The 144179-nt window shown below is 38.5% G+C and overlaps 5 protein-coding genes and 1 long non-coding RNA gene across 9 annotated transcripts in view; 4 read left to right on the top strand and 2 right to left on the bottom strand.

The window, feature by feature from the left end:
- The window catches only part of rhoq (ras homolog family member Q), a 24603-nt gene extending 4756 nt beyond the window's left edge, over nt 1–19847 (top strand). The window contains exons 3-5 of the mRNA XM_008430409.3: nt 9744–9908; nt 13116–13211; nt 14763–19847. Coding sequence (XP_008428631.1) covers nt 9744–9908; nt 13116–13211; nt 14763–14924 — 423 coding nt within the window. The 3' untranslated portion in view covers nt 14925–19847. The remainder of the gene's footprint in view (nt 1–9743; nt 9909–13115; nt 13212–14762) is intronic.
- A 4046-nt stretch (nt 19848–23893) lies between these two features.
- Nucleotides 23894–47072, top strand: socs5b (suppressor of cytokine signaling 5b). 2 transcript variants are annotated; one of them, XM_008430406.3, is made up of 2 exons: nt 23894–23999; nt 38717–47072. In XM_008430406.3, exon 2 carries the CDS (start codon nt 38754–38756, stop codon nt 40422–40424), a length of 1671 nt encoding a protein of 556 aa, XP_008428628.1. In that variant the 5' UTR covers nt 23894–23999; nt 38717–38753; the 3' UTR covers nt 40425–47072. The 2 variants fall into 2 exon arrangements, with proteins under 2 accessions (XP_008428628.1, XP_008428627.1); XM_008430405.3 differs by lacking the exon at nt 23894–23999 and adding an exon at nt 25676–26176.
- Nucleotides 47073–73210: 26138 nt separating this feature from the next.
- On the top strand, nt 73211–77242 carry prop1 (PROP paired-like homeobox 1). Its single transcript, XM_008430404.2, has 4 exons — nt 73211–73286; nt 73654–73864; nt 74800–75029; nt 75826–77242. Exons 2-4 carry the CDS (start codon nt 73771–73773, stop codon nt 76174–76176), a joined length of 675 nt encoding a protein of 224 aa, XP_008428626.1. The 5' UTR covers nt 73211–73286; nt 73654–73770; the 3' UTR covers nt 76177–77242.
- A 437-nt stretch (nt 77243–77679) lies between these two features.
- mcfd2 (multiple coagulation factor deficiency 2, ER cargo receptor complex subunit) lies at nt 77680–80564 on the bottom strand. The gene is made up of 4 exons (XM_008430401.3): nt 80442–80564; nt 79961–80122; nt 79711–79870; nt 77680–78810 (listed from the first exon to the last, which is right to left on the bottom strand). The coding sequence occupies exons 2-4, from the start codon at nt 80119–80121 to the stop codon at nt 78679–78681; spliced, it is 453 nt and encodes a 150-aa protein (XP_008428623.1). The 5' UTR covers nt 80122; nt 80442–80564; the 3' UTR covers nt 77680–78678.
- A 1403-nt stretch (nt 80565–81967) lies between these two features.
- On the top strand, nt 81968–141986 carry ttc7a (tetratricopeptide repeat domain 7A). 3 transcript variants are annotated; one of them, XM_008430398.3, is made up of 21 exons: nt 81968–82254; nt 84086–84284; nt 87748–87911; nt 88038–88206; nt 91543–91673; nt 91742–91866; nt 94856–94934; nt 96349–96518; nt 98199–98262; nt 98405–98542; nt 102574–102657; nt 104047–104151; nt 106967–107084; nt 107187–107244; nt 107425–107497; nt 108353–108513; nt 122805–122921; nt 123333–123445; nt 124198–124332; nt 127421–127623; nt 138674–141986. In XM_008430398.3, the coding sequence occupies exons 1-21, from the start codon at nt 82198–82200 to the stop codon at nt 138890–138892; spliced, it is 2682 nt and encodes an 893-aa protein (XP_008428620.1). In that variant the 5' UTR covers nt 81968–82197; the 3' UTR covers nt 138893–141986. The 3 variants fall into 3 exon arrangements, with proteins under 3 accessions (XP_008428620.1, XP_008428622.1, XP_017164254.1); XM_008430400.3 differs by lacking the exons at nt 81968–82254; nt 84086–84284; nt 87748–87911; nt 88038–88206 and adding an exon at nt 91217–91453 and having other exon boundaries at nt 138674–141976; XM_017308765.2 differs by lacking the exons at nt 81968–82254; nt 84086–84284; nt 87748–87911; ... (3 more) ...; nt 94856–94934; nt 96349–96518 and adding an exon at nt 97741–98089 and having other exon boundaries at nt 138674–141969.
- LOC145555050 (uncharacterized) lies at nt 106671–108427 on the bottom strand. The gene is made up of 2 exons (XR_014091104.1): nt 108329–108427; nt 106671–107110 (listed from the first exon to the last, which is right to left on the bottom strand). It is a non-coding gene; the product is annotated as an uncharacterized LOC145555050 (long non-coding RNA).
- Nucleotides 141987–144179: the final 2193 nt, after the last annotated feature.

The following is a 144179-nucleotide window of genomic DNA, read 5'->3' as shown; positions in this document are numbered from 1 at the left end:
AAGTAAACAGATTTAAAAACGGGGAGAAAAGTCTAACCAGGTTTCCTGTGGAACATTTGTGAGATGGGATATTTTGTTCTTCTGATCTTGATAGGATACTGTTTACTTCAAACTGGATTACATTTTTGTTTTTTTGTAAAATCTGAAGTTGCTGTTCAGAGCCTGCGGCCTTTGAGCTTCATTCTACAGTGTGATTTTCTATTTAAAATATGTGAAATGAAACCTTACGTTTAGATTTTGGATTGATTGTATGTGTACTGTTACACTTCGAAGCACAGAAACTGAGACAGCAGCCACTGTCCTGGTGTTACTTTTAAAAGTGAAAAAAATGCAGATTTTGATCCTTCTTTACACTCTTAAACTTCTGGATCCTTGGTGGACAAAGGAACGTTATTATAGATCCTTCCTGCGGTTAATTTAATTTCAAATAACATTCCTGATATTTTTTGCTAATTCCTGTTTGCACATTTCTGTTCACTTCTTCTAAACAGCTTATTGTGCCTTTTGCTCCAAAGTACGTATATTTTTAAGTTATTCTCCTCAGTTGCACATTTTGATCCGTTGAACTTTGCTATTTTTAACAACTGCGCAGTATTTTCCGACACTGTAAAGTTGCTCTTACTGGACAGTTTGATCATTTTACTTCTCTTTTTATATTCTTATGTCTGTTTGCTGCTGGTACACCTGAACTTTCCCACTGAAGGACAGTAAATAATGTTTCTCTTACATTATTATATTAATAAATGCAAAGATTTGCAGCTTTTTCCCTCAGGGAAAGGCTGATGTTCTGGGTTGTTAGGAGTTTCCTTCTGCTGCTGCTAGCTACAATAAAAACTTGGCACTGCACCGTTAATCACGCAGAAGAAGAAGAATGCAGGCCAGCACTTCTTTTTTACTTCTTTCTCTTTAAAGAGGAAAAAAATGAGCTTTGAGACTGTGCATGAGGAAGGAAGTGGATTCAGCATTTTTGGGCCTAAAAGCGGTGCGAGTTTTGGTGAAACACTAAACGTATGCAGGCAGGATTTATCAGAGGCAGCTCAGCCGGTGTGACCTTTGCCCTTTTGTCTCCCCCAGCAGCCTAAAACTGCATATGCCAAAGGTGAACCGTTTACACTTACGACAATCTGTTTATCTCAAAACTGACAAGCTTCAAAACTTAGACTTTGTTTTAGACGCGACAGTTATTACGTAGCTACATTGCTAGCTAGCATGCTAACTTGTAGGTTTGTTTTTACTGTTTTCCTGAAGAAAACAGATGGCAGAAGTGTTACAACTGGCTGGGAAAAAGCAGAACGCCGCCTTATTGTCTGCTCTAGCGTGTTTCATAGTGAGTGTGTGTTTGGGGGACGGTTTGTTTTTAGCTGAATCAGAGAGTGTCTCTGAAATGGAGAAGTTCTCCCAGATGTCTGCTTCGGATGCCGCCGCTCGCAGAGAGTAGAGTTACCGCTCCCCCACCCTCCGTCCTCCGCCTCCGACTCGGCTGACCTCCTCATGTGGAGCGAAAGGCCAGCTGGTAATGTTTATAGCTTCAGAGTCTGATCAAAGCCCCGGAGCCCCAAAGAGAGGAGGAGGAGGAGGAGGAGAAGAAAGCGAGACGGAGTCAGAAAGAGGAAGAGAGAGAGACGGATTTGGTCGGGGGGAGGTAGGAGAAGAGAAGGAATCACTCTGAAGTGGCTAAATTCAACTCTTTCAGTTTCATTTTCATTTTAATTGCGCTCATAAATTTTGTGATGACTTTTTAAAACGTTTTCGTACCTCTTTTAAGTTTGTCTCATTACCCCAATGGCGCATCAGGGGCATTAAAGATAGAAAAAAAAATGAAGGAGTAAATTTCTGAAATTTTCTAGAAAACAGAGGGAATTTCTTTGCCATCCCATAAGGTATGGGCTGAATGATGGGGCTTTGTTGCGTGTCCCATCAACATGTCTGGACTCGTTGAGAGGTTCTGATCCAGAGTCCCGCTTTGCTTATTGACCCGATCCGTACCAAACACGACGAGCGGGAGCAGAGGGGAAAGTCTTTACTTATTCATTCGCTCCCCTTCCTGCTGCCGCTGCACTCAGCCGCGTCTAGCTCCGCTGCCCGCCTGATGAGGAGCAGGAAGTGGATGCTAAGTGCTGCGGTGCCCATGGAAACGCCTCGGGGACAGAAACTCAGATGCCATGACCCGTATCTCGCTGCCCTATTAACCCACACTTTGTTTTTGGCCTGTTTCTCATTTGCTCGGCCCGGCAGATGCCCTCTCACTCAGCTGCACATCCTGTAATCACCTTTGCCACTTCACTTCACCCATTAATCCAAATCCCCAAACAGCTCGCTCCACCGCCTGATGGAGGCGTTTTTCTAGAGAGCCTCAATCCTCCTGCAGGGCAGCAGGTCAGGATGGAGGTGAAGGTTGGAGCCGGTCTCCACTGACGAGACAAATCACAGCAATGCAGCATCCAACTGTGAATGTAGGACATGATGGACATTTCCTGGCTGGAAAACTGGATGACACTTTATTTGAAGGGGCTGCATAAGATGGACATGACATGTAAACATGAAGGAGTCTATAAATGTTTATGACGGTTGTCATGAAGTTTGGTGTTCATTTTAATGCAACTTTGCATTAAAATGTTGCTTTACTTTGAAATTTTGAGATTCATTTCAGAAATGTTCTAGAGGAAAAATCAAGGAAATTTCTGAGCTCCTAAAATAAAATATTTGCAAGAAAAAAAACTTAGAAATTATTAGATTAATCTCAGAATTTTTCCAGAGGTTTCAGAGTTTCAAAAGTCAACATTTTTGAGAAAATATTGCAAAGTTGACACTTTTAATGCAAGTTTGCATTAAGATGACATTATTTAACTCAGACATTTTTAAAGTTTTGTAGAAAACAAAGACATTTTTGAGAAAAAAGTCAGAGATTTTTAGATTAATCTCAAAGATTTTATAGGAAAAAAAAACAAGTACATTTCTGAGTCCCAAAAATAAAATATTTGCAAGAAAAAGAAATTATTAGATTCATCTCAGGATTTTTCCAGAAACAAAAAGGAAATTTCAGAATTCTGGAAGTCAAAAATTTGCAAGTAAATAATGCTGAAAAGTTCACACTTTTAATGCATCTTTGCATTAAAAGTGCCATTATTTACCGAATTACACTTCATGACAATAAACATGTTTATGTCAGTCTTATGCATCCCTTTAAATTAAATGTAACCGAAAACATTTTGCGCTAAATATGTTTTGTTTTATCACCAAAGTGCAAAAGTTGTGCAAGTTGAAACCGTCCTTTCACAGAGTCCTGTAGAGACCCAGTTAGTTATAGTTTTTCCCCATTAATTCTCATTTTTATTTATCTCAATGTTATCTCAGTTTCAGTTCTCATTATTTCGTTACTTTTAGTTAACTATGATAACATTAGTACCGACCTGTAGTCGCGGAGATGGAGACATTTCCTGTGCATTGAGTCCTTTGACCTTTGCTGCTGTCTTTTTGTCTTGGCTTCATGTTTTTACACGCAGCTTTACTCTGCAGGGCTGCAAAACTTCTGCTTTCTGCTTTTATACAGATGATCTGTGATTTAAATGAAGTGCGTTTTGTGGAATAATTTGCTCAGAGGAAACAGTTTCCTTGTCCGTCACATTGACAAACCAGCCTCCCACCAACCAGCTGCTTGGCAACCAGTCGGTACTCCAGGGGATTATTGGTCCTGTTCATAAAATGTCATTTAATCCCAGCACAAACCCAGAGAAAATGTCAAACTCTGGCATTAAATGAGCCTGCAACGAATCTGCAACTAGATGGCATTTCATAAATGTTGACTGAATGTGAAATATTCTCACACTTTACAAGCTAACAGTAACAATTCCCCATGTTTGTTTGATAAATGACTATCTAACGTCTCCACCCAGTCAAGCCAAAATCCGACGGCTGAAAGTCGGAGCAAAAATTTGACCCCATTTATTACGCAGCGTTGGTCCAGATCCAGAAACACTGAATCCTCTTTCGGCTGGCGCAGTCGTCATGGCGACCCTCCATGGCGGTTCCCGTCTTTCCAGCATTAATCCAAACTTTCTGCTGCAGTCGTATCAATCTGCCTTTCTTCCTCCAATCAGCTGTCCAGCCTTCAATCCGTTCACACGGATTTTTTTGGGGGGGGAATGTTTTGCAGCTGCAGGTTTGCTCACATTTGGATCCGGTCAGAGCGTCGGTAATGATGCCACGTTATTGTGCTTTTAACGTCTGTTTGAGCAGCAGGCGAGCTGTTTATGATTATTTCTGTTTTCTAGTTCTTAGTGTTAAAAAACTGAGAGTTTACAAAGCTCCATTTTTAAATAAATTGTAGCTCCTTCATCGTAAATTTGACAAAACGTGTGATGAAGTCATCAGCACTGCAAAAATGCAAAACTCTTAATCTGGTCTAGTTTCTAGTTCAAATATCTTAGCAGACTTAAAATAAGACTAAAGTAACGTACAAGTAATATTTCAGCAAGATGTAGTAGCTTGTTTTTAGTCAATAATTCCTTAACACTGATCCAAAAAAAGTTATACTTCCACTGGCAGATTATTTCACTTATTTCACAGCCGTTACCTAGCAACGCCAGCCAAGCCCAGCTCGTTGCCTAGCAACCGAGTTCTAGTTCCACTGGCAGATTATTTCACTTATAACATGAGGCAAATGTCTGTTATGAGTATAAAAAATCTATCAGTCAAACTTGATATTAAGAAATTATTGGCCCGAAACAAATTCCTATATGTTGCTGAAAAGTTTCTTTATTTCTCATTTTAAGTGTACTTGGTATTTCCACTAGAAACGACTTGGTAGGATTCCGTGGTTTTGTAGTGAGAAATTTGGCGAAGCTCCTCCAGAGGCACAAATAAAATGATCCAACAGTTTTCCCAGGCAGAGTGTGGCTTTTCTCTTGCTCTTAAAAGTTAAATTGTGTTTTTGTGTTGAACTGATGGGATGTTCTCACCATGCAGGCATGCTCAGACAGACTGCATTGTAATTATTCATCATTAATCACCATCGCTTTTATTCTTGCGTCTAAATGTGCAGATTTGCACACCGGAGGAGCAGAAGTGTAGCTGGGTCTGCGTCGGGGCTTGTCTTCTCAGCCGTCGGCCATGTTGGTGCAGGCGTCTCTGAATCTGCTGATTTACTGTAGGCGGTTTACTGGGCCCCGAGGAGGAAGAGGACGAAGAGGAGAGAGTGGGAGAAGCCGGGAAAGGGAGGAGATGAGGAGGAGGAGGAGGGAGTGACTCACTGATATTATTGCGTTGTGTGTCACCGAGTTGATGCCACCGTCACAAAGCTCAAACTGTGGACAAATGAATCCACTGATTACTCCCAGACCTGAAACACAAATCTGTGTGACAACAGGAAGTAGGCTAGAATATCTAAAGAGTAAAAGAAATTAAACAACGAATGAGAAACAGAGCAACTGGAAAAGGTTACAAACTAATTTCTGAGACTCCAGCGAACAGAGCAACAGCACAGACTTGTGCAGGTATTTGTTTTACAATTAAAAATTAAAGGATTTCATATTTTCCTTTCACTTGAGCTAAAAAAAAATCCTCTGTTATTACAAGTGCAATACATTTTTCAGATTTAAAAAGAAGGGTAGAGAGTAATGTCTAATTAGAGTTAAATAGGACTGAAACGATTAATCAAATTAATTGTGATTAATTGCGATTATTGAAGTAATCACAAGCAAACTTAGCAACCAATTAATTGTTAACTGGAGTATGTAGACTAAAAAAAGGCAATTCAGAGCAGCAATTAAGCCAAAATTGTACAGAAAATATACATATTTTACATTTAAGATAAATTAAAAAAAACGTAAAATTTGGTATTTTCAGCTTTAAATGGTTTTCAAATTTTATGATAAAGTCTCCCATTGAGCACCTTTTGCCATACATTTATTAATCAGGTAATTCAAAAATAATCCACTGTATTGATGTTCAGTCAAGCAGAAAGGTTCAACCTTTTCACCTGTTTATGTCAGAAGTATTGTTTTAGCTACAGAGTCATTCTTTGCTGCAGATGGTCGAGCTTTCACTAAGGTAATGCTGTAATGTTGCATTTTAGGCAATAAAAAGTTTATTTTCCCATTTATAAAATCAATGTAATTATTTGTTTATTAATGTGTTTCTAATATTGTGTTAAAAAGAGGTTTAAATGAAAAATTTGCAGAGTGCATAAATTATTTTTATCCGATTAATCGATAAGTAAAATAATTGTTAGTTGAAGCCCCGATCATAAACCAACAATTTGAACTGTTTCCAACCTGATGATTGTCTCTGGTTTCTCGCTCCTATAATTTAAGCTCCTTGTAAAGAGGTTGGTGGAGAAGGTGACATTTTCTCCAGCTGTATGATGAGGTAACGCAAAACAAACGCCAGAGTCTAACGCTAGCGGGAGAAATGGTTTGTGGCCGTTTCCCAAAGACAAAAGAGAAATCTTACAACAGCTAAAATCTGACGCCGCTCCATTTTTGTTTACATTTCATGAAGACAAGTTTCGCTCGGAGTCTTCTTTGGAAGTTTTCATGTTGTTTCCTTCAGTGGTTCTTGGTGCAGCGCCCCCACAGGCGAGGAGGGAAACTGGTTTTCCAAAGAGTTCAGTTTGTTTGACGCAGTGCAGTGTGAAAACAAACTGCAGCTGAAAATGGAACGAGTTTTGCATTTTTGTCCCCAATCAAACCGAGTCTACCTGACTATCAGGTGTGACAACAACCTGACGTAACGCCACCTACATGTTTTAAAAGGAACCTGGAGCATTTATTCATTCAATCTTTTAAATTGTTGCAGTAAAGTAAAACCATGTCGTATTTATGCTGGTCGACCATGTTTTCTCCGTTTTTGCACACTTCTGTCAGAAACACCGCGTCTCGTTCATGAACTCTTGCACTGAGCTAATAAAACTCTGTGACTTATTTCTGGTGGAAACTTTCATCCTAAGCGTCTCGGCAGGAGTGTAAACATATCTGCGGGGGAAGCGCCGATTAAACTGAGGACTGCCTGGAGGGTACGAAGGCCTTTACTGTGTTTGGTAACGAGTTGGAGGTTTACTGAGGAATCGGAGCCGAATCAGACAAGCTCCAGTTCTGTTTACAGTAAACCGCTGAGTGGCTTACAGAGTCTGCAGCTCGGAGAAGGATAAGAACAAGAAAGGACGCGGTGCACTTCATCATCCCGAGTAGGAGGTACCATGTATGGAGAGACAGGAAGAGCGTGATTTAATGCAGACATCTGACGTTACTGGACACAAGAAAAGGAAAAAAAGCTGATTGGGTTTTAGAAAAGTAGCGATCTTGGCCGTTTTTCTCAGATTACTTTAATTAACTTGGTTGTTTACATTGAGTTTTTGATGTTGAGCTGCATTGCTTGACTAAAACTAGACTTCTTTTGTTTCTGTAAGTAAAAACTACATTTTTAAAATAAAGTCTTCGATAAAATCTGACTAAAACCTGAATAAAGTACATTGTGCTTGTAAAATATGGGGAAAGAAATCATGTAGGGTAAATATTTGTATCAATATTTCTTATAATAAGAGTGCAAACTGTGAAGGAACGTCTACATTTTTCATTCTAAAAGTAGACGTAAAAAAATTTAATTTAAAATTTTATTTTCAAATGTAAAAAATAATAAAAAAATTATTTTAGTTTTAAAATAAAAAAACATGTAGATGTTCCTTCACTGTTGCGCACTGTTATTTTACACTACATTTTAAAATAAGAGACATTTTAAAATTTACACTATTGCTCTTCTCTTGCCTCTTCAGTATGAGAAACTTGGACCGATTCGAACCGTACTGCATCTTTAGGCTCATCAATCCATCAAAGTAGAGAGTAGCTACGTTTGGTTCGGATACCAAACGAAGGTCTTCCTCATCCTCGTCGCGTCAGACCCGTCGGTCACTGGAGACGTGCGAACGCTCATCCCATCGCCTGAAAGCTCTCTGAAGGCCCTCGTTGAGTCGGTTCTCTGAAAATCTCCTGCTGTCCTCATTGGGAGGTAATTGGATAGGCAGCTCCTGCGTTGGTGAATCATTTCTCCTCATCGTCCCACATCCACTGATGCGAAGTTGACTCATCTGCAGTTTGGGCTGCCAGGACAGCATGTGTTCTCATAGATTCATCATCAGCGCCAATACAACAGTTGGGTACCTAGAAGCACCAGGATTGGACATCGGCAACAAAAATCCTGTCCGTTCCCTTGGAAACGGTAGACACAAGGTCTGTAATCTTCCTTTGGAGTGGTCCGTCTTGGGTCAGAAGAACCTTCATGACATGTGACTTTTGGCATTCACAAGTCTATTTTTTCTGTCAAGTCTGAAGTCTTTCTCCAAAAGTAAATTTCTAGTCTCATGTCTTCGAAAGATGCTAACGCTCCACAAGAGAATTTCGAGTATCACTTCTTTATCCAAGAGTCTCTTAAGTGACAAGTCCAAGTTCAGTTTAAAATCTTTGTCCTCTCGTCTATTTCCAGTCTTGTGTCTTTCTCACTCACTTTCTCACTTTGCGCCACCATTTATAGCTTTTGTGTCCTTGTGAACGACAAGATTTGGTTCCTTCATCACACACAGAAAAACATCTGACAGCTATGTACCGCCACAGCGCGCTCCACCACCCATTTGTTGCGACCGAGATGACATGAAATTTATTTTCCGCTCATCTGTAAAGCTACACTTCCCGTTCACTCTGGACCGGCCACCAGGCAGGAGAAGCTGTCGTACTCCAGGCATCGCAGCAGTGATGTTAAGGATGCTTAAAATCACTCATTTTAATCACTGATGCTTATTGGCCCCGCAAAAAATTATAAAAACATGGACATTATTGTCAATTAATGATATCCCCCCTAACCAAACTTGAAAATTGGTCATTATGCTGCTAGCACTTAGCTTTTATCAACAACTCAGAGGCGATGCGCAACGTAAATAATCACCTGGCTAGAAAACAGTGTGCTAAATAATAAAACATAATTTAATGAAGCTTCAATTCCCCGATAGATTTTAATAATCAAGGTACTCCAATCATTCCAGGAATCGTTACAGCCCTAACTCTAACATCCCTCTGAACAAGTCAGTTCAAGTCCCTCTAAAAAGTCTGTGAATGCTAAGTCCAAGTCCAGCCTCAAGTCTTCCTCTGGCCTGAACATCGACATCACACAACAGCACACTGTTCTATCAAGTAATAATGGATGACTATGGATCAATTTGAAGTTATTCAGCAATGGAACAGAACCGTCACAAGGTCATAAGGAAGCTAATAAAAAGAAAAGAAAGCACAATAAATATCGATTGGCTTTTGAGGAGCATTGACTGCAACTTATGGTGGAAGGATGTTGCCATCAGTGTTGTTTCCTTCATTGGTCCTGGGTGCAGCGCCCCCACAGGCGAGGAGGGGAACAGGTCCTTTAAAGAGTTTGGTTTGTTTGACTCGGTGCAGTGTGAAAGGGAACCACAGCAGCTGAAAATGGAACAAACGTTTCAATTTTGGTCCCCAATCAGACAGAGTCTGCAGAACTATAGGGTGTGAAAACGCTTTTAGTTTTCAGTGAGGACAGCAGATCTGACACACAGCAGCTTTCTGGGACCAGACATTTTCAGGGTGGGAATGGGAAATTCACAAAGATGTCACTCTGGCTTTTAGTCAGTTTCTCATGGTGCTGCTGAAACAGTTTACTGAGGAACTGACATGAACGACCAAAACGTTCCTGGTCCCTGAAGGGTGACGTTGCGTTTTGTGTCTTTGCAGGAGGACTACGACCGCCTGAGGCCCTTGTCCTATCCGATGACAGATGTCTTCCTCATCTGCTTCTCCGTTGTCAACCCGGCCAGTTTCCAAAACGTGCGTGAGGAATGGGTGCCGGAGCTGCAGGAGTACGCACCCAGCGTTCCTTACCTGCTGATTGGCACCCAGGTCAGTGTTTTACTTCCTGTCCAGGAAGTCAAGTTTTATCAAAATAAATTTATTTAACGATTATTTTAGTAATCGACTCATTAATCGATTAATCAGATGAAAAAAATTGCCACATTCTGCAGATTTTTAATTCAACCACTTAAGCCTTTTTACATAATATTAGAAATGCATTAAAAAGATGAAAATAATAAAAAATTTAATGAGAAAATAAAAATGTTATTCCCTAACATGCGGTAACATAGAAGTCCGTTATTGAACATTGATCAGGGGCAGCAAACGATCAATCTGCAGCTATAAATACTGTCTGATATTTTTTAATCAATAATTTGATGAAACAAGGTGGATAATAGCAGATTTTTTGTACAGAATTTGTACCGGGTGAAGCTAAAAATGACACTTGAGGAGAATATCTTGGGAAACGGACATTTTTTTATCTTAAATGAAAAATGCATGTATTTATTTTGTACAGTTTTGGCTTAATTACTGCTCTTAGTGTGTTATTCTTTCAGCAAATGGCATTTTTTGCATCTGTACTCCAGTCAATGATTAATCGATTATTAATTTAGTTGGCGGTTATTTCAGAAATCGACTAATCAGATTAATCGTTTCAGACCACATTTTTAGTAGTATTTTTTAGCTGTTTTTTATTGACTTTTCATTGATTTTCTTACCATAGTTTTCATTTAACTTTATTGTAATTAGTAATTTATGCAATTTTTGTTTATTTTTGGTTTTTACTATTTTTAGTCTCTCTATCACTGCCATAAACACAGTTAGGCTTATTCAGTCCTTCAGACTGAAGTTAATCTTAAATTTCTGTTTATTTCTCGCTTAGCTGCGTTTTTTAGGTTGTTTGTCGTCGCCTACTGTGATTGTTTTTCTTTTCTATGTAAAACATTTTGTTCTGCCTTCGTTGTGTTGAAGTCCTCTACAAAAGATTGATTGACTGCAAACCCCCACATCGAAGAGGGTTTGCATAAATTGCATAAAGAGTGTTTGCGTGCATCAATAGTTGTCCATGTGTTTGTTGTACAAATCCAGATTACACAAACACTGCAGTTTTTTTTTTGTTGCTGTAAATTACAGCAGTGTGGTTTTATTGATCTTTTACAAAACTATGATGTTTGATTTATTTTTCCATAAAGTAAAACAACAGACGGGCATCTTTTATCGTTAGCCGGCGTGTTGGTCAGTGTTCCCCGGCAACCGAATGCCGGCGCAGCGGTGATGAGGAGGACAGAGTGGGTGTCTGATTTATGTCGTGTCAGCTGATGTTGTGCGCTCTTTTATCAGTCCCCATCATGACTCGTTTGCTGCTCTGCGGCTCTGTGCGCAGGCTGCTGCGACATTTACGATGGAGAAAAGAAAAGCAGATGGAAGCTTTGATTGGAGACGGTTATTATCGCCGGTGAGGAGGTGAAGGGAGCTGCAGTGGATTAAAACACAGAGGAACCGCGTGGCAGGCTCTGAAATAGAGCTGCACATGTGAACCAGGAAGTGAAGCTGAGCGTGATTATGTTTGAAATTTAGAAATCCCAGTTTCATCTGCAGAGTTAAGCTTTTTGACTCTGCAAAATAAACCTGAGTGTGCTGCGTCAAATTATGCGCAGATTATAAACCAATCACTCTAAAGATGACAGAATCAATCTGGAGGATCAATTATTTTAATTTGCATCGACAGATGTCTGTTACACCATCTAAGGAGAATAATCTGGTAATTTTTTGTTGTGTTTGAAAAATAATTGCACTTCAGCTCAAGATTGTTAGAAAAATAAACAGGAATTAGTGGTAAAAATCAATAATTAAGCATATTAATAATCAACTTAAAGAGTAAACTCCAAATAAACTTTTTTCCTTGCAGATAAACTGTCTAAATTGGCCATTAAGGGTGATATCTTTATGTTTCTGTAACATGTTTTTGTAAATGTGTTTAATTCTCCAATATTGGCCTTAAACCGCCTCAGTGCTGCCCTCTTTGGTTGAGCTGCTGCTACTGCAGTTGAATTTTCCTATTGGTTACAACAATCCAGCTTCTAACATCAACATGTGAAAAGTTCTGCTTGATTTAACATCCATGCAGTGAAAACTTGATCTGCTGAATATCTTTGGGTAGAAAATATTTACAGACAAAAGTTTTTAATTTTTATCTTACAATTTTTATCTTACAATAAATGTATGCATATTTTTCTACAGTTTTGACTAAATTACTGGTCTTAATGTGTTATTCTTCACCAAACAGCCTTTTTTAGAGTCCGGCAGCTAGTGATTAATTGTTTACTAATTTCAGTAATTGATTAATCATGATTAATCGTTTCAGCCCTAACTTTAAGTTGCTTATTAGCACTTTTAAATTAGCTTTTTATTGATTTTCTTACAATAGTTTTCATTTGTCCTTATTCCAATTAGTAATTATGCAATTGTGTTTTATTTGTTTATTTTTTATCTTCATATTTGTAATTTTGATTAATCAGATTAATCATTTCAGCTCTAATCCAAGCATGCATTCATGTCAGTGTAAAAATGACAATTTTATGTTTTAGACTGTAAACTAGACCTCTTGCAATAAGCAATAAATCAATTAATCACATGATAAATTAAAACAAACTCAATAATTTACATTTGCATGATTTGTCGTTTTTCTCTCTTCTCTCTTTTTCTGCTAAAACCTTGATGACCAAAGCCTTCAGTCTGCTGCTTTGGACTCAACTAACCAGTTTTTTGAAGGATAATTTTGTTTATAGAGACTTTATAATTCATTCCATTTGTTGTTTCTGTTGTTTTGTTTATTTATTTTGGATATTTAAAATGTCTTCTAGTTCCAATGATAAAAATTTGTTATAATTTGAAGTTTATTGATCTTTGAGAAAGTGCATTATATTAAAATTAGTCTTAAAACAATATTATCGTTTATTGCAATAACTTGTGGGACAATTAATCGTCCAGCAAAGTTTGTTACTGTGACAGGCCTACTCAAAAAGAATCATTAATATTTAAAGTTAGGACTAAGTATGCATCATTTCTCAAATTCTAAAGTAGTAAAATACAATCACTTCAATAAAAAACTTTCATCTGTTGTAGATAAAAAGGTGAAATCAGATGGTTGTTTTGCACAACATATAAATTGGTTTCAGGTCGAGCTAAATCTATTAGTCGTGTTATATTTGTTTTACTGGCTCGCGCAGACAAAAGGCTGCTAATATCTTCCAGATTGACCTTCGTGACGACCCCAAGACGATTGCAAAACTGAACGACATGAAGGAGAAGCCAATCGCCACGGAGCAGGGACAGAAACTGGCCAAGGAGGTTCGTATTGATCAACTGAAGAGGGAGAAGCAGCAATGTCCAGTTTTACGGTCGCAGAACGGAGCTGACGGCCTCCGTTGGATTCCTGCGTGTGGATTTGATGCAGGAATGTTAACATAAGAATTTAATTTCTGGAATGTGACTTTTGAGCATTCTTTGCTGTAAAATGAGTCCAGGAAAACATTCCTGGTCAGCATGGACGTCCAGTAGAGTTCAGGGCTGCAGGATATAAATCCTAAATGTGGTCTGCAAAGAATTACCCACTTAAAAAAAAAAGAAAAAAAAATCATTATTATGAAGCTTCCTTCAAAACGCCATGCATTTCTGGAAACTGATTCCAAAATAAGGTGTTTTGATCTGGCCTAAAAGGCATTTTTATTTAACTTCAAGTGTTTAAACAGCAAAACGGATTCCAATAATGTTGTTATTAAACATTAAAAATGAAAAATGCTGTGTGAAGAAACTCAACCAAAGCAGGAGTTTAAAATTATACAAATTTGGCACGTTCTGCATATTTCTATTTAACCACTTATTTAAACAATATTAAAAATACATTAAAGGATGCAAACATGCACATAATTCACTTCCTTTTTAAATAAGAAAATGTACATTTTATTGACTAAAATACAATAATAGCAATCTTCCCAGCAGTTGAGACCCAAATGGAAGTATAAAAATATGAAAAATGTATATTTTTTATCATATTTCCTCTTTAAAAGCCACAGAAAAGCAAAATAATTTCTGACTGCTGCATATCTTAGGTCAGAGGCGTCAAAACAAGAACTTTTATCAAGTCAAAAGTACTTTTGAGTCAAGAAAACAAAGAAAATCAAACAAATAATGTTGTCAGATTTGTTAGTTTTTTGATGGATGGACATCCAGTTTTAAAATTCTTTCAGGCTCAATTGATCAGATCAAATCTGATCACTTTGTTTGTTTCTTTCAAAACTCTTGCTGTATTTAGCCAAGTAAAATAAATTAAAAGCAGATTTGAGTGCACCAGAGTCAGTTTTTTCAGTAAAAGTCTGGATATTACACAGTGTTGGCAAATCCTTAAAAAGTATTAAATTCATGTATCTAAAATTAAGGCCTTAAGATGTCTTAATTTAATTTTTAAAGTGTACATTGACCTTAAATAGCTATATTAAATATTAGTAAGCAAATTTATTACAGTTTGCTGAATGAAGTTTGTACATTTCTGTGGAGGTATAGGTCTTAAATTTTATTGAAAATCTTAAAGAGCCTTAAAAAGTCTTAAATGTAAGTTGTCAGAAACTCTCTATTTGGTTATAAAAACACAAATACTTTGTGTTGAACTTAATGTTTTCCATACCAAAACTTATGTTGGTAATAATTTTACCCTGATTACAAATAAAAAGCCTCCATCTGCAGTTGGAGGCCACAAAAAATCCGTCCAAGGGCCACAAAGGGCCCCCGGGCCGCACTTTGAACACCCCTGTGTTACCTTTACTACAGTTTAACCTGTGGAGCCGGCTCTTATTTGTTAACAAATGGTGAAATTGTGACAGTTTCTCCTGTTTTCCATGTCAGATCGGGGCGTGTTGCTACGTGGAGTGCTCGGCGCTGACCCAGAAGGGCCTGAAGACGGTGTTCGACGAGGCCATCATCGCCATTCTGGCTCCCAAGAGGAAGAAGGGATCCATGAAGAGAAGACTGGGGCCCCGCTGCATCAACTGCTGCTTGATCACGTGATGTGGCTGCTCCTCCGGATCCTTCTAGTGAAACGCCACAAACCAAACATGGACTGACGGCAAAAGATGGATAAAATGCAAAGACAAAAACCAGGAGGATTGACGGACAAAACAAGAGCTAGCTCTGAGACTCTTGAAATACCAGAAGCCTCTCCTGAGCTGAGAATGCCGTTTTTACCAAAGGAGCTCAAAACCCATTGTTCTCTTCTTCTACAAGACTTTTGCCTCAAAAGTACCTTCTTTTATAACCATTTTAATCATTTTTTGTTTGTTTCTGTCACTGTGTGCCGTCACAGGAAAGACAAAAAGACATTTCAGCTTTAAGATGAATGCTTCATTCATAAATATCTCTATTGTTTTTGGAAATAACTTTTAAGTTTATCTCCAAAATGATGGAACAGAATAAGTTTTTAGCTTTGAAATTTTGTCACAGGAGACTCAGTTTTACATTTTTAATTTCAAAACTTTAAATTCGGACAAATTGTGGACCTACAGCTGCGTTATTTTTAAGGTTGTTTTGTAGTGTGGCATGCCAAAATACTCCGAGGTAGAACAAAACTGAGGAGTTCACAAGAAAATGAAAATGTTTGTTATCCATTTTTAGAAACTATATTATCTAGAGTTTATAAGATTGTATCACTAAATCAAATATCATCGAGATCATAGTTTATCAGCTGATAAATAACTTTTGGTTATCATGCAGTAACTTGCTATGTTTTTATCAATTTAGAGAGAGATTGTAGACTAACTCATATATTTCCCAAAGAATGCACACCTTTCATTAAAGGGCATATATCATCATTTTTTCACATTGTTTTTTAAAATATGTTTTAAACATTTTACATACTTCTTGATCAAGAATTGTGTTTAGAAGCATAAAATAAAGGTGAGCATATTATAGTTGGGATGGCAAAATCTTGAGCTCAAGATTGAATTCAACAAATTAAGATTTATCAGCCGATTTATCCAGTCAGGAGAAGAAATTTAGAGAAACTGTAACTTCAGTACTTAGCAAACCGGCACCCTACAAACAGATTTAAAGGTGATTCGTCTCAAGCCGAGTCTGCCTGTAATTTAATCCTGTTTCAAATTTCTGCTTGTGCCAATAACTCGGCATTCAGAAAGCCGTAATTTCTGCTCTGGTTCAGACCTGTATTGTTATTGTTCGCAGGCAAACACAAGTACGATTCTCCCAACAGCTGTGTGAGACCGTGGTTAAGGAAAGTCAAAGTTTTCTCCATATTATCACTCTGTCAAAATGTTACTCTGAGGTCTCTCATGCCACTCAGACTCTATAGACCTTTATGTAGTTACGTTTTCCTACAACACTGTATTTTTTTTTGTCCTAAAATGTAACTTCAAGCTAATGCTACACCAATCAAGATAGAAAAGATAAAATACTGACATATAATCAGACTACGGCTATAATTAGACTTTCTTTTCCATTTGGCTCAGACAAAAATAAATAAAAAAACAATTGCTAATGGCTAAGAAAGCCATTAGCAATTAGCAAAAGCCATTAGCTAATTTTGCCTCTAAATATCCAGAAAGATTGTTTATAGAAAAAATATCTTAAATTTATGCAGTCTGTAGACATTTGCAGAGGTTTTGAATTATAACAGAGTATTATGGCAATACTCAGAAAAAAAGATTTAAAATTCACGAGAATAAAGTAATACATTTATGACAACAAACTCGTACAAAAAAAAGTCAGTATTACGTGAAAAAACAAGAATAAAGTTGTAATAAAGATAATAAAGTTGAATAAAGTCATAATATAGCTAGCTGTCCTAGCAAAAAACCTGAACTGTGGATCATCCTTTAAATTTAAGATTTAAATAGTTTTAGAAGCACAGAGTGAAAAGTTTTCTGGCAGAACGACGGTTTTTGTGGGTGAGAAGCAATCTGTTCTTTTTACTTATTTACTTCCACGCTACTGCATAGATGACCTTGAATCCTAAAGTCATCCTCTGTTTCAGTATTTCCCAATTTTAGTTTACTCAAAAAAATATTTTTGTTTGGGGAAAATTGTGTTTCAAAATCACATTTTTAGGTTTTCTGCCTCTAAAATTCGATGATATATGCCTTTTAAAATCATCTGGCTACTATGACCCAATACTGTCTACGGCACAACAATGAAGCACAGCTGCTGCTGCTCCATTTCCCAGCACAACAATGCACATTCCCTGTGCTTTCCATCATACCCATTGTCCCAGGAACAGCTGTCTGAAGCACACAAGATGCACACGGTTCCGTCAGGCACAGCAGGAATAGCACACCATGTCAGCAGGAACAATCGGAGGTTTACTTTGCCCAAATCCTGCAACAAGATTCTCTTGTAGATCTCCAATATCACCAAATACAGTAAAGACACTAATTAAAACAGTTCTATGTCAAATAAAATGAAATTTGGTTGCCTTAAAACTGATAAGTTACAGTTTAAACATTTAGAAACCTATATATACAGAAACATTTATAATGAGCTAGCTTTTGCTACAGACATCAGTTCTTCACTGGTATTTACCAAAAATATTTACATTAGTTGGTCCTGCTTAGCGTTAGTTAACTGAAACAACTAACAAAGCTAATGTTAGCTATGTTAGCGCCTAATGCTAGTTAGCTAGCTAGCTAATCAATGCAAGCTCAGCATAATTTACCGTATGTTTTAAAATGTACCGTTCAAAATTATGTCAAATGATTCTAAAACACATTTATAAAATCAAAATATACTTAAACACAAAATATTACAAAAATGATAACCAAGAAAAGTTAAAAAGTTAAAAAGTATGGTTTAGCATTACTACAGGTTAGCACTTTGCCTTGAAAAATACTTTTCTTGTTTTTATAGATTACAGATGTATGTATATTTTACATCTGGCAAAAAGATAAACAATCACCACCTTTGGATGAATATCAGGTCTTCACTAGTATTTACCTAAAAACTTAGTTGGTGGCATTTAGCTCGTAGCCTTAGCTTACTGAAAGAACTGACAAAGCTAATGTTAGCTGTGTTAGCGCCAAACGATAGCTAGCTAGCTAATCAATACCAACTCAGCTTTATTTACCGTATGTTTTAAAATGTAGCTGACAAAGTTATGATGTCAAAAGGCTCTATAAAATGAAGATATATTTCAACACATAATATCACATTAACAAGTATAACCAAGATCAGTTAAAAGATAAGGGTTAGCATAAGTACTGGTTAGCACTTTGCTTTGGAAAAACAACGCTTTATTTGTTCTTATAGGTTACAATTGTTTCTGGCTAAAAGATAAACATCAATCTTTGATGGTCTGTCTTTAGTTTTACTTTGTAGAATTTTCTCAAACTTCACTAGATCTACTCAATTAAATGAGGAATGGCCGTCTTGGACTTGTTCAGTGGCTACACACACCAGTCCAAAATCGCAACAAGTAGCCACAGCTCCTCTTCACATACTGTCATGGCATTGCTCTTGCTAAAAAAAGCTAATCTCATGAATCAACTGAAATAAACAACACGTTGTCCTCCTTTGCACATGGAGATTGGTATGCTCTCCGAGTTGGGGAGATGCGCACCTCCAAATTGCGTGTATAAACGTTTCCTCTTGCACGTCAAGATTGAAACTGTTGGTGGAAGAGCGGAAACCTACCAAATATTTAGAAAACATTAGCAAATTGTGAGGATCCTTCCTAATGCTAGAGTTTCTGTAATGGTAGAATAGAAATAGGAAATAGAATGGCCACGAAAGCAGTGTTCTGAGTATTACATGTGGAGTAAGGTCATTCTTCTCACACAAATGAGATTTTACAAATTTGCAACTATTCATTGACAGTATCCTGTCTTAATTTCCTTTGAAAATGGCATAAAGGAGTCTAGTTGCAGTTTGTCGAGCTCAGCTTGTCGACCAACAAGGATTCAAAAAGGTTCCGGTTTTAAAACTCACAATAGAGAAGGAGCCTAACTGGAACTGCTACTGACTTTTGGGCAAAAATAACCCCGTACTCCAGTAGTCTGAAAAGGATCCAACCAAATAGAAGACAATTTCAGTGAGGAAACTATTATTTGTTTGGTGCCATCACCATAAAACTTGTAAAGACAACAGCACAAAGAAAATAACACACATTTCCATAAATTTGGAGACTTTTCTCAATCTAAAGTAGGCTTGGTGGCGATGAACTTATTGTTCAGGATCATGATGCATCAGTCCACCAACCATGGAAACATATGCTTTAAACGGGAAAAACTGATTTATCCGCTGCTGTGAAAGAACATTGGAGAATAAAATCCAGGCCTCAATGAATTCAAGTTACCAGAAAATGCATTGATTTTTATGTTTTTGATTTGAAAAGACTGAATATTCTCCAACAACAGTAATCCCATTTTGTTTTTGTCAGTTGTTTATTTTATTTTATTTTTTTGGTGTAATTGTAAGTCATATGTTTTAAATAGTAATTTAAAACTATTGCTTTAAAAGAATAGCTGGTGCTATCCAATTTAGGAAAGTCAACTCAACAGAATTTAGGCAGAAACAAAATGTGAACTTTTAGTGGAAACTTTAAGGTTTGTTTGTTTTTTTCTTGACCAGCCAAATATCAAAACGTTTGTCCCTTTTTATTTAAAATGCATTTAATTTTTCTAGCATTTTTAAAGACATTTCTCAAAGGTGCCAATTCTCCCTGTTGTTTTGTTTCATATGATTAACTAAAGCTTTAACGTTGAAGGTGCTTCTTCTCTCTGTCCCAGCCTGTGTTGCGTAACGGTCCTGTCAGCAGCGCTGATCACTGCACGAGGAGCGGCCGAGCCTCTCGGACAGTTTTGCTCGCTTTTGTCATGTGAAGGTCCCCCCTCTCCGCCTCAGGATCAAGGACCGAAGTGCCACAGCCAGCAATGCATTCTCCCATTGATGCTCCTCTTTTCTCAATAAACTTGTTTTCTGTGTTAACAGTCTGGCTTTGGGTTTGGTTAATTCTGCAAAAGATCAATCAGCTGCAGGAAATGAGTGATTACAACTTTTGCTGTCAGGATTCCTGGAAGTGCAGATTTTCTTGTTCATAAAGAGACAAAGTGGGCAACAGTTAATTGATGTTTTACTGATAAATTGTTTTGCATGTTTTTCAGTGTGTGCATTGGTTTTGGTCTAGTTAACTGGCCACTAATTTTGTGCAAAAACACAAAATTTGATCACGTATTTTTGTCTAGTTTATGGTGCAAATATCTTGGTACACTTGAAATAAGACAAAACTAACCTACAAGTACGATTTTAGCACAATATAGAAGTTTGTTCTAAATCAACAATTCCTTAACATTACCTGCATGTCCATCACAAATGTGCACAAAAGTTTGTTGATTTCATGCTAATGTTGAAAAAACACAATTTTGCATTTACGGTGTTTCCATTAAAGAGAAACAGTTAAAATCACACATAAATATCTCTGTTCACACAATAAGCCATTAGAAAACATCCATCACCATCATCTTCCTACCACTTCCTGTTGTCTTGTTTGTCGTTTCCGCCAGTAGTAACATCAGATCGTTGATCATGTGACTTGTGTGATGCAAAATGTTTTTCCTTTGCAGTTTTGCGAATTACACAAATTGTGTGAAATTACATGAAATTATACTAATTTAGCGTAATACTAGCCAAAAAACACGTCTCATCCTGCTGCAAAAAACATTTTATCAAAAAACTTGAGCTTTTCAAAATGGGTGTAGTTTCATAAAGTGAGTTTGTTTTTCAAAATTTCAGTTGTGCAATTATATGACCAATGGAAACGCAACTTTAGATAAAAATAAAAGTATTACTTTCACCTAAAACAAAAGTGAAAACACTCTGCCAGTCGGACTAGTTCTTTTATTTATCAGTATTAATGAATTATTGACTTAAAACAAGCTCCTATGTATTAATGAAAAGGTACTTCTAAGTTAGTACCCTCTTATTTGAAGTGTTTAAAGATATTTTCTCTAGAAAACAGACAAAAATACTTGGTAAGTTAGTGTTTTTGCAGCGTATGCAGCTCCAATGTAAAAGTGGACGTTCTTGAGGTTCATGTGATAAGTGCAGTTTCATCATTTCTCTGACAGTGAGCAGTTAGCGCTTTGCCTCCTCTTTCGAAATTCTTGCTTTCGCCATCTGCCTCAAACTGAACACTTCCTACATTGATATGTGAGAGTGATACGCTGTGGCAGAGTGCATGTATCACGCCGTGCATATGATGTTTCAGTGCTGGAGCTGTCTTTACAACCCACACACTCAAACTGCACACCTGTTTCTAGATTTCAAACGACCGTATCATCAGCTTGGTTGAGTCAAATATTTCTGATGGTGATCTGTTTATTATTCCTCTTTTGCAGGAAGGCTTACATGTTTACCATGATAATGATAATTATAGCCTAACAGGTGGGCTTTATGAGATAATTGGAGCTCAGATGATGGAGTTTAATTACTTTGACCTCAGTTCTCTCATTTACCGTGTTAGAGTATCTGAACATAATTTTACAGACCACATTCCTGCATGCAGAAGTAAGAGCCAGGTTTATGGTTGTTGAAAAGCAACAAAGGAAACTAATAAAAACATATCCTGCATTTACGCTTTAATTTTTTTAATTTAAATGGGGGTCATTGTCAGCTCCTCAGATTAATTTCGTAAGGGGTGTTTATTTATAGTTCAAATGATTATTGCAAAAGCAAAATGTTCAAAATCTACCATTTGGAAAGTTTCAATCACTTGTGCTTTTGAGTTTTCCTGTGTTTACTTCCTGTCCTTTCCACCAGAGCCGGTCCAAGGCATAAGCAGTATGTGTACCTCTTCCTAGGCGCTGCAGCAAAGTTGGGTAGTAACTTTTATGAAAAAAATAATAATAATTTTAGGAGTTTCTCAGTAAGCTGTACTTTTTACTTTTACTTGAGTAACTTCATTATGAAGTATTTCTACTCTTGAGTCAAATTTCTGGATTTTTTAACCAAAAACTCACCAGACACAGACACACAACCGCAGTTTCTAAGTTCATAAGTTTCTTTAATGAAAGAAACAAATTTTGAAAAATGTTCTTTTGCCTGATTTTTTGTTATCTATATGAATTATTGTCATTTAAGTATGAACAACTTAATTTGATTACATGCAGCAAATTAACTCAGTTTTTCAAAGATGGAGTTCCAGTCTCTTTTTTCATTGTAGACAGATGAAAAATAGTCTTCTGGCTAACTCCGGCACAGTTACAGAATTGTTATTAATATGCACTGTCCCTATAATGACAAATAAAAAAATGTAAATAAGAAAACACGCCGAGTTTAACCTCTGAATGGCTGAAAAACCAACAGGAAGCTTTTGAAGTGGTCTAGTCAAAGACTACACTGCAAAAAAACAAGATTTTGGTTTAATTTCCAGGGCAAATATCTTAATATACTTGAAATAAGACAAACTAACTGAAAAGTAATGTTTTAGCAGATATAAACTCAATAATTCTTTCATTTTTATTAAGAAAACTTGTTCCATTGGGAGATAAATTAAGGTATAACATGGAAAAATGTCTTGTTAGCAGTATGGAACAAATACTTTTTCATAAGATTTTGCAGTATAAACTTAAAATTAAATCGAGTTTACATGGCATGACCTTAAACTGAACTTTCATGCTTGAAAAATCTCTAATGTGACTGAAGTAAAGAAAAGTTTCTCTGAACTAAAATTCCCCAGTGAGGTCAGAAACTTATTGGCAGTATATAGCAAATGTTCAATGGCAGTTGTTGCTGCCAAGGGGGACACAACAAGTCATTTGATTTAGAGGGCAGCTACTTTTCTACATATTGCCACAGAGCACCTTGAGACTTTCCTCTTGTAATAAGCCCTGACGGCTGCAGTAAGAGGACTGTAAATATTCAAATCCCCTGTGACAGGAGATAAGGTCATAGAGTTCAATATAAAGGGAACATCCATACTAGTAGTTTTACATCGTGTCATTTTTGCATTAAGCGGTTCTGTATTCCTGCTGAACAATATGGACTTTAGAACCCTTACTGATTACAAAATGGCTGCTGAAATATCCTCTCTCAACAGATATCCCTCTGCACTTGGGTTTATTCAAGTAACCACATTGTTTTCTTGATTTTTTTGTCCAAAGACAATCCTGATTTGGGATTTGTAAAGTCCCAAAACCAGTTTCGCACACCGCCTGCGGTATAATGCATTTCCTTTTATCTAGTAAAATTGAGCTGAAAATGTTTCCATCCTAGAGCCACAAGATGGCGACAGGAGCTTTGTTACAACAGCGTAGACTTCAGGGAGCTCTGCGTCAACAAGCTAACTATCATTCAAGTTGTTTCTAATGGTATTTATGAAAGAATTATGTTAGTTATGGTGTATTTGCATATTTAAACCTATATGTAACCCTTCTTTGTTCGTCTCAGGTCCAGTAGGCTGACTTCACAACTGACACACTCAGGTTCACTGTTTATATTCCAGCAAGAGATAAAAATCAAGTAGTTGGTTAACATCAGTTAACAGCAGCTAACGGCTGTAAAATTAAACACAGCTAAAACTCACAGCATTAATGATGTTAACAGTTAAAAACATATACAAAACATGACAAAATTACACTCTAAATTCTGTGCATGAATAAAATACGTGTTAAAATATAATACTTAGAAAGAAAACGCAGTTATGGCCAATAGAAAAACTTTTTGACCGAACAAAATTGATTTAAAGAATAAATAAACCAAATCTTACCAACTTCACATCTATAATATTGCTAAAATAAAACCCTGTTACACAGAACCTAAAGCGTATTTTAGGCCTTTAATCCAAATCGCGTCTGATCTGGATCCAGATGTATTTCTATGCTAAGTGAATACACAGGGACAAATGTTAGCTGGCAGCACTAATTATTTTAAATTTATTTATTTGAAGGTGGATTAGATTCTTGCTGCAATAGATTAAAGATTATTAGATTGCTCCTTCTGACGGTGAGGGTCAGTTAAGGTGTCTTGGAAGCATTTGTTGTTTGATGATTGGACATTTAGAGATGCATTTCTCAATTAAAGTTTAAAAATAAATACAGAGTGAGACCATAAAGCTGCTAACATTGCCTCTGCATCAACCGGGTGAGTTATTCCTTTATGATGGATGATTTGGAAATGAAACAGCATTTCCAGAGAGAGATCTGCATTGAGACTAAAATAGTGTAAATTACTTCTGATGGAGAAATTAGTGCTAATCCAATTTCCTTTTTCTTTTCTTTCATACACACAAATCAGATCAGTATTAGTGAGATGTAGAAGCTGATATGTTCTGACTACTGGAGGTTTTTCCTGCTCTCCACCTCAGCTCTGCTGAACTACTAAATAATACTAAAGTATTTCTACCCTTATGGATTTGGACTGTTTCTATGACGGCGTATAGAAAAAAACGAGTAAATTAATGCCAAAAAACCCTCAAAATTTTTCAGATTAATTTCTGAAATTTTCTGAGTTTCAGTAGTGGAAAATTTTAGACTTTTGAATTTCCATCTTTTTTCTAGAAAATGTTCAACTTCTCTAACTCTAAAATTTCCATGTTTCTTCCACAAAATATTTGAGATTAATCCAAAAAAAAAATCAGAATTTTTTTCTAGTAATTTTTTTTACTTTTAAAGCTCAGAAATGTCCACGTTTTTTCTGGAAAATTTCTGAGATTAATCTCAAAATAAGATGGATATGATCTACCATCTTCCATGCCTCTGGTGACATCACACAAGGTAACTGATCAGAGTTTTTGACACCTATTTGTAATTCTCGCAAGTTTTTAATCAAATTCTTATTGCAGCAAAATGTTGCAAAAAATTACAAAAATAATCTGTTAAGAATAAAACAGATTGAATGTTTTTTTTTTATTCGGTCATTTATGTATCGAATGGCAGACTGAAATGTTCATATTTTATTAACCATTATCACTTATTTTATGGTCTTTAAGATGGTTTTGCAGAAGTGCTGTACTTTAGATGTTTTTTAGATGCGGTCACATTCACCGGAGTATAATTACAAGTATTAATGTCTGAATATGTATATATAAAAAACAGATTTTACTTTTCTCAAATGTCTATTTTTCTGACTTTGCTTTCAACAACAACAGAATATGTTGTTGAAAATTGTTATATTACCCTGAAATATCATACATTTTATCTGTCCAACAGAGCATCCAAAAAAATGTTCGTCCAGTTTCGTCTCGTCAACAAAAACTCGCAGACATCTCATCATGTCTTAATCATCATTGAAACGTCATAATTTTTGTCATTGTCTCGTTATCACCATGAAAAAAAGGGTTGTCAACAAAATAATTTTGTTATTGTCATTATTATCAAAATTAATGCTGTTGTGGTGAAATTATTTTATTTAATAAAATAACATGATTACAAAATATCAAATTCAAGCAGATTGACCGATCACTGACTTCCCCAAACTAAGAAAATCAGCACCAATTAATTGTCTGGCCCTAATTTTATACATAAAGATAAGAAACATACAAAAATAGGGGGAAAAAAACATGTATAAAGTTGGAAAACCCTGTTTAAAGAGAATTATATCAAAATACAAATTTTAAATATTGACTTTTTGAAATGTATTATATTCTTTTGTTTTGTGCCCCCATGAAATTAATTGAAAAATAAAATAAAAAACTGAAAATCCAGGGCGCACCCTGGGGCCCCTGGTAAAAGTGCCGTAGGACCGCCCCTGTTGGCATCAATCTCGGCCTGGCCTGGATATGCAGGAACCAGCATCCCCTTCGCCGCTCCACGTTTCCAAGTAGCAGCCAGCGGAGAGCTTCCTCCTCCGCCTCACACCCATTGGTGGCCGGGCACGCCTGAGTCCAGCCAGTGCTGGGGCATTCCCTATCCTTGCGCTCCGGAGGAAGTAGTCACCCCAGCGCGGCCCTCCAATTGGCCCATGCTGCTGTCAGTCGAGGCTTCCTCACGTTGAGCCCCGTCCTCCTCCCCGGCTCCGTGTCTGCTCAGACAGCCGTCATATTGGTTGCTCCAGGCAGAGAAGAGGAGCCCCACCATGACGAGGAACGGGCTGTCGCGGCGGTTAAAGATCAGTTTAGCGTTCAGATCGCTCTGATCAGTGTTTTTAGGGATTTATTATTTATTGTTTATTATTCGGGATGATACCATCAAGAATCAGTGTTCGTTCTGCGCTTTCGTCCGACGCCGTGGTCCTCTGGGGGGATATATGCCCGACTTTTCTTCATAGCCATTTTTTACAGACAAAGAGAGCCGTTGAGTAGGGCTTCCTAAAAGAGACGGGTAAGTCACTAATTCAAGAAGCAACTCATCTGTCTAACGTGTCACTTTTGTTTCCTTGACAACCTAAAACCACTCTACACCGGCCTGTTTTATTTCTACATTTTTCTGTCGATAATTGTCACAAGCTAGCATGCTAACCTCGCTAGCTAAAGCTAACTAAAATGTTAGGAAATTTCTATTCTGGAAATGCTAACTATTAGCTGCTAAGTTTAAAGCCTGTTTAGGCCTTGAATTGGGATGTTTCTATGCGTTTGTCTGAACCGATCAGGCTAGTTTGTCGAATGTGAGCGCCGATAATGTTATCTTAGGTCTGTAGCCACATTTAGTGGTGTGCTGGGGCTGCTGTCGGTCGTTAACGGGTTAGCAGCTCCGCTAATTTGGCAGTGGCATGGGGAAAATGGGGCCTCCAGAAACCCGAAGGCCTCCCTATGGTTTCTGTACACCCGCTATGATCGCATAATGTTTTTTATATACGTTTTTACAGACAGTCGGGTTATTTATTAAGCACCATTTCACAACATGAGTGATGTCGGGTTACTTTACGCGACAAACTTAAATATATCTAGTTGCATGCAATGCAGTCCAATTCAGTGCAAATGTGTTTGATTTAGTTAAAATCATTCCAATGCAATTCGGTTGGATTCGCATTCAAATCAATCCTATTTATATTTCATCAGTGATTTTAGTTATTTCATTCAGTTAGCAAAAGTAGAGTGCTGCAGTCAATCTGGCAAGAAACTGGGATTTCCAGGCACCATTTTTTTAAAGCTCAGACTTGCAAATGCAGATTTGAACAGATAATGCATTTTTCGTTTTTTAATCGTGCTTTCAGGGTAGGTTGATGTTTTTAGATGCTCCAATTGCTTTTACAGCTTGTCTTTTGACCAGTTTAATGCTCAAAAAATGGCATTTTTACATTTGTTTGCAAATTTCATTTTGTATTCCACAAATAAAACTCAAATTATGTGTACTAAAACGAAGCCCTTATGTTTTCTGCACTTCCAACTTAAAAAAAATCTTTAACATTAAGAGTGATCATATGTCTTTATATCAGTTGAGAGTGCAATTCCAAGTAAAAACATCAAATGTTTTAATTACATCTTCATGAAATGCGATATTGGAAATTGTAACATCAAACTATAATGATTGCATGATATTTCTAAGGGTTGCTGATCACAAGTCCTTCACAAATAGTCAAGATCCACCTTTAAACACAATTGCAACTGCATATTTTAACAGTTCAAACACCAAATATGCCTTAATATTCATTAATGTACCCAGTGGAAACAGTGTTGGCACTACCACAGAAGCTAACATCTAAAGTCGTCCTTATTTCTGCCAATCTGTGCCAATGAAAATTAATGGCACTCCTGGATTGGCTGCTTTGCAAATGTCAACAATGGTGTGAAACGTATTTCTACTTACTAAATTGTATTTTCTTTAAAATATTTTAGATGTACTTTATGTAGAAAAAAACGGACTCTGCTTATTTTCTGCAAATAATTTGGAGTTGTGTTCCACAGAAAAATCCACCAATACAGAACCTCAAATATCAACTGTTCCTGCTTTTTATTAGCCATATGTATATTTTGAGTTTGACTGGTTTAAATGTGATTTCATTTGAAGTCAACATACCTTTCGCTACATAAAATCCATTTGGATTTCTGCCCAAACTGCATGTTAACACATAACTCACACACATAAAAAAAAAAACTTGCGATACCCCAGTTGGTGATTGTTCAGCTGCTCATACATAGCAGTTAATAACAAAATCTTACAGGATATATCCACACACTCTTAAGTTGAGGTATTTCCATGTTTTAAACCAATTTTTTTTTCCTTTGAAAACTTTGGGACAAGCATTTGTAAACACATTTGTATTGGCACCAGTGGACTCTCTTCTCACATAGCAGTTTAGAGTAAACTCAAAGTTTTGTTCCATGTAAATTAGCTGGATTTTATGTACCACTTTTCTAATCATACAGGCCTCTCAAAGCACTTTACACCAGTTAAGTGTAAAGTGTTTATGTTCACCTGCTCTGCCCAGGTGAACAGAAACATGTGGGGACATGTTTTTTTTTTTTTCTTCCGATATTCAGCAGTTTTTTTCTTTACATTTTTCCTGAATTCTACTTTTTCCCAATAGTATGTAATTATGAAGTGATGGGAAAATAAGTCAACAAATCAGTTGTCAAGGATTTTAAATTTTTTTGCTAAATTAACTTTCACAAATCACTGAACCACAAGTGTTGTGGTTTTGCAAAACATTTACTTATTTTTTGTTTGCTGTAGAACATGATAATTTGTGTGCAAATCAAAGGATCTCACATGTTTTAATGCCATTAATTTAACTTGACACCAAAATGTATCTCATAAAAATACACAAACCTGCAAAAAATTTTTCCAAGTAAATCATTTTTTTTACTGATTTAGTTGAATGTTTGCGGGTTAGCATGCATGACTGGCTAGCTTGTGTTTCACTGATGCAAGATGGCTACTAAGCCACAATAAAAATGTTAAAACTTTAAAGAAAAACAGTTTAAATGTATTAAACTAAGAACATTTGTGTCAGTGGATTATTATAGTCAACTTCATTGATTATGTCAACAAATCACTGCAGCTCTATTTGGGCTCAAACAGCCAGACATGCTTTTATGCCTCCTTTCACTTTCTGATTGAAACTGATATGGAAAATGGATAATTGAGGGGTTTTTTTATCCAGTGTTGCATCTTCCACATCTAAGAGTGATTATTTGTTTTTGATCATTGATCAGGGCAGATTGGGTGTAAAATCTTTGAATTCCAGTCAAATAATTTTTTGATGCATCTTTAATCAGCTCTGATAATCGGCAAGTCAATAATTGTTTTTTCTTGTTGATAAAATACATAAAAAAATAGTTTTTTTTTCTGTGTGTGCTTAAATGCATTCACCAACTGTAATATGTGAAATAACTGCAATCTTTTCTTTTACTGAAGCAAAAGAAAAGATTTCTTCCTTCAGAACATTTTTACTACTAAACAGAAAACATTTATTTTAGGGAGATAAACTGCGGTAATATGATCATTTCTTAATTTGATTGAAAGCTGTTGCCTCCATCAGGGGAACTAACAGCACTTTTTTTACTCTTTCTTTCAAAACTTGGAATGGTCCATCCAGACCTGGAAAAACTTCCTTTTTAACTCCATCAGATTCAACCTTGGCCATTAGTTACGACTGGGTTTAGTGAACCATAAAGAGATGAACAGAAGCATCAGGCTAGTTTTAGGGTGACTTGACTCTTACTTGGTAAAAACCAGCTTCTTGTTCTACCTTTTGCTTTGTGCAGGGCATCTGAACTCCTGCTTATTAAGAAACAATTGCTTGCTGATGGTGTGGACTTTAATCTGATTTTATCCAATCACTAATGTTTGACCCTGACACAGTGTAATGTGGCAGCTCACTAAAATTGCCACAGCTGTAAACAGCTTTGTTCACTTCCTCCGCTGCCTTCGCCAAATTACAACTCTATAACGGTAAACTACGCTTCAAAAACGGCACAGAAAATGGACGTCATCATTCAGAACGTCTCCTTCTGTTCACTGATAAGCCCAGGATGAAATTCATCTGGAGAAATTGAGATTAATGGGAGAAATTCTAGACAGAGCACTGAAGGGAGATGAGAATCCAGGGAACTTGCATGGGAAGGCAATGACCAGACCAGCTAGCTAACTAGTATCTCCAAACAAAATTATTTGCTGCTTATACCAAGTAAATTAGAAATGTCCATTTATATGGAGACATGTTTTGGGCTCAAATTTGCATTATAGTTTCAATTGTTTTATTTTTAGAAATCTAACCAAAATAAAACTATGCATTTGAAATATTACACACTATTTCTCTACAGTGAACTTTTTAAAATATTAAATTACTTCAACTCATTGGCTGACAAACACTACAAAAATATAATATTTATATCTTATTAAATGCTGCAGAAGCAAATGGAGCATCTACTTTCGCAGGTGTATTGATTTTTTTTGAAAGATGAACAAAACAGAACGTTGTTTAACAGGAGTATTTTCTAATACATTAGAAAAAGGGAGAGAAAATGGTTCACATGTCCACCTGCTGCGTAAAGCACACTTTAAACTCAAAGTAGAAAGTTTTCACCTCCAGGCTGAAAGATCTGATTCTACTTTCAGAAAATATTGAGCTATGCATCTCCACTGAGATTAGATCAAATGAAACGATGATAATCTACTAATATGAAAGTATTTTAAATTGAATAAAATGTTTTAACATGTTTTAAGAGTTTTTGCTTATTATCAAGCAAACACATTAAAACTTTTGCTATTACATCCTCAGCAGTTATATCAATTTAAATTGTTTAAATTAGAGGTGTGCCGATCGATCGGTCATAATCGGCCGATTTTCGTGAAAAAGTGCATGGTCGGTGATCGGCGATCATTGGCTCTTGTTGCCGATACCGATCACCTGCATCTCATTTCTCAGCCTGCCTGTGCATTTGGTCTCCTCTTTCCTTCACACTGCGCAAACGCGCAGCAACAAATCCTAAGCGATGTTGAACTATAACACACTGAGTGAATGGGGAAGTTTGCGTGTTGCGGCGGAAAATTTAAGCACGTCAAAATGCATCAACACAACGAATCTAATACGACATAAAAACAATGCCATACTTGATGGAGTTTGGCTACATCGAGGCTCACTACAGTAAAAAAAGACATATGGAGGCTCAGATAGCAGGTAAAGCAGCGCACAGCTACAAACACTCACCAGGATTAGCATGACGGCCAGAAAGCTAAACAAATAACCCGCAAAATTATTTAAGTCTTGGAGCTGCGATGTAAGGCGCTGGTTCTGCTCTCGCTGTTGAACCGCTGCTACGCTACAGGCAGTAATATTTCACAGACGGAGCGCCGCTTCTGCTCCACCTGGTAGTGACTCTCACACCGAACCTCTGCTTAAAGCTGCAGCATCTAACTTAAAAAAAAATACATTTTACATACGTATTAAAACTTTCACTGTCCTAACATGAGACAGATAATCTCTGAAAAAATAATCGATCTCCTCCCTGCTCTGCATAATTACTCCACTCAGTCAGAAACAGCCACTCAGAACTAGCAGTAATCAGCTAGCCGCCATGCTAACAGGAAGTTTTCATTCAGTAACTCTGGATTGTTTATTGTAATGGATCCTCTATTTGCCTTTGAATGTTAAGTTTTATACTTGAATTTTTTTGGCAATGTTGAGAGGTTTTATTTTGGCTCTTTGTATTATTTAGCCTCTTCAGAGCCTCCATATGTTATCAGTCTGTTAAAGATAGTATTACTGATAGCAGTACAATTTGCACAATGCCTGCTTTGTTTAGTTTTCTTCTTGGAAAAAGTTATTAAAAACATGTTTTTGTCTAAATTAAGGTGAATTCATGGTTCCTTTTTCCACATAATGTAACCGGTAGTGTTTATGATAAAATAATAATAATTATGTGATCGGCCCTTATGGGTGATCGGTATCGGCAGGAAAAAACCTGATCGGCACATCTCGAGTTTAAATAAAATGTGAATTTATTAAAGCGACTATTGCTGGATGAGATTTCCATGACGGACACAATAAAAACTAGATGGTGTTTTCTTCCATCTCGCGTATTTGTTAAAAAAATAAAAACGTTGGGCATCCGCAGAGCTCTCATTAACTCTGGCGTGAGCGGGGAAGGCGTTTTCTCTCCCTGAATCCCGTCTTTTCACCAACCCTCTCTTAGATCGCTGTGCTCCCAGGAGGAAGGGCGTGTTGAACCGCTGGAGAACAAAAGTAGCCTGGTTCAGTTTCAGAATGGCTCAAAATGGATGTGGACCGGATCGGGCGACGAGTTCTGTGACTGTTGGCGACCATCAATGTTGTTTAGGAGGAATCGAACGATAACTTTCTCTGAGCGTAGATGTACGTTGACAAACGATTTCATGGTTGTTGTAGATCACACTCCATTCATGAAGTTGTCTTAAACGCCAAAAGGGCGACGGATTGTTGACCGCCGGAGTTCCTCGGTTGTAGTCGTGAATTTGGCAAAAACTAAAAGCATCATATAATTGGTGATTAAAGCAGGGGTGTCCAATGTGCGGCCCTTAAAATTATTTTGTTCGCCCCCTGAACACAAGTCAAGATGGCAACAAATTTGGCCAACAAAATAGAAAGCAATTGATGACACACAAAAAATTGGAAATTGTCTATTTTTCTTTCTACAGGACAAAGCCTTTATGTTTTGTATCTTCAAGGATATCTAGATTTAATATATTTTTTGATTGTAGTTAAGTAGGACTCTCGCAATAAGCAATAAATCAATTAATAGCATAATAAATTAGAACAAACTATTTTACATTTGCACAATTATATGATCCTTTATCACAATAACTTCTGAAACAATATAAAATGTGTCATGACAGACCTATTGTTAAGCAGGTAAAACTAAAAAAACGGAAGAAACCCCCCAAATAAACTCAGTTTTGCTTTGTTTATTTAATAAACTTTGTGACCCACCAGTAGTTAATGTATCACTGCATTAATGTATCATTCAAAAAAAAAAAGAAGAGAGAAAGGAAATGAGATGACAGACAACTATTTGTTGTCTTTTGTACAGACTCAAAAATCAGATTTTCATTTTTGTTGCATTTAATGATTCTTAACGGTGCAACGATTGCAGTTTTCTGGTCGATTGCCCGTTACGTTGCATTTAAAAGTCTGACCTGCCGATTCCAATTTTTGCTGATACACTTTTTCTTTTTGTCTGAAATGTTGCTAAATGTAGCAAGAAAGTTGCTGAGTTGGCAACAGTGGGATGACCATTGTTAAAGACAAATGTGCAGACAAGCAGCCTTTCAGTCAAACCTCTCGCAGGTAGATAAGATCGGCTTCACAAGTAAATATTGGCCGATCACTTATATACCAAAATTAAGAAAATTGTAGCTGGTTAGGAAAAAAACTAATTGACTTTATTTGACCTTCCTATCAATGATCAATCATTAACAGAAGGGCGATTTGGACCAATTTGATTTGTGTCTAATTGGTGACTGTCTTCTGGATGAGATTCTTCACCTGGATGAGAATAATCTGCACATTTTAGAGCTCAAACATCCAACTAGAAGATCCACTTCACATCTGAACGTCCAGGAAGAGATTTGATGCTGAAAAATCGTCTTTTTCTGACCTTTGGTCAGGTTGGATCATCCGCCACAAATCCTTCCTGCTTCTTCCAGTCAACTTCGTGCTGACCTCGGTCTGTTGCTGCCAAAGCCTCTTAAAACTAATCACCATCCCTAATTATAAGGAATGAAACCATCCTTTTCTACCAGTCGGAGAAATCTGTTGTTCATTTTGTAGTTAATGAAAATTTGTTTTTAGTGGGAGTAAATCTGTTGGTATCAAAGCTGGAGTCAAAAAAAGAACATGACTACAAATATTTTGATTAGTGTGAAAATTTCACTTAATCCCTCCTTTTTATGTTTTTCCTATTCTACATTATGGTTTGTTTGATAATCAAATAATTTCTAGTTTATTAAAAGATTTCAAAGCTTTATCATTTTGACACTTTTCGATTCATGGTCATTTTCCTCACCTTTTTCTTTTTCTTGAGAAGACCTGCATCAACCAGAACAGACTTCTGGTTTTCTTTCAGCCCTGACCTTTGGATTTTGATTTTAATTTCATTGAAGAGTAAAAATGTTTTTCAGATTGTTTGCTGGAAGTCTTAGCTCTGTATCCAACAGAATCTCAAGGAATTGCAAGATTAACCCAGTGCATAGGTCCATAACTTATCTTATTTTTATTAAACTCAGAAAATGTAATTGTTTGATGCCAGGCCAACAGTCAGATTGACTTGCTAATCATTGATGAGAATCAATCGAGAGGAAAGGTTGTCGAATTCAATCTGACAAATTAGTTGGTGCATCACTAATGCTAAGGCCTCATTGGTTTAAAAAAAAACACCTTCATTGAGCACAGAGTTGAGCTTCTGACCATGAAGATCTGCTATCGGACTTATTGCCATCTGTTAATGAGTCAAACACCAAATATACCCTCGTATGCATCAATACGCAGAGTGAAAGCCGTCAAAGCCAACATTTAGGGTCTTATGTTTGTTCTTGGGGAGTACAGCCAATCAGCTGCTAGGAAAACCAATGCTGCTCCTGGATTGGTTGCTTTATAAACCACAGCTCATAATGTGTCAAGTAGCATTGCGGCTAGCTATTTCTACATTTTCTTAAAAATATTTTTAGATATTTTTAATATTTTAGATTTGCTTTACGGAAAAATCTGTGCCTATGTGACTAGTGACTCATCATTAAATTGATTTCCAGTTTATTATTGTTTGAAACTGCAGACATATTAAAATAAAGTTTAGTTAGCAACACTGAAGCTACAGCTGTACCTGGAAGCCGTAACTTTGGTGTAGTTTCTATTGCTTTTTAGGCTACGTTCATTAATATCAATAGATTATTGGCACACGTTATTGGATCTTCTCGTTTCAGCAACCATTTCACCACAGCGTCTTGGTCAGACAATGATTTATTGTTCTTAATTTGATTATGTCTGATTTCTATTGGAGACGGCACCAGTTAATGTTGCTAATTTAATTGTAAAAATCACAAAATCATGACCAAGATCAAACTGATTCGTTGAGCCGGCCTGAGAATAACGCTGTTCTGTGGCAGCAGAGGGGATTTCAGTCAGTTTAGTTAGCAACATTCCTCTGTCAATAATGTCTGACCCTTACATAATCTGATTACTGGGCTCGCATCATAGCTAGTGTGGCCGACTGAGCCATCACTAATTACAAGGAGATTGTGCTCTTCATCCAAAAAATAAGTTGGTCTCATATTTTACTGGATGCATTTGATCAAAGCACACATTCACCATGGCATCGCCTCGTTAAGCTTCATGAAAGTTTATTTCCATCCAGATTTGAATTAATTTTTAACCGGAGTCTTGCAGAGATGATGCAAGTCGTAGCAGCTGTGCAGATTTGTTCTCCAAATCTATCCAAAAAAAACTTTCAATTCAGTTTTAACTCGACTCAAACTGTTTTTCTCTTTCTATTTACGTTGAATCCATATTTTTGCTTTTTTGTTTCCCATTTAAAAAGTGTCTAATACCAGTTTAAGGTTTAGTAGGTTTAGATTTAAAGGGATCATTTGTTAATTTTCTGCTTGCGGATTTATCGAGCCAGCTGGATAAAGTCTTAATGTCTTGGTGAAAAACACCTCAGAGGTTTTAGTGATGAAAGTTAACAATAAAATTACTGGAATTGCATGTTTTTCTAAAACACGGCAGCTTTCCGGTGCAATTCCAAAAATTTATTGCATTATTCAACCCTGCATAAAAGCAGATTCCCCCACCCCCTCTCAAATATTAATCTAGACACGGCTTTTATTAATTAATTATTGAAAATACCTTGTTAAAAATGTATTTTCCATCTGAAAAGCTCTGCCGCTCGTCCTTTAACTATTTGGATCGACACCAATCCGATGCAACCTGGAAGAAAATATATGGATGATCCATGTTGCTTTTTTGATGTGTAAAAAATAAGTTGGTCAACTTTAATCAATATTGAAATATATAAACATAGATTTTAGCGGTAAAAACTCCCCATAACTTGGAGGAATTTATTGTATTTGTGGGAAAGTCTTGCATGACTTGATGCCATTTTTTGAGAGATCCTTATTTTGCTCTACTGTAAATTTTTCATTGTAGCGCTTCTATAAAAATAATAATCTTTTGGAGTCAAACGCCGAGTTTTGAATTTCTGTATTTGCACCACTATGTCACTGTTTTTAATTCATAACCATCAGTTTTATCATCTTTTATCAAAGATGTTCAGATCTTTTCCCTGGTTCTCCCACTGACTGCAGCAGAGATTCAATCTGTCCCATGTTCCTTTATTTATAAATTATATGAAGTGAACTTCACCAAAACTGTGCCAAAGTTAAATTATATTAAATACAAGTGTGTTGCTTTCAGTTCTGCTATTCTGCCATCTTGTTTAAGCTCTATATTTAAAGCATGTTTTAGCGAACACAACCTACCTGACGTGATCAGTGGTTATCAAACTTAATTTGAAGACTTTTTTAGCCTCTAATATCTGGAGATATTTGTCACATGCAACTGAAGTGTTGCATGTGGAAGACAACTCAAATCCAGTCTCTATTTGTTTCCACCTCCTGACAGATTTTCTTCCACTGCAAAAAAAAATAAAATAAAAGCATTTCCGCATTGTGGTTCTGCCCCCGCCGTGTTTCACAGTGGACAAAGTGGCTCCTGTAATGTATCAGCAATGGTTCTCTATCTATATCTCTGTCTTGTCATTTAATTGGAAACTATGTACTTCATTTATTTATTTATTTTTCTTTTTACATATTTTAGACTTGAATAGCTTCACTGATAGGCTAACTCCTTTTAGCACAACTTCAACTAGGAAAAATTTTTCCCAGCGACCAATCGGATTGTTTTACGACTCAAAAGTTAAACTGCAGTGAGCCAAGAGAAACGGCTTCGTCGTTCATTGCTGTTTTTTGCGCATGTCGCTTGTGCGTCAGATTTACTGGTGTACCAGAAACGCAATATGAAAGTTCCAACCGGAACTTTTGTTTGGAAAATAAAAAGAAAACAAAATGTGATTGTGTTAAAACGTTTAAATTAACACTTTAGAGTCTGTAACACGTTGAAGTCCATGCATTATTTTCCTTCCACTTTCTAGCCATGCACTAATTTGTTTGATTCATGCAAAAAAATAGTTCAGTAGTTGGCATTTTTTGGTAACTACATCTTCTTCTCTAAGTTTGCTACTTTAAGTTGATTTTCAATTAAATAAATCACTGTTTTTGAATGCCTTTCTAAGAAATCCCATGAACTAAATTCACTTCATGAGGAAAAATGTTAAAAGAACCGCTCCCAGAAAAGTCTCGTCTCATTCCCTCCAAATCCCTGTCAAACCTTATTGGCGTTGAATGTCATAAATCAGCAGTAAGTGTGTGAGAAAGGGAGGGGGGAGACGGAGAGAAAGCATGCGATTGTGCCCCGGCTGTCTGGTGCTGCTGTTGCAGGGAAAGTTTCGGGTCAGGTCTAGACTGGCTCTGTAATACAGTACATACCAGCAGATCAGCTGTGAGCAGATCCCAGGTTCATTTATAGCCGTGGCCTTGTGTCTCTTCACGTCTGCCTGGCAACTCCTAAATCTGCTGCTGTTTAAACCACCACCGCTCCCCCACCCCTCAGACGCTTTGGCCCTGTTACGCTCCAACCATGTCTAATTACTGCACACAGTAGCCTGAGGAATGAAAGGGAGGAGATTCCTCTCTGGATCTTCTGTGCAGTTTAAGGCTTTTTTCACACCTGCTGGACTTGGTTTGATTGGGACCAAAGTTGTCACATTTTCAGCTGCTGCTGTTCTTTTTCACACTGCCAAAGCTTTTGAAAAACCTGTTCCCCTCCTCGCCTGTGGGGGCACTGCACCAAGAACCAATGAAGGAAATGGCACTAAAGCTTTTGAAGAAGAGAAGACACTTTAACTTTCTTCTTCAGGAAATGTAAATAAATGTGGAGTAGCGTCAGATTTTAGCCGTTGTAGAAATTCTCTTTATTGTTTTTTGCAAAAGACGGCGAGTCTTTTCTCCCGGTAGCGATTGACCCCTGTTTTTTTGATTGTATTTACCCAGAATGTCCTGCAGTTAAGCCTGTCACACTAAGGAATAAATAAATTAATGGCTTGATCAATTAAAACAAGCCCAATAACTTCCATTTGCGTGACTTTTTTTCTGTTTCTACTAGACGGCACGATAAGTCTTTAGTCTGGTGCATTTGTTAGCTTTTCTTGAAGGGCAGCGTTGTATTAAGACTTCAGCATCCATTTATCCATTTTATTTTTTAGTTGTTTTGAAATGTCTTCCAGTTCCAATGTTAAATGTTTGTTAAATTGAAAGTTTATCTTTAAGAGGGTGTACTTGTATTATTATGCCAATACTGTACAGTCTTTTTATTCTTTATTCTGTTTTTAAAAATCAATTTGTATTTCTGTGTGTCTTTGACTGCCTTTCACTTTGCTGCTGTTGCACAGAAATGTCCCCATTGTGGATGAATTAAGACATTTTCTAGTTCAATATGTTATATTACTTGAAAATGGTCTCAAAACAAAATATTATCACAATAACTTTTGAGACAATTTATCATCAAGCAAAATTTGTTATTGTGACAGCCCTACCTACGCTATAGTTCACTTCCTGGTTCTAGAGCGGTATTTGGTCCGCTTGGCATTCACATAAGCATTTGAAAAATACCAGAGTTCACTTCAACCGAATTGATACAGAGGTTTGGCGGCAGACCAGAGTTCAAATTTTATGGTCGGCATCAGATTTCGATTACGCATTCCCAAACAAATGCCCAAACTTTCTAGGCAAACGGATTAAAGCGGACTAAACAGGGTTGATGTGAATGCACCTTTATGCTGTTGCTTTGGATAAATTTGTGAGTTAATTCGCCTCGTCTCCTGTCGTTCTCAGGTCCGAGGGGCTCCTTTTCCTGACGACAGTGGGCAACATGTGGAGCAGCCTGAAGAGCAGATGCCAGACTCTCTTCCACAGCACGGGATCGGCTGAAAGCAGAGTAGAGGTAGAAACAGTCCAATGTGTGGTGGATCTGGGTGAGGCAGGCAACGCGGTCGAGGCCCGGGGCCCTGCCGCCGCCACCGCCAGCCCGTCATGGAGCCTCATGCCAGTGCCGGTGGTCGCTACAGGACGCCGCCATCATAACTGTGTGTCGGACATCCCTCAGATTGTAGAGATCTCCATTGATAAGGAGTCTGAGGATGCCAGAGGAACATCTGGTGGTGTCCCGATGGCACGGAGGGACTCTTATTCCCGACACGCTCCATGGGGGGGCAAGAAGAAGCACTCGTGCTCGACAAAAACCCAGAGCTCTCTGGAGGCGGACCGGCGTTCTGGGCGGCTGAGAGGCTGTGGGAACCGCCGTGACCGGCGTTACGGAATCAGCTCTATCCAGGAGATCAACGACTCTGGATCTGGAGGGAGGAGCCTGAACGCTCGCTCGCTGCGTCAGCGGCTGAGCGACACGGTCGGGCTGTGCTTGCCCCTACCAGCTCGGCGGCGCTCGCACCCTAAGAACCCCATCAACTCCAAACGTAAAATCCACCTGACCGAGCTCATGCTGGAGACCTGCCCCTTCCCGCCGGGCTCCGACCTTGCACACAAGTGGCACTTGATCAAGCAGCACACTGCGCCGGTCAGCCCTCATTCCTCCACCGCCCTGCTGGACGCCTTCGACCCGGCCCACCCATCACCGGAGGACGAAGAAGAGCGCCTGCGTGAGCGCCGCAGGCTCAGCATCGAGGAAGGGGTCGACCCGCCTCCCAATGCACAGATTCACACCCTGGACGCCTCAGTGCCGGGCCCCTCTCTCTACAAACTTGGACCAAAGATGGCTCCCGGCATCAGCGAGGTCTCCGGGGAAGCACGCACCGGCAGCGCGTCCGGCTCAGTGGGCGCTACATCGTCGGGGGCGTGCGGGTCGATGTTGGGGGCTACGGCGGCGTCCCAAGACTGTGACTCTGAGGAGGACTCCACCACCTTATGTCTTCAAGCCCGCAGGCCGAAGCAGCGGCACGCCTCCGGAGACGGCCACCAGAGCCGGCAGCAGCCCGGGCCCTGGAAAGTCCACACCCAGATAGACTACATCCACTGCCTGGTGCCGGACCTGCTGCAGATCACCGCCCTGCCCTGCTACTGGGGCGTGATGGACCGCTACGAGGCCGAGGCGCTGCTGGACGGCCGGCCGGAGGGGACCTTCCTGCTGCGCGACTCGGCCCAGGAGGACTACCTTTTCTCCGTCAGCTTCCGCCGCTACAACCGATCGCTGCACGCCCGCATTGAGCAGTGGAACCACAACTTCAGCTTCGACGCCCACGACCCGTGCGTCTTCCACTCTTCCACAGTCACCGGACTTCTGGAGCACTACAAGGACCCCAGCGCCTGCATGTTCTTCGAGCCGCTGCTCACGGTGCCTCTCAACCGGACCTTCCCCTTCACCCTGCAGCACCTGGCCCGCGCCGCCATCTGCCGATGGACCACTTACGATGGGATTGGCTCCTTGCCTTTGCCCCCCGCCCTGCAGGACTTCCTCAAGGAGTATCACTATAAACAGAAAGTACGAGTCCGCTGGCTAGAGAGGGAGCCGCCACTCAAGGTGAAATAAGATGGGCCGATTACAGAACTTCTTAGCCCGTTGAGAGGCCATACTGACTTGGCTTCCTTTCTATTGGAGAATAGAATCAAGTATAACAAGCTAAAGTTCATTCTAATCTCTGTTTTTGGTATTAACTTACATCACTGAGAATACATGATTATATTCAGTGTAACGCTGTCTGTCGAGCACGTTTTTAAGCTGAACAGGTTCCTATTTTTGTGCTGAACGTCTGTGCTGAACCCCCACCATGACCACCAACCTGCCTGCATGCCCCTTTCTCTCTCTCTTCATACCAAATTACTATTTCAAGCTGTACAGTTCACTTCGTGCGTCTCTATTTACCTTCAGAAACACTTTGTAGAGCACCTTACTAGAGTGGAGAGGGCATCTGCAGGCGCCTCCTGTTATTTACGATGCACTCGTTGCCTCCTGTTTGCATGCATGAGATCAGCTAAGCCACTTTAAAGGTGACCTATTATGCTTCCTTCAACAGGTTAGGATAGATCTATGGTCTATACAAAACATTTCCATTCTCTTTTTTTTGTTTTCCACAAAATCATTTTTGGATAATGAGATGTTGGCATGCTCAGTTCTGCTCAGAATGAACTGATTTAGGGCATCCTGTCACTTTAAAGAAGCTGCTGTTTACCATCCCCCTGGACCCCAACTCAATGTTTACACCGCACGTAAAATGGCTGCAAACAGATGCACAATTATACAACTGTGCATCTTTGAAAAGCAGAAGTGGCGCCACCTGCACAATCAAAAAGACTGCAGCAAGTGGTTTCTAAATAGTAAATTGACAACAAAACATACAGCGGAAAAACCAGCTGACCAAATGTGCTGGAGCGTCACAGTGCTTGTGGAATGTGACTGAACAATCTGGAGGTTTTTGAAAAGGCTCATTTTCCAGACACCATAAAACGTCTTGTTTTGTTTTTTAAAGCGCTGGTTTGTTTTCAGAAGCAGCTGAGACCCAAATGGAAGTACAAAAAACTTTCAAAATTTGAATTTTGCATAAAAGGTCCCCTTTAAAACCTAGGCGTAGGGAATCAGATCGATAAACTGATTTATTCCTGAACTTCTATTCATATCTTCACTGTCTGTGTTCGTCCAACAGCCAGGAACTCTGCTGTCGTCAGCTCTGCAGTGTTATGTTTGCTACCTTAGGCTCTCGCCTTCAGCTGTTGCATAGCCCTCATTCCCACTTTCTTGACCCAAAAATCTCATCCACTCATTGCCAAGTTAACATGCCACCAGTCGGCCATGATATTAGGAACGCCTCCGTCAGACCCACCCTCATTCCAAGAGAAAATCCCACCTTTGACCCCAAGCAGGGTTCACCCTGAGGTTGTCGTGTGGCTCTGGGAAGTTAACCGCTGTAGCTCTGGGTTGTAACATCATCCATTTCACACGTTCCTGTCTCCATTTCTGCGAGAGCGTTTAGCGTTGTGGCTAACCGGCGTCGCGTCACAAACACACCTTCAACTTTTTCCTCATCTCGTCTCCTTACGACCACAAACCTCAGTATTCTTTTAGGATTTTGTATGGCAGGCAAGCAGAAAGCAGCTCAGAGTTATGGAGGGATAGATTGTTTTTTTGTCGTCTTTTTAACCAATACAAATCTGAAAAGTGTGGCATGTATTTGCCCCCGAGTGGATACTTTATTGCATTTAATGGTACGTTTGCCAACTTTACAGATAGAATTGTTTTCCTTGTTCTTCATGCAAATCAGACGGAGAATGTCTCTAAACGGCGTTTAACTTGTGCCTCAGCTTCTCGTTAGGTTCTAGCTCTAGACTTTGACTAGACCATAGGTCGGCAACCTGCGATTTCAAAGCTGCGAGTGGCTGTTTGGACCTTCCACAATGGCTCTTTATAACTTTGGTTAAAAATGATAAAGACCTTAACTAATGATTTAAATATACATGTAATAAGAAATGCAGGTTTTTATTAAGTTTTCCTGCAATGTTTAAATTTGTACCAGTAATGATTTTATTTTTTTGAAATTATGTGAACTTCTCGTTTCTTACATCATTTCCCATCCCTCACAAAAAAATCTTTTTACTAAATTTTATGTTTATCTCTACTTTAAACCAGAAAAATATAGATATTATTTAATATTATAACCTCTCCTTTGAAAAAAGTCTTGAAACAAGTTTTCAATTAAAAAATTATTTACATAGCTGCCTGTATTCAATGAATACTTATATTTAACATAGATAAAAACTGATTTGAGAACGAGGTGCAACACAACTTCTGACTCTTATGGAAGAACTGGTTTTTATTTAGAGGTATCAGAATAAAAGGGGGCTGAATACAAATGCACGCCACACTTTTCAGGAAAACATCAGTATTTGGGAAAACATCCCTTCTCTCCACTTTTGTTCTGCTCCATTACATTTGTCTTTACATGCAAAATGTTGGAGAACGTACTTTTGCAAATCAAAGTATAGCTCTGAGTCCAAACTGGTTTAAAGATTTTTCTTTTTTTTTTTTTTTTTTTTTTTTAGCATATCCTCAAACATTTCAGGTGTGACTTGGCCTGAAAGCGCTGCTGGCTGCCCTGTCACTTCTGTAAATAAGTGTTACCTTTGTGCCTTTCAGTAGCCATCGGTCTCGTTGCTTGATAGTCTAAACCTGGAGCAATAGGTGCTTTAACTCGGTCCGCTCAGATGAGACCGGCCGAATAACCGTGAAGAGGTGCACGAGCTTTAAGCTCACTAACTTTCTTGCACATTATTAAAGATTGCAGTTTAGTGGTGCTACGTCTAATTAGGAGCTGATCGTTAAATTAGGTGAGTTTGTTACTGTTGTCGCTCACTAATGCATGCATTAGTCTTTTGTCACATAGTGTTAGGTTGTTAGTGGGTCAGTAGGTTGCTGTTCTGCTGTAGGCATCGCTCTCCAACAGGTTCTGGTCTGCAGCTGGAATAACAGACGCAGTTCATCCTCTACTGCGAGCGCGTTTTTAACCGAATAATGTAAAACCCAACAAGTATTAAAGAAAATACGGCAGCAGGGCTGTTTGAGTTCACTGTGTTTTCCCAGTAAAAACCGGAGCTGCACGAGGAAACGGTGTTGGTTCCCCTAACTGTTCAAGGAAATGCAAAAGTGAAACTTCCTGGAACGTGTGAACATGCAATCCGTTTAAGACGAGTCTGGAAAACACCGTCTGTCTTGATTTAGTCAACATCACACATGCGTTTTCATATTTTCCTTACATTTAAAGAAAATGTCTGTGACCAAACTTTAGTCGTTTTATCATTACAGATTCAGATCAAATGTTTGTCTTGATCCCAATCAGTCGGCTGATGAACACCCAAATACATGGAAATAAGAAAGTTATAGAATTAAATTATTCCTCAGATTTGCAACATTTTATTTTTAATTAAAGTAATATGTCATGTAAAGACTGGACCGGACAGAACCAGTTTTCAGCTGTGGGACTTTTTCGTTTCCCCAGACTGGGACCTGAACCTCGCGCTGCATGTTCACACTTCCTCGTGTTCAAAGTTGTTGTGACTTTTTTAATGTCTGACACTTTGACGTCCACCGCGCGTTTCTTCATGTCGCTCCTGAGATCCGTTTATGAAAAAATCATGAGAATAAAGTCGTGTGAGAATAAAATCGTGATATTACAAGAATAAAGTCGAACAGGAATAAAGTTATAAAATAATCAAGTTGCATTATTACAAGAGTAAAATTGTAATATTAAAGGAATAAAGTCGAAATTTTACAAGAATAAAATGTATGAAATGAAGTCGTATGAGAATAAAGTCTTTGTAATATTACAATAATAAAGGCGTTTGATAATAGTGGTAATATTACCAGAATAATCTTACAAGAATGAAGTTGTGATACAGGAATAGTCGTAATTTTACAAGAATAAGGTTGGAATATCAACAAATAAATTTGTAGTATTACAAGAATAAAGTTGTAAATTACAATAGTTGTAATAATTACATAATAAAGTAATACTTTGGGAACTTCTACAACAAAAACGTTAAAATGAGGAATGCTGATTGTTTTGTGACGTACTTTGGTGTCAGTTTTTCCTTTAAACATCAGCTTCAAATTTAAAAAACGAAACACACGGACTTGATAACGATCAAAGCTTTTTTCTCATAAAACAACTTTTTTCTTGTAATCGTACAACGTTCTTCTGATATTGCAACTTATTTTTTTAATTATGAGTAAAAGAAATCTTAGTTGTTGTTCAACAGGGAGGCAGATGTGGCTGTGGCGTCGAAACGTGAGGTCGGCTTGTTCTGCAGGTTTTTGCAGCCTGTTGGTACTTTGGCATGTTCTTAAAATTGTTTCACCTAAATTTGTTTATTTATAAAAAATAAAAAATGCAGTTAGGTCCTAAAACTCAGTCGAATTCAGTGAAAAAGCAACAAAGTGTGTGTAGTATCGTATAGATTTGTGGGGCCGTAGAGAAGGCAAGAGATTCCTTTGAGTAAATAGCACTTTAATCGTGTGTTTGTGTCTGAAAGTGTTCGGTCAGCCACGCTTGTCGTTTGTTTGCCCTGATCTCCAGAATATTGGACTTGAACTCATCTGGAAAGAAAGAAAAATTCAAATTTGACCATCATTTCTCAGTTTACGGATCCAATATCCTGCAGAGAGCAAACAAAGCGTCAAACGTTGCGCTGACCATATTGAAACCTATAAGTGTTAGCGCTGCAAAAACACACAATCTTACCAAGTATTTATCTCATTTCTGGTGCAAAAATCTTATTACACTTGAATTAAGACTAAACTAGATTGAAAGTAACTTATCAGCAAGTCACATGCGTCAAACTCGAGGCCCGTGGGCCAAATCCGGCCCACCGTAGCTTTCTATGTGGCCCTTTAGATTCTAGACTAAACACTGTGTGCTTAAATATTATGTTATCAATCAAATCAATTCAGTTTTTATCTGTTTATTGCCAGATTTTATCAATCAGTCCCTCCAGTTTGCTGAGAATTATCGTGGAAATTTTTTTGCAAAATCAACAAATCCTGCATTTTTCTGAACTAATTCCTGGGAGTTTATTGCATATTTTTCTCAAAAATTGTCAAACACTTTATTTGTACTAAACAGCTGCTTCAACCTTAACTGATGTCAGATTATAATCCGTTATCTATACAGAGAGTAATAAAAAGTCGCATTTACTGTCAGAAAAATCGCAAATATTTCCAAATTAAGACCACAAACACTTTGATTTTTATTGCAAAAAACCACAAAAAGAATCATGAAATTCTGGAGGGACTGAAAAGATGATCAACAATATTATTTAATTTACAGAATTCATTGATATTTTAATAGTTTGAACAGGTTTTATCACTACATTCTGGCCTTTTAAGAGTTTGACGCCCGTTTTAAGTAAATATTTCCTTAATATTGATGAAAAAGAGCCATTGGGATATTATTTCACTTAAAACATGGAGGAATTGTCTTGGGTACATTTATCTACCAAAGTACTAGAACTTTTTCATGAATACTAAGGAAGTATTTACCTTAAACAAGCTCCTATATGTTGCTGAAAAGTTGCTTGTAAGTTAGTTTTGTTTTAAGTCTAAAAAGATATTTGCAGTAGAAACTAGGCAGACTTGGTACGGTTTGGTGTTTTGGCAGTGAGGATAAAACAGGCAGGGGGTCCAGAAATATTTCACGGTGTGTGTGGCGTGTGGACGGAGCCAGCGAAGTGAGGGGTGACCTCCGTGACCCCTATGAACCTCTCTGCTCCCCGTCGTTTCCCCCTCAGGCCCAGTTTTCCCCATGGGAAATGTCCGAACCGTAGCACACGTTGGCCGTTTAGCCTGTAGATTTAGCAGAAAGTTTTACAGAAAAGGAGTTGATCCTCACCTGCTTGTCTTCTTGCACACAACCCGGTCGTTTAAAACACGTTGAACCAGCAACACAAACGAAATAAAAGGTCTTTCTGTATGTTTTTTTTCTATTTTCCCCACTTTTTGCTGTTACGGCACAGTTTTGTCGCACTATTTGAGCTCGAAAGCGACAGCAATACCCCCACCGGCCACAAAGCAACAGTTCGTCTTCTGTTTTTTTGTTTCTTATCTTCCCAAAAAGATATATTGTAAAAAATAAATAAAAGCAGCTTGGTTATATGCAAACAGAAAAAGAAAAAATATGTATGAAAGTTATTTTCCTTCTCCCTGATATGCAATGGAGTGTAGTTTAACAATGGTTGCAATCCTCTGTCACTTTAATGCTGCATATGCACAGTAGCTGCAGTGTGGATGCGGGACTTGACGATGATGGGAGCTAATGGTCGCCACTCGTCCGTTCAAACCCGGGGGCCGCCGCCGCAGGCAGACGGAAACCGCCGCTCTTGTTTCTTCTGCTTTTTTTCCCCCTCACTGTTTGTTTCCTTTTTTTTCTTCTTCTGCTGTCTGATAGGATGTGGAGCGTGTAAATGGCATTATTAGTTTCACATTTCAGTGTTCGTTCTGTGTTTATCCGTTTAACCATTCAAGACAAGTTAAGAAAGAATAAAAAATAAAAAAATCCCGTCGTTTAATCTGTTCATTTTTAATAAGAGCCGTACGAAGCGACACTTGTAGCTGTCACTCTTGGTGCTTGGCTTATGCTTCATTGTCTTAATATTCCAAATAAAACTGTTAAGTGTTATCCACACTGGCCCAAGAGATACAAATCTGTGTGTTTTTGTGTCATTATGCGTTTATTGTCGGTTAACGAGTGAGCTAAACGAAGCTTCTGGTGTTTATAACATTAATATAACAAGGGTGGAATGATTAATCGTGATTAATCGATTATTAAAATCAACTAATTTAGTAATCGATTAATCGAGACTCAAAAGACCATTTGCTAAAAGAACAGCACAGATGGAGCATATACCAAGTAAAAATAGCATAAATATATATCCTAGTAAGCACTTTTTGCTTTCCAATTATGAATCAGTTAATCACAAAAATAACAAACCGATTAGCTCCACACTATTAAGTTGACAAATTGATCTAGTTTTTTTAGCTGCAGATCCTTTGCTACAAGCGTTCACTAAACGATTACTATTTTATTGCCTTTAAGGCAAGAAAATGTTTTATTTTCTTATTTAAAAACATTTGAGATATTCGTATGTTTTGATGTATTTCTAATATTAAGTGGCTAAAAGAAACGCCTTAATCGATTGTCAAAATAACCGATTGCTAAAATAATCACTAGTTTCAGCCCTAATTATAAACTTTTTTATCAATATAACTAGAAATGTTCACATCTGTCTGGTAAGAATCTGCTCAGTAGTTTGGTCATTTAATTTTGAGTTTCTAGATTTAAACGATACTGATTTATTAGATTGGGATTAACTGACATAAATTTAATGCAACTTGACTGGAGAAAATAAATCATTAAAGATCATTAATCTTAGTCAAAAAGTGAATCCTACGTCATATGAGGCAAATGTTTAAAGAATTAGCTTCTAATAAATTTTAAATTACATAAAATTCCAAATATATAAATTTTAAAACAGCCTACTGAAAAAATGTTGTTTGTTTACAATAACTTAAAGATTTTCTATGTTAGGGGTTTTCAACCTGCGGCTCCGGAGCCACAAGTGGCTGTTTGACTTTCCCAGCGGCTCTTTTAATAACATGGATAAAAGCGAATATTTTTAAATATGAAGGCAACAAATGCAGCTTTAGCAGTTTTTGTAGTGGAATAATTGCTTTGAATCTCAGATCCAGCAAACACAAGAAGAATATAACTAATAACATGTTGCAAATTATTTATTTGTTTGGAAACTGTGGTTTCTAACATCCTATTTAAAAAATCTATTCATCCTCTTGTAAAAGTTTTATGCTTTTCTTTATTGTTTTTTAGAATGTCAACACATTTTCTGTAGTTTATCAAAATTATACCTTTTTTTCCCCCCCAACAGATCATTGGCTATAAAGTTTTATTTAGCTACACTGAAGGCAGAAAAAGGCTCACTGTTTTTTCTAAAATTATTCTGTTTTAGAAAAAGACTACAACGCAGGGCATTCTGGGTAAATACAACAAAAACAAACAAACAAGCTAGTCTAGCGCTAGCAGGAGAAATTACTTGTTTTTTGTTTTTTACCAAAGAGAGAAGAGAAATCCTACAACCTCTAAAATCTGACGCCACTCCATTTTTGTTTACATTTGCACTCAGTGTTTTTTTCAGAGGTTTTTCTGTCATTTCCTTCAGTGATTTTTGGTGAAGCGCCACCACAGGTGAGGAGGGGAACTTGTTTTATAATTAGTTTGGTTCTTTAGACGCAGTCCAGAGTGAAGGAGAACCTCAGGAGCTGAAAATGTAACAAATGTTGCAACTTTATTCCCCTATCGAATCGAGTCTACGGGACTATCAGATGTGCAAACACCCTAAAAGAATATTCTCTTAAAGGGGCAGTATCATGCATAATGTAACTTTTTTTATAGCTTTACATCATGTTATATTATTCCCTCATCAAAAACACACCTGGAGTGCTGATTTGATTGTTTCATGCATGTTTGAGAAATCCTTTAATCTTCATGGCAACCATTGAGCTGTACAAAACGCCTGGGTGGACCTAGCCCCGCCTTCGAGATGCAGCTCCTCCCCCACGGAGCAGCAATTACCAAACATCTGGTGGAACTGCACATCTCATTATACGAGCGTTTTCTCAGTGCATCACTTATAAAAATGCTGCTAAAAGGGTTAATGGAGGAGCCATGTTGTGATGACTTCCTGTAGGTGGAGTTTCAGAAAGAGCAGAAGCTTCTTAAAGAAACAGAGGCCCGATTTCAAGGCGTATAGATATATATATGTAGTAATTTTATAATGCCTGAAGGCTTGATTGTACTATAAAATGGCGCTATGTGCCTGGAAAACACTTCCCCTTTCTTTTTTTTTTTAAATGGTGGATTTCTGAGAACGTCTTGGTTCTCCAGCGTGGTTCTCACCTGTCCTGACCTCTCACCCCCCCAATCTGTGCCCACCAGCAGCTATGCAGACAGACGCGGCCGAGCCGCCTGGAACTTCAGCCTTAACTATTTGTTTATTCGAAATGAAGTATAAATAGTATGTGGGTTATCGGTTTCGAGTTTGCTACCAGGGCTTATGAATAATTAACACTCGCCCCCGGAAGGAGAGAGAGAAAACGGCTAAAGTCGAGCGCCGCTCAATAACCTCAGCGCTTCCTCCCAGTTCAAACCTCGGGCACGGCTAAAATAGAAACCAGGCAGCAAGAAGTTAGACTGCAGAGCTGGATGTGGGTCACTGATGAGGAGGAGAATCAAAGTTTATCAGCAGGTCGACACTTTCAGATTTCGTCTCACTGCTCTAACGTTTAATCTGCTCTGTTGTTAGCAGCAACATCACGACTAAAACCAAGATTAAGAACCTCCATAGAGCAAGATTTATAGCCCATTTATCTGGCATGTACGGAAGAGGGTTAGGGCCACAACAAAAAAAAAAAGCATTCTGACTTTAATCTCAAAATTCTGTCTTTAATTCCAGAATTCTTACTTTAATCTCCGAATTTTGATTTTTTTTTTTTCCAGAATTTTGACATTTTTTCCTACGAATTTTGACTTCAGTGTCTAAATTCTATGATCTCAAAATTCTGATTTTTTTTTCCTCTGAATTTTGACTTCAATTTCAAAATTCTGACTTCTTTCCTTCAAAATTGAACATTTTTCTTTTGAATTCTCACTTTTTTCTCAGAATTGTAACTATTTTTCATAATTTTGACTTTTTTCTCAGAATCCTCACTTTAAACTGATTTCTGACATTAATCTATTTTGCATTGGCCCTAATCCTCTTCTGTAGTGATGCAAAAAGAAAGTACGCCCTCATTTTTAATTTGCTTTGTATAATTAAGTAGATGTCTTAAAAAACACTAAACCCTCATGTACGCTAAATTATTAAACAAAATCAAGACTGAAATGGAAAACCTGTTCCAGATAAACTAACCCTGCCTACATTCTTACTGCTGCTTCCATTGGATTTCAAGGTAAGTGATTATATACATCTGTAATCAGCTTTGGGTTTGTGGTTCTGGAGCGGCAGGTGGGTATTAACAGTTTCATCAGAAATTACCCAAAGATAAAGATATTAATGGTCAGACCAGGAATCTGCAACCTGCAGCTCTTTGTCCCTTCCACAACAACTCTTTATAACTTTGGCTAAAAAAAATAAACTAAGTAAAATGTTCTCAATATGTACAATATATACTCTAGTTATGTACATATTGTAAATTTGAGATTTTCAAAAGTCTAAAAATGTTGTCTTGAAATGCAATTTTTCCAATTTTGTTCTACAAAATTTCTGATTAATCCTCAAACTTTCTGAGTTTTTGGTGGAGATTTACTCCTTTTTTTCCATCTGCAACGGCCCCAATATGCCGTCGAATGACTCCTTATCTCACTCGGTTCCATGTTTCCTGATTTGGCATCAGCTTTTTAAGCCTCAAGTTGCCATGAGACGACTGCTGCTGCGCTGTTGGGAAACATTTCCTCCGACTCGCAGTGAAACCTCTGGGCAGCTGCTAATGTCTCAGAGCAATAAAACAAAAAAGATGCTGGAAACCAGTTCAGAAACGACTAAACGTTTCAGCTTGTGTAGATTTACAGTCTGTCTCAGCAGGTTTGGTCATAAGATGAGTTTAGCTTTTGATTAACTAGCTATGATGCCTGGTTTTCATTGCCGTTTCATGGGATCATCTGCAGTGTCTCTTGGACTGATTTCCTGGTCCAGTTGTGAACCGTCAGGCTTTTCATTTCCTTCACGTCTCTCGGCCACACAAGCTGCTAAGCCCAAAGCTCAACAAAAATACACACCGCATGGCTGTTCGCAAGCTATCTGCACCAAGCTGCAGCAACACCAGCCAGAAGAAGAGGCACAGGATGCAGCAGGATGTCCGCTTGGGTTACGGCAGGCTGTTTGTGTATTTATTCAACAACCTTGACATCAAACCTCTGCTAGCGCCACAGTGGCTAACTAGTTTTCTAAATGCTACTAGTTTACCAAAGCCAATGCTAGTAGTTTACAAGTGGAAATAAAAAAAATGCAGCTAGTCAAAGACATTCAACCTGAAAACATCTGAAGAAATATTACACAATATTACCAAGTAATTTTTCTCTAGTTTCTAGTGCAAATGTCTTGGTATACTTTAAATAAGAGAAAACTAACTTATAAGTAGCTTTTGAACAACTTTTTTTATGTAATTAATTCCTTTACATTGATGAAAAAGTTAGATTATTTCACTTATTAGCAGAGCCATGTTGACCAAGTTTCAGAAAGAGCAGGAGCTTCTTAAAGAGACAGAGGCCCAATTTCAAGGTGACTTAAGTTACTGTATATTTGCTGTATACAGCATTTTCATAACAATTGAAAGTCACATAGTTACTTGATTGTGCTGTAAAAAGCCACTATGGGCCTGGAAAATCCATGATGGGTGTTAGTGGATGACACAAAAGTGTAATAAGTTGTCTTGTACACTTTAGAATGTTCTCAAAATGTTGACTATTTGTAAAAAAAAAAAAATTAAATTGAAGAATCAGAACTTAAACATATCAAGTTTCTCTGTGTACAGCGTGGTCACAAACACTTTGACAAGGATGCTGACTGATGCCCATGCTATCAATTAAATGCACAAATGGGTTGCCATATAGAGTGACACTTGTGCTGCTGCTTCTCTCCCGGGTCTGGACCACGGCCAGGCCTGTGGTAGCTAAATAAGCCGTGCCCTCCAGTTAACCTTCCACTGAGACGCACTCACAGCCTCACACGAGGCCTGCATCCATATTTCATAGGTGAAACATATCTGCCCAGCGGTATTTTACACCCACTGTGGGGCTCACCTTCCAGGGGCTGACCTGGCACCAGGAGCACCGGGCCCGCAGCCCGCTCCAGGAGCTTTCAAGTCGAGGCCAAGCTCCCAGTCATCCAGCCTGCAGAAGTTGCAGCAGCTCCAGCTCTGCTTCTGCCTCCTATTTATTGAATAGTTTGACTGAATAACCGACTTTGTTCTTTGTGACAGAACGGAAACTTTTACTGCCGAGCCTTGGAGAGCAGGTTGTATTCATCAGTAGTTTTAGCTGCTGACCTTTTCCCTCCGTACATTCCCAGACCTCCTGGATAGTTGCTCAACATCTGCAGGCCAAATGATGTCCAGGTTTAATCTGATTAAACCAAACCGCAGTTTCTCTCCGACTCCCCTCCTCTTTGGAGACCCCGACTCTGAAGAACTTGGCCACATGCGAACGATCTGTTTTCTTTTTCCTTTTTGGGGTTCTTTGGCAGAGCTGGTGGAAAATTTCAGAGGGCATGACTTGTTAATTCCTCTGTCTTTTCCTGCTCTCGTTCTTACTCCCCCCGGCTCCCATCTCATTGCTAAGGTACAGCGGCTCTGAGCAGATCCAGTGCAGCACCACAAAAACACTAAATCTTACCGAGTGTTTTAAAGTTTCTACTGCAAACATATTAGCGTGCTTGAAATAAGACAAAACTAACTTGCTAATAACTGATATAGGAACTTGTTTTCTACATAATATTGATGAAAAAGTACTTGCAAGAAAAAAATTTGCCAGTGGAACTAGATTTTTTTCATCAATACTAAGGAATATTTTACTTAAAGGAGACCTATAATGCAGAATTCACATTTAGCATGTTTTTATACTCCCATTTATTTCCATACTGCTTTTAAAAGTGAACGCTTAAAAATATGTTAAGCTGGTTTTGGGCAATAAATTAAAGCTTTTGGTGTTTAGAAAATTTGTTTTAAAAATCTCTGGAATCCCCAGTGAAGCCCGGCCCGTTACCTAGCAACCCCAGCAGAGTTCCACCCGTCACCTAGCAACCCCAGCAGAGTTCCACCCGTCACCTAGCAACCCCAGCAGAGTTCCACCTGTCACCTAGCAACACCAGCAGAGTTCCATCTTGTGTTGTCAGCTGGTTTTACCACTGTATGTTCTGTACAATGGCTGCTGGAAATGACCTAAATATAAAATGAATAAAATGAGTATATACATGAAAAATATGTGAATTTAAATCTTTACATGAGTCCAGAGTTTCACCACTGGATGTGCTGTACAATGGCTGCTGAAGAAGACAAGTGTTTTGTTGTTGACTTAACATCCAGAAACCACTTGCTGCATTCTTGTTGCTTGTCCAGGAGGCTCCACTTCTGCTTTTCAAAGACGTACAGCTGTATAATTTTACAGTTTGCAGCCATTCGTTGCAGACTCAACGAGTGTAAATGTTGAGTCAGGGGGGCGTGGCCAGCAGCAGCAGCTAATTTGGATTTAAAGCTCAAACTAGGCAGAACTGAGCAGACTAAAATCTCATTATCTAAGAATAATTTTGTACAAAACATGTAATGAACATGTTTTGCATGGCCCATAGACTTATAAAACAAGTTCCTATATCTATCTGCAAAGTTATTTCTAAGTTGGTTTCTCATTTTAAGTGTACTGAGGTATTTGCACTGGAACCTGGACCAAAAACACTTGGTGAGATTTTGTGTTTCTGCAGTAAGGCTGTACATCTTATGCATTTCTATAGCTTCTCTCCTCTCCCTGCTCTCCTCCTCCTCTTCCAGAGCAGAGTATCACTGCTGCTTGGCTGGCCTCTAGGTAAACCCCGGGCTGCGTACTCTCACCCCTCGTCGCTCAGGGAACTGGCACCAGGAGACAAATCCATGGATGTGTTTACGGGGTTCTGACAAATTTCTTCCTCTTCGTTCCCTCACTCGCATCGTGGACTTGACGTGAGAGCATTATATTTAATTCCTCATTCCCCGTGCAGCCAGAGGCAGTGCGGTGGAGGAGTTATGGGGCCCGGAGATGGAGCCATGGCCTCTGCGGTGGCTGGTGCACCATTATGGAGGCAGCGGGACGGGCGAGTGATGGGTTCACATAGGTCTTGTGGTAGACCTATGGGATTTGGGGCCTGGCTGTATTTTCTTACAGTAGGGAAATGCCAGGGTCACTGGTGCTGGAAGTACTGGTCACTCTGTAATTAATTGAATTTAGAAATAGGGGTTTCCACCACAGGCTGCACAGTGCAACAGTAGCTCACACTGTATTCATGTTAGCTAAAGGTGACCTGTTGTGCCAGGTGACATGCTAGGATAGGTCTATGGACTATTAAAAACAAAATTAGTCTTGGATAATGAGAATTTAATCTGGCCACTTCTAGAGTGAGCTGTTTTAGGACGTCTTGTCACTTTAAATTAAAATAAGCTGCTTCTGGCCACGCCCCCAACTCAACATTTACACTCCCAATTAAAAATGGCTGCAAAAAGACGCACAATTAAACAACCACACATCTTTGAAAAGCATTAGTAGAGCATCCTACACAACCAACAAGAATGCAGCAAATGGTTTCTGGAAAAGACAAAACACCTGCCTTTTCCAGCAGCCATTGTAAAAAATATACAGCAGTAAAACCAGCTGACCAAATGTCCTGGAGCTCAAGTTGGGTTGCTAGGGGACAGCAGAGTTCTGCTGGGGTTGCTAGGTAACGGGCAGTGCCTGCTGATTTGTTGCTTTACATTCTAGAGGTTTTTGAAACAGCAAATTTTCCAGATACCAAAAACCTTTGATTGATATTTTTTTGTTTGTTTTTTTTAAGGACGTGGACTTTTTTTTTTTTCTGTAGAAACTTAAATGGAAGTACAAAATCATCCAAATGCAAATTTTACCATGTAATTTACTGCTGAAGGATAAAAATGGTTTAGAAAATGAATTTAAATAAATCCACTTCTGTCTGGTAGTTAGCTCAGCAGCTGAAAACACTCAAATGGCTTTGATTGATCAGTTCCAACATTTGTACATTATCTTCTGGACAGAAGTTTGTTTTCTTTCATGCTACCCAAAAAACAGACGGTGAAGCTACGAGTGTTTTCATTCTTGACAGACTAATATTGCCAGGATGAAGTCATAATATTAGCAGATAAAGGTTGCAAAATAAAGTAGTAATTTTATGAGAACTCCTCCATGAAAAATAACTGGAGCATTAAATGAGGAATGTTCTTAAAAATAAGAACACAGTTAATCTTTTAGTACATTAGCATCAAATTATTATCAGTTGCAGCACTTTGAAACAATTCAGCAAGCGACCGAATGTTTTGGATAAAGAATCACAGACCAGACGATTTGGTCGTGTCAGATCTCCAAGTAGCAAATAGAGCTTAAATAATCAATCTGGTTGAAATAACTAGCTAATTCAGGAATCGATTAATCATTAACTGGCGTATGCAGGCTAAAAAAAAACAACATTTGCTCAAAAAACCGTAATCAGAGCTGTAATTAAGCCAAAGCTGTACAAAAATACGTACTTTTTGCATTTAAGATAAAAACACCCTTGTTTGTAGATACATTTTAGCCAAAAGTCCTCAAGTGGCATTTTTAGCTTCATCTGGTTCAGATTTATGTCATTGCATTTTAGGCAATGAAATCTTTATTATTCAAAAAAGAAATTGTATTTCTTTACTTGGTTAAATTTATTTATAACATTGTATATAAAGCCTTACAAAGCTAAATAAAAAATCTGTTGAATGTAGATTTTTTTTAGATATGATAATCAATAATTTGATCCCATTTTAAAAAATTGTTTTGTAATTTTACAACTTTCTTCAATTCAAAAATACTTTATATATCAAAACGAGAACTTAAATGTTGCTGTAGCTCACATGAATTCAAATTCCTGGTCATTATTGATGACTGTTGGCAGGCAAGATCTCCTGTAGCAGTCTGTATTCAAACGAATCTGCAGAAGCCTCTGACTGAAGACAGTCTCAGGAAGAAGATGGTGAGGGTTGCTCATGAGTTCCTTGATTTCATGAACATTCTTTGATCTAACATTTTGACTTAATTCTCATAATTTAGTCTGTGTTCACACTGCAGCCTGAAGTGACCCAAATCCATTTTTTTTGCCTTATTGCAACCTGCATCTGATCTTTTCATGACGGTCTGAACAACAGAGGCTGCTTGGATATCCGATACATATCTGATGTTTTTAAATGTGACCTGAATCTGAACGTCCAGGTCTCATTCATCCAATCTGAACGTCATCGATACTCGACAAAGGTCACTGTTCTGCGTCCTGATGTGGGCAAGCGGGAAGAAAAACGGCAACCATGGTGGATGGTAATGAGGATTAAGCTGTTAATGCACCGGCTCCGATCGGACAGCAATTTCACAATCGTAAGATATGCTCCACCGTTAGCATCCATGTTTACAAAATCTGAGAACTACTTCTTCTTCTTCTTCTTCTTCTTTATGGCGGTTGGGAAAACACTCTTTGCAGTTCACACTGGAGATCACGTACAAATGAACAACCATGTTAAAAAAAAATCTGATTTCACAAAAAGAAAAGTTGTAGTTGAGCATTAAGGCCTGCGGTGTGAACGCAGCCTTACTAACGCTCCTTCAGCTCAGCGTGTGAAACAACGGGGAAAGGAAGGAGGCCTCCTCTGCGGTTTCTCTTTGACTCAGCTTTCCCAGAAGCGTGAATCAGCTCAGAGCGACCGCAGAGGAGCCTGAAGGCTCTTTATCTGGGCCCTGGGGCCTCTTCCAGGATAACTGGGGCGCTGGGACTGAACCGCCTCTCCGCTGTCACAGCAGCCCCTTTCTGCTCGGCCCCCTGCTGACTCACAGCTGCTGCACCAGGACGACCCACCCAGGCGACCCGTTAACGTGTTGATGTATATTTTCCCTGGCATATCCACTCCCTCAGTCCACATATGCTGTTTACATGCAGCTGACATGTTTTATTATGTCTAGCAGAGACTGCACCACCAACCTAAACATAACAGACGAGCAGAGCTGGGCAGTAACTCGGTACATTTACTCAGTTACATTTACTTCAGTAATGTTTCTTGAAAAAAACTACTTTTAGGAATATTTGAGCTTTTTACTTTTACTTGAGTAATTTTATTATGAAGTATTTCTACTCTTACTTGAATAAAATGTCTGGATTTTCTACCCACTGAATGAAAAACAAACATATTTTCACCAGAAACTCAGACACACACCTGCAGTTTTTGTTCAAGTTTCATAAGTTTTTTATTGACAGAAACTGATTTGGAAACTTTTTCTCTTGCTTGATTTTTTGTTGTTTGCATGAATTATTGTAATTTTCGTCTTTAAAATACCAAAATTTCCACTTTATTTTACGTTTTGGTTAGTTTGATGATGTAATTTTAATTATTGAATGATTGATAACTTGAGTAGAGTTTTTACCAAATACTCTTATACTCTTGGGCACTCTGCCCTCCTCTGCATCTGAGCGTCTTTGATCCGGATGATGGTGCCTCAACCTTTCGCTCTTTTCCTCCCTTTGCTTCACTCAGAACCGGTACTGTCATGCAAACTTTTCTGGAATTTTGCAGAGAGTAAATTTAGCTGCTGTTTCTTGTAATCTTTGTTCAGTGGAAGAGAGAAAAAAAAAAAGTCCTTGGCACTCTCTGCTTGTTTCTCAACAAAGCTCGGCTTCACATCCTGCATGGGAGCTGCCCAGGAAAACCACAGGCCATTGAGTAACTCCTCTGTGTCGGAGAACTAGCTCAGGGGCATCCGCTGATCCCAGCCCCGCCACTTCGCTCTTATCTAACCAGTTTTTCCAGAAGAAGCTGACACAAGTCTGTGCTTTGTCTGCTACTGACTGTAAACTGAAGACGTTTGGCTGCTGATAAGAAAAGTAAGTACTGGTAAAGATCACCGAGGTTATCCCTCAGTCTACCAGTTTGTTTTCATTCCTGTTAACGATGAGGCTAAGTGACTTTTACATCCCACCCAGTTTCTTCCAGCATCTTGAACAGAAACACAATAAACTTGCAGAAACGCAAAGCAAATCTTATCAGATTTTAGGAGCAAAGCTGCTGCTAAAGCAACATTCCTCAATTCATCTTGATAATATTTGGTATTACTTTAAAAATGCCTGTAATTTTTACACATGTATAAAGTAATTTAAAGAATAGCCTGGATAAATAGTTATGAAAGCTCAAAATAATGTTTGATTTTGGCTTTTCTTGTTTATATAATTAGTAATATAAAAAGTTTTGCATGTCCAAAGTGGTAACTTCTCTTCGTATTCCAGGTTATCAGACAGAAAACAGAGAGGAGTAATTTATTTTACAAACAGCATCACTTCTTTTAGTAACGTAACTTGAATTTAACTTTGATTAATCAATTGAAAAGATTTTTTTCTCTACATAACAAAGTTCTGGGTGGAACCTTTGTATGCATTCGTTTCTGGTACAACCATAAATCTGACGCACAAGCAACATTTGAAAACAGCAGCTAGTTAATGGTGTTCATCCTCAATAACAGTTGGACAGTAACTAATTTCATTTACTTGAGTAACTTTTTTGGGAAAAAAATTACTTTTAGGAGTATTTTTACTTTTTACTTTTACTTAATTTTATTACGTGTGTAAACTTTCTGGAAACTTTAGCCTCTGTGAGTAACTTCACTGAATGAAGAACAAATTTATTTTAACCAAAAATAAATATATATTAAAAAATTGAAATTGATCTGGAAAAATGTTATTTTAATTGCATGAATTACTTTCATTTGACCTACAAAATACCAAAATCTGCAGCTCTTAACCGACACCATTTAATCTGAAAGTTTAGACATGATTTTAGGTTTAATGATCCACCTGCGGTGAGGTTTGTGTCACTGCTCTGCAGCAGTTTGTGACTTGTTTTGTTTTATGGGGATAAAGAAGAACATGCTGAGCGTTTTAATCACATTCATGTCTTTTCGTCATTAGCAGATGACGAAAAGACCAAAACGTAAACTCTGCTAAAATGAGCCCCAAAAACAAACAAGTTCTTCTTTTACCAGAGAGTTTTGGAATCAGCGTTGTATAAACAGTTAAATGTGTGAGTGTGAGTGTGTGTGTGTGTGTGTGTGTGTGTGTGTGTGTGTGTGTGTGTGTGTGTGTGTGTGTGTGTGTGGGGGTGTGTGTGTGTGTGTGTGTGTGTGTGTGTGGGAACAATGTGGTCATTTATGGAGTGATCACCACAGTCCTCACCAACAGCCTTCAACACATTAACCACGTGACTGTTAACATGTAACCGAGCGGTGAATCATTGCGTGCTAAGCTCATGTTCTCGCCCTTTGACCTCATCATTTTAACCTGAAATACTGAAAATCTGACTGTGGTCAGGCTGAAAACGAAGCGTTGCTAAAGTTTTCACATCCATCGAGCTGCTACACGTCGGGTTTGGTTAAAACCACAGACACTCAAAGTATTTTATCTACATTTTGGGTGATAAACATAATTGTCAGTGCAGTGGCTAGCACTGATGCTTTAAGTGCTTCAAATTAATTTTTACCACTCATAAATATGTACATGTTTCTTTTTTTATGTTTGAGCTACGACTTTTTACAGTCAACTTGTGCTGGCTTGAAATTTCTCCTTGAAGGGAAAACAATAGAAATGATACGAGTCAACTAGGACTGAATCGATTAATCGATTCTTGAAATAAATGTCAACCAATTTAGTAATCGATTAATCGATACAATGCAAAAATACACTTTGGTCTAGTTTCTAGTGCAAATATCTTATTTTTGTCTCGTTTCAAGTTTACTAACTTACAAGTAACTTTACAGCAAGATATAGGAGTCAATAATTTCTTAATATTGATGAAAAATGATTTGCTCCAATGGCAGATTATTTCACTTATATAAGAAAAATAATCTCAGTGGAACTGGAACTTTTATAGATTATAAAAGGTATTTTTAATATTTTAATATACACTGCAAGAACACGAAATCCTACCAAGTATTTAATCTAGTTTTAGTGCAAATGTCATATTTCAAGACAAAACTAACTTTTCAGTAAGACATAGGAGCTTGTTTTGAGTAAATAATTTCTTAAGGAAAGTACTAGTTCGACTGGCAGATTATTTCCTATAAAATTAAATAATCTGCCAGTGGAATTAGTAAATTTTCATCAATATTAAGGAATTATTTACTTAAAATAATCTACTTTATCTCGCTGCAAGGTTACTAGTAAGTTAGTTTTGTCTTATTTCAAGTGTACCAAGATATATGCACTAAAAACTAGACCAAAAATACTTAGTAAGATTTTGTGTTTTTGCAGTGTACGTGACATTTATAACTAGAATCAGACCAATAAACAGAAAATGAATTAGTACAGGAATGTGAACTTTATGAAAAATATGTTTAAAAGTACTTTTAATCAGACAAAACAAGACTCACACACTAACTGTTTATGAGTAGAATCAGTCCTGACCTTTGACCTGATTCCAGTGACCTTTGCCCCACTGAGCCTGTGATGTCACCTCGATCCAGAAAAGGCTGAGCTGGGAATAAAAAGGCAGCACCAGGATCCCGAGTCCAGCAGAATAATTACATGAATGAGGGAGGGAATCAGGAAATAGCTTTTTGGTTTGGGAAACTGAGGAGTTGGATGGAGCGCTGCCATGTGCTAAATGAAAACAGGATTCAGAGAAAAAAAACAAAAAAAACAAGAAAACGGGGGCGAGGGTGAATCACAGAGTGTGAGAGAACACAGATGAGGCCAAAACGTGTGTTTTACAACGGGGAGGGGGCTGCAGGTTAGCCAGGGTCAACTGGGGGGGCGTCCCGCTCCCCACCCAGCTTCCTCCTCCTCCTCCTCCTCTTCTTCCTCGCAGGTTTCATTCGGATCTTCCCAATCACGGTTTTTATTGCAGGAAATTTCTGCCACACCGCATCGCGTGAGCTGGAGGAGCGCTCCATTCTTAGCCCGGGCGCCGCTGAGTGCCAGGGGTACGTGGAGCCTGGCAGCGCGAAGGTTACGCAGCGAGAGGAGGGGTGCACTGCAGAAACAAAATCTGACCAAGGACTGCTGGTCCAGCTTCCACTGCTGATGTCCTACAGAACCTGAACCTAACTTACAACTAGAACTGAAACGATTAATCGCCTTAATCGTGATTAATCGATTATTAAAATAACAGTAGACTAATTTAGTTTTAAAAAAACGTGTGTGTGTTGTTTGCTAGTCACAAAAACAGTAAGAGTTTCTGAATCTGAGTCTAGAGAAACTTGAAAGACTAGAGCTGAAACGATTAATCATGATTAATCAATTAGGGAAATAATTGTAGACTAATTTAGCAACCGATTACTCATTAACTGAAGTATACAGACTCAAAAAAAGGCAATTTGCTGAAAAAGGCAACATATCCAGAGCCATAATTAAGCTATATATATATATATATACATATATGTAAATGTTTAGCCAAATTTTATCAAGTTGTAGTTTTAGTCTCACCTGGATCAGATTTTCTAAAGGAATGCTGTTTTATGCAATAAAATGTTTATTTTCTTATTTAAAGTGGCTATTTGCATTTAACCACTAACCTAAAAGTGGTAAAATGAAAAATCAGAATGTGCCTTTCTTATCCAATTAATCGATGAATCGTCAGAATAATCGATAAAATAACTGATTACTAAATAATCATTAGTTGCAGCTCTACTTGCATGTAGCTTTATAGGAAGATTTAGGACCTTATTTTAAGTAAATAATTCCTTAATATTGATGATAAAGTACTAGTTCCTCTAGCAGATCATTTCATTTTCCCCATGTTATAAGTGAAATAATCTGCCAATGGAACTAGAGCTTTTTCATGAATGTTAAGGATTTTTTTTCTCTAGTATCTTGTGCAAATATCTTGATACACTTCAATTAAGGTGAGATTAAATTACAAGCAACTTTACAGCAAAACATGGGCGCTTGATTTAAGCTAATTATCACAAGTTACTCTTGCGGTTGGGAAAAATGTTTTCTTCTGTACTCAAGAATTATTGACTTAAAACAAGCTTCTGTACTTTACTGAAAAGTTACTTGTAATTCTTTTAGTCTTAATTCAAGCGTGCTAAGATATTTCCACTAGAATCCAGACCAAAACTCTTGGTCAGACTTTGTGTTTTTGCAGTGCGGACCTGCCAGGCAGCTCTGATCCAAGTGGCCACGCCTTTTTCTCTGGTAACGGAGGGAATTCAGAGGAAGAAGGTAAAAACGAACCACCAGCACTGCCCTCTCACCAACACCCAACCTTTACGCCCCCTCCTCCTCGCTCCAGGCTGGGCTTTCATCTGAAAAAGAGGCGGGCGCTTTTGGGGCTTGTGGTTTTTATTGAAATAATATTTTCTGTACTCTGCTGCTTCTCTGGCTCTGTTCTCCCTTAACAACGGGCATTATTTTTAGCCTCTGTGTCGAGTTCGGTCATTTCCTGCTGCAGAAAAGACTCGACCACAAGCAGACTCAAACACTGAGAGGCTTTCTGCTCTGCCTACCGAACTCACAATGTTCCCCGTACGAGCCGCCCCCTCTCTCTACGCAAAAATGTAAATACTCACTTTTTTCAGAACCTACACAATCTAGATTAAGCAATCTATGTGGTTGAATAACATACCACAGTGTTTAAAAGAAACGCTGGACTTGAGACTACACAGATTCATCAACACACCCAGGAACAGAGATGGGTGGTAACTAGTTACATTTACCCAGCTACAATTACTTTAGTACGTTTTTTTTGGGAAAAAAATACTTTTTGGAGGATTTGTACTGTTTTATTTTGCTAGAATAACTTTCTTATAAAGTATTTCTACTTTTACTCTTAAATTTCTGGATTTCATACCTACTGAATAAAAAACAGACATGTTTTAACTAAATATTTACCAACTATTTTTTTCTTATTTCTATTGCAATTATCTTAGTACACTTTAAATAAGACAAATTAACTTACAAGTAACTTTCCAGAAAGATATAGGAACTTATTTTAAGTCAATAATTCCTTAATATTGATGACAAAGTTCTAGTTCCACCAGCAGATTGTTCAATTTATTTCAAAATCGTTACCTAGCAACGCCAGCCAAGCCCAGCCGGTCGCCTAGCAACCCAGTTCTAGTTCTACTGGCAGATTATTTCACTTATAACATGGGAAAAAAAGATTTAAGAGGAATAATCTGCCAATGGAGCTAGTACTTATATATATATTTCCTTAAAACAGGCTCACTGGTAAACTAACCCTACAGTTTCACTGTAGGATTAATTCATTTATGTGGAAAATGTCTTTTAGAAGTGAAAAAATTTCAAAATAAAAAATTAAGGATTATTGATTTAAAACTAGCTCTCATATCTTGCTGAAAAGTTACTTCTAAGTTAGTTTTGTCTTATTTAAAGTGAACTAAGTTATTCACACACAAAAAAAAATAGACCGAAAATATTTGGTAAGATTTTGTGTTTGGTCATTTTCATTCCAGTTCACAGTTAGTAACTATTTGCACTGATGTGTTGTGTAAAACCCCAATAAAACACATTGAGTTCTGTGGAAAGAGAAGATACTTTTCCCACAATGTTCAGCACTCCAGTCCTGCTCGGGTTGCCTGGTTGAGTCACGCAGGGATCATGAGAGTCATAGTTAGGAAACCAAGGTGTGGAGAGAGATGTAGAAAGACGATAATTATACCTTAGCTCTGCTCCCTCCCTCCTCCAGGTCGTCCCTGTGTAACAGTAGATAATCTTCCAGCTATCATGTCTAGGAGCGCCCCGGAGGACCGCAGGAGGCCGGCGGAGCCAGCAAAATGCTGTCGAGGGGGAAAGCGGACACCGCCGAGGGGAGTCTGGAGGAGGACAGCTCTCAGAAATCTGCCTCGCCAGACAGTCAAATCTCACAGACCGCAGTCGGGGCAAGCTTCCACACGCCACCGTGATCTCAATCACTCAATAACCCAGCTGACACGCTTAAATTAAAGTGGAACACACAAAGCGACGGTGCGTTTTGCTGCTTTAGTTTTATCGCCTTTGCATGGGCAGCACCAGGGGACAACCTGTCCAGCTCCGGCCCGTCTGCGTTGGCTTCGTGTCTTTAGCTGGGCGAGATGAGATTCCCAGCGTGGGGAGTAATATCGCCTTGGAGATGCGTTGAGTTTCATCAGAAAAGAACACAGAGTACCATGCAGGGCGGAGCTGCTGAGTCATAATGGTTCCCACTTCATCCAGCGCGCCAGCCCAAACTCTGCAGGACAGACGGGAAGATTTCAGGTTGTAAAACACCTGAGCAGCAGGTGTGGCGAGCAGGTCAAGGCACATCAAGCAAGCAAAACGACGAAAAACGTCCAAATCATAGTTGTAATGGTTGAAAAGGATGAGAAAACAGGACAGAGACACAATGCCAACTTAAACTTTAGAGTAAAAATCCAGATTTTCTTTGAAAGCATTATTTTTTTGGTCATTTTTGTTTGGTCTGTTTTGTATAACATCTATCTATCCATTGTAGAAAGTACATTTCCACCAAAAAAACTAATACATTTTGAGATTACAAATAAACCAAAACAATAAACATTTTATTGACCAGAATATAAAATCACAGTTCTGTTTAAAACCTGTTTACCGACAAACGTGTTTTAATGCAAAGTGTCAATATTTTTAAGGGCTGCAACAAATGATTATTTTAGTTATTGATTATTCTGAAGGTTAATTCATTAATCATATAAAAATTGACACATTCTGCAGATTTATCATTAAGCTACTTAAGCATTTTTATACAATGTGAGAAATACATTACAATATGCAAATAGCAAATAATTAAATTACTTTTTAAAATAAGAAAATTAACATTTTATTGCCTAAAATATATTGCAGTATTCCTGTAGTAAATCTGAACTGCGTGTAGCTAATAAAACTTGATGAGCTTTGGCTAAAACATGTTTTAATCTTAAATGAAAAATGTATACCTTTTTAAGTGTTGCAACTAACAATTATTTTAGTTATCATTGTATTGAAAATTTATGATTAATCGTATTTAAAAAGTGGTACGTTCTACAGATTTTTCACATAACACTGAAGCTTTTTTATACAATATAAGAAATACATTAAAATATGCAAAAAAATAATTCATTTTTTAAAATGAGAAAATAAGCATTTTATTGCTCAAAATGCAATGACAGTAAATTTTAGTAAATTTGAACCAGATCAAGCTAAAACTATGCAACTAGTTCTGACTAAAGCCTATTTGTAGACAAAGGTTTTATTCATCTTAAATGCAAGATGAATATAAATATTGTACAGTATTTTGTGTATTACTTCTTTCAGTTGTTCTTTCAGTTGTTTTTATCAGCAAATTTTCTTTTTCTGAGTCTATGTTAAAGTTAACAATTAATCGATTACTAAATTAGTTGACGGTTGAGTAATCAATTAATCACGATTAATCCAATTAATCGTGATTAATCCCTAGTCTTTTATATTTCTCTGGACTCAGATTCAGCAATGTTTTTCTGCTCTTTTACTGTTTTTGTAATAAGCCAGCATGGGCTCTTCAGTCATATAAAAATCTGATGGCCAACTAACAACACAGACACGTTTTTGTCTAATCTACAGATTTTTTAAAATGAACCCTTTAAGCCTTTTGTTCATATAAAACAATGAAAGATGCAAATAAACATCCATCCATTTTCTTGCACCCTTGTCCCTTGGTGGGCTTGGGAGGGTTGCTGGTGCCTCTCCAGCTAACGTTTTGGGCGGGGTCACCCTGGACAGGTCGCCAGTCTGTCGCAGGGCAACACAGAGACACACAACCATGCACACACACACTCACACCTAGGGGCAATTTGGAGAGGCCAATTATCCTGACAGTCATGTTTTTGGAACTGTGGGAGGAAACCGGAGTACCTGGAGAAAACCCACCATGCACAGGGAGAACATGCAAACTCCATGCAGAAAGACCGGGGCTGGGAATCGAACCCAGGACCTTCTTGCTGCAAGGCAACAGCTCTACCAACTGCGCCACTGTGCAGCCCTGCAAATAAACAAATAATTAAAATTATTTTTAAGTAAAAAATATAAATTTTTTTAATTGCCTTAAATGCAATAGCATTCCTCTAGTGAATTTGAACCAAGTTAAAACTGCCACTCGAGGAGTTTTTGGCTTACAGACAAAGATGTTTTTAATCTTAACTGCAAAATGTTTATATTTTTTGAACAGTTTTGGCTTAACTCCTGCTCTGAATACGTTGCTTTTTTTGTTGCTTTTTTGATTCTTTATTAACCCTTTGCAACTACGTCACTTAATCATTAAAGGCGCCATGACGGAGATAGGAAGTGAGGGACGACAGTATTGAATAGGACAGCCGAAAATGTTTTCCAAAGTTATTTTTGCCAGTTTATTCATGGCTTCTACTTGTTTGAGTCCAACTAATTTATCTGTGAACGTAACACCTGGTTGGGGCTCATGGACGGCGGTATTTACAGAAGTTGGAAGCAGCTAGCTTAGAAACCGACCCGTACCTCCTCCTTCCTGACGTGTTGATCAAATTATCGACTTTGACTGAATTCATACCACATGATTTATATCACTATGTCATAAACGGTGTTTCCCCTTTATGCTGGAGCAGCATTAAAATCACAAAAGACGAGATGCTAACCTTTTTTTTTATGCATGTTAGGTTACGGTGCGGCATTGTCTCCATGGTTACCAATCATTGGACACACCTTCCACATAACGCGATATTTAATATCTTTCTAATCATACTTACTTATAAAACATATGAACGTTAATCTTCTTACCTTGTAAAATGTGTTTCTCTGCAAATCCGCGGTTACACCGAGGGCTGACAGTCTTTATGGTTGACGGCTGATATCCATCACTGCCGCATCTTTCCTCATTAAAAGTTATAAAATAAAATAAGTTTGGTTTGCATCCTTGTCAGTCTGTGCAGCCGCCCGCGCAGCACCCTGCGACCATTTTTAAAGTGAAATCAACTAAATAAAAGCGATATTAGGTTACAGATGTCTGCTATCTGTAACGCATTGGTTGTTTTGACATCCATCATGGCGGAGTTCTGGAGACTGTGACGTCACGTTCAAAGGGTCAATACTTTGAACGTGACGCATTAACGTCACGTTGTCAACTAAATTAGTTGATAATTATTTCAGTAACCGATTAATTGTGATTTATCAGCTTAATCATAAATAATCGTGATTAATCGTTTCAGCCCTAGTCTTTGACATTCCTCTAGACCACAGGTGTCAAACTCCAGTCCTCAAGGGTCACTGCCCTGTAACTTTTGGATGTGCCTCTGCTGCACCACACCTGATTATAATAATTAGGTCATCAGCAAGACTCTGGAGAACTTATCTACACAAGAAGGAGGTAATTAGGCCACTTCAATCCAGTGTTTTGTACCTGTGGCACATCTAAAAACTGCGGGACAGCGGCCCTTGAGGACTGGAGTTTGACACCCCTGCTCTAGACTCAGATTCAGTTCCTTTTTTCTGTTCTTTTTCTGTTTTTGTAACATGACGTCTTGGGCTGTTTACATAAAGATCTGACAAAAATCCAACAAACAACACATACACGTTTCCCCCCCAAGAAAATAATTTTGATCTAACGCTGATGCAGAAGCCTCTCTTCACCCCACATGCTGGATGTTTTTCTCACAGCTGGGCCAGCTTACTGGCTGGATGGGGCGCGGAGGGTGAGCTGGTGGGGGGAGTTGGGTTACATTCCTTCCATTGGGGCTGTCTGTCTGCCAACCAGGTCACTCCCAGTTCAGTCCCGGGAAAATGGGAGGGAAGAATTTCCTCTGTGTCCATACTGGGCCCAGCCGGAGCCACTCAGAGGCAGAGGCCTGTGTGCACCGGGGCACGTGTGCATGCACAACCCCTGAAACTGAGCACCCAGGATAATATGACTTGCATGTTATTTCCTTACACTGTAACAGGCGTTGGGTTCTGCGCAGTGTTTATGTGTGCACACAGGCTCACTGAGTCACATTTTTCATATTTTACCGGTTTCTGCATCGTAGGTTATGGTAATATGACAGGAAGTAGATCAGTGTAACACATCTGATGCTGAATTGTCATAAAGTCTGAACGTGTGTCACTGCATGTTTACTCCTCTTTCCTAAGAGATGTCAATGAATAACCCATCCTGCTGGACAGAGGTGCTTTTTTTGCATAGGCACCTATTTGGGAAGGATTTTTACTCGTATTGTTTACGTTCGGATAGTTGTTAAGATGTAATAACCGTGACAAGCTGAGAGAGAAGGAGGAAATTCAAACCATCTCTTCCTCTACTCCAACATCTTTCTGCTTAGCTTTGCAATCTCTTCCAGAGAGAGATTTAAAGAGGCAAACCCCTGATGGCGTCATCTAGGACATATAACTGTAAAATATTGTCTCTCCTGCCTGAAAATTGAGCTCTCAGCATGTCGTGACATCAACTGTCTTCGGACAGAGGCCTTTATAGATTAGTTGCTAGACTGACTGCTGCTGGAGATTCTTTCTTCCCAGAGCATCACCGTCTGCAACGGCTCTTTGAAGTTACTTGGATTATATGAGTTAGGACGACATTTAATTTCCGTTGGTATTAATAATGTTTTATTATGGTGACCTTGGTTGGGATAGGTCTATACAAAACACGTTCACTGCATTTTTTGCACAAAATGATTCTTAGATAAGGAGATTCTAGTCGGGTCAATTCGGCCTCGAATAAGCAGTTTTGGCCACGCCCCCAAACTCTACATTTACAAATTATACAACTGTACATCTTTGAAAAGCAGAAATGGAGCCTTCTGCACAACCAACAAGAATGCAGGAAGTGGTTTCTGGATTGTAAGTCAACAATAAAACACTTGTCTTTTCCAGCAGCCACTGTAGAGCACATGCAGCGGTAAAACCGGCTGACCAAACCCAGCTTGGGTTGCTAGGTAACGGACTGGGCTTTGGTGAAGTTGCTAGGTAACAGACTGGGCTTTGGTGAAGTTGCTAGGTAACAGACTGGACTTTAGTGAAGTTGCTAGGTAACGGACTGGGCTTTGGTGAAGTTGCTAGGTAACGGAGTGGGCTTTGATGAAGTTGCTAGGTAACAGACTGGGTTTTGGTGAAGTTGGTAGGTAACGGACTGGGCTTTGGTGAAGTTGCTAGGTAACGGACTGGGCTTTGGTGAAGTTGCTAGGTAACGGACTGGGCTTTGGTGAAGTTGCTAGGTAACGGACTGGGCTTTGGTGAAGTTGCTAGGTAACGGACTGGGCTTTGGTGAAGTTGCTAGGTAACGGACTGGACTTTGGTGAAGTTGCTAGGTAACGGACTGGGCTTTGGTGAAGTTGCTAGGTAACGGACTGGGCTTTGGTGAAGTTGCTAGGTAACAGACTTGGCTTTGGTGAAGTTGGTAGGTAACGGACTGGGCTTTGGTGAAGTTGCTAGGTAACGGACTGGACTTTGGTGAAGTTGCTAGGTAACGGACTGGGCTTTGGTGAAGTTGCTAGGTAATGGACTGGGCTTTGGTCAAGTTGCTAGGTAACGGACTGGGCTTTGGTCAAGTTGCTAGGTAACGGGAAGTTCCTGCTGATTTGTGACGTTACATTCCGGAAGTTTTTGAAACGGTTAATTTTCCAGACACCAAACAATATGAACTTATTGCCAAAAACCAGCTGGATGGCTGTTTTTTTAAGCACCTCGATTGTTTTTAGAAGCAGTAGAAACCCAAAAATCCTGCAAAATTTGAATTTTGCATAATACTTCCCCTTTAACTGGAGTAGAATTGAAATGAATGTTGCTTAATAAACTGCGTCTGCTTTAAATCCCACCATAATGTTTTCCCTGACCTTTCTTCTGTGTTCATCTTCAACTCTTAAAGTTTATTACAATTTATTTAATAGTATCAGACGGTCTTATTAAAACTCCCAATTCCAATCAAGTTGGAACGTTGTGTAAAACATAAATAGAAACAGAATACAAAAATTAACTTTTTCAAACAACAGAATGTTTAAACAAAAATCGTAAATGTAGTTTTACAAACATTCACTCATTTACAAACTGATGCAGCACATCCCAGAAACACTGGGACACAAGCAGCAAAATCCAAATAAGTGAATATTTGCAAAAAAAAACAATAAAGTTTATCAGTTTGAGCATTAATATCTTATTATTGTAGTAAATTCAATTGAATCTAAGTGGAAAAAGATTTGCAAAGGATCATAATCTGTTTTCATTTATGTTTTACACAATGACTCAACTTTATTGGGATTGGGGTTGTATATTCACACGCTACACATTTTAATGTGTAAAGATGAAAAGCATTGATGATTTTCTTCCTTTATGTATAATTCAAACCTTCAAAAGTTTGATTTATTTGTGTGTTTTTGGAGCTTTAATTCTCCCAGAAGTCTAAACAGAACCATAGTCATGCCGTCTTCTTGGGCTTTTTATTGTCTGAGGGGTTTGGGGGATTGTGGTCGAGTCGTTGTCTGGGACAGGAAACATGTGAGCAGAATATAAGACGCATAGCGAGCTTGGCAGCAGCGTGCGCACAATTACTCACAGTGCAGGCAGGACCGGGACTCTTTGACGACACACACACAGGACTTGGCCCTCACAGGCTGTCACAAGGAATCAAATTAGATGTTCGCCCGCAAAGAACCAGAAAACAAGGCAGGGACTTTCTCAAGACGTTTGTTCAGTCTCAAGGGTCATTTGTCGTTTCAACCAGAGAATTAATATGTAACAGGCGTTCCTGCGGGCCGCTACCTCAATAGGTCATTGAGTCGCTGAGTATTGTCTGTTTCACTTCCCTGGCGAGGATTCTGGTCCGAGGGAGAGCTGCAATCTGCTGTCTGACACGTTTCCTGTCTACGTTTCGAGTCTGATTTCTGCTCCCAGTGAGTCACACGGACCTCTGGAGTTCTACGAAAAACCAAAGAGGAAGCAAGAGTTTAGATACAACCAGGACTGCCACTAACGACTATTTTAGTGATCGATTAATCGATCATTCTGACTATTAATCATAATTTAAAAATGGCACATTCAACAGATTTTTTTATTAAACCGCATAAGCCTTTATATACAATATTAAAAATACACTAAAAGATGCAAATAAACTAATAATTGTTTTAGTAATTGAATAATCGGTCATTATTCAGACGATTGAGCGATTATTGTATTTTAAAACTGGAACATTCAACAGATTTTTTTATTTAACCATATAAGCCTTTTGCGAGCCTAAGCCACCTAGGGTTGCAATTTATTAATTAGCAATTAATCTATATATATATTGATGATTAATCAATTGTTTTTAAAAATTATACATTCAACAAAATTTTCATTAAACCACAAAAGCCTTTTTATACAGTATTAAAGATACATTAAAAGATGCAAATAAACTGATTGTTTTAGTAATCGATCAATGTATCAATTATTCTTACAATTGATCGATTAATCATCTAAAAGGCACATTCAACATATTGTTCATTCATCCACTTAAGTCATTTCTACGAAATATAATAAATACATTAAAATATGCAAATAAACAAATAATTCCACTCCCTTTTTAAATAAAAATATATACATCCTATTGACTAAAATGCAAAAATGTCACATTTCTCTAGTAAATTTGTACGAGGTGAAGTTGAGTAGTTTTGGTTAAACATACAAAGATGTTTTTATCTTGAATGCAAAATGTATATATATGTATATATTGTATATGTTTGTACAGTTTTGACTTCATTGCTGCTCTAAATATGTTGGGGTTTTTTAGCAAGAGGCTTTTTTTTGAGTAGATAACGATTAATCAATTGCTACACTGTAAAAACACAAAATCTTACCAAGTAATTTTGGTCTGGTTTGTCAAACATTGTATCGTAGTACACTTCAAATAAGGAAAAACTAACTCACAAGTAACTTTTCATTAAAATGTAGGAGCTTGTTTTAAGTAAATAATTCCTTAAAATTGATGAAAGAATGCTTGTTCCACTGGAAGATTATTTCACGTATAATACGACATTTGGAACAAGTTTTTCATCAACATTAAGAAATTATTTTCTTAAACTTTTATATCTTGCTGAAATGTTCTTGTAAGTTAGTTTTGTCTTTTTCAAGTGTGCTAACATATTTGCTCTAGGAATTAGACCAAAAATACTTAATAAGATTTTTTGTTAATTAGTTGATTATTTCAGTAATTGATTAATCGCAATTAATCCGATTAATCATTTCATCCTTAATCATAATATGGAAACTACTTCCTGTATTTACTCAGGTTATCTTTTCTATTCAGATTCTTTGATATGAAAACATTCAGGTGACTAGAAAGCAAAAGCAAAAACAATTTAAAGGGCCGCACACGTGGAGAAGTTTGTGCTGCCAGTGCATTACATGGTGAAATGCTTCATGCTGAGCACCAGCTGCCGCTCTGCAGCCCTGTCATGACTCTTCACACTCACCGCCTCACATCCTCTTCCAAAATAATGGATTGGACACATTTCCTAGATGTGCCTTTTCATTTGGTTGCCACAAGCTGACCGAGCAGCGCCACCTGGTGGTCACACAGTGTGTCTTCTTCTTTCAAATGTAAGACTCTGACTTACCTTAAACCAAATGTTTAAAATGGTGGAAGTCCTTGAAAAAGATGACCATATACTCATTATAAAGTCATTATGTTGGCATTATGAGTTTAAACCCAGTGATTTAATTCACCTGCACTAGTTTGAGTCACTGTAAAAATAAACCCGTCTTCATCAGGTTATAAAATAAGTCAGTTTTATCCAAAAGTGTAGAGAAACCCAACAGATCCAACACTATTAAACAAAGACATCCGCACTGCTAAAACACAACATCGTATCAGGTTTTTTTTAAGGTAGTTGCTAAATGAAAATACTTTAGTACACCTGAAATAAGACGAAGTTAAATTACAAATAACTTTTCACCAAGATGGAGCTTGATTTAACTCAATATTATTATTTTTTAAAGTACATATTCCCCTGACAACAAGACATTTTTCCCACATTATAAATTAAATAATAAGTAAAACTAGAACATTTTCATTAATAAATATTAAGGAATTATTTATTTTTAAAAGCCCCTGTATCCTGCTGAAAAGTTACTTGTAAGTTAGTTTTGTCTTTTTTAAAGTGTACTAAGATATTTGGACTAGAAACTATTGTAAAAAATACATGGTAAGATTTAGTGTTTCTGCAGTGCAGTGACAATATTCACTGTTTCCTGTATATTTGGTTGCCCTTAAAATGACCACGAGATAGAAAATACAACAAAGCTTGTTTATGCAAACAAGAAGTCTCACTCTGACATAAATTGTGTGCTTCTGTTTGGTTAAAGATTCTCTGGGTTTTATTCTGAAGTGTTTTTTCAGAGTAATGTTGCTCAAAAAGCAGAATAAAGTAAAACTACTCCCAGAATAATGTATGTTTTTTCTAAAAGAGTAACTCTTAAGTAACTGGTTTCTTTCATTCCAGTGATGCTGGTTCCCAGTTCCTATTGGCTCCCACAGGCCGAGTGAAGGAAGCGAGATGGGAGGGACGCAGGACTTTAATTTTGACTGAGCGTCTCTGCTGGGATGCAGAGCTGCAGCGATGGCCCAGGTAAAGGCTGCAGGTGCGACACCAAGGAGCCACCAGGACTTTGCAGAACTTTACTCTGACATGGCTACAGTGAGCTCCAGCGCAGGTTGGTCGAAAAAGCAAATAAATGTGCTACTAACAACAACTGGTTTGACCCTAAATGTGAAAGTTCCGGTTCACTGTCACCATTTTATGGAAATAACTCATTAGTTTGTAAGCGTTCAGCTAAATTAAGAGTGTAAACTGTTGGTTCCAACTGATTCATTTGTAGAAATTATCAACGTTTTCAGCTATTTTAGGTCGTAATTCGATCAGTTTTTGGTAAGGACATTGAATTGCAGTTACTTTAAGAGAAATACTGGCACTTTTTTCCAGAAATACACTCTCATTTTGTTGCTACCAGTAGTTTTCTACTGTTGTCCAATTAAAATGTAAACATTAAGTCTAAATTGTATGTTATTCTAACCTTTTATGCTTGAAAGAATATTTTATATCCAATAAGTCGTCTACTATTTATGGGTGGAGGAAGCTTATTTTGGAATGCAAGACTGACATCTTTGGATGCATATGGAAACTCTTGTCCACTATAAAATGATGAGAATATGTAACTTTCTTCTTCTTTTGTGTTGGGTTTCGTTCTTAAAAATGAAAAATTAGTGAATATATTTTGAAAAAACAACCTAAATGTTAGACTAAGCAACAGAAGCAGTGATGTGAACGGACGCCTCACTCCCCCATTTCCACAGATTGGCCCCTTCATCAGTGATTGTGGACATAATCTTGGTCAAATCCTCCAGTTTCTGGTATCTTTTTCTCACGAGCTTGTCTTTAGGCGGCCAAATCTCCGCGCCTCTCAGGTTGCCGAGTCACTCTAATCCCTCCTTTTTGGTGATTTGCACTCATACAACTGAAGGTTGTTGTGTTTTTTTTTTGTTCCTTATTCGCCAAGGAAGTCAAGAAATTGGAGCTGGAGAATTGTCTCCAGTAAAAATGAAGGTCTTTTCCAGGCAAAGCCTCAGTCTCCTTTGCTTATGAAAGCAGATATAGGTGAGCCCGGCAGGAAAGCAGCGACGTCAGAGACCTCCATGGCCGCCGGCATCAGCAGGGGGGGCAAAGCCTACCCGTCTCCCGCCAGGAGGCGCCACCGCACCACCTTCAGCCACAAACAGCTGGAACAGCTGGAGCTGGCTTTTCAGCAGAACCAGTACCCGGACATCTACTGCAGGGAGGAGCTGGCGCGCATCACCAAACTCAACGAGGCTCGCATACAGGTGGGACTTAGAAAGAGCCTGAATTTATTCAACAAATTCATCTCTGAGTTCAGGTGCAGCATCGTTTGGTCCACAGGTCCGTAGCAATCGATTTTATCAATTGGACAACGTTTACCAATGCACTCTTTGGGTTTCCATAGTTCAAAGTGTCGGCCATCTTGTTTAACTGGCTTGTGTTACAGCTTCTATATTTTTGAGCTTAATAATCTACTACGACATATTATGGCCAAAAAATCATTTCTTTTGCTAATTACAAGAATAAATTTATTATATTAAATAAAGTAATACGACAACAGAGTCAAAATAATACGAGAATAAAAGCATATTACCAGAACACAGTGATAATATCAGAAGAATGAAGTAGTAGTTGCATGAGAATTCCAACACAAAAAATTAAAAAGAGAAATGTTCAGCATCTTGTGAAGTCATACTTTAGAGTACAAGTTTTACAGATAAGGAAATACTAAATCTTAGGGTACAAAATTCACATTTTGTAAGTTTTTATACACCGTTTTGGAGAAATTGTAGTACACGATTTTTAAAAATTATTATTATTAACTGTTAAATGCTGTGATCGGTCCGAAAACAAAAAACAAACCATCATCCTCTTACTACTTCCTGTGGTCTTCTTCGTCGTTTTTGCCAGTAGTAACATCCGGCTGTTGATCACGTGACCCATGTGACATGACGTGTTATTTCAAAATTGGCGTGTTTCCATTAAGCTAATTTATTTTCGTAATTTAAATTTGCGCAGATGGTTAACGAAAACGCAGCTACTGTTGTCTTGTTTCGGCAGGTGTGGTTCCAGAACAGAAGAGCCAAACAGCGCAAACATGAGCGGGCTTCCCAGAAAGTCTTCCCGGTGGGTGTGATGACGGGCCACAGGACGCTGATGGCCGGCATGCCTCGACAGTACTACCCCCAGCCGTTAGCCCACATCCCCCACCTGTCCTCCATGCTGCCGCCCGGGCCGTACTCCCGCCACCAAGCCCAAGTCAGCCGCTGTCCGTGCCCCAGCAGCCCGCCACAGCCCGCGCCCCAGCGGCAGCACGACGACTGGTACGGCTCGCTGAGAACCAACCTGCCGTCACCCATGTTCTCCCTGGGCTCCATGCAGCCGCTGGAGACGGCCTCCCCCTGGAGCTAGGAAGGGACGGGGAGACTACGGAGCTACATTGGGGCCATAAATATATATATTTTTAATTATTAAAAATGAAAAATTATTTTGAAACTGAAAATAAAAAGTTCTGAAACTTTGAAGCTGAAAAAAGTTTCAAAATTAGGAGGTAGAAGGGGGAGAATAACTTAAATTATTTTTTTTTAGTTACATTTTTTTCCTCAGTTTCAAATCATTTTTTCAGTTTCAAAATAATTAAGTTCAAAAGCAAAAGAATTGAAAGTGAAAAACTATTTTGGTACTGAAAAAGTATTCGAAACTTAAAAATATATATTTCAACTGAAAAAAATTGAAGCTAAAATGTTCAAAACTATTTTTCAGATTCAAAGTTCTTTTCAGTTTCAAATCTTTTTATTCACTCAAAAAAGATTTTCCATTTCAAATAATTTTTGTTTTAGTTCCAAAAATAATTTCAGTTTGGAAAAAAAATTTGAAAGGAAAAATATTAGGAAACTGAAAAATTATTTTGAAACCGAAAAAAGTTTTAAAGCTGAAAACAATGATATGCAACTGAAACAAATGTTAAAAAATTATTTTTTTCAGATTCAAACTTTTTTTTGTTTTTTAAAAAAATTTCAGACTCAAATCACTTTTTTTGGTTTCAAAAGAATTTTTCAGTCGGAAACAAAAATGTAAAATAAAGGATGTGAAACTGAAAAAAAATCTAAACTATTTCAAGTTTCTAGTTTCAAAATAATTTTTCAATTTGAAATGTTTTTATTTTGGATAAAATTTATGGCTCCAATTTTGCTCCTTCGTAGCCCACTTGTTGTACATGTCGATTTTTCCTAAATAAAGCCAGAACAAAAACTATAAATACATCTTTATTTGAAAGCAAGATTTTCTGATTCATGAGTTATGAACGTCTGGGGAAGCTACTGCCATCTAGTGGTCATTTTGAGATCTGCATGATCTAAAATGCCGTCGTTTTTCGTTATTTCATTTTTTGTTATAGAAGAGTTGTCGGAGGAGTTTCAGCGTTCGCCATTCGACGGTAAATCTGACATTCCTCTGTGCAGAAGAAAACATTTTTCAGACAAAGAAACAGATTTTTTACTTTAAAAGCTGCACAATCATTGATATCCTGCTAACAAATACATAAATAATTTCATTTAAACAGTTTTTGCATATCGTGCAGCAGACTTATGGTGAGAAGGTTGTTTTTGTTACATTTATGCCAAAATAAATGTAACAAATCTTTGTTTTCACGGACCCCTGTAAGCCAATTACACATTAGATCTAGAATTTAAAATCAAATTAGAAAATCAATTAGTTACCGCCTTGAACTTTTTCTATTATCATCACTAAAAGTTTTTCTTTGGTAGATAAATTTGCAATTAAATAGCAACAAGCACAGCTCAACTTATGTGCAATTTGGAGGTGTGTGCACGCTTGTTTTCCGTAGAAGTTTGAAGGAGCCCCAAAAATTCAAATAAAAATCACACACACAAAAAAAACAAGCAGAGCAGAGAATGAATTTGATTTCATGAGTTTAATCTACCAGAACCAAACATAATTTACCTTAAAGTAACAGAGAGAACCCTTTTCTTTTCACATTCCAGAGCTACATTTCCTGACCTTTACGTCATTTCTCTCCACAATCAGAGCCGATTGAAGAATCAACACTGGTTGGTAAAAACAAACAATCAAAAAAAAAAAAAAACAAATCCATCCATATGAAGCAAACGCAGATGGACTGAACAAACCCGACCTGATGCGTGTGAACTGAGCGTTTTAAAAAAGGCAGCTAACATCTGAAGGAATCGTGTTGCATTCAAGTGCTTTCCTGAAACTCCAGCCTGCAGAAGAGTCTGCCAGTGTGCTTCCAGTCTAGCTTATTCAGCGTTGCAGAATCTGATGCAGCTCTGCTTTACATTCCTATTGCGACTGATGAAGAGCCGTGCGTCCTCCGGCTGACCAGAAGGGGGCGCTACTAACCTGCTCGTCATTTAAACAAGGTTTACCCTTCATTCTCTGATGATCTAATCTAATCTGTTGTCGTGAGAATGACATATTTACCCAATTATCTTCACAAGGAATCATTTTGGTCCTAAACGTTGAGACTCAAACAGCTGGTGTGTTGAATTTAATTTAAAATAGTGCGTATGAGTTTGAAATGAACTGGTCCGTTGGGTCAGTCCAACCAAACTACTTCATCAGTTTGTTTACTCCAGTACAGTGGCTGGCTGGCGTACTTTTGGTAGAAAACACGTAGCGCAGAGGCCGCTAACGTCTGAATAAAAAAATAATTTGGCTAAACTGACCCTTTAAAAATGGCACAATCTACAAAAACAGGGTACAAAGGCTACCGTTTTGTAATTCGGTGGAATTACATTCCATCTGGTAGGAAAGAACTGTCACAAGCTTTGTAAATTACAAAGATGATTTCCGTGAAAGACGGCGCAGCTTGCCGCCTCTCCCCTCATTCAGGATTCTCCTCCAGGATTGGAAACGAAGAAACAGCGAGGCGATCTACTCCAGCGATTTGGCAAACTCTGCATAGTCGATGTACCCGTCGTTGTTTTTGTCGTCGTCCTTCAGGACCTCGTCGATTAGCGCGATGAGCTCCTCCTCCTTCATTGGCTGGCTGTTCTCCCCTCTCTCCTGCGATTCAGAACAGGAAACATTCATTTCATTTTTTTTATATCGGGACAGAAAAGTTAAGTACTCGATACAGATTTATAAAATTGTTTTAATCTTGCATCATTTTGGAGAAATTTCAGGCGACTTTCCTTTAAAGAACTGATCAGTCGTCAGACAGAAGGGCTCAGATCTGACGTTTTGACTCCGGGGTCAAACTCCTAACTGGTAAATCTACTGATTATTAATCAGATTTTTAAAAATTGGCACATTCTAGACATTTGTTATTGAGCCATTTGAGCCTTTTTAATGCAATATTAGGAATTCAAGATGACAAATAATTTAATTCCTATTTTAAGTAAGAAAATAAACGTTTAATTGCCTAAAAGTACAATATCACAGCATTCCTTTAATAAATATGAACCAGAGGAAGTTAAAATGATGCCACTTGAAACGTTTTGGCAGAAAACTTCTTAAGTGTTCACATCCAAAGGTGTTTTTTATATTAAATGTATAAATATCTTGCTATAAGTTAAATAATCTGCCAATGGAACTAGTACTTTTTAACAAATATAAGTTTATGTCTTGCAGAAATGTTACTTGTACTGTAAGCCAGTTTTGTCTTATTTCAAGTCTACTAAGATATTTGCACTAGAAACTAGACAAAAAGTACTAGGTAAGATTTTGTGTTTTGTAAAATTGGCTTCCTTGGGAATCAATAAAAAACTACATTACAAAAAAAACAACATGTTTTTCTAAATACTTTTAATTAAAACGCAATAATGCACACTGCAAATTTAAACCACCTTGAATGTATTAACTGCATGAATCATTGATCAACATAATTTATACTGCTAATCAGACAAATGTCTAAAATTATAGTAGCTTTGTTTTGTTCAGCCCCCAATTTATTTATACACCTACCTCTTTGTGTACATGTGTAATCGCTGTGGCCAACTCCAGGCCGTCCAGCAGGTTGTTCCCATCGTAGTCGTGCATCTTAAAATAATGCAGCTGAAGCTCCTGGGGCGTCATGTCTTTCTCAGGTTTGTCGATGACCCCTTCCAAGTGCTCCATGATGTGGCTGAGAGCAGAGAGGAAAGAGAAAAATCAGAAACTGGCCCATCATCCAGTGAGCTGGGCGATGTGTCTGGACTTCAGAGGTGTTGCTCACTCTTTGTCTTGCACCATGTTTCTGTCAAGGCGAGTTATCTGAGCTGAGCCTCCCACTACAGGAGGAGGCTGCTGCTGGTGTGGAGACAACTGAGAGTGAGCACACAGGACAGAGCAGGACAGGAAGAGGATCAGACCCCCCCACTGTGCACGACGCCTCATCCTGCAAGGGAGAAAAATACATATTCCTCAGTAAATCCATGTAACTAAACCCGTTTCTCTCCTGTTGACAAAAAAAAAAACTGGCTAAGATTAGTAATAACTGTTCATCGTGATAAACATAAACAAAAACGGACTTCAGCTCTGCCCTGTTTACATGTGGTTACAGTAAAATGCTCAACGGAAGGGTAAACAAACGTTACCGTTAGCTAACACGCACATTTACTAGCCAAATTATTTATTTCCCGACAAAAAAATCCCGCTAAACAAAATCAGCATCTACTCAGCCGCAGTGAATACAAACAGCCAACTCAAATCCTCACTTTCAAGTAGTCGGTGTGGCCGCTGCAAACCGCTAAGGTGTTGTTTCTTCGCTTTCCTGTTAGCGACGGTAAGCGCTGAGAACTATAATGGACCAAGCAGCTTCCCGTACCGTGTTATGGACACGACAGCTCATTTTTGATTGGTCAACAACGATCGAAGATTTCGAAACGGAAGCGAGACACTTTCCCTCCTCCAACAGTCAACTCTTGCAACGTTTCAAACTGCAAAAAGTTAAATGTACTAGTAAATATTTAACCGAAGAGGTTTAGCAATTTAATAAATCAAGTAAAACCACATTAATTCGGGACTGCCCTGAAATCAAGTGATATTATGTTTCTGTTTTAACTAAAAACATCAGAATTGCTAAATAACCGTCTGAAAGACACGTCAACATCTCCGCCATATTGGGAGGGGAAGCTGTTACTACTGAAATTCTTTAAAATGAGTGCAGTTTTAAAGCTTTTAAATAAAGCTCAGTCAACATTTCACACACAAAAAAAAGAATTTGAAGTAGAAATGTGCTATCTTCACGTTTGTCTCTGTTCAGCAACTTTTTAGTTTCATTGTTAAGCTAACAAGCAAGCAAAAATTTTAGGATATGAACTATGATGCTTTTTCTGTGTCTGATAAGAAAACTAATTTAAAAATTGTAAATAGTTTTAGCAAACTGTGAAAAAGATTAATTTTGAAAACAGATTCTCCCTCTCATGCTCCCAAATTGCATCATTCTCTACTGTATTTTTAAAGTGCAATGTTTTGCTTGGGAAATCTCTGGTGATGCAGATGCAGTGACTCAGTGTTGTAATATTACAACATCTCAATTTCAAAACTGAACAAATGTTGACTTTTCTTTTGTTGTTTTTTTACCCAAACTTAAACATTTAACCCTAATATTAACCTAATAGATTAGACTTAAGGACCAGCCCAAGCACTACTGCCAGTTACATAGATATACCCAAATGGTAACTTATAGTTAGTGAACATGTTCAGTGCATTAATATAAAATACTTTTGGCACATTTGACACCCCACAGTTGAAGTTTAACTTCTCTCGTGACCTTTCCTGTTACATTGTGGGTTTTGCTGTTGAGTTGGAATTTTTGTTGTTGTTGTGATTTTTGAGTTCTCATTGTGGATTTTCCTGATACATTGTGCTCTACGCGGTTGAGTTGTGCTTTTTGCTGTTGCATTGTGACTTTTTTGGTGTTGTATTGGTGCTTTTGCTGTTGCACTGTAGATTTTGTTGTTGCAGTGAGGCTTTTGTTCTTGCATTGTAGCATTTGTTGTTGCTTTGTAACTTTTGTTGTTGCGTTGTAGCATTTGTTGTTGTTTTGGGGCTTTTGCATATTGTTGACCATTCTGGGTCAACAATATGCAAAATGTAAAAGCTTACTTCTTAGTTGTTTTCTTAAAGTATAGCAGTTTATTTGGCTGGTTATATTTCCGCTCTAATTAACTAGAATAACTTACCAGAAGTTACCAAAAAGCCCTATTCATAATTAAAGTGATTAAATTTCCAGTTAGTGCAGTAGGTACCTAAAAGACACTTCACTACATCAGGAAAGCCTACAAACGACGTGCCAGGATTCCTGTAGGTAGTGAAACATCTTTGCCGGACAGAAAGCTTTGAGGGCGCAGTGACGCTCTCCAGTCAGCAGGGGGCGCAAACCCGCCGCCGAGCGCCCAGATCCAGATTAATCATGCTGTGGTTGGACGCACGCTGAGGAGACGGACAGGCGTTTTTCATGTCGCGCAAATGTCAACTTTCCCAAGAGAAAATGACGCTGCCAAATCTCTCTTCAAGATGCTTGAGGTTTCTCTTAATGTCTCACAGTAGCTGACTTAGACTCTGTAGTGAATTACAATTCTCCCTTGTGTTTACTCCCTGTGTTGTGGTTATTTTATTCAATCTAGATTCAGTAATTCCCCTTCAGTTTACCAACAGAGTTCTCCCCTCTATTATTAATTTTTAATAGTATTAACTGGGCTGCACTTTCTAGTGCTTCATAAAGTTCAAGTACATGTCATGGAGCAGAGACTAACAGATGTATTCGCTTGTATCTGAGCCAAGGGAGGTAAGCTGGTGTCAGCCTGCCACCAGTGAGGCAGAACCCAGATCAGAGAGCCAGACAAACATTTTAGGTTTTTTACCCTCATCCATAAGCAATATTATTTTACAAACATGGCATTATATTGCAGATACATGTTCTGCTGTTTGCGTCCAGCCACAGTTTTGCTTCGCTGTTTCTTAAGCCCTGCCTGATCCAGTTAAAGTGTTAACGGGAAAAAGATTAGAGACTTGGCTCTTATTCGCCTTCACACTGCTACAAATCAAGCTCTGCCAGGCAGGGCCGGCCCAGAGTTTAATGATTTGCTAACCCACCCGCATTATTAATTTCTGCTACGTTTTGCATTAAAGATCACATATTTTAAGAGTTAGGCAGCAATGAATCCCTTAAACAGCCGTCTCAGCCAGCTTGCACTATTTATTAAAAAAGAAAAGTTACAGTTTGGGTAACTCAGCTGCTCCAGTGTTTCCATGCAGTAGGAAAGGAGGAGCTACTATTGTGAAAAACTCAAAAGTTAAAGTACTTTTTGATATTTATTTACAAAGAGGTACTTATTTGACCCAAATAAAAGAAATTGTGACACTATAATAGCATTAAATTATGACTGCAATAAATTTCAATAAAAACATTATTGAAATTGTTATTGTTTTTAATTTCAATTAAAAAAAACAAATGAAATCAAGCTTAAAATTTGGAATAATAAAATGAGAAAATATTAAACTAATAATCATAATAATAAAACTATTACTATATTAATAAAACACATGCAAAACTTCTGACTTTATCAATATAATTATCAGACACATCTACCTATATGTTTACAGGAAGCCTGCAAATTATTTTATTATTTATATTATAGAGTTTATTGTCATTTAACTGCACATTTACAGCTGAGCAAAGGCTACAAAAATAATAAATGAATAAATTCAATAAAACAAACAAACAAATAAATAAATAAATAAATAAATAAATAAATAAATATTTTAAAATTGTTCTGCTATTTGGAGAGGCGAATTTAAAAGTTGCCTTAAATTCAAACTTCACTTAAAAATTAAAAATAAACTCAAAAATCTGAGTTTAAGTTGGCCTGGTTTTCAACAATCCTCAAACTTAAATCGATTTTGCTTTATTATTCCATCATTTGCCTTGTTCATCTTTCTCCACTACACGTTTTTCCTTCCACTCAACTTTCCATTAAGAGAACTACAACTTCTTTTCGCAATAAGCGTGTTTTATCCTCTTTTGTGGAGTGTAATAATACATATTTTTTTTATTGTTTTAATGCAATTTCTTTTAAGTTTAAGACGTAAACTTTAAAATTAAAAAGATCAAAGAAAAAGAAATCTGGAGTATTTCAATCTGAGTTTCACTTTTTTTTAATTGATTTGCTAAAATAAATAAAACTCCTATCGATATTTTTACAATATTGAAGTTGCTTTTGTGCTTGATTCAACAAGTTTACGTTAAAAGTTTATAAATGAACCATAATAATCTGGATTTAGTTTGTTGTTTCCCACAGTAATGACCGACACCTCACCCCACCCAACCCTGCGCACTCAAACATCTCCTGGTTAGTCCGCAGTTACTCCCATCGTGTCCGGGGACTACGGCCACCACCACCACCACCACCGGGACAGAGCGGCCATGGCGTCCCGGCTCTCCTTCACCCAGGTCCGGCTGGAAGCGGAGCTGGAGCGCTACCGGGCCGAGTGCCAGTGGGGCAAAATCCTGGCGCTGGTGGAGCAGATGCACGCTGCGCGGATCCATGAGGACGGTGAGTGACCGCGGGTCGCACCTGGACGCTGGGAAGCCGCAGCACGCATGTCCCGTCACTTCCTGGTTGCTCTATTAACTCAAATACGATCAGTTCACTGTTAAATATTAGAGAAAAATAACCTGGTGACCACCCATATTTAAATTTGAATTTATTGGAGCAGTTTTCAGATAAAACCGACACTGATATTTGCTAATTAAAGCAGAAGGTTTTTATAAATCAACCAATTTTGAAAGAAAAATTCAGGATTTCCTGCTGTTTGAGTTGATTTGTATTTTTTGCAGTGAGCATACTATCACACTGTACACCAGTTGGACCTTGGACTCCAAACAAGACTAGTCGGAGGTCTCCTAAACAGATCTCCTCCTCAAATAACACAGAGAAAACCAGTGAAAATCGTGCATCACAACCTGCGCTTTGAAAGAAAACGTCTCCCTGGAAGTTTACAGTAAACAAGAAGAGTCTGTGTCACATTTAAGCAGAAAACTCTGTCGCTCACTTTAATGTTAAACCAGATTTATCCACCAGCCTGCTAATTTTCCGCCTTTACACTCGAAATCATTCCACAAAACTAAAGCAAACACACTTTTCTTTCTGCTCCTCATAAAACAAGGCTGAGGCATTTCACTAATGCACCTGCCTCCACCTGTAACCTACGCAGAGTAAATATGGGTTTGAGTGAGTGTCCTGACTACAGGCGTCTGTTGCTGTGCTTGCATTGGACCGATGGTTCACTCAGGTGTTAAATTAATGTGGTATTACTGTGCGCTTGCATGGTTTTCATTTGCTGAACCAGCAGCGAGTGTGCAAGGTGCACCAGGAGGAGCTGGCTTCAGATAGAGGAACTTCATGGTAGTTAAGGTGGTCATATATTAGACCTTCGCCCAACTCTGACAGCAATAAAAAGCAGCCATGTTGTTTCTGCTAGGTCTGGCGTCATTGTGTACTGTGGCTTTAAAAGGTTATGTTGAATTTCTGTGATCTAAAGTCCAGAGAAAATATTCAAATGACTCTAAGTTTGATTTTTGCAATATATTACTTTTAGGAGGAGGAAAATGTTAAAGCTAAACATTGCTGAAGAGCGTTGATGAAATCCTTTACACAATGTCCAACCCAGACCAAAGTAGTAATGGTAAAGTTTTCAAAAGATAATATTTGGTGGTTTATCCAAAAGGAGGTCAAGAAAACTGCAGTAATGTAAGTGTGTAATAATTGCAGATCTAACAAACCAGCGCCCTACAGGGGGGTTTAAAAGTTCAGTCGTAACACACCACTGTGGTAAATAGAAATATGTGTAATTCAGGTGTAATAGCAGCAACAGATATAAAGGTTCACACAAAAAATTCTTAAAGCTTCAGTATGTAATTTTTTTTTTTTTTAAATACATGGTTTTTTTTTTTTTACATTTTTGTTGAAACTGTCACCATGTTGCGACAGTTTAGCCTGAGACAGATACTGTGTGAAAAAATTAAGCTAATCTGTTTTCTCCCAGTGCTAATGAGAAACAACCAATCAGAGCCAGGAGGCGGGTCTTAGCGCTATAATTTTTTGGCAATAAACTAGTGTTTTTTTGGTGTCTGGAAAAAGAACCATTAAAAAAAAAATTCCGATTGTTAAATTTTAATGTGCTGTTACCTAGCAACCCCAGGTGAGCCCAGCTCATTGGGCAGGAATACTGGGACAAAAACATAGATTTGAGACACATTTATGCACAAACATCTTTTTACAGAAGCTCAGGTTGTAACAGACAAGAGGAGGAAACACTTACTAAAAGATGTTTTAGTTTAATAATGACGTGACGCTGGCTATGCAGCTGGTTCTTCTCTTTGGTTTTCATAAAATGGAAAAGCTTAGCAGGTGCTATAATGTCAGCTTTTTACTACATTATATATATTGAACCTAATATTTTAGGTATTGTTTTGTTTGTCTGTAACTAATAAAACTGACTGAGAAACCTCAGAAGCACACATCCTACTCGTAGGCAAAATCAGACTAAGGAAAAGAAAATAGTGATTTTTCTATGCTTTTTTAGATCAAATGTTGGTTTTTGCAGGATTTTTATAAAAAAAATTTAAAAAAGCTTGAACAACGTCAAAGTATGTGGCTTAAAGATAAAGAAAACTCATATTTTATGCTAAAATTAGCCAATTAAACCATTTGGAAATTGGAATTTGAGAAGAAAACATGATAAATGCAAAAAACTAAAGGTAGAAAACTAACATATGGCAGCCTGTAGCAACAAATTGAAGAGTAAATCACCATTTGGTTCAGTAAATGGGTGAACTCTGTGTTTCTCGCTGTGGTTTTACAGGAAAACACTTCCTGGTGTTTATCCCCTACCTTCTCCTCAGAGATAGGTTTCTCCTTGGCTGTGCTGATAAACGAACCAGCAAAAATGTCAAGTATATCTGAGCATAAACACGGCTCAAAGAGCTGGCATCAGAACACACCCGGGCTGATGGAGCTAAACAGGAAATCTTTACTGGAGTGTGTGTTCGTGTGTGTTTACACAGACAGGGGTTGGATCAGAGAACGGTTGTTTTTCATTTTTGCAATCCTTAATATCATGAGTTACAATAGTTTTTACTGTATGTGCAGGATTCAAATGGAAACTGTACCGAAGAAAAACCACTAAACGATTAATCGGATTAATAGTGATTAATTGGTTATTGAAGTAATCGTAAACTATTTTAGAAATCGATTAATCTTATATCAAAAAATGCCATCTGCTAAAAGAACAACACACTCTGAGTAGTAATTCAACCAAAAATTGCACAAACAATATATTTTCTATTTAAGATTTTTTTAAAACTTTGAAAGTTTGTCCTACGCAAAACTCAAGTGGCACATTTTTTAGCTCTTGAAGAAACTCTACTTCTAAGCAACTTTTGCTATCCAGTTATTAATTTACAAAGCTAAAAATAATCAACAGATCATTCCTTAACTTTGATGTCAAGTCAAGTCTGAGCTTTTACATGTTGTTGTTAGAAGCATTTTTTTAGTTGCAGATGCATCGTTTGCTACAAATGATAAAGAAATGCTATGTTAATGCACTTAAACAAAATGTTTACATTTTATTTAAAAACTAATTAATTCAGTTACTTCTTTGGTTCTTTAATCTATTTATAACTTTGCTAAAAAGGCTTTAATGAAATGAAAAATCAGCAGCAATCGATTAATCTCATGATAATCAATTAATCATCAAATAGGCTGATTAATCAATTAATTTGATGATTAATTGATCAATCAGATCAATCAAATCAATTAATCTGATTAATCAATTACTAAATAATCATTAGTTCCACTGCTAGAAACTACATTTCAGGAATTCTTCTTCTGTGCTTTGAGTTCTGGTTTTGATAAACTGAGAGAAGGTTTTCTTTGGCTACAGAAATTGATGACCTCTGACCCCCAGTTCATGCTTGTTCCATTGCTTTTAACTTTGTTCAATCCCACGCTGCAGATGATTACGGCACGCTGCTGATGGCCGAGGCGCTGCTGGAGGAGTGCCTGCTGGAAAACATGAATCTTTTACGCAGCTCCACACCTTTAGCTGACAAGACTCAGGCCAGACTCTGCAAGGCCAAAGGTCACCTGAACACCATCCTGAGCCGAGGCCGCCTCACAGTCAGTCTAATCTTCAGGTCTTTTCCAATCATTTGGAAATAACTACCACGAAATATTTTGACAGGGAATCAAAACCATTTGTCATGCCGTCGCTGGAGTGATCGTGTATTTCTGGTTTTCCTGCAGCCCAGATACTTGAATGAGGCCCTGCTGCTGATGGCCAAAGTGCACTACGTCCAGGGCCGGTACCGGGACGCCCAGGGAATGTGTGCCAGGGTGGGTTTGGAGGAGCTGACCCAGGACGACCAACCCGTCTACCACTTTCGCCTACTGGCTGAGGCCTTCGTCGTTAAAGGTACCTCACAATTAACTGGTTTGTTGTTTAGAGCTTTCGTGAAACAAGCATCTCTTCAATAGACTTTGCTTCAAAATCCTGTTGAGGCTTCAGCTATCCCTGTTGATTGAGCACTTTTTTCTGCCAACATTTTTCCTTCCACTAAACCATGTCTGAAACCTTTACAAACTAAAGAACCATTTAGTTTGTGTTTTCACACCTGATATTCTAGTAGATTTGGTTTGATTTGCAACATTTGTTACATTTTCGGCTGGTGCAGTTCTCTTTCACACTGCACTGTGCAAAACAAACCAAACTAAGTGAAAACCTGTTCCCCTCCTCGCCTGTGGGGGCGCTGCACCAAGAACCACTGAAGGAAATAACATAAAGAAAACCTTAGAAACCTTAGAAGTTTTGTTTAGAAGAAAGACAACTTTCTTCTAAACAAAATATAAACCAAAATGGAGTAGCGTCAGATTTTAGTTGTTGTAGGATTTTGGTTTTGTCTTTGGTAAAATACCACAAGTCATTTCTCCATTTGTTTTAGTTGTATTTACCCAGAATGCCCTGCACTGACAAATCCTGTCTGTAAATATGTTCCACAAATAACTACTGAAATAGCATAGATTTAGCTTCACTGGTTCAAATTCTGTAAAATACATATATGCATATTAGCTGAAAACCATAATCATTAAACCTAATAGAAAATAATGCTGGAAATATATGATTTTGTGTAATTAATCTATATGGAATTGTAGTAAAAACAAAACACGCCTGTGCGTGTCACCTGGTTTTTATACTGTAGCGTTCATCAGTCAACTTTCAAGCCAAGCTATAAATAAAAGAACAAGCAAAACCAAACTTCAGGCTCCTTTTCTGGTAGTTATGGGAGGAGAAAAACCAAATTGACCTTGTATGTGGATCTAAGGTGCATGGCGAGTCTTTTACAAGGCAGATGGGACACAGCTGGGAACCATCAGCTTGATCGGGTAGATAGTCGGGTCAAGGAGCTTTCTGTGTTTTTCCAAGAGCCGAGTCCGAACCTGAGCTTGTCACTGTTAAAGAAAACATATTTTCCTTGCTCTGAAGTCGCATCAGAGAGTGAAAAGTGCCAGTTTTGGGGTAAAGTTGTGAAGTATTTTGGTGTTTTTCCAGGCAGTTTTTCGTCGCTACGCTCTGATCCCCATAAATCAGATTCACAGAACACAACACCCGGACTCGGTGTAATCTCTTTTCACTCATCATCATTATGTCGTTACCACCCCCCTCTTCGTTTCCTGATAGTCGGACATGACCTCATGCTCCTGAAACATTAAGGAATATTACAGCAATAACTGTCAGATTTAGATTTCCTCTGCTTGTTTTGATTCCCCCTGAATTATATTTACCGTTGGCTCCTTCTCAGGCCTCTCTGTGGGATATGAAACTAGCTGCTGTGGGAATCAAGTCAGACATGGATGATGTCTGACGGCTGGCAGCTGTCTGCTTATTTGATTTGGCTTGGCGTCGAGCCCAAGACTGCTCAGCGCCTCTGGCCTCTTCCCGTCTTGGAAAGTTCTTGAACTCCTTGAATATTTGTATTAATCAGTCCAGTTTGGGCATCTGGTCTTCCAGGGACATCAATTTCCTCTCTGTTTGTGTGTCCACTGTGTGGAGGTCTGCAAACACACACAGAAGACATAATGAATGTCTAAAAGTAAATTAGCATGCTAATAAAAGCCTGTTGTGTTTATGAATGAAACGATTAATCGAATTAATAATGATTAATCGATTATTTAAGTAATCGATTACTTCAATAAAAATGCCATTTGGTGAAAGTATGACACAGTTTAAGCAGTAATTAAGCCAAAACTGTACAACAAGTAGATACTGGTACATTTTGCATTTAAGATAAAGAAAACACATTTTTCATTTTTTAATTAGTATCGTTTACTTTACAGGAATTTTGTTGTCATGTAAGCTACAAACCACATGTTTGTAGCTGTGGTTTTCTGTTGTTTTTCTCTCTTTCTGCACATATAGAAGCAGACTTCTTGGGTGTTAATCTTGTCTTCTCTTTATCCTTCTTAATTTTTTCTTTTATTATCTCCTTCTTCCCTTACTTTAAGTTTTTGACCCACCACATTTTCTTTTTCTTTTCTGTCTCTTTGTTGCGATTGAATAGTTTTTTGTCCATCAAGTGAAGCATCCTGAAAGCCATATTGCTGCCTGTGAAAGTAAATCCTTTAGGGTTCTCCCTTGGCACTCAGACAATAATGCTGATTGCTACACTGCCAAAAAATATGATAAAAATATTAACAATAAAATAAGTAACACAGGTGATTACTGATGATGATTAACTGCTGCATTGGCTGGGACCTTCCTTCTTAAATCCTATCAAAACTGCAACCTAGTTTTTCACTCTCAGCTTTTGAATTTGTCTTTGTATACCTCAGGTTGCATTTAAGTACATTTTGTACTTTCTGCTTTCTATGTTTGTCAGTTCTTGCCTCGACTTGTGAGTTGAGGAAATAAAATAGAGGCAAATTTATTTTCTCTTGTTGATGCATCCAAACAACAGACATAGAGGGAAACAGTAAGGAGTATGGAGCCAAAATTCAAATGTTCCAAAAGCTAAAACCCAAACAACCAGGACAACAGAACAGAACATGCATAATGCCTGCATGTTTCCATGAGAGGATGTGACTTTTTATTCCTTTTTGTCCATAAAAGTGTAAACGGAGAACAAAATGAAGAGCATGTGTTGGGAAGAAGACAACTAATTGTCGATTAATACATTAGATCAAAATTAGCTCCAATCGATTAACGTCCGTTACGTCTTCTTTTAGTGTTGTTTGGCTGCCACCCACCAGAGGGCGCCGCTGGTTATTCTTAAGCGTAGAATTAAGCGTTTTTTTTTTTTTAAAGAAGAACGTGTATTTGGCGAAGAATATAGTAAATAAAACATCTGATCCATACTTCAATCTGAAAGGTTGCGGGAATGCATCTTAAGTTGTTTGCCAACCATCATAAAATATTAGAAGAAGAAGAAGAAAAAGAAGAAGAAGAAGAAGAAGACTATCCCAGAACGGGAACAAGAAACTGTCCAAACAGAGTACGGTGGGGGATGAAAAATGCTGTTTGTGTGGTTCTTTTTTTAAATATAAACACTCAAGCTACTTTATAAACTTAATAGTGCTTCATTCAGTCGAGCTGCATGACGGAGCAGCGTCAACTTATTTAAAAATGACCGATGTGCTAGGACGTGGTTGTAGTGAAATGCTAAATGGTGAGATGGAGGCAGATGATCAACTTTCCTACTTTACATTTTCCTAAAAATGACACATTTCTTTAACTGTTTGATCAACCATGTTTCAGGTCTTTCTCTGGACCACCAGACGCTGTCTGCCGTGTCTCGTATCCGTCTTTCGGAGAGAGAGGAAGAGAGTCTGTCCTGCTTCCTGAAGGCGTGTGACGCAGCCCTGTCCTACCTGCAGGAGCTCGATAAGGTGAGCCTTCACAAATTCACGGTTCGCACAATGTGCTGGCATGTTTACTTAAGAGTTTCTGTTTTCAGATGGTAACCACTCCACACGCCAAAATGGGCAAAGGCAGCCTCTTTTCTGCAGCTGTTGACGTTGACCTGGGCTTCTTCCTGCAGGCAGCCCTGCAGAGCGCTTACCTCTGTCTGCTGCAGAGGGGGTGAGTGCAGCGGAAATCAATAAAAACTTCTTACACTACCTGAAAAAGTTTTCACAAGTACAACATTTGCTTTTTCTAGTTTTACAGGTGGAAGTTTGCAGTCTCACTTTATTAAAGACGAGGGACTTTCTGCTAGGGCTGAAACGATTAATTGTATCAATCTTGATGAATCGATTAATTAATGGTTAACTAATTAAGTAATTAAGTAGCTTGCAGAATCAGGAACCTCCTCATTCAGTCTTTCCGACTTCTGATCACTTCAATTGGAGAAATGTTCTTTTCTTCAGACTTTTCGCTTAGACACAACATATTACACAACATCGGAAATATTATAGGCCTGTCGCGATAAACGATTATCGGACGATAAATTAAACTTATCGACCTCATTTTAATTATCGTCTTTATCGTCCCTTCCGGCCTTTTTTCTTTCTGTTGATGACACTGAATGAAAAAAGGCTCAGCTCCGGTGCTCTCCACTGACCCTCCCTTCCTCATTTCCTTAGTCTAATGTCCAGCACACACGACACGAGTTCAATCTGGAGAGACTCAGACGGACAAAGGGGAACAATTAAAAGATTTAATGACAGGAATGAATAACAGTTCTTTGGCGCTCGGACCCCGGCAGCTAATTTGAGCTGAGATTTGATGTGAACTCGATGAACATCCCGATAACTGATTAGGGATGCTCTCCCCCGGTGCCCGACACTGGTGGTGGTGGTCAGGAAAGGGTGCCATCCTAGAGCTGAAGGATGTGGGTGGAGAAGGGGAGGTGGTGGGTTGAACGCAGCTGGGAAGCAGCTGACTGCTTGGGTGTGGATCCTTTTATGCAGAGCCTGATTGCTGATTGAACGCGCCGGGTGAGGTCCAGCGCTGAGGTCGGAGATGAGCATGACGTCGATGGGCGAACAAAGGGGGTGGAGTCTTCCATCTTGAACTTCCGCTAAAGCTCCATTTGTCGGCCCATTTTCAAACCCTGAGAGACACACTAGCCGACAGAAATCCAGGTGTAACGGTTCGATCGGGTTCGTCGTGCCGTGTGGTGTCCAGCCACATGGGCACAAAATAATGGCTACAAGTCCAGTTAACTAATTTTAAAACCAGGTATTAATCAATGCTTTACTAGAATCTACCTGTGGTGCATGTGGCTAGAGTCAGCATAAAGTCCTGACTGAATGAAAATCATTGTAACCTATTTATGTCATGTTAACGAAGAACAGCTGAAAAGTTACCGGGTTTATCAACTGCGGTAGCAATTTGGCTCCAACTCCTCCCCTTGTCATTTTTATATTCTTTGCAATAAACATTAATGATAGCACAAATCATCTCCAATGTCCGCTGGACTTCGGGTTGCACCATGTTAGCTGTGTGGGATTACCCTCCGTAATTTCCCCTCAGAAAGCACGGAGGAGAATCCGCGCTTTCTGATTGGCTACCTGTCACATTCAGCGTTAAGCTCCAAGTCAGGGGAAATCGCTGATTTAGATCGGAGCGGCCACGACGATCTACCGTAACACACCTCACACTGCAGGATGATAGGTTACGAAATCACCAGCCACAATCTTAGATCGGCCAACGATCTAAGATTATCTTGAGGGAAAATAGGGGCAAAAAATCGTGTAGTATGAACTATTGCATTAGATAGTCGGATGTGCCCAGATTCTCTATTTAAATCTAGTGATTACTGAAGGGCAATACAGACTTCATAATCTGCACTCTTCTGGTTGAATGCAGTATTTATTTCCACTTTGGCTTTATGTTGTTTAGTTTTTATTCAAGTACGTTTTTTGTTAATGGAGACTGAGAATCCATTTTATTTTTGTTTTTGGTTGTTTTGTTTATTCAGTTTATCAGTTCAAGTGTTACGTGTTATTTTGAAAATAAATATCAGGAAATCGCATGTATTATTAGTCATTTCCATTAAATCAGTGTCAAAAGGTCTTGAAACAATATTATCGTTTATCGCAATAATTTTTTAGACAATTAATTGTCCAGCAAAATTTGTTATTGTGACAGGCCTAGAAATATATTAAAATATGTTAAAGTAAACAATTCAGTTCCCTTTTAAATACGGAAACAAACATTTTATTGCCTGAAATGTAATGACATCATTCCTTCAATGTCAGATCAGCATGTGAAAATCTCAGCCCGTATCTGGTGATTGTTTTCTGGGTGCACATATTTGTAGACTAACATTTTTTTTCTTATATGCAATTTGTATACATTTTTGTACTTTTTTGTCTTAATTACTGCTAAGAATATGTTGTTTCTTCAACAAATTGCCTTTTTTGAGTGTGTACACTCGATTACTGAATTAGTTGATGATTATTTCAATAATTGATTCATCACGGTTAATCATTTCAGCCCTACTTGTGAATTAAACCTGGCTGTTGAACCGTTTTTTATCATTTAATTTTAGCATTCATAATAGTAGTTTAAAGGAGTGTACGTTGTGTTTTTGCTCATTCGTGAATTTTGTTTGTTTTTGTTCAGAAAATATGTCAGAAAGAAGTTGAAGTATTTATCATGATCTTAATTTATTTAATTTCAAAAATATATTTAATTTCAAAAATATTAACAAGGATTTCTAGACCTTTGGAAGACGCTTTTATGTGCAGTTTCATGAGTTATTCATGTAAACTTGCAGCACATTTGTAAAAATCTGTTTGCTCTTTCAATATGTGTTGACGTCAAACTTGTAGAAAGAAAATAATGCAACTCTAGGTTTGAACCAGTAGGTGTCAGTGTTGCATTAAATCAGAAAATGACTATCATCTCTAATGAAGGCCTGATTGACTGTCAATAGTTTTAATTTGATTCTCCATGTGTTAATGGAAAACAGTTTGCTGCTGCTTTATGTTATCTGAAAACCGTTTATTTTTAGTCAGTATTTAAAACCAGTCCATAAGCCCAGTGTGTGTGTGTGTGTGTGTGTGTGTGTGTGTGTGTGTGTGTGTGTGTGTGTGTGTGTGTGTGTGTGTGTGTGTGTTAGTCATCTTGCACAGGGTGCCCACCAGCTGCGTAGAGTTCTCAGGGTGGTGGAGTCGCGAGGGTCTCAGAGCTTCAGGAAGGTGAGGAACAACAAATGTCTTATTCTAGAATCACTACAATGAAAAAAGTTTAAAACAAGAATCTGGTGTGATTTCTGCTGGGCTGGCCGGTAAATCAATAACGATATATCTCGCGACAGAAACGTGATCAATAACAATAGATAATTCTAACTGCTAGGATAGAATATTTGCTGAACTACAATCAAGAATCGCACAGCATTCTGGGAGATGGAGGCAGCTAGTGGCCAGATAAGCAAGATCCACTGCAAAAACACAAACTCTTACCAATAATTTTGGTCTATACTGCAAATATCTCGGTACACTTGAAATAAGACAAAGTTACTTTTCAGCAAGATTTAGAGTCTTATTTTAAGTCAATAATTTCTTAATATTGATGAAAAAGTACTTTTTTTATTGGTAGATAAATTAACTTATAAAATGGGGAAAATGTCTTGTTATAAGCAAAATAATCTGCCAGCTCATCAAGCAGTTTGTCATCAATATTAAGGAATTATTTACTTAAAACAAGACTCTATCTTGCTAAAAAAAGTGACTTGTAAGTTAGTTTTGTCTTATTTCAACTTTTCCTTGGTAATATTTTGTGTTTTTGCAGTGTTGGTGGCATCAGCGGTGCGCCAAAACCCCCCCTGATGGGGTTTTGGCGCCCCCTCTGGAGCTGCGCCCCTATGCGTTACATACCCTGCATACCCACTTTTTGCGTCACTGGGTGGCATCAGCTAACTCACATTTTGGTTAGTTAAATAGCTAAAATTAATAACCTCACAACAGCCTGCTGGGTATCAAGCAGTTTCAACCCCCTCAACTCTGGTTACCTAGCAACAGGTTGCTAAGTAACTTGCACAGCAGCAGTTTAAGGTTTTACCACCCTGATTCATGACGGCTTAAAAATAAAAACCACAATGGGGAGAAGTAAAAACTGTGGATAAATGTATCTCTCATTTAAAAAACAAAAAAAACTAATCGATAATTATCAAAATTGACTGACATGACTTCTGACTGCAGGGCTGCACAGTGGCGCAGTTGGTAGAGCTGTTGCCTTGCCGCAAGAAGGTTCTGGGTTCGATTCCCGGCCCCGGTCTTTCTGCATGGAGTTTGCATGTTCTCCCTGTGCATGGTGGGTTTTCTCTGGGTACTCCGGTTTCCTCCCACAGTCCAAAAACATGACTGTCAGGTTAATTGGCCTCTCCAAATTGCCCCTAGGTGTGAGTGTGTGTGTGTGCATGGTTGTTTGTCTCTGTGTTGCCCTGCAACAGACTGGCAACCTGTCCAGGTGACCCCGCCTCTCGCCCGAAACAATAGCTGGAGATGGGCACCAGCCACCCTCCCGACCCCACTAAGGGACAAGGGTGAAAGAAAATGGATGGATGGATGGGCTTCTGACTGCATTAAAAACGTGTTTGTTTTTTCATGCCAGTGTGCAGCCATGAAGCTGGCGCAGGTGCTGCTGAGCTCCGTGAGCGAGGACAGCTACTGGCCCCCGCTGGGCCCCCCGCCCGCCGTCTGGCTCCAGAGAGAGGGAGCCGCCGCCTCCAAAGACGCCATGTACCCCACCTTCAAACCGCCTCAGCGCTACGCCACAGACTGGTACGCCTCACCTTCATTCCCCAGGAGTCTGAATCTGACCGGAGGACCTTCAGAGGCCTCAGTAACTGGGTTTAATACTTCACTGATGCAAGGTTATTACACTTAACTAAAATTTAAACAACAAAAATGAAAGTGAGAAAACATTTCTGTTAACTGAAGTAAATAAAAATTGTAATTAATGGTGGAAAAACTGTAACTATACTGTGTATTTATAAAACTAACAAACGCAGTGAAGTTATGGGTGTAATAATCGTTGTTTTCTTGTTAATGAATCTATTTATTAGCAATTTTAACTGATCTGAAATAGTTTTTTATTTCCCAACACAAGCAGATGGCGGTGCTCCATAATCCTGGTTCTTACGCTACTCTGTCAGCGTTGAGATAAAATGTGAGTCAGTTGATTACTGAAAAACAATAAAATAAATGTTTTAAAACAGTTGTTTTTTGCTAAATATTAATTATTCAACAAAAGACAGGTAACTCAATAATAATAGTAGAATAATAATTATTCTGGAATAACTGTTATTGCAGAATAATAATAATAATAATAATCATCAAATTATAATTTTATTCTTTATTTTACCATAGTAATATTTATTATTTAATATTAAAATTAAAATGATTAATTTTATTTAAAAAATAATTGTATTATTTTATTATAATAAAATTATTAGAATAAAATAAATTTTATTATGAGAATGATAAATTCTAATTATTTTCTGATTAAAATTTATTGTATTTATTTTTATTTTTCCCGTCATTTGGCCCCACTTTGAAAAACTCTGGTCCATGAAGTCACTGCAAAAACACAAAAACGTACCAAGTATTTGTGCTAATTAAAATAAGACAAAACTAACTTTAAAGTAACTTTTCAGCAACATAAAGGAGCTTTTTTTAAGTTAATAAATCCTTAATATTGATGAAAAAGCGCTTGTTCAATTAGCAGATAAAATTTTCCCATGTTACAAGTGAAACAATCTGCCGATGGAAGCAGAACTGTTCTGACTTATTGACTCCGTTCTCTTGCTGAAAAGTTACTTGGAAGTTAGTTTTGTCTTGTTTCAACTGTACCAAGATATTTGCACTAATAACTAGACCAGAAATACTTGGTGAGAGTTTGTGTTTTTGCAGTGTAGGATCAAAACGGACATCTTTTCCGATCTTAAAAGCCCAATCTTGTCATCCGATCAGCACATCGAACTCATTGTCTGCTTCATTTCTGCGTTTCGCTCGTTGCAGGGATCCTGCAAACATTGCTCAGGCCCCCGTGAGCCATACTTAGTCACCGCCACATGACTAATCCTGCCCACACTATCATAAGTGAAGATCTAAATCCATGTCTGAGATTAGCAGGCGTGGAGGAGCCGAATTCCCCCCGGAGGAACAGCCGTGTGTCAGCGTTGATGATTGCTTTTTATCGTCACGTAGTTGTTTCATAAAAGGTTGTGATGTTGTCTGCGGATTGTGTCCTTCAGTAGGACATGAGTGTGTGTGTGTGTGTGTGTGACATCTGAGATGATGCTGTGCGGTGATACAGCCGCGGTGGTCCGTATTGTGTTGCAGCCCCACAGGTGAAACAGAAACCAGACACTGTCGGTAATCCGCCATCGCTCTGTCTTTGTGTTTGTGTGAGCGATAAACTTCCTGTTTTCTTTTTTGTTTTTGTTTTTTTCTTGGCAGCTGCTTCTGTCCACAGGACGTGGTGGAGGAGGCTGTGCTGCTGCTGCTCATCACAGAATCAATGGTGAGACACACACACACACACACACACACACACACACACACACACACACTCCTATCCTTCACTGCGTGGTCCAGCTACAGCAGCAGGGACAACGTCCATCAGTCTCTTTCCTCATCTGATTTCTGTGTTTTTGTCCCAACAGACGAGTGGGGAAGCCGTAATCAGCCGACTGCCGGACCAGGCCGAGGCGCGCCAGAGCAGCCTGCAGGATGCCACCTCCGTCTACGACCTGCTGTCCATCGGCATGGCCAGAAGGGGGCAGTACGCCATGCTCTCTGAGGTGTGGGAATAAAGTCATACGCTGGAGGTCAGAGGTTTCTGTTTTCAGATCCTTCTGCTCATCATAATCCCACCGCAGGGAAATTCTCAGATTAGGTTTTGGTTAAGAAATAATGGATAATTTGCATTTTCAGTGCAGCAGTGACAAATCTTCCATATTCTCTTTGTTTTACACTGTAAAAACACAAAATATGACCAAGAGGTTTTGTCTAGTTTCTTGTGAAAATATCTTTAAAAATTTGAAATAAGACAATAACTTGCAAGTTTTATTAAGATACAGGAGCTAGTTTGAAGTCAATAATATTATAAAAGAAGTACTAGTTACACTAGCAGATTTTGTTTCACTTGTCAAATGGGTGAAAAAGTTAGCTACTGGAGCTAGCACCTTTTTCATCAGTAGTAAAGAATTACTGATTTAAAACAAGCTCCTGTGTTCATGAAATTTTACTTGTAAGTTAGTTTTGTCTTATTTAAAGTTTACTAACATGTTTGCCCTAGAAGCTAAACCAAAATATTTAGTCAGATGTTGTGTTTTTGCAGTGTAGGAAGCTCAGACCTAAATAGTTGAAGTTTTGACACCAACATCCCACATAGGACCTGCAAATCACACCAAAGAAAGTTCAACTACAGGAAATTTATTGCATGAAATTATGATTTCTTGAAGTAAATTTTGAAAAAATGTACATAAAATAGCCTTCATCAGTTTAAGTTTTACAGAGCAAAACAAAAAGAATCAATGCCCGTTGGTGAAAGTTGCATGAAACAAAAATAAATTTTTTCCATCCTGTTCTCTAAAAATGAGAGCAAAATCCAGGCTCTGTTATTTCATGGGTTTGCCTTTGGCGAGGCTGATTGATGGCAGCATTGATCGTTTATTTCTGACAGCATCTTTTCCAGGAGCCGCGTTTCTGCAAACGCTTTTCCAGAAAAACGAAACACACAGACAGACAGAGATACAATGGAAACATCAGGCAACAAGAAGAGATCAGTTGTGTCCAGATTTCAATCCCCTGACACAAACAGCCACCTTATTTAGGACACACGTGTCAAACTCGAGGCCCGTGGGCCAAATCCGGCCCGCCGTAGCTTTTTATGTGGCCCTCTGGATTCTAGACTAAACACTAAATGTGCTTAAATATGTTATCAGTCAGTTTTTATCTGCCAAATTATATCAATCAGTCCCTCCAGTTTCTTGAGAATTATTATGGAAATTCTCGCTAAATCAACAAATCCCTGCACTTTTTGTGCTAATAGTTGTGAGTTTATTGCAGATTTTTCTCAAAAATTGTTAAAAACTTTCTTACTTGTACTAAACAGCTGCCTCAACTTTAATTGACATCAGATTATAGTCCATGATCTATTCAAAGAGTAAATTAAAGTTGCTTTTACCGTCATAAATAAGGGCAAATATTTCAAAATTAGCATCACAAACAGTTTGATTTTTATTACAAAAAATCACAAAAAGAATCATGAAATCCTGGAGGGACTGAAAAGATGTTTAGTAATAGTATTTGATTTTAAGAATTGATATTTCAACAGTTTTTATCAAAGCATTCTGCACAACCAGCCCTTTCAGAGCATTCAGGATCCAGATTTGGCCCAAAACGAAAATGATGTTGAGGTTCAACAAGAACAGCAACTCAGGAGCCAAATAGGCAAACATGGTGGGAGAAATGATCAACCCAGGAACGGTACATTTCACAAAATAAGAAAAATTACTTCCACTTTCTTTAACCTCCACCTCAAGTCAGAAGCCAGACTTGGACAGTTTGATATTCCAACACCCCCAAATGACCCCAAACCGACATAAAAACTGGTTTTAGACGCGATAAATTAGGCTTATAATGAGCTTTTAAAATGGTTTTACGCTGAACCCTACTGAAAGTGAACGGACTGTAATTAAAAGTTTAAGAAAACCAACCAGTTCACAGATTCTCTTGCCAGTTCTGACCAGAGCAGCAGCAAAATATCCACCCAGACGAATCCAGTTAAATAAAAAAATATATACTTTCTTTATCCCAAATGGAGTTTAAATGTCAAATAATCCAAGTATTTTTGTCTCCTTTCTAGTGCAAACATCTTAGTTCACTTGAAATAATACAAACCTTATGATATAGGAGCTTGTTTTCTGTTTATAATACTTAGATATTGGTTCCATTGGGAGATTATTTCATAGGGAAAAGTCTTAAGTGAAATAATCTGCCAGGGGATCCAGAAGTTTTTCATTAATATTAAGGGATTACTGACTCTAAACAAGCCTCTGTTTCTTGCTGAACAGTTACTTGTAAGTTAGTTTTGTCTTATTTAGATATTTGCACCAGAAACTAGGCAGTTTTGTGATTTTTGCAGTGTGAAAACCTGGATTGGGGCGAGCATGTACCCCACACTGTAAATGGATACCAGAATTAGGTGGGGGAGGGGGGAGGGCTCATGTCTTTTCCATTTAGAGCATAATATTTAATCATAACATCAGGCGGACCTCATTTCCTGCTTGACTGACAACCTCTGACTGAGCGAAACCCCACACATATCAATCACATCATTGTGCAGTGGAGCAGCACAGAGTGGGCGCTGAGCGCTGAATGACAAGCACTTTCAAGCTAATTTACTTCAGGAAGGACATGACGTAGTCAAAACCTCTGAAAGGAATGTTCTCTGATCAGGGGTGGGATGCAGAGAAGTACAAATACTTTGTTACTGCAGTTAAATACATTTCTAATGCATTTGTTCCAAACTTAAAGGTGAACTACTGCACTTCCTTGAGCAGGTTAGGATGAACTATGGGTGATGGAAAACATCTTCATTACATTCTTTGCACTAAATCATTTTTAGATAAAGAGATTTTAGTCTGGTCATCTGTTTTAGGGCTCTGTCACTTTAAATCTAAATAAACTGCTGCTTGCCACGCCCCCTCAACTCAACATTTACGCTCACAGGTGAAAATGGCTGAAAACAGATTCACAATTATACAACCATACCATCTTTGAAAAGCAGAAGTGGAGCCCCCTGCACAACCAACAATAATGCAGCAGGTGGTTTCTAAATGATAAGTCAGGAGCAAAACACTTGTCTTTTCCAGCAGCCATTGTACAGCATATATACTGTATGTACATTTTGGACATCCTTGTTGAAGACATCAGGGAATACATTCAACAAATTTACTTTAAGAAATCATAATTTCACACATTAAATTACTTTCTTTCGTATACTTTGAAGGTACTGTGTGTGATGTAATGTAAATTGGTGTCAAAACTTCCAACTGTTATAGATTTGTGCTTCCTACACTGCAAAAACAAACAATCTGACCAAGTATTTTGTGTTTAGCTTTTAGTGCAAAGATGTTATTACATTTAAATAAGACAAAAATAATTTACAAGTAACTTTTCATCAGTATATAGAGCTTAATTTAAGTCAATAATTTCTTAAATTTTATTTTAAAAAGTGATAGTTCCAGTAAAATATTTCTTTCACTTTCATTACGTAAAGTATTTTTAAGAGTATGTACTTATTTACTTTTACTTAAGTAATAATGTTAATGTGGGACTTTTCCTTTAGCTAATTCAGTTTACCATATTTTCCAGACTATAGAGCGCACCTCACTATAAGCCGCACCTACACATTTTTTGGAAAAAAAATTTAAATTAGCACTTTCGTCTTTGATTTCCAATTTTGACTTCCAACGATTCACTTCCTGCAAAAGAGGAACCACTTCCTGGTGGTTGAAGATAAAGCCACACCGGGCGACTGGCCTCAAGGTTCAAAGTGTGGGGAAAAAGTAGCGGCTTATAGTCCAAAAAATACGGTAATTTATCTCCACAGTGCCAGTTTCCAACAGATGTCGTTTGCTAAATAAATCAACCATTCAGCAAATTGATCTGTTACCAAACAGTACAGTATGCTCAGTTAGTCATTCAAAGGAGTTTAAAAAAAAGTTTCTCTGAAAGGAAAAGAGTAAACTTTTACTTGTACTTTTAAAGTTCCTGAGCATCCTGCTTTGTGAAAGCTGCAGCCTGCCTGTGTGTTTGATCGCAGTGTCTGGAGCGAGCCATGAAGTTTTCATACGACGAGTTCCACCTTTGGCACCAGCTGGGCCTGTCACTCATGGCGGCCGGAAAGGTGAGCTCATTTCTCCTTATACATCAACACTCTGCACCAGAGGAGACATTCGCCTCCTCACCCACCATCATGTCCCGCACGTGCAGCGAATACTTCAGTGGACATTTTATACTGCATGCACTGCAAAAACACTAAATCCTACAAAGTGTTTCTTTGGTCCAGTTTAAAATATTTTAGTAAACTTGAAATGAGACAAACTAAGCAAGATATAGGAGTTTGTTTTAAGTAAGTAACTCTTAATATTGATGAAAAAGTCCTAGCTTTACTGGCAGATTATTTCTCTAATAACATTGGAAAATGTCTGTTTATATGTGAAATAATCTCAGAAAATACTTTCTCATTTACTAAAAAAGTGTTAGATTTTAATAACTAATTAAAAAAGCTTAAAATAAGTTGAGCTCCTATATGTTGCTGAAACGTTACTTGTGAGTTAGTTGCTTGTTGCCCAGCAGGCTAATGCTCGGCTTTTTTAACGATTTAAATAACCAAAATGTGAGTTAGTTGATGCAGCAAACACTGTAAAAACACAACATCTTACCAAGTGTTTTTGGTTAAGTTTCTGTAGCATTTATCTTACTACACTTGAAATAAGACAAAACTAACTTTTTAGTAAGAAATAGAGACTTGTAAGTAAATAATTCCTTAATAATGATGAAACAGTTCAAAGCTCTAGTGGCCGATTATTTAACTTGTAACAAGACATTTTTCTATCTGGCAATAAAACTAGAACTTTTTAATCTATTTAAATGATTTATTTACCTTAAACAAGCCTCTATTTCTTGCTGTAAATGTACTTTTAAGTCAGTTTTGTCTCATTTCAAGTGTAGCAAAGTATTTGGACTCGAAACTGGACCAGAAATACTTGGTAAGATTTTGTGTTTTTGCAGTGTGAATGCAATATGAACCATTGTAGTGCTGTTAGTAGGATAACTCCAGTTGCCTCCCCTCATGTCTCTCTCTCTGTGTGTGTTGGTTTGTTTTTGTGCAGCAGAAAAATTGATCCTTGCTGTGCGATAAAGCGACACCTCTGATCAATGGGGATGTCTAGAAATAGTCTGCGCCCTAAAAGGAGAGGGGGGCCGCCTCGGTGTCGTCAGATCCGCTTTTATCCCGGGCTTGCCCTGCTGTGTGTGTGTGTGTGTGTGTGTGCGTGTGTGTGTGTGTGTGTGTTTGGTCCATTAATGATCGACCTACATGTATTAAGTGACCGTGTGTCTAAAAGGGTCTATTAGGGCCGTGTAAGGACAGTTGATGTGTGTTTAATGCACAAAGTTTGTCATTCGTTCTGGTGTGTGTGTGTGTGTGTGTGTGTGTGTGTGCGTGTGTGTGTGTGTGTGTGTGTGTGTGTGTGTGTGTGTGTGTGTGTGTGTGTGTGTGTGTGATTCGCAGTGGGTCGGCGCTGTGTCTGTGTTGAAAGAATGCTCCAGGATGAGACCAGACGACCCCTCGCTGCCCCTGCTGGCTGCTAAGATCTGCATCGGTCAACTGCACTGGGTGAATGCTCCCAACACCTGCATATTAACACCTGAAACGAAAAGCGTTCAGAAAGCACTGAGATTCACTGCAAAACACAAAATCTTACCAGGTTTTTCTGGTCTAGTTTCTACTGCAAATATCTTAGTACACCTGAAATAAAACAAAACTAACATGAAAGTAACTTTTCAGCAAGATATAGGAGCTTGTTTTAAGTAAGTAAATTCTTAATATTGATTAAAAAAAGTCCTAGTTCCACTGAGATTATTTCATTTATGGTCTTGTTATAAGTGAAATAATCTCCCAATGGAACTGGTACTTCTTTCCCAATTTCAAGGAATTATTAACTTGCAACAAGCTCCTGTATCTTGCTGAAAAGTTACTTGAAAGTTATTTTGATGCATCCGTTGCAGGGTTTCCCCCAGAAAACCAGTGAAGCCTGGTGGTAGGGAAGTCCACCAGTTACCCTTCTGTGTTTTTGTGTTAAAAAAAAGTAAAAAGTTAACAGGAAATTCTGAAAATAACAGCAACAAAGAAAATATAACCGTGCTTTAAATAAAACTGGTATTTCTGTAGGTTTTGTATGTGGAATCAAATGTTATCTTTTTTAAATTGATAATAGTCTGCTAAAGATCGCTGATGTTTTATTATACCTATCTTAACCCTTTTTGCTGTCACTGTTGCATTAAAATAAACAAACGATTCCCAGCCTGGTGGGGGGCCAAGAGAAGCCTGGAGGCCCGCCAGGCTTATATGTATATATATATATGCTTTGCTACAAATGATCAAGCTTTCACTAAAGGAATGTTGCTATTGCATTTTAGGCAACAAAATATTGATTCTTTTTTTATTTAAAAAGGGAATTGAATTGTTTATGTGCATTTTCCTATATATTTCTAATATTACATTAAAAGGCTTAAAAGGTTAAATAAAAAATCTGCAGAATGTGACAATTTTTGTATCCCATTAATCTCTGAGAATGTGTTCTTGCATTATGTTTATATTGGTTGAAAATGGTCTCAAAACAACAAGGTTATTGTTTATTGCAATAATTTCTGGGTCAGTTTATCGTCTAGCATAATTTATCGTATCATCAGTGAAGACTCGCACATAATTCATCTGAAGTTGCGTCTACCATTGACCAGCTTTGTGTGACGTGTTGTGATTGGTCAGAGGTTTTCTGCCATGTTTTATCTTTCATCCAGAGCAGAAAAGTTGATATGTTCGGTTCGCTTCCTCTCTTTTCTCCCTAAAAAAACCTCAGCTATCAATAAAGAGTGGGATCAATGGATGCAGAGATGAAATGAGTCGGGAAGAGAAAGTGAGGCCAGATTAGAACAGAGGAACCAACAGGCGAATGGAGACAGCGCATCTGTTAGTGGCTGGAGATCATGGCAGGCCAGAGACACTAAGGAGCTTACAGTTTTAATCACAATGGGACACTATGGCCATAGTGCAGCGCGGCATTACAGAAATGGGCCACCGCTCTCCACCGTCAGCTCCACCGGACAGTCTGGGCTGTAATCTGTCCAGCGACATTATGCTCCTTAAGCCAGCCCACGTGGAGCTTTCTGAACATCGCTGAGGTTTCTCTGCAACTCCATGATATCTGCGGCAGGACGATCTGCAAGCAAAGCTGCTTTTCTCAATTCCTGAAGAGCAGCGCTGCAGATCTTCACATCAGTCATGAGAGAAAAAACAACAATGGCGTAATCCTCCTAAGATGTTCGCGGACAGGCTGTGCAGTAAAATGCTTGATTCAGAGAAACGCAGATGAAACAGGATGAAGGGGAGCGCAGCATTAGCGTTACCCCCTTACACCCACCTTCCCACCTGCCTGTCCGCCACCAGGCGCAGCTCTCACACCATGTGGCACACTTTCTCCCTCGCCTGCAGTCTGCTGCTGCTGCTGCCTGTGTGTGGGCGAGTGTGTGTGTGTGTGTCCTTCAACAAACTCTGCGCTGTCCTTCAGCTGAATCCGTTCAGACTGTCCCCACACTAAACTCCCAGCAGGCCCAGCCCATCAATACTTCATTCCCTGCTGCAGCACCATTTGCTGCACAGCGGAGGAACTTTATTTGTGTCGCACCTTTCGTACCCAAGGTGATTCCAAGCGATTTAAAATGTGTTGCGTGAATTGAATTGCATGCATCTCTGGGCCCGACATGGTAGGAAATTTACCTGGATGCCAAATTATAACAGAAGTTACTGCGTTTAGTCTCAACTAGCAAGAGCAATTTTATTTACAGAGACTCCATAATTCATTTTATTTGTTGTTTCTATTGTTTTGTTTATTTATTTTGGATATAATCTTCCAGTTCCGCTGTTAAATGCTCATTAGAACTAAAGCTTATTGATCTTTGAGGATGAAAATGGTCTCAAAACAACAATATTACCATTTATCGACAGGCGTAGTTGGTAACTGAGGACATGACAACTTGGAGCAAAACCTAAAGCTAATATGATACGTTGAAACTTTATTGTCCATCTATGTGGAAATAAAACCAATCATCCAATCACAAAACTTGAGAAAACCATGATCATTTAAAAAATAAATCAATCAATATGATTTATTTAAAGACATGAACTTTTCACGTTTTTTTAGCTGCAGATGCATCTTTTGCTACAAATCATCAAGGATTAAATAAAAAAATGCTTTTGTTGCGTTTTAGCCAACAAAATATAGATTTTCTTATTTAAAAAGGGATTTTAATTATTCATGTGCATTTTCTTATGTGGCAATATTTGTAACCGATTAATCGCCAGAATAATCGATTAATCGGATACAAAATACTTAAAAAGTCCATGCATCGAAGGTTTCTGTGTTCACGTGAAGTTCAAGGAGGCGGAGAACCTGTCGAAGTGCGTGGCATCGATGGGAGAGGAGGCCCGGGAGTTCCTCCCCAGGGCGTACCTGGCGCTGGGCCTCAGCTTCAGCCTTCAGGCCTCTGAGGGTAAGTCTGTCCACATGCGTGTGAATCTGTGCGGATGGATGTTTGAATTGAACCTTTTGAGTGACTCGCTAACCTTGATTTGTTTTTGTTTTTTGTCTTCAGCCACTTTGTCAGCTGATCGGAACGAGTTCAACAAAAAAGCCCTGCAGGCATTAAACAAGTATGTGTTACTTGTTTTCATACCCTTTTATTTATTTGTCACTTCCTGTCATAATAAGCAATAAATCAATTAATCGCCATAAATTAAAACAAGCTCAGTATGGTTTATGAAAACTGAGTGACTTCAGGAGCTGATGTTCAGGTGTTTGTAGAACATAAAAACTCTGCCTTTCCTCCACAGAGCCAATTCATTAGACCCCCAGGACGCTCAGATTTCCATGTACCTGGCTCTCCAGCTGGCCCTCGTACGCCAGGTACAAGCAAGCCTTTCAGCAACGTCACATTGCTGCATTTTCATTACAAATGTATGCAAAACTTTGTTGACACACCATTAATGCCGAAAAAAAACACAGTTTTGGAATTGTGAAGTTTCCATCCATTAAATAAGAAACAGAATTAAAATGACGTGTGAAAAAGTTTGTTCCTCAATAAGTCATAAAAAATATTGACCGCCATCATCTTCCTACCACTTCCTGTTGTCTTCTTCAACGTCTCTGCCAGTAGTAGCATCTGCTTGTCGATTGTGTGATGCAGAAAAACTTTCTATTGCAGTTTTACAACTTTGACATGGCCAAAAACCAATCGGCAAAACTTTTTATCAACAAACAGGAGTTTGTTTTTTAAATTGTCGTGATTCCATTAAGCAAATTTATTTTCAAAATGTCAAATTGAGCAATTATACAATGGCGACGCTGCTAATAGCTGCGTTTCTGTTGACCATAAAGCTGTTCTAATTGAAAGTCTCAATAAAAAGTTTTGCTGCCAAGATGAGGTTGTTTTTCAACCATGTCAAAATTATATATTTTGCAAAACTGCAAAGGAAATACTTTTCTTCTTATCACACGTCACATGATCAACAAGTGGATGTTACTACTGGTGCAAACCACGAAGAAGACAGGAAGTGTCCGGAGGATGATGGTTTCTTTTCATTTCTTTTTTAATGACAAGCTTATCCACACCTAACTTTAATTTATTATTTAATTAAAACAATGCGATTGCAAAGTTTTGTTTTTTCAACATTAGCAAAATATCAACAAAGATTTGCATTTGCAACAGAAACGCAGCTACAGAGTCTGAAGTTTTACCTGAAAAGCGTTTTGCTTTTCCAGGTGTCTGCAGCCATGGAGCCGCTACAAACGGCCTTGTCTCTGCGCGCCGATGACCTGCTGTCCCTCCACCTGCTGACCCTGCTGCTGAGTTCCCAGAAACATCACCGTCACGCCCTGGACACCCTCACCCTGGCCCTCAGCCAGCATCCGGACAGCTTCAAGTAAAGCAAACACCCAATCACACATCAAACAGAAAGAAAACCGTAGAGAAGAACATTTTTTGTTGTTTTTACGAGTGTTTGTGAAGGAAAGCAGTTCCAGAGCGCGGCGCAGGGAGGGCCTGTCCTGACAGAGCGAGCGCTCGCTGTGGGGATTGGGTGTCTTGGCTGCACTATGGTGGAAACCAAGCGCACAAACACAGGCGCCGTCTCGACGCCTTATTTAGACGTGCCAGAGTGGGAAGCCTGCATTGCAGCACCGATGCCCCTCATGCACCTCACCCTTCCACCACTGCAGCTCTGGCAACAATCCTTCAGAGGGACGTGTCGCCTTGCATTGCAGGCATCGATTATTTTAGTAATATTGACGAGTAATCAGTTAACCAGACAAAAAAAGGCCACATTCTGCAGATTGTTCATTTAATCACTGATTTTGTTTCAAAGAATATTAGAAATAATACATAAAAAAAACAAATAAGCAATTCAGTTCCTTTTTAAAATCAGAAAATATTTTTTTTTCTGTTTAAAATCCAGTAATGTAGCTTTCCTTTAGTATACGGTTGATCATTTGTAGCAAAGGATGCATCTGCAGGTGAATAACAGCTACTTCTGACATCAACATGTGAAAACTAAGGCCTTTCTGCTCAACTTTACATCAACACAGTTTACAGCTGATCTGTTGATTTATTTTTGGATTAATCCATTAATAGCAAAAGGTGACCTAACAGAACATATTTTTACAGAATTTGAACTAGGTGAAGCTAAAACTATCAAACTTGAGGAGTTCTGGGTAGAACATAAAAGATTTTGATTAATTACTGCTGAGTGTGTTATTCTTTCAGCAATCTGCCTTTTTATGAGTTTATATTCCCGTTAGCGATTAATCGGTTACTAAATTAGTTGATGATTAATCGATTCATCACAATGAATCATTTCAGACTAATTAAAGTCTGAAACGGTTTTGTGTAAAAGTAAAACAAGGTTGAAATCTGACGAAATCCAGTGATTATTTTACATTTACCAGTTTAAACAGATATTCTGTGGAAAATGTTCCTCAGCACAGAAACTTCAGAGAACTCGCCACGATTTTGTTTTGCTGTGAGCTACTTTTGTAACATCATTATGTATTTTCTGTCGCAGTCATTTCTTAATTGTTTATTTGCTGTTATTTTGTCGTTTCAGTTTATTTTTTGTGTTTATTACTAAGTCACCAGAGGAGTTATGGGTTGAATATATTAATAGACAAAGCAAAATGTTTATATTTTTGTACAGTTTTGTCAGCAAATTACATTTTTGAGTCTTTATGCTCCAGTTAGCAATTAATCAATCACTAAATTAGATGATTATTTGAATAATCGATTAATCCGATTAATCATTTCAGTCATACATGCACCAACCCTGTGTATGTGTTAGTTTATTGCAACTATAACTATAAAATAATGACAAAATCTGAAGGCGTTTCTTAATAAATGTTGTAAATTTTGCAGCATTATTACAGTATCTGTCTCTCTGGTGTCTCTCAGAGCTGCAATAACACCAGGAATGTGCTCATTACCTGAGGAGGATGGACGTGTGCAATAAAACCTGCCAAGGCCGATTCTTTCACACTAATATGGCAGCATGTTGCATCATTCCTCTGATGTGCTTTCAGAGCGCTGAGAAGCGTTTCGTATCGCGGCCATTTGGGGTCAGTGTTGTCCTCCGCGGCCCCGGCACAAACAGATGGGTGATTGTCAAACATGCAAGTGGGAGAGAGATTGGTGGAGGGAGCAGAAAAACAAGAAAATTGATGAAATAACGAAGGACATCAGAGCCTGACAGGAAGCGTCGGAGAGGAAGGGAGTGGGTGGGCGCTTTTATAACCGCACAGGCCGATCCTTTTCGCTGCGTGTGCAGTCGGATGATGAAGTCTGTTCCCAGTCTGCCTGGATGCACAGTCACACACTCGGAGACGAGCACACACTCTTTTTACACCTCCTCTGTGGAGACACTTGACTGCTTTGACCCATTTAAGAGCTCTTTGCCGGGCTCGGCCAATCACGTCGCTCGCTGTGCCAGGAATCCCCCATTGCCCCGGTAACCGTGAGGTCACGCTGGTGGAGCAGGCAGCGGTTGTCGCGTCAACCCGTTGTTACGGTTCTGCAAAGAAAAAAAAGATGTTGAGTCAGAAGGAAGCAGGGACAGTGACATAACGAGTCCATAGTCGATATCTGACTTTAAATGTTTTGTTTTATGACTTGCTTCACTTATAAGGTCATAAATGAACCTAAATTAAAAAAAAACATGAAATTTAGAACAAAAATCATAAAGAAGAGAAGATATGCCTTATCTTTTCTGCTGCATCAGGGTTTGACTCCATAAACTCTTTAGATCACATTCATCAAACTGAAGGCCCGGGGGCCAAATGTGGCCCGCCGTAGCTGTTTATCTGGCCCTCTAGGCTTCACATGCTAAAGCTAAAGTAGGTCAACCAGTCCCTCCAGTTTTCTGTGATTCTGTGGAAATTTGCATTAAAGTCAACAGATCCCATCATTCTTTCATGCATAACTGTAAGTTTATTGCAAAAGCTGTGAAAAACATTCGGTTTATGTGACGCCAGGCAGTATTTCTGACTTTTACGACGCTGCTGCCTCAGCTTTATTTGATGTCTTTTTTGTGATCAGTCATAATTCAGCGCAAATATCTCAAAATTCTTTGCAAATATTTCAATATCAGTGATTTTGATTGCAAAAAACAATCCTGGAGGGATTGAACAACGTGAAACATGTTCAATATTATTTAATTTTAAGAAGTATTTATTAATGCAGAGACAGCTATATTGATATTTAACTGTTTATTAACGAGTTTTATCAATATAATCATGATCTTGATTTGGCCCGAGACGACTGTGAGTTTAACGGCTCGGCTGCTTAATGCAAATCGCCAGTCAGCTCATTGCATTTGCACAATTAGATGTGTGAAGGACAATTTGTTGAAGTTCAAACTCGGCATCAGTGTAGGGAGGAAATTTACTTTGATTTATAGAGAAGGATTGAAGAGAGAAGAGTCGACCAAAATGGCCGCTACGTTCTCACACAAGAGATGTTCAATCAAATACGTTTAATCTTTTTTTATTGCAGTCTGAACAGCCCATTTCCAATTTTTTTAACTTCCCCAAAAATTCTGAATTGTTATGAATCTAATAGTTTTCAGAGCGTCTGTAGTCTAAACGTTCACGTTGCATTTCCATCCGACTTTTGCGGCATCAATGGTCATAACTCTGCACCAGAAGAAGCCGGACGCGGTAAATCCTGACGTAAACAACATCTGAAAGTTAGAATTATGAATCAATACGCCACAAAAAAGGCCGTTTCTATTACTTGTGCTTTTTTTTGTTATCTTATATACAAAATATACATACCAACCGTCATTATCCGACAAGTTATAACCTGCACACCTGCTGCAGCAGCAAAATTACCGTTCTGCATTCCTGAAGATTCCCACAAATATTTAACAGAGTGTTTTGTTTCTTAGTCATATCATGCAATGTATTTTACTGGAGATAGACCAACACAAAGTGCACATTATTGTGAAGTAGATGGAGATAAGACATTTACATTTTTGACAATGTGGCTCCAACATGTAAATAAGAAACATCTGCTGTAGAAAACAGTTTGTTTTTTCTCCTCATCGTTTTAGTTTCATAAGTCAGTGACACGGTTAGTGCGATAATACCGGTTCATTGCTTAATCTCAGTGTAAACGCATCTGTTCTGTAAATACCAAGGAGCCCAGCAGAAGGTCAGGGAGAAATATATTGAGGAGACGTAATACTCGCACTGTGAAACATGGTGGTGATACCATCATGCTGTGGGAATGGTTTTCTTCAGCACGGACGAGAAACATGATCAGAGTCGATGGGAAAAGGGAGTGAAATACAAGACGACCCCAGAATAAAACTGCTTAAAACTTGAACAGAGGCTCAGTTAAGGTCAGGGAGTTTCCACACCTGTTAGTTCGGTAGATTCGGTTCGATTGGAGCCCAAATTCCAACGTCTGTTACATTTTCAGCTGCTGTGGTTTGCTTTCACACCACATTGTGTCAAATGATCCACACGAATTGAAAAACCTGTTCCCCTCCTCGCCTGTGGTGGCGCTACGCCAAGAACCACTGAACTTAGCGACACAAAAACTATTGAAGACACTGAGCGCAAATTTCTTCCACATGAGAAGTAAACAAAAATGGAGTGACATCTCTTCTCTTTTGTCTTTGGTAAAAGACCATGAACCATTTCTCTTGCTAGCGTTAGACTAGCGTGTTTGTCTTGGTTGTTATTTCCCAGAATGCCTTGCGTTGTAGTCCTGCTTTTGTAGCTGTTTCCTGATGATCTGTGAGAAATGTGTCTCCTCTTATTTCTCCCAGTGCTAACAATAAACAACCAATCAGATGCAGGAGGCGGGTCTTGGCGCTGTCAATCACAATCTCGTGGTGCTGCTCATCCCCTCTGTCCTCTGCTGCCGCTTTTCCCTATCAACAGATCCTATTGCGAATTCTAATTATAGTTAAAAAGGTTTTCCTGTGACAGTAATATATTTCTCCGCCATTAACCCATTTAACAGCGACTACATGAGGTTGATTGACAGCGCTAAGACCCGCCTCCTGACTCTGATTGGCTGTTGTTGGTCAGGCATTTCTTCAGACGGTAGTTATACCTCAGAGAGGAAGTGGAGGAGATTTGTCTCATTATGACACGGAGACAGTTTTATCAAATATGTAAAAACAATATATTTTATAAAAACTGCATACAGCAGCTTTAAGGTTCTGCAGAGAATCAATGTCAGGCCCTGAAAACTGATCTTCTCAAACAGTGTCCTGCCTAAGTAAAAAAACAGTGCACTGTTTAAATTAGAATGATGAAACACGGAGCATCTATTCAGTAAAGCTTTTTTGATTTCATACTCAAACCTCACCGCTGCGGCCCGCTGAGCCGAGGCCCGGCTGCAGAGCTCAAAGTCGGAATACAAGACTCCCGACAGAGACGGAGGGAGACGATGAAAGGAGGTGTTTTCTCAGCAGGAGGCCCATAGAATATCATCGGCTCTGGATGTGTGAGAGATCAAAGCTGGCTCTGACTGGTGTGTGTTTCATATGTGCGTGCTCCCACTTGTGTGGGTGCGAGTGCGCGAACATTTGTCCAATCTTGCACATGCATGTTGTGTGTGTGTGTGTTTGTGTATTGAGTGTGCGCACATGGATGTGTGTGACTCTTGTTAGCCACTGGCTCTGTGCACCACAGCGAACTGTCAGCTCGCTGTAGCATACCAAATTTCTGCTTCCTCGTTTTCTCCCACATCCTCAACCCCCGGCTTCTGCCTTCTTCTGTATCCGCTGCGTCCAATCGCTCTCCGGTGTTTTTTTTTTCTCACCCTCCTTGCACACACTTTGTCTCTCTCTCTTTCTTAATTTCTTCTTTTTCTTTGAAATTATAATCACAGAATAAACAAGCCTTCATTTGAGTGAGTGTCACAGTTTATACTAAAGATCCAGCATTCATTTTAGGCGTTGCATGGCTTACTGTACGTCAGGTTGCAATCTGAAAGCATATCTGCACAGGCTAGTGTGTGTGTGTTATATATGCACGTGTGCGTTCATGTGCGTGTGCATATATTTACGCTTGTCGTACATCTGCAGTTTTGTGTTCACGCCTCATGTGCTTCCAGAGACTACGCTCTCTGATCTGTGGGAGTGCGGAATGAGTAATATAGTAGATATACTACTTTTTTTTTTTCCAGGAGGGAACATCATTAGCTATTTTTATGTGTGGAGTTTACGCTGGCACTCACCACTCTCAGCACTCCGACGCCGAGCGTTTACTCAGAGCTGCGCCGCTCTGCACACGACCGGCTCCGTCCCAGGAGGCAGGAAAATGACAGGCTGTGTAATCCGCTGTGTAGTTTCAAGTGTTGTAATCTTGGTGAAATCTATCTTTTCTGACGCTGCCTGGGAAAACACAGATTGTACTGAGGCACAGAAGAGCACGGTGGAATCGTTTCTGCCCTATTATCAGTCATTTCATAGAAAATAGGGGATTTTCTGAATAAATCCATCGGTTGGTTGTTCCAGCTTATTCTTGCAGGGTCACAGGTTGCCAGTTCACCTCAGGGCAACAGAGAGGACAGTTTGTAGAAAGCAATTAACCCATCACATGTGAAAGAGAGAACAAACAGGCTGGGATTCAAACCCGCAACCTTCTTGCTGCAAGGCAGCAGTGCTGCAAACATTTTTTAGTTCTGAATGTTTGTAAATCAAGCCTTCCTGCTAAATATAGAAAGATATTTAGTTTGCAGCTAATTATTTAATTAGCAAGCATCCAGTTAGCTAGTTAAACATTTTATTTTTAGCTATGTATTTTGTTAGCAAGCTAACAAGTTTTGCTAGTGGCTACACATTTAATTAGCAAGCTGAATGTTTAGTTTGTAGTGTTACGACCAGTCTAGGGGGGCCAGGTCGCAACATGAAGGATCCATCCTCCTCCGATCTCAACATCCGACACACACAAAATTGAACAGTTGATAATGATTTATTTTTAAAAAGATATATCTTTTTTTTTATCAAGATGTTACAACTGGAGTACCTGGCTTCAGAGTGAGCTATCGCCGAAAACAACAAACAAAACGAACCTATCTAAATAATAAGAGAAGCTTACCTAATCAAAAGTAAATAAACCAAAGTACAAAAAAACTTACCTTCCTAACCTAAGAAAAACATGAGAAAACTAAGGAAACATAAACGGCAACTCACTCCTACACTCCAGAACTCTAACACAGATAAACAAAGGAAAAGGGTGTGGCCGGTGGAGATGAGTTGAGGATGGAACCCAGGAAGTCCGCGTCAGCATCTTTTATGTCCGTCCCCTCCGAAAGGCAGCCAATGGGACATCTCCGTCGTCTTCTTGGAATCAATCAATCAGGGACGGGCACCTGCCGACTCATTTATAATCAACTGTACGCCGTCAGTCGTAACACCCCCTTTCCTAAGAATTAAACACACCCCCAAGTGTTTAATTCAAATGAGAAAACTAAAAAATTCTAGACAAAGCATCAGCTATTACATTATCCTTACCCTTTTTGTAGTTAATCTGCAAGTTAAAGCCTTGCAGAAGCAGAGACCAGCGCATCAGTCGATGATTGGAGTTGCGCATTTGGGAGACAAAAACTAGCGGGTTATGATCAGTAAATACTTGTACAGGTTGCGCACTAGAACCAAGATAAACTTCGAAGTTCTGTAAAGCAAGTAATAAAGCAAGAGCTTCTTTTTCAATTGTACTGTAATAAAGCTGATGTCTGTTAAACTTTTTGAGAAGTAGCAGACAGGATGGTCTATGCCTTGTTCATCTTCTTGCAGAAGAACAGCTCCGGCGCCAGACAAACTGGCATCAACTTCAAGTTTAAAGGAACGTTCGAAATTTGGCGCAGCCAGCACTGATGCACTGCACAACAATGCTTTGGCAGACTCAAACGCAACCTGACAAGATAAAGACCAGACAAAATTTTTCAAAGGACTAACAAGTTCAGTGAGTGGACTAACTACAGCTGAAAAGTTTTTACAAAACCCGCGATAGAAGCCACACATTCCCAAAAGCGACGCAAATCTTTTTTTGTTTGTGGGACAGGAAAATCGATTATTGCCTGCACTTTAGCAGCAATAGGACGCACTTGTCCTTGACCAACCTGTTTTCCTAAGTAGGTGATAGTGGCTTTACCAAACTCGCATTTAGAAAGATTTAATGTGAGAGAAGCATCACGAAAACGATTGAACACTTCTGAAAGAGTTTCCAGATGTTCTGACCAAGTAGCGGAATAAATTACTACATCATCCAAATATGCTTCACAATTTTTCACTCCAAATAACACCTTTTGCATTAAACGTTGGAATGTAGCGGGTGCATTACGCAGCCCGAAAGGCATAACGGTATATTGCAGGAAATAATCGGGAGTCACAAAAGCAGAAATTTCAGAAGCCCTGGGTGTTAATGGGACTTGCCAATAACCTTTTAACAGGTCCAATTTGGTAACAAATTTGGCGGAGCCAACACGATCAATGCAGTCCTCCATTCTCGAAAGCGGAAAAGAATCGGCCTTAGTGACAGCATTAACTTTTCTGTAATCGGTGCAAAATCGAGATGTGTTGTCTGGTTTCGGGACCAGAATACAGGGCGAACTCCACGCGCTGTTACTGGGCACCGCTAAACCATGTTCAACCAGGTAAGCCACTTCTTGTTGCATTAAAACACGCTTCGTTGGATTTATTCTATAAGCATGTTGTTTGATTGGTTTCTCAACTTCCACATCAATATCATGGAAAAGCACAGATGTTTGCTGTGGATGATCTGAGAAAAGCAACACATTAGTTTCAATCAGATCAACAACATCTTTTCGGGCAGATTGTGACAAATGAGATAGGAAAGATTCCAGGTTTCCCAACACTTCTGAGTTCCTCAAACGAGCCATAGGCATACAACCGCTGTTCTCCCTCAAATCGTCATCGGCCAGATGATAGAGTGGGGTTGAAGAGCAGATAGAAATGGGGGCTACAAAAGAGATTTTATCGACAACGCCTTCTCTGGAAACATAGCGTTTAAGCATGTTAATATGACAAACCCTCATTTTTCGTTTTCGATCAGGAGTCTTAATCACATAGTTCGTCTCATTTATTTTTCTGTCCACTTCATATGGTCCAAAAAATTGTGCATGAAGACTAGATCCACTTATAGGAAGCAACACCAAAACCTTTTCACCAGGAATAAAATTTCTGATCACAGATTTTTTATCATAACGAGCTTTCATTTTACTCTGGGCCTTAGCCAGGTTTTCTTGGGCCAGCTGACATGCATGAAAGAGACGCTCTCTAAAACTGCTAACATAATCAAGAACATTATGCTCAGTTTGATGCGACTCTGACAACCATTTCTCTTTAACGAGTTTGAGTGGACCGCGAACAGTGTGTCCAAATACCAAATCTGCCGGACTGAATCCAAGGGATTCCTGAATGGTTTCTCTAACTGCAAATAGCAGAAGTGGAAGACCCTCATCCCAACTTTTACTAGATTCAAGGCAGTATTTGCGCAACATAGTTTTTAGGGTTTGATGAAATCTCTCGAGCGCACCCTGGGACTGTGGGTGATAGGGGCTGGAGGTTTGATGTTGAATTTTCAGTTCATTCATAACCTGCGCAAACACTTTTGACATAAAATTTGTCCCTTGATCCGTTTGAACAACTTTAGGTAAACCAAAAGTTGAAAAAAATTTTGTGAGGGCTTTCACAATGTTCTTCGCCTTTAACGTGCGTAATGGAATTGCTTCCGGAAAACGAGTGGCAGCACACATTATAGTCAAGATGTACTGATGCCCCGACTTGGTCTTTGGCAAAGGGCCGACACAGTCCAATAAAACTCGTTCAAATGGTTCGCCTAGCGCTGGAATGGGATGAAGCGGCGCTGGAGAAATTGGTTTATTTGGCTTTCCAACCAATTGGCATGTGTGACATGATCTACAATAATTCACTACGTCAGACTTTAAACCAGGCCAAAAAAAATTACGTAACACCCGGTGATAAGTTTTTTTAACACCACAATGTCCAGCCAAGTTGGCATCATGTGCAAGACTCAAAATCTGAAGTCTGTAATCTTGTGGCACAACCACCTGATTTATTCGATGCAGATCACCAGAATCTGGGGACCAAGATCTCATCAGAACACCGTTTTCAACAAAATATGTCACTTGGGCTTTAGATCCACTCTTATCTACAACAGAAAAGCAAGAAATCAATGACGGATCATTCTGCTGCGCTTTGATCAATATCTCCTTAGTAATATTTAAACTCAAAGTTACGTCTGCAGGAATAAGTTCAGGAACGTCACCTTTTGACACTGTTACAGAGTCACTTGCATCAAAACCATTTTCATCAAGTGTAGCCATAAATGACCCAGACAAATCTACGATTTCCCCCATTTTACGAGCCTGCGCGCGTGTAATTGCGCATGCAGGAAACTCATTCAAAGTAACAGCTGATTCAGTAACAAGGGTAACCGAAATTGGGTCATCAACAACTTCCGGTGTAGGAAACACTTTTCCGCCAGCCAAGTCATTACCAAGAATGAAAGAAACTCCTTCAATTGGTAACCGCGGACGCACGGCTACTTTAACGCGTCCCGAAACTAATGGTGAATACAAGTGCACCATATGCAGAGGGGCTTTGGTGACGCTCATTTTTATTCCCCACACAAGAATATCTGAACCACAAGATGTTTGCGTAGATAAAGGCAGCACAGATTCTAACAAAAAAGAGTGATAAGCACCTGTATCCCTAAGGATTGTGATTGGAACTTTATCCTTTTCCTCACCCGTCAAAGAAACAAAACCTTGCGAAATAAATGGCAAAAACTGCGGATCAACATCAACTTCAGGTTTTTGTTGAATGTCACCGCGTACATTTGGCTGGGAAGCGGACTTTATTAATCCCACACCCGCAGGAGTTTTTATACTCTTAGCTTCTTTTTCCTTCAAGACGGGGCACGCAGCAATTAAATGTCCAGGTGCGTGACAGTAAAAGCACTCACGATTGTTAGCTTTTAAGTTAACTGCTGGCACATTTCGACTCACTGAGAGATTTTTTCGTTCGGACAAATTTTCTTGAAACGAATTCTGTGAAAAAAACACATTTTTGTGAGTCAAAATAAATTCGTCAGCCAAAAGTGCTGCTTTAGTTAAAGATGACGCTTTCTGTTCATTTAAATAAGTCACAATACGTTCAGGTAGACACTTTTTAAACTCTTCCAACAAAATAAGTGATTTTAAATCATCAATAGTTTTAACTTCACACGAACAACACCATTTATCAAACAAAACATTCTTCTGTCGCGCAAACTCAACGAATGTCTGATTAGCAGTTTTATTAAGATTTCTGAATTTTTGACGATATGCTTCCGGGACAAGTTCATAAGCTTGCAACACAGTTTTCTTAAGAATATCATAATCTAAACTCTGCTCAAAAGACAAGCTCGAACACACTTCTTGAGCCTTTCCAACAAATTTACACTGCACCAAAATGGACCAGAATTCCTTTGGCCAGCTCAAGGCAGCGGCTATGCGCTCAAATGCGCCAAAATAAGAGTCGACCTCAGACTCACGAAATTGCGGGACCAATGTGATGTGCTTACCAATGTCAAAAGTAACAGAAACAGAAGAATCTGTGCTTGGTGGTTTTGGTGAAGCTGCAGGTGCTCTGTTTTGAAGCTCAAGAGCTCTGATCCGAAGATGCATGGCTTCCACTTCCAGCTCCTTGTTGCGGTTCTCCACCTCCCTTATATGGAGTGTGAGACGCAGATCCTCCGACGACATACCTTCAAGAGGTTTAGAGTCCTGATTGAACTCTGAGACTGCAGCAGGCGCATCAGCCAATGTCGAGTCACCAACCGCGCCAAGTGCGGCGTCTCCGGCTTCCTTCATTGCAACCGTTTGCAGCACACCTTTATCCACCAGTTTCTCACACAGCGTTTCCTTCAGTTCTGATTTTCGATCACTGTAAGACACCTCAACATTATAATGGTCAGCCACAATAAGCAGATCCGCTTTCTTACATTTGTCCAATTTTACCCAAGAAGGTGAACGTACAAAGTCATCAAGGGAAAACCCCTTCTCCATAATTCCCCGGTGCACAAAATAAAACTGCCAATCAGAAAAAATAAACACTTACCGAACACAACGAAAGAAGACACATAAAACAAAACCAAGATTCAAAAGTGGGAGTAGTTTGAACGGACGAGCCCCCAATTCATGTTACGACCAGTCTAGGGGGGCCAGGTCGCAACATGAAGGATCCATCCTCCTCCGATCTCAACATCCGACACACACAAAATTGAACAGTTGATAATGATTTATTTTTAAAAAGATATATCTTTTTTTTTATCAAGATGTTACAACTGGAGTACCTGGCTTCAGAGTGAGCTATCGCCGAAAACAACAAACAAAACGAACCTATCTAAATAATAAGAGAAGCTTACCTAATCAAAAGTAAATAAACCAAAGTACAAAAAAACTTACCTTCCTAACCTAAGAAAAACATGAGAAAACTAAGGAAACATAAACGGCAACTCACTCCTACACTCCAGAACTCTAACACAGATAAACAAAGGAAAAGGGTGTGGCCGGTGGAGATGAGTTGAGGATGGAACACAGGAAGTCCGCGTCAGCATCTTTTATGTCCGTCCCCTCCGAAAGGCAGCCAATGGGACATCTCCGTCGTCTTCTTGGAATCAATCAATCAGGGACGGGCACCTGCCGACTCATTTATAATCAACTGTACGCCGTCAGTCGTAACAGTAGCTATAAATTTAGCTAGCAAGCAAGCATTTGTTTGGCAAGCTAAATATTTAGTTTGTAGTTATCCATTTTGTTAGCAAGTTAAATATTTTTGCTTGTGGCTAAATATTTAATTAGAAAGCTAAATGTTTATATTGTGCTCAACACTGTAACATTTATGAATGATTAACATGGTGAAAATAAAACTTTACCAAATTATCACAATTATTTTTTATGACAGGCTAAATAACCCAAATAATTGCTGTTAATTTTTGTCAGTGTAAGTTTATAACCGTCACTTCACATAAATCAAACACACTAATGATTATATATTAAATGAAACAACGTGCAGTTGTAGGTAGGTTGTAGTTTTTGACCCTTTGAACTCATTCACCAAATTCCTGCTGTTGAAATCCATTGAGAAAGAACAGTTCAGTTCAGATACAACATTAAATAACTTAAGCATAAGCTGTACTCTTGGTATTTCTTTTTTTTTTTACCAACTAATACTGATCTAAGCTTAGAAGGATTTCTCATGTCGTACACCGAGGCGACAAAGAGAGAATCGGTTTTATTGTGCGCAGGAAATGCGGCTGCTTCCGCAGCTCCTGTCACCTGGATGAGCCGCCGCCATGCTGCTAAAAGCTCCATCACACCGACACCCACCATCACACAGACGCCCGCTCCGGTGAACTCCTGCTGGCAGCCGTATCCTTAACACAGCCTCCCTCTGCACCACTTGTCATCTGTGTGCCAGTAAATCCAGCCTCCTTCCTCCCACACACACACACACTCCGTACACCTCTTCTGCACACAAATCCCTCCATCTTTTAATCCCGTTTTCATTTCGTCTTTTCACCAGTTGGTACCAAAACCAGTTTCTCCATCAATGATCCCCATCCTTCAGTCTTATGGGTGATTGATGTCCATGACGGACTTCATCCTCTGAGATTCCCTTCTGGCAATTACCCACACACACTCAGAGAAGTTCACATCAGAGACTCCCACATCACTTAACCAGTTGTCTTCAGCTAAAAGGGCGAAGCGGAAACACTCTGCTGCTTCTTAGCACACACGCACACACACACGCACACACACACACGCACACACACACACACACACGTCAGAAACCCTTTCAGAGCTCATTGCTGACCAGCTTTCTCTTCCATTTGGCTTCATTGATCCAGATATCGGCGATAATTCAGAAGCTCTTAATGCGGCCCGAGTTTTTCTTCGCCGTTTCATGTGATAATGATCCTCATTTCTCGGAAATCCATCTGCGTCGCCCTCTGGTTGTTTTCAAATCATTTTACTGTTTAATTTGCCAACAATAGGAAAAGCAGCCGTTGCTGCTGGTACAAAACCTCGTAAAAGCGGTCGCACAACTCGCACCCTTTAAACGTTTTCACGTTTTCTCAAGATCACAAACTCTAAAGCTGCAGCTGGACTTTTATTTTTAAAAATATTTGGTGCATATTTGTTAAAATTGTCACTAAATCATGATGTTTTAAAAATATATACAAAAAAACATATTTTTCAAAAATAAATTTAAATTTCCTGCTGTTTGTATTTTCCTTTGAACTTTGACCTCCTTGCCAAAGAAAAATATATTTGTGTGTGTCTGTTTTATTTTTTATTTTAAAAAAAATTTGCAACCACATTGTTTGATTTTCATTTGGTAATTTTCATTATTTAACTTATAACAAATCAAAACTGTGAAATAATCTAATGGAACAAGTAATTATTCCCAATTTTGATAAATTATTTATGTAAAACAAGCCTCTGCATCTTCCTGAAAAGTTACTTGTAAGTTAGTTTTGTTTCCTGTCTAGAGAAACTAGACCAAAACACCTGGTAAGACTTTGTGTTTTTGCAGTGTGAGGGACACAATGAGACCTAAACACACCAGTTTGAATTCAAACAGCGCGACTAACTGAGATGCTTGTTGCGGTTTAGTTTGCTGCTGACGAAGGTGAAGCTGGAAGAGGCCATGTTGGGACCCGCTGCAGCCCTGCAGACCTGCGAGGAGATGCTGCAGCGCTGGCAGAGCCAGTATGACGTCAGCCGCTCCAGGTAAACCTGCAGGTGTTTTAGTGCAGAGAGGAAAGCGAAGCGTCTCAGTTTGGACCCAGACATAATGGCTGCTGTCAGCGCTGCCTTGTTTAGTTTTATTGAATTACAACTTTAATTGTTGATCCTGAGGATTTCCCGCTCTGCGCTGATATTAGATCATCAGTGTTACTTTACTGCCCACTCTGTGATTCACCTGATATGATGATGAATCCTTTTCCAGAGGTGTCACTTTCTATCTATTCATCATTTGAAGACTTTAATAGTTCAACACACGTGCAGTACGTAATGTTGTATAACACTTAAACTGTTCAAATCTTTGGCACTTTTTTATGAATGTTTGGCTACAATTAGCAACTGGATGTTTCATGATGGATCTCATTTTAATTCAGATTTGTTCGTTACATTTGGCAGTGAGACGGACGACAGCAGCAGCGTGCCGATGGCTGAGAGGTCAGAGGTCAGCCCTGTTGTCAGGAAGCCCTCCATCCACCTCAACCTCCCGGACTTCCAGGACGACTCCACAGGTCTGCTTTCTTCATTCTAAACCTGATTTATACTTTTATTTGTTGTTTAAAGGAGTTCTAACAGAATTATCCCACTGCTGACTAACGTTAAATACTCATCTGGTATGATTTCCTCCTGAATGGTTAGGAGCCTTTTTTATTGTACTTTTTATTCTTTTATTGTATTAATTTTCTTTTTTATGTAATTTGGACTTTGAGTCTGTAATAAAATCTATTTAAAATCCTGGATTTAACTGGATTTCCACGTTTAACCTGTTTTAGATTAAAACTCTGTGTTTAAATAAAAGTGATGAATCCGACCTTTGACCCGCGTTTCAGTCAGGATCAAGCAGGAAATCCATCAAAATCAGAAGATCTGCTGGCATTTTTCCATCCGACTTTATGAACAAGCGTAGCCCGTTGTGAATGCTCAGGCTAGGCACATTTAGCAGGAAGTGCGGTTGACTGACAGCGCTAAGCCCCGCCTCCTGACTCTGATTGGTTGTTTCTGGTTGGGAGCGATCCATTTCTTCAGGCGGCAATAAAAGCTCAAAGGAGGTGGAGGAGATCTAATTTTTTCACAAATTATCTCCCTGATAACAAACTGTCACAACATGATAACAAATATGTAAAAAAATATATTTGTAAAAGTTTTATACTGCAGCTTTAATGATAAAATTTGTTTAACCGAGTGAATAAAATGACATTTTGTTGAAGACCCAACCTCTAACCGATCCACTGGTGGTTCTGGCTTCCTCTCCCTCCTCTCCTAGGATCCCTCAGCCCTCCGTCGGTGGCGGTGTCCCGTCTGGAGGCGGCGCTGTCAGAGGTATCGGACCTGAGCTCCACCCGGCGCCAGGGCCCTACTTACATCTGGGCCACTCTGGAGCGCATCTGGCTGCAGGCTGGTAGGACTTCACAGCACGTGACCCGGAGCCACGTTTTCAGGCCCCTTCGCTCTGGGATTTCCTGGAACATTTGATTTTCAAACTTCCCAGAACGAAATGCGCCATCCCGCCCAAACAACATTCAGAGCTCAACACCTGGTGAGCCGAAAGTTAAAAATAAACGGACTAATAAGAGTTTATTTAAATACCAACCCCCTGCAATTAGATTACACTTTTTTCCCTGTAACCGTGGTAACCATAATGACATTATGATGTCAGAGAGTTAAATACGGCTAGTTTCAAACGAATTAAGAACCAAGACATTTTAGTAATTTCAAAAAGTGAAACTCCTGTATTATGTAAATTAATGTGCACTGCAAAAACACAAAACCCTACCAAGTAATTTTCTAGTTTCTGTTGCTAAGTAGACGTCAGTTGATCAAATTAAAGAGAAAGCAAAATGTGTAATTTGTTCAAAGATAATTAATATTTCCCATTCCATTTCTAATCTAAAAATAAAGTCTCCATGTGCATCGGCCACCTGTTCCCGCGGGCCGCACGCAGACGGCCCGCGCACCGCACTTTGGACACCCCTGTTTTAAACAGTGGCGCCTTGGAAAATGGCTCTTTCCTGGAATTGCTTTCTGAATTAAACAGATGTGTGCAGAGACTTGGCTGTGTGGTGCAGCTGCACTGAAAAAAGGCCATCAGATGCAAAACTAAACGATTCTAGTAATCCTATTAACTCATAAGATCGTTTATATCATTACTGCGTTGCATAATGTTGAACATAAACTAGATTACGCCTCGTTCTGGATGCAGGATTTCTCCTCCTCTTGACGTTCTCTGGCTCTTCTCAAAAAACAAACAAGTCGCCTGAGTGAATTTTTGATGCTGCAGTGCGCACAGCAACAAAAAAAAAAAAGTGTGCTCACGTTGCATCAAGTGCATAAACAATGTCCTACTCCCCTGAGAGGCTGAAATTAAATTGAGCATATAAACAGGTCAGTAAGTTGTGTAAGACTCTGAGGCTGCACAGCTTTCACTGCTACGGCTGCACAGTTTGCTTTTCATCTGCCTGAAAAGAGAAACTCTGAATGGTTTCAGACAGAAACAAGGTTTTCTAGGCCCCAACACAAAGACATCGTCCATTTCTGGAGTCATCTTTGTTGGGAATACATGAATATATCAAAATATAATCAAATAGAGACCAGAGTAGCCAACAAAAGTAAACATAGCTGTAACTTCAACATATTTCTACTCAAATAAAAGTAAAAAGAAGCCATTTAAGAAATTACTCAAAAGTTTACTCAAGTACTGAGTAACTGATTATCAATAATTTAATATTTAAAAATTACATCATCAGCTAAGAAAAAATAAAATATAAAGTGGAAATTGTGACCAGAATGACAATAATTTATAAAAGTAACAAAAAATGATCAAAATCAGGTAAAAGAAAATTTTTCCAAATCAATTTTTATTAATAATAAACTGATTAAACTTTAACAAAAACTGCAGGTGTCTGTCTGTTAAATTTCTGGTTAAAACATGTTTGTTTTTCAATCAGTGGGTAGAAAATACAGCAATTTACAAAAATAAAAGTAGAAATACTTCATAATAAATTTACTCAAGTAAAAATCAAACGTACAAATACTCCCAAAAGTACTTTTTTTATCCAGAACCAACTCTGGTTATACTGAAGATTCTTCTTATCGTGTTGTCTGACGGTTTTACATGCAGATCAAATGGTCTCCATATGAGACACATTAGGAAGAAAAATGCTTATGCAAGCACTGATCTGGTAGCTTTTTTTAATTTAAAGAGCTCAGGTGAGGAGCGGGAAAATACCTTACGTAACCGGATCCAAATCATCCCGACGTTATGCACCGGAACCCCGAGGCTGGGAGCAGACATCCCACAGAGCTAGCATGCATTAAGTGTTTCCCATCTGTGCATCTGTGAGGCACAGGTAAACAAACAAAGCCCACACACACGCACAGACACACACACACACACACGGCAGACGGCGCTGTCAGCGTTTACTCCACTCAGCTTCCACATCAGGTTCTGTGGGCCGATGATGTTCAGTGTCTGAACCGCCTGGCAGCTCGTTGGCCGGCGGGTCCGCTGCAGGACGCCTCGTCGGCCATCTTGGAGAGGGAAGAGCCTGTGGTCGGTCCGCTGGGTTTGTGTGTCTGGGGTTTGTTTGAGGGCAGGGAGGCCCTTCATATGGGACGGCCATATTTAGGCAGGAGCTCCGTTCGCTGCTCTCGGCCTCCGTTTCCTTCCTGAACCAGAAAGTTTGTGTCGAGTTTCTGAGGTTTGATTCTCTGATCTGTTTGTTTGTCTGTAAGGAGACAAAACACACGAATTTACTAATGGAGTTTCTTCTTCTTCTGTTCTCTCCCTCCATCATCAACCAACAGCAGGAACCGCCCACCCATCCAACCATTCATCCATCCACCCATCCAACCATCCATCCATCCACCCATCCAACCATCCATCCATCCACCCATCCAACCATCCATCCATCCACCCATCCAACCATCCATCCATCCAACCATCCATCCATCCATCCACCCATCCAACCATCCATCCATCCACCCATCCAACCATCCATCCATCCACCCATCCAACCATCCATCCATCCATCCATCCAACCATCCAACCATCCATCCATCCACCCATCCAACCATCCATCCATCCACCCATCCAACCATCCATCCATCCATCCATCCAACCATCCATCCATCCATCCATTCAACCTTCCATCCATCCACCCATCCATCATCCACCCATCCTTCATCCATCCATCATTCATCCATCATGCATCCATCCATCATGCATCCATCCACCCATCCTTCATCCATCCATCCATCCATCCATCCATCCATCCATCCATCCATCCATCCATCCATCCATCCATCCATCCATCCAGTATTTTTTTAGCATCATTTCATGAATTTAAAATGAACTTGTGTTTTGACTCTTTAAAGTTTGTCTCTCTCTCTCTCTCTTTGTCCTCCTCCTCATCTCTCTATCCTCGCTCTGTTTTGTTCTGACCCGTCTCCCTCTGACTCCCGTCCCTCCTCTCTCTCTCCTCCTGTAGGAGAGCTGTTCATGGCGGACGGCCGGCTCAAGGAGGCCCAGTTCTGCATCGCGGAGGCCAGCTCTCTGTCCCCCAACTCCCACTCGGTTCTCCTGCAGCGGGGCCGCCTGGCTGAGCTCCGGGGCCAGCTGGACGAAGCCAAGGCGCTGTACGACGAGGCCCTGGCCATCCATCCCACTGGAGAGCGCATACTGGTGCAAATGGTGAGTGACTGGGGAGGATTTAAGAGGCTTTGAAACTGAATTAAAACTTACATAACGCTGCTCTGTTCTGTGTCTTGTGCATAAACACAGTATTGAGTGAACATGAAGAGTTACTCAGGCGATGCATAAATACACTAATAGATTGATTGAGTGTTTTATTCAAGGCTATTAAATTAACTCTGACATGTTGTGCTCACAGTGTAAGCAGAGGTGGGTAGAAATTATACTCGACTGAGAGTAGCACAACCTCAACATGTTTTTACTCAAGTGAAAGGAAGAAGCAGACATTCAAGAAATCACTCGATTGATCAAATTATCAATGATTTAATATTTCAAAATTACATCATCAAATGAACCAAAATATAAAGTTTAGTGGAAATGTTGGTAATTTAAGGATCAAAATGACAATAATTCATATAAGTAACTGAATTAATATATATGAATTATTGAATTATTATTCATATAGGTAACAGGCTGCACAGTGGTGCAGTTGGTAGAGCTGTTGCCTTGCAGCAAGAAGGTTCTGGGTTCGATTCCCAGCCTGGGTCCTTCTGCATGGAGTTTGCATGTTCTCCCTGTGCATGGTGGGTTTTCTCCTGGTACTCTGGTTTCCTCCCACAGTCCAAAAACATGACTGTCAGGTTAATTGGTCTGTCTAAATTGTCCCTAGGTATAAGTGTGTGTGCATGGTTGTGTGTCTCTGTGTTGCCCTGCGACAGACTGGCGACCTGTCCAGGGTGACCCCGCCTCTCGCCCGAAACGTTAGCTGGAGAGGCACCAGCAACCCTCCCGACCCCACTGAGGGACAAGGGTGCAAGAAAATGGACGGATTCATATAAGTAACAAAAAATATCAGGCAAAAGAAAAAATTTTCCAAATCAGTTTAAAAAACTTTAACAGAAACTGCAGGTGTGTTTGTGGTGAATGTTTGGTTAAAACATGTTTGTTTTTCATTCAGTGGGTAGAAAATCCAGAAATTTTACTCAACTAAGAGTAGAAATACTTCATAATAAAATTACTCAAGAAAAAAGTTACAAGTACAGCGTAGTAAAAATATTCCTAAAAGTTAATCATTTCCAAAAGTTACTCAAGTAAATGCAGCTGAGTAAAAGTAACTAGTTAGCAACTAATTAGTTATTAGAAGTTTTTGTTAAAGTTTCATTAGTTTCTATTGGAAGAAACTGATTAGGAAAAATTTCTTCCACATGATTTTTTTTGTTGTCTGAATTATTATCATTTTCTTCCTTAAAATACCAAAATTTCCATTTAACTTTATATTTGGTCTGTCTGATTATGTAATTTTTAAATATTAAATGATTGATAATTTAATCAGTTATACTTTTCACTCTTACCTGAGTAATTTTTTGGGTGCTTTTCTCGCCCCTGCTGCCCACTGAGAACTGTTCTTGTTTTTGGATGAACTGTCCCTCTCCAGGCGGCGGACTCTGTTATTTGTTTTCATCCGTCTTTCTTCACCTTGGAAATCAGTCAGAGCTTGTTTGAAGATAATCTGATTGTTTATGTAAGGTGTGTTCGGCCCAGGCCCACTTTCACATCTTCACCTCCGTGTTTATCGACTTCTGGTTCAGTTTCATCCACAAGTTTTCAATGGAAATGTTTCTGAGACACCCAAATGTAGCAAATATCATGATAAGAAATTTGATTTATTGTTGCCAGTGATGGTTTAAACCCCCCAAAAACTGTTTATTCATTGAAATTATCAATAAATACCAATAATCTTGAAGATATTATTACTCTGTGCAGTTTAGTGATGCAAATCACACTTCTTTGTGTGACTTTTGTCTTAAAGATGCGCATTTCAACACTGCAAAAACTTACAATCTTACCAGGTATTTTTCTGCAGCTTAGTGCAAATATCTTACTACACTTAAATTAAGAAATGTAACTTATCAGCAAGATATAGAAGCTTGTTTTAAGTGAATAATTCCTTAATATTGATCAATATTGATGTTATAAGTGGTTTATATTCACTTATAACATGAGGAAAATATCTTGTTATGAGTAAATTGATCTGCCAATGAAACTTTTTCATCCATTTTAAGGAATTATTTACTTAAAAGAAGCTCCTATGTTTTACTAAAGAGTTACTTGTAAGTTAGTTTTGTCTTATTTCAAGTGCACTAAGATGTTTGGACTAATATTACTTGGTAAAATTTTGTGTTTTTGCAGCAAAGGTTTTTCAAAAGCAGTATTTGTGTTTGTGGAGCCGCACCGAAAGTTACCGAAAAGAAGTAATAAATAATCCTTATCACCACTTTTATAATGACAGAACCTGAACTGCGTGTCTCCTCCCCCTAAACTCCACTAACTGTAACCCACCAATGAAAGATGATGCTTGAAGTCAGTCCGTTTCCCTCCTTGTTTCATCCCAGCTCCTATTTTCTCTCGTTCTCCACTTCCTCCCACTCAGTCTGTCTTCCAGATGATCCACTGGATTATCCACAGCTACTCTGACCTCTGAACTTCCTCTGTTGTCATGGTGAATGGGGTCTTAAACAGGGATATCCCTAAAAAAGAAAAAAAGGCTGTCACAGACATCCACTGTTTCCGCTTCGGTTTCCATGGTTACAGTAGATGTGCTGCTGCTGCTTGATATTTTGACTCCAGCTCTTGCCATCTTGTGACCACATAAGGCTAATGGGTTTTGCTCCTACTGTGCTCTTTTGGATGGATTTGTGTGTGTGTGTGTGTGTGTGTGTGTGTGTGTGTGTGTGTGTGTGTGTGTGTGTGTGTGTGTGTGTGTGTGCGCGTGCGTGTGTGTGTGCAGTCCCAGAGGTGGACGAAGGTTCGCATCTCTTCCTTATTTGGCCTGTGGGAGAACCAATCCCAGCGGGTGAAAAGTTGAAGCAAAGCCAGCTGGCTGAGTCCCGCTCTGGGTCTCTTACAGGACAGATGTGCTCTCAGCGTGACGCTGACGCATGTGTGTTTGTGTGTGTGTGTGTATGTTGTGTTTGTTTGTGCGTGCCAGCATTCCTCCATGGATTTGATGCAAATGTGGACTTCTTGTGCCTTTTTTTTTTGAGCGAACTAAATTTATGCAGTTGAATTTGGGAAAAAATTCATAACGAAAACACCAAAAGTTAGGAGAAAGAGAGGAACACTGCAAAAACACAAAATCTTAACATGTATTTTTGTCTAGTTTCTAGTGCAAATATCTTAAATTAAGTAAACTTGATTGAGTTAAACCTAATGGATTTGTCTTTTGGCTTATGTCGTTTGGTTTTCTCTTCCAGAGTTCACTCTTATTTAAATGATGTACAGTGATGAGTTTATAAACATGCTGTAGCTGTAAATTGTTATTCCAAGATGTTTATTGTATGGAAAACATCATATTGTCAACATTTGTATTATGTACCACTGAAGTATGGTTGTACTTTGCTCTGCTGAAAAAATTATTAAAAATCTAAGTTAAAAAAAAAATTAAGTAAACTTAAATAGCTATAGGAGCTTGTCTTAAGTAAATAATTTCTTAATATTGATGAAAAAGTTCTAGTTTCATTGGCAGATTATTTCACTTATAACATGGGGAAAAGGTATTGCTATAAGTAAATTTATCTGACAATGGAACGAGTATTTTGTCAATAATATTAAGGAATTATTCACTTAAAACAAGCTCCTATATGTTGCTGAAAAGATACATTTCAGTCAGTTTTGTCTTAATTAAAGTGTAATTATATATTTCCTAGAAATAGAGTAAAATGTCTTAAGATTTGTTGTTTTTGCAGTGAAAACACAGTGTGGCTCATTTTATAGAAGCCTGGCCATAGAACACAACCTCCAGTCTCTGCTCCTCGACGGCGGAGCCATTTATTTTTATTCTGGTTCTGCTGTGGACACATTGTGTGCCAGTGGCCCATTTATTCTGCTCCGCCTTGAGGGGAATTCTGATGATATTCTTGGTTGGTATTTTTACTCTTGAGCTATTATTCTGCAAAAGTACATACTGTACTGTGACTGACTGCTTTCAAGCTTTTTTATTGACTTGGCAACAAATGAAAGACGCGCTCCCTCAGGGAAATGACAGTAAGGTCCTCTTATTTTCATTCACTCGTTCTGATTGTGAAATTTGTAGGATCTATGAAGCAGGAAGATGGCTGCCTTTGTCGTTTTATACTGGCCGATTAAAAGGTTTCTCGGTTATGTTAACAATATTTTTCACCCATTTTCACTTAAACAAACCTTAACAGTTTCACTGGTACTTTTCTTACCATGTAAACTTTAAGCATTGGGTCTGTTGACCTTTATTAGTTCATATTGGTCTGTTGACCTTTATTAGTTCATATTGGTCAGCTTAAACGCTTACGGTTTCATTCACACCAGCCCTGTTTAATCCGCTTTAATCAAACTCTGGTCTGTCTAAAAACCTCGGTCTCAGTTCAGTTAAAGTAAACTCTGGAACTGTTCGAATGCATATGTGAACGCCCAGCGGTCCGTAGCAGGAAGTGGGTTACAGCGCAGGGCATTCTGGGTAAATACAACCAAAACTAACGTATTGGTGTAGGTTATGGTACGCCACTGATTACACGGGTAAAATGTCTTGTTTTAAGTGAAAAAATCTGCCTGTGGAAATTCTTATTTAAAGAGTACCAAGACATTTGACCTACAAACCAGGTCAGATTTTGTGTTTTTGCAGTGCAACTCTGTGATTTTACTTTCATTCATGACTGAGTTGCTGCCATAATAACTTCCATTTTATTAAAATATGACAAACATCCAACCGTTCTTTGATTCGGAAGCAACCTGCTAGACTAGGAACAGATTTTATCGGATCACCTGACTACAGATACTGTGATGAGTGATAGTTTTAGAAATTTGTACAAGAGTACAAGAGTTACATCAAAAATGTGTTAACGTTTTTCTAGGAAATCAGATTTTAATTTCAGAATTCAGACTTTTTTCCTATAATTGTTAGTCATTTCTGACAATACCAACTTTTTTGTTTTAATTATCTTTTTCTCTGAATTTTCACTATTATCTTGGAAACTTTACTGTTTGTTTTTTTTCTCAGAATTCCAACTTTGTTTTCTTGGAAAATTGAAGTTTTTCCTCAAATTTTGATTTTTTTCTTTGAATTTTTACTTTTTTCTCAGAATTTCAAAGAATTCTATCTTTTCCTCAACATTCTATCTTCTGAGTCCAAAAGTTGGAAATCTAAGAAAAAAAGTAAGATTTTTTTTTGTTTGTTTTTGTCCAGTGGGTCCAATCCTCCTCCCGTAAATGTGTTACATATTATAAAAGGAGAATAAATACTAATGTTTAAAATTAATTTGAGTAATTTAAATGCGATCCGATGTGGTTTCTGGTACCGAACACGTTGGATTGGTTCCGATCCTGAACCCCAGCCTTGCTCCCAGTGGGGTGTGCATGAATCCGACTCGTTCCCTCGTCTTCCACGTCCCGTCCCTTTCCCGTGTGTAGTGGAGCCGGTTCTGAGTCAGCCGGACTCACGGCCGCGCACGCTTCGTCTCCTACTCCTCTCCGGCAGACGCATATTCGCATGCGGCCTCGCATATGCACGAACGCTCTCAGGACGAGGACTTGTGCTCATTGAATTAATCGCGTTCCAATTATCAAATGCTCACCCATCGCTCCCCGGCTCTCTCTCTCCGGCTGTGTGGGTGGGGGCGGTTGTCAGCTGATTAGATAATGCAAATACATTATTTATAACACTTTGGTTGTTCTCACCGCTTTATGGGATTGCCTAGCAACCAGGGAAATATATTCTACTGAGCAAAACCTCTGATAACCATGAATAGACAGAGGGAGGGAAGAAGGCTGAGGAGGACGGAAAAACTGGAAGGAGGCAAACTGGGAAACAACTGGGAGTCGACTGGTGCCTCTGTTGCTATGTTTGGCTCCTCTGAGTTAAATTATTTCTTATTTTGTCAATTTTCATCTCCTGCTTCTTTTAGCTTCTTCTGTCTTCCTTTCTTGCATTCCTCCTTCTAATGCTTCGTTCATTCTCTCTCTTTTTTCCTCTGTGGGGGAGAGTCTTCCTGAGCCAGGTTGATTCTTGGAGATGACATTAAACAGGTTATGGGCCTTTTTTTTTTTTTGCATTAATCATTCTTAGATGATGAGATTTTAGTCTCTTCAGTTCAGACTATGAGTTGTTTTAGGGCCTCTTGTCACTTTAAATCCAAATAATCAGCTGCTGGCCATGCCCCCCAACTCAATGTTTGCAGGCACGAGTGAAAATTTCTGCAAACAGATGCACAGTTATACAACTGTACATCTTTGAAAAGCAGAAGTGGAGGCTCCTGCACAACTAAAAAGAATGCAGCAAGTGGTTTCTGGATGTTACCAACAAAACATACAACGGTAAAACCTGCTGAACAAGCGTACTGGAGCTCAGCTTTGGTTGCTAGCTGAGCTCCAGCTAGCTGGAGCTCAGCTAGCTGGGCTCCAGCTAGCTGGAGCCCAGGCCATAATCTGCCTGATTATGGCAGAAACCTGCCATAATCAGGTTTCTGCTGGGCTTCCCTGCGGTTGCTAGGTAACGAACCAAGGTTGCTAGGTGAGTGGCAGTGCCTGCTGATTTGTAACTTAATAAATGGGAAGTTTAGGAAACAGCTCACTTTCCAGACACCAATAAACATTAACTTTTTTCCAAAATAAACAGTAGACTCAAATGGAAGTAAAAAAATTTGCAAAATGTGAATTTTGCATAAAAGTTTCCCTTTAATTTCTCCTTTAATTTCATTAAACTATGAAAACCGAAGGAGTGCATCGGTGGAAAAAAATCCTAATTTTGATAAGTCAATCAAATTGAAAACAAAAGAAAAATAGTGGAAGTTTGATGCTGTGGGCCTGTGTGAAGTCTTTAAAATATCAGGACACCTTAAACAAAAGCTGATTAAATCTGCCAGGAAACTAAAAGTGGGTTATTACTGTACTTTTTAATTCAAAACATTTATCAAATAAACAAATTATTCACTAGACAGAAAATCAGTTCCTGAATTTTTAGTTATGCTGCTGCTTTTTAAGTTGATTTGTTATAATACATAAGGAACATCATTTTTTAAAAATAATCCATAAATCTGCAATGAGTAGAAGAATAATTTAAGGCTTTAATGCGTCCTTACTTATTTAATAGTTAATTTATCTGACTAAAAGAGATTAAATTAATCTAGTTGCTGTAAATAAACCTCTATCTTGGTTTTTTTTAGTTGTGCCTCTGAATCACATAAACAGCATCAGCTGACGCCAAAGATCTCCAATCTGGATGCCATAATCAGGTTTCTGCTGGGACGTTTGAAGGTTTCTTTCTCCTTTTTTTGGGAGGGGAGTCTCTTTGATCCTTCTCTCGCTAAACACGCTTAATTAGCTGTTTTGGACTGTTTGAAGTTCCTCTGGAGTTTATCTAATTTTGGCTTGAATGCGCCGCTGCTCACAACACGAGATAAAAACTGCAGGGCCAAACCGACGAGGGTCAGTTAAGGTAAAACACGAGACAGATGGTTGGACTGAACAAGAAAAGAAACTGAAGAAGCTGTTCTCTTTTGTTTTTTTAAGTAATGCTGACTTTAAAATGATCTTAAACTTAATTATTTACTTAAAATAAACTCCTGTGTCTTGCTGAAAAATTACTTATTTGTGTTATTTCAAGTGTACTAAGATATTTGGACTAGAAACTAGACCCTTAATGCTGATTTTTATCAACTTGTTTGCGTTTTATGCATTGATTTTACATGCTGGCATGTTTCACTTGTACATTTTTGTACATTCACTGGCAAAACAGGAGACAAAGAAATGAAAGGAAACTGAAAATGTCTGGCAAATATGCGGGGCTCCACTATAAATTGATCATTTTGTCTACTGTTATTATGCACTTTGGTGGTGATTAATAACTTTATAATTTGCTGTTTAAATTATTTGTAAAATTTTGTTGTTTTTTTGTTGTTGACATTTTAATATGTTTTTCCTATCGGTGTTACTAGTTCGACTGTGGCTGTAACTTTTTATTTTGCTAAGTCTGGTACATTCATTAATGTGCACTGATTTAAGCAAAATCAATCAAAACATTTTTAAGCTGGTCCAGGACTTTGATGTGTTAATTTTGATTAACTGATTGTATAAACTTTAAAGTTTGTTTTTTTTCTTCTTTACATATAAAAGTCCCAAGCTGGAACCTTTGCATTTTGTTTCTGGTTCACCCATAAATCTGACGCACAAACAACATGTATAAACCACAGTGACGGATGACAAACCTGCCTCTCGTGGGACGCTGGAAAAGACTACTGTTGTTTTCAAGTTGTGCTAAAATGAGTTAGCTTATTATGGAAGCTATTTAAGCCTAAAATACTGCTAAACATGTATCAGCTAGCACAGACGTCCCAATGCTAATGTTAGCGTCCGCTGTCCACATTTCTAAAAAATGATTTTTTTTCAAAGACCTTGCATGAATGGTCAGAGGTGAAACACTTGACAGCTGAATGAGTATATTAGCACTTTGCTCCAATCTGATGGTTTAATATCCTAAATAACAGATTAAAAATAATAAACTTTGTTGTTGTGCTCACGTGTATTTATTCAATTTATACAATTAACTTGAATAAAAAGTTTTAATCGAGTCCCATCATTAGCTAAGACCAACAACAATAAAAAGTATATTTTATTTCAAATTGATCTTATGCTTTTTGAATGCTCATGCAGTCTGTGTTTGAAGTATCGCCACCTGCTGGAGCAGCATAGCAATTACAGCATTTTTGACGGGTCACTCAGAGTTTAGATGCAGACAAAAAAAAGAGGAACAAATTGTTTAAAAATATCTGGAGTAGGTGAACTGATGCCGTAAATGCTAATTATTGGGTAAACTGACACATTCTGACACATCGACGCTAAATGTGGAGAAGAGAACAATGATGATGAATGAACTCAAAGGGCTGCAGGCTCAGACAGGAACTGGTAAACGTCGGCGTACATCCTTTTTGCTCAGGAGTTTTGTTCCTGTGTTTTCCTCATAGAATCAGCAAGGAAAGAGGAACATAGTGTGTGTGTGTGGGTGTGTGTGTGTGTGGTGGGTTTTTATATCTTCGTGGGGACCTATTCCTGTCTACAATGTGAGGTTGTGGGGACGTCTGTTTTGTGGGGACATTTCTTGGTCCCCATGAGGGGACCTGCTGTTTTTGGATTAGGTTTAGATCTAAGGTGTGAATTGACTTTTGGTTAGAGTAAAAGGGTTAGGTATGTGATGGTTAGGGGTACGGAAAGGGGTAGACTGTAGAAAATGGATGGAAGTCAATGTTGGGTCCCCACAAGTCATGAAAACACAACTGTGTGTGTGTGTGTGTGTGTGTGTGTGTGTGTGTGTGTGGTGTGTGTGTGTGTGTGTGTGTGTGTGTGTGTGTGTGTTGTTATTGAAAGTTGCATCAGAGCCTGCAGACAGCTATGTGAAGTTCAGCCCAATTAATCTGGAACTTGTGAGCAGAGACTGCATAACGAGACTTGTCTGTCTGACCTGAGGCCAGCTCAGTGCGTGTGCGTGTGTGTGTGTTATTGTGGAGGAACAGCTGCCTGTTGTCATCCTCTATGTGCATGCAACACAGCATCTATAGCTTTAATGTGAGAGAGCGTTGAACATTTTGTGTCTGAGACGCCCAAAAACAGTCCTGACCTTTAGGAGGGCTGCTGCAAAAATTAGACATTTTAATTTCAAATATATTCTTTGCTGTACCCAATCTACTTTGTGGATTAATGTGTTTTATATTCAGAGTCAGTGTTCTGCGTATCTTAATCGTAACTACTTTTAACAACCAATTGAACAGATGTATAAAGGAAACGTCACTGGGTCCTAAACACAGCCTTGTAGGACTCCATGGAAAAGTGGTCAGGTTGGTTTTCAGAGTTTATTTTTTAACACCCTGGTTAGGTTTTAACTGAATGTATCAGGAATGTAGATGTTAGAAAAGAAATGGCAGATAGTTGCTGAATGTTAAATGGTAAAGATGACTGTATTAAATCAGAACCTACTTTGCAGCACTTTGCTGTGTGTTTGTGTTTAACCATGTGCATCGTCTCTGCCGAGATTTCCTCTTAATCTCATCATTTGTGGATTTTCTCCATTTAGTTGGTCAATCCCAGCTGAATGTGACTCTCGTTGCTGCTGTTTAGCCTTTGTTTTCATTTTTTATCCTAAACAACTCAACTCCACAAAAGAGCAACATCATAATCCAAGATTTATGATTTTTTTATATATATTTTAAAAAGCCACCATCTGCTGACTTGAGGTTTTTATGCAATAAAACGTTTTAATGACAGATATTTGGAATAGAAATATATTAGAGTATTAAAGGGTAGGTGGTAAAGTGATGCTCACTGAGTTTTGAGGATTAAACTCAACATTAGGCACCACTTTTGTCTTTTAATATTTATTTAATAGATAAATATAGTCATGTGAAAAAATAGGACAACCTACACCAGCTTTTGTGTTTATTCAAAAGTTAACAATTCTGGTTACAAAAGCAAAGATTTAAAACTGAAGCAAAGAAAATATACCGTAGTTTAAAAAAGGCATTTCTGATGAGGAGTAATATTTACTTTATTTTTGAAATATCATGATTTTATTCTTGCATTATTTTGACTTTATTCTCGTACGACTTTATTTTTGAAATGTGACTTTATATTCTCATATTTACTTGTTTTTTTATGAATTTATTCTCTTATTTAAACTTTATTCTCATAATACTTTATTTTAAAAATATTCAGTATTATTTCAGCTTTATTCTTGTGCAACTATTTTTGAAATATTTAAAATATTCTCATTTTATTTTTGAAATATTTTGACTTCACAACAAATTTTATTGTTGTATGACTTTATTCTGGAAATATTATAAATTTATCTTTGTAATTAAATTTTTTCTAATTTTCTTAGCATGGCATTAATACTCCATCATACATTTTTGTTCATGGGATTCAGTTATTCTCATTTATAAATAAATAACCCAACATATATTTGTGTCTCATGTTTTTTAGGAGTTGCTTTGTAGCGAACGCCATATTTCCTGTGTCTCCCCTGTGTGCTGTTCAGGGTCGCCTGCTGGTAAAAACGGGTCGCGTCCACCTGGGAGAGAAGGTCCTGCGCGACGCGGTTCAGGTCCACAGCACGTCCCACGAGGCGTGGAGCGGCCTGGGCGAAGCGCTGCAGGCTCGGGACTCCAGCCAGGCTCCGGACTGCTTCCTGACGGCGCTGGAGCTGGAGGCGTCCAGTCCCATCCGGCCCTTCACCATCATCCCCAGAGAGCTCTGACGACCCGGGCAACAAATCTGACCTTTTCTTAAAGGGGCAGTACCATGTAAAATCAACAGTTTTCAGCTTTACATCATGTTATAATATCATTCCTTCATCAATAACATACCTGGAGTGTCGCTTTGAGTCTTTGCATGTTTGAGAAATCCTTTAATCTCCATGACAACCATTCAGCTGTCCACTGCAAAAACATAAAATATTACCAAGTATTTTTGTCTAGTTTCTAGTGCAAATATAACTCATCAACAAGATACTGGAGCTTATTTTAAGTAAATAATTCCTTGATTTTTATTATAAAGTTCAAGTTCCACAGCCAGATTATTTCACTTGTAACATGGGGAAAATGTCTTATAAGTAAATGGAACTAGAACTTTTCCTCCAATATTAAGGAATTTAATTAAGACAAGCTCTTATATCTTGCTAAAAAGATACCTGTAAGTTAGTTTTGTCTCACTTCAAGTGTACTAAGATATTTGCAGCAGACACTAGCCAAAAATACTTGTTTAAGATTTTGTGTTTTTGCAGTGTGCAAAACGCCTGCTTGGACGTAGCCCTGCCTTGATGACCAAGCTCCTCCTCAGAGCTGCGGTTTCCAACAGCCGTCCCCTCCGACTTCTCCACTCAGCTCCTTCAGACTAGCCAGCAGCAATTAGCAAACACCTGGTGGAACTGCACTTCTCATTATAGGAGCTACTTCTCAGAGCATTGCTGGTAAAAACGTTAAAGGGTTAATAGAGGATTAATAGAGGAGCCATGTTGTGATGACTTCCTGTAGGTGGAGTTTCAGAAAGAGCAGGAGCTTCTTAAAGAGACAGAGGCCCAAATTCAAGGCGTCTTAAGTTATATTTGATCTATGCAGCATTCTCATAACAACTGAAAGTAACAGTTACTTGATTATGCTATAAAGTGGCATATAGCATAACTCTATATGCCAAACACATAATCTACCCCTTTAACTTAAGTGGCCCTAAATAAAAAATGGCCTCCTGATTCAAATTTTAAGTTTGTTTTGGAGAAGTTTGTTTGTTCCAACAAAGCAAAATATGAAAAACTACAGTTATTTGCTGCACATATCCTGAATACAAGCTATCATTTATATTTAGTTAGCTCAGGTAGCTTGACTCATAAAACCTGCAAAACTCAAAATATCTACAAATTAGTTTTTTCTTGGATAGTTTAATCAGATATAACATTTAAAAAGATTTTGTCTGTTGTCTAAGCTAAGCTAACTTTCAGCTGGGTGTAGCTTCATATGACTGTTTATGATTTGTTAGCTTAAGAATCAAAATTAAATTACATTTTTTACAATCAGCAGCATCACTACAGTTTACGTAATCATTTCAGACATATTTATTAAATAATACTCCACAAAACCTGACAGAGCAACATTTTAGCAAGATTTTTGAGAAAACTTTGCAGATCAAATCACAATGATTGACCTTCTGCGATTGGATATTATTGGTTGAACTGCAGGTGTATTTCAGCAGATTTATGTAAAGCGTTGACTTGTAAAGCATTTACAAAGTTTTTTGTTCACACTGACCAAAACAACAACCACATGTTGAAAGTAACTTAATATCTTTTGAAGAGAAATTAATGTATTTATGTCTGAAAAGAGTTTATAACTTTGTCACTTTCCTATAGATCGATTTTCTTTTTTTTTTTTTCAAATCAACAGCTGAGCATTCTTTGCACTATTAATGATAAATTATATTTTTGGTTATTTGTAAGACATGTGAAATGGAGGATTTATGCAAATGAATCTTCTGATGTTTTGCATGCATCTCCTATGTACTTAACTCTAAACTGATCATATTTCTGGTCATAAATAATGAACATTATTTCTGACAGAGTTCCTGTTGGTCCTTATCTGAACATTTAATGATTGTTTTGATTCCTGTACACAAAAACTCACATTTTCTGATCAGTTAAATGGAAGAGGACACTTTCAGCTGTTTTATGTAAATATATTGAAAATGTTAATAAATGAAGATGCTCCTAAAAACAGTCGTTCTGACTCATCTAAATGGGTAAAAAGTTCAGTTTGATGTATCTAAAGTGAGGACAACATTTATTCTTTAAGTATTTAAAGCCTTGGTTTAATATTTCCAAAATGACTTGAGCTACGTTCAAGCTACGTAGCTCAATCAGACGCCTCACATTCTTGTTTTTTTTTTTTTTTAAATAAACGCTCCGTCTTCACCCGCCTTGTCGCCTCTGACGAGCGGACGCCACTTTCACTGGGGCTGCTGACTTATGTAATCCTGCAAGCACAATCTTCTGCCTCCACCTCTCTGTTGGTCTGCGTCGCTCGCTGATGTGATGTGATGTGGCTTGGTTACCTAGCAACCAGCCTCTTGTTTGAGTAACTGGGGAAAGCAGGGAGATATCCGCTCTGCTCAACAACACGCGTACAGGCAGAGGAGGCCAATAACGCCGCCGCCGTCATGCAGCGATGCAGACTCTGGGTCTGTTAGATGTCGGCTGTAATCAATGTCTGGTTGTAAATTAATGTATTTTATGCAAAGAGAAAAATAAAACAAACTGCACCCATCACTCCAGGAATAAAACTTCCCCATTCATCAATACTTTTTTCTTTTTTTTTGTAATTGATTGCCGTCTCTGCTGTCCAAAAGGAGAGGGAGAGAAAAATCTATTTTTACTTCCTTCCCTCCTGACTCACAGGCTCTCTCTTGTTCCATCGTCTCCTCATTAGCACTATGTGAGACACCTACGCCGGGGCTTCGAGAGATGAATGGTCTAATCCCGGAGGGGAGAGAGTGAAATATTACACTGTGTGCTCACACGTGCACAAATATACACACAGTGGCGGAGAGAAGGGGCCAGCCTGCAAACCCATGTTGACACATTTGGAGACACTCGTCTTAGTTTGCACCAAAAAAATGAGATTAGAATTGATTCAGCTCAATATTCAGAATTTCTGAAACATTTCCCGTTGTTCTGCATAACTGTGAAGAAGAATTAATCTGGAAATGTGCATTTGGAGTTGACTCTCGTTACCAATAAACTCCAGTTGCAGTTGGATACTCTAAAAACTAGAGTAAGATCATGATAACTAATTTTGCTGGAAGTTATTGTGATAATATTTTTGTTTTGCGACCATTTTCAAGTAACACAATAGTAATGGTATAATAATGCGAGAACGCATTATTTTAAATTTTAATGAACTTTAAATTTTAATGAACATTTCATGCTGGAACTCCATTTTAAATATCCAAAATAAACAAACAAAACAAATAAAGCTAGAAAAAAATTCCATTTCCTACTAGATGCAGTGTGAATGCTGCAAGCTGAATGTTTTTATTAAAAACTGCAGAAGCATTTAAAGTTAACTGCAGGAAATGTAAGAATTAAACACAAACAGAAAAATAAAGCAAAAGCCTGGAAAATGCAAATAGAAAAACTGTATTAGTGAAAACTTTGTCAAAGCGAAAATCCCATGAAAAGAGAACCAGAAATGTGTCCAAAACTCTTTTTACAAAGCTAAACAAATGTTTATGAGCTACAATTGGCTAAAGAGATAAAGCTAACTGAAATGCTAGTGATAGTCTCTTGGTCAGGACCATCATCTTGATTTACAGTAACATTCACCAGGCAGTGTGAAAAACCCCAGAAATATAAACAGAAACATTAAAATGTAAAACGGTTTCAAAGCAAAACTTTGTGCTCATCATATGTTGAAGAATATAAACAGCACCCAGGTGCAGAGCAGTTCATATGCTGAAACTAGCTAACCATGTTGTGACAGTAGAAGAAGAGAGATAATATGAAAAATAAATCTCCTTTGCTTTTTCCCAGTTCCAACGAGAAACAACCAATCAGAGCCAGGAGGCGGGACTTAGCGCTGTCAATCACCCTCTGTGTGGCGCTTTCTCTCTGCCTGTTGTGGAAGCTAAAGCTAGTCAGCATAGCTACCAAAGACAATGAATAAACAGTTCTTCTGTAACAGTAAGTTTCAGAAGCACATTTAGCAACAAGTACCTGAGGATGTTTGACAGCGCTGAAACCCTCCTCCTGACTCTGGTAATTTGGTGCATAAGAAAAATGTAAAAAATAAAAGAAATTAATTAAAGTTACATACACAGCATTACTAACACAATGACACCATAAAATACTGTGCAAAAGAATCAATGTCCTTCAATAATTTGGTCAAATTTTAGATTTTCTCATGTAGATATACAACAGGGCAGTTTATAGATTTTTAGTACGAAGGGTTAAAATGTGCTGCATTACAGGGAACCATTCAACACGTTGCGCTCATGCTTAACTGCAGTCAGGACAGATTAACTGGGGATTGACAGCCTGCAGATGAAGATTTATTGACACGCCTCAGACTGTACTCTTTGTGTTTGCGTCATTGTGATGTCAGAGCATTCATACATCTATTTTCTTTTTTTCCTATTTCTTATACAACAGTATGTGTATAAATGTTAAAATCCTGAATTTATGAAACCCCAGAGACACACGACACTTACTCTCAGTGTGTTTCCTAATATATTTGAACGTATGGATATCAGTCTTTACACGCGGAAATTTAAGGCAAATTAGATATAAAATACAAACAGAAGGAAAAAACTTTACAAGCCAAATATTTAGCTTTAAAAACATAGAAAGCTAAATATTAAATTTAGTCAGCCTGCTAACTAACTATTTAACTCGTTAGCTATATATTTAGGTCCAAGCTCAATATTTAGGTAGAAAAATAATTTTTTAGCTTGAAAAATCAGTACTTTATTTGGAACTAAATATTCAGTAAACAAACTTAATATTTAGCTTACACATTGAACACTTATAAAGCTAAGTGTTTAGCACAGTAGCCTATGAGCCAAATATTTAATTTTCTATAAATGTATGTAACTAAATATTTAATCAGAAAAAAAATTATTTCGTTTACAAACAAAATAGCTTCCAAATTAAATAGTAAGCTAAATGTTTAGTTTGTAAATTAAATATTTAGTTGGCATGCTAACCTACTAACAAAATATTTAAATTGCCATTTATATATATAGTTAGCAAATAAATATGTAAGTCCAAGTTAAATATTTAGTTTGCAGACTAAACATATATTTAGCACAGTAGCCTGTGAACTAAATATTTAACTTGCTAGCTAAATATTTGGTTAACAAACAAAGTATTTAGGTCCAAGCTGGACATTTAAATGGAAAAAACATTTAGTTTACAAATAAAATAGCTTATAAATTATATAATTGGTAAGCTAACTAAATATTTAGTTGGTGTCATAGCCTACTAACTACATATTTAAATT

The sequence above is a fragment of the Poecilia reticulata genome, chromosome 15 (assembly GCF_904066995.2).
Source record: "Poecilia reticulata chromosome 15, P_reticulata-male-v2, whole genome shotgun sequence".
Lineage (NCBI taxonomy): Eukaryota > Metazoa > Chordata > Actinopteri > Cyprinodontiformes > Poeciliidae > Poecilia > Poecilia reticulata.
The sequence above is the reverse complement of the archived record's forward strand: the minus strand, read 5'-3'. Positions and strand labels throughout refer to the sequence as shown.

Coding starts and splice junctions, on each gene's coding strand:
- socs5b (XM_008430406.3), top strand. CDS start 38,754: ATGTGGAGCAGCCTGAAGAGCAGATGCCAGACTCTCTTCCACAGCACG.
- mcfd2 (XM_008430401.3), bottom strand. CDS start 80,121: ATGAGGCGTCGTGCACAGTGGGGGGGTCTGATCCTCTTCCTGTCCTGC. Junction 79,871..79,960: donor AACATGGTGCAAGACAAAGA/GTGAGCAACACC, acceptor CTCTGCTCTCAG/CCACATCATGGAGCACTTGG. Junction 78,811..79,710: donor TTACACATGTACACAAAGAG/GTAGGTGTATAA, acceptor TCTGAATCGCAG/GAGAGAGGGGAGAACAGCCA.
- ttc7a (XM_008430398.3), top strand. CDS start 82,198: ATGTCAACTTTCCCAAGAGAAAATGACGCTGCCAAATCTCTCTTCAAG. Junction 98,263..98,404: donor TGCTCATCACAGAATCAATG/GTGAGACACACA, acceptor TTGTCCCAACAG/ACGAGTGGGGAAGCCGTAAT. Junction 107,245..107,424: donor GCCCTGCAGGCATTAAACAA/GTATGTGTTACT, acceptor TTTCCTCCACAG/AGCCAATTCATTAGACCCCC.
- prop1 (XM_008430404.2), top strand. CDS start 73,771: ATGGCCCAGGTAAAGGCTGCAGGTGCGACACCAAGGAGCCACCAGGAC. Junction 73,865..74,799: donor TACAGTGAGCTCCAGCGCAG/GTTGGTCGAAAA, acceptor TTATGAAAGCAG/ATATAGGTGAGCCCGGCAGG. Junction 75,030..75,825: donor TCAACGAGGCTCGCATACAG/GTGGGACTTAGA, acceptor TTGTTTCGGCAG/GTGTGGTTCCAGAACAGAAG.